This window comes from Hippopotamus amphibius, chromosome 12, assembly GCF_030028045.1.
Source record: "Hippopotamus amphibius kiboko isolate mHipAmp2 chromosome 12, mHipAmp2.hap2, whole genome shotgun sequence".
Taxonomy (NCBI): Eukaryota; Metazoa; Chordata; class Mammalia; order Artiodactyla; family Hippopotamidae; genus Hippopotamus; species Hippopotamus amphibius.
In genome coordinates, this window is record NC_080197.1 from 48,355,183 (window position 1) to 48,499,361 (window position 144,179).

A 144,179-nucleotide genomic window follows, 5' to 3' on the forward strand; every position below is an offset into this window, starting at 1 on the left:
ATTAAATGTGCAGGACAGGCAGAACTATAGAGTTAGGAAGTAGATTAGTGATTGCCAAGGCTGGGTAAGTGATAGAGAATTGGGGGGGAGGGGGGGAGCAGGGTGTGAAAGCTAAGAGGTATGGGATTTCTTTGGGGGTAATGAAAAGATTTTAAAATTAATTTTAGTGATAGATATGCAACTCTGAATATGCCAAAAACCATACTTTAAATGAGTGAATTGTATGGTATGTGTATTTTATCTCAATAAAGTTGTTTAAGAAGTTCAGTAAGTTTGACTTTATGTAGATTCTCTCTAGAGAAAGACATTCTGAATATTATAGGAAATGACTCAAGCACATTGTTTCCTGTACTATTTCTTTTACTTTCTCCTTCCCTGGGCAGAGAGCTTATGTAAATGTGGAAGTAAGCAGTGGGCATATCATTCAACAAATACTAGTCCCTGCAACCAAGGTGCTTTCAGTGCAGAAGGGCAGAAAGACATCTACAAATAAGCACTCGAATAAAAATGTGAATATAATATTGTGATGAATGATCATGACATATGTGAATTGTTGAGTATTTGGCAAACCGTGCATCTTTATACTGAATTTCCATTCAGTAATATGCCTTTGACCACCCTTGTCATATTTTGTCATTTAGATGTCAAGTGCTTTGAAGGTAGAAACTGTACCTTAACCATTCCTGGGTACATTGTTCAGGATAGTAGCATGTGCATAACAGATTCTTAATATAGATTGACTGAATAATCCAATAAAAAAAATCTATCATTACAAGAAATACACAGGTTTTGGCTGAAAATAGTGAAAAGATCCTGCCTTACTTAACTGTATTCCTCAACTAATTACCTGTATATGCCAAAACAAAGAATGTACACGTCTTCAATAGGTCACCTTAAATTTTTTTTGCTAGATGTTACTATTGTGGGTGTCTGACTTCTGGAATACTCTTTTTCCTCTCCATATAAGTAGACTTAAATCAGAGCTGCTGTATTTAGAGTCTGATTTTTTTTTCTTCCTCAAAAGGCAAACTCAAGCAATGCATCTCAAATATTAATGTGCATGTGAATCACCTGCGGAACTTTTTTATAAAGCAGGTTCTGATTTAGTGGGTCAGGGTGGAGCCTGGGAATCTCTGTCTCTAAGGAGCTCCAAGGTGATGCTGACATAGATGACCAGAGACCACCCTCTACACAGCAAGGCTGTGATGCACAGGGTCAGCAGAGGACCTCGGAAGCCCTTTTTTACGATACCAAAGTAGATACGAGCCTCTAAAGTAGCGGTTGGAAACGAGTGACCAGAGTGTGAAGCTGAACTCCAGGATGATTTTTTTTTCTCACACAACGATTTTAAAATACTGCAATTAGTTAGCCACATTAAATATGGGGAAATTACACATGAAAATCTAGATTCTTGGTTTCTCCTAAAAAGTCAGAAACCCTTCTTCCCTTCTCCTACACTCCTACAAGACGCTAGGAACATATGCACTCTTGTTCACAGTCCCCCTCCGGCCCGCTGGCCACTGCAGATATTGGTTTTTTAGCCTCCTCCCTAAATATGAAGGAAATAAGAGACTGGCTCAAAAGCCCCCACAGCCCTCTCTGTCTAACTAGGTTATACAGAGGAGACAAAACGACGGGGATCATTTATAGCCCAGGTGTTGGTCATGCTAATAATAAAACACCAGTGACTTTACAGAAAGTTGGCTCTGAAGTTTAAATCGGAGTTCTTGGAAATTCTATTTGATATTTTACACTCTCAGAAAGAAAATATTTTGAATTTCAAAAAGAAGGCTAAAAGGTAACCCAGACTCTTCCAAGAAACATTGAGCAACTTCTAGAAGGATCAAAACATATTCAAATTCCTCTGGTTCATACTCTCCTGGTTGAGAATCTAATTCCTCACACTGGGGGCTTTGCCCAGCCATGTTGACTTACCCGTGGTTTCACTTTGATAAAAATAAATTCCAGTGTGGTTGGAAACATGGTAAACAAATTCCTTCTGCTGTATCACTTCCTGTTTTCCTTTTGCTTAGGACCTTGCTCTTTGTTTATGGAAGGGTCTGAAATATTCTGTCTCTAATGATGCTTTCTATTTCCCTTTCTGGGTGGAAGTCACCCAGAGACCTTCTCCATCATCACTCCTAGTCGGCAGAGCTAAGGGCTACATCAAAAATATCTTCTAACAATTACTTGAATGCTAGAATTAACAAGCATGTTGTGAGTGCTTTCTATGATTATTATTTAAACATATGTTATTATATCTCTTCCCCATGAGGGATAGAATTTAAATAAAAAATATACTGATGGAATGTGTAATGTGTGTAGGATGGCAGGATAGAGGTGGACTATGACACTATAAATCAAAGCAGTAAATTCCTGGGTGTCTTCCAGACAGTACTATTTGAGTGTGAATCCTTGGGCATTTATTCATCCATTTATTGAGGACTGTCTGAAGTTGGATTTCCCAGAGCAAGTGGATCTGAGAAAAGGATTCAAGTGCAAGTAAATTAGATTAGTTGAGAGATAATATCAGGAAACACTGCTGGGGGTAGAGAAGTGAGGTAGGAAAAGAAAGAAAGAAACTAAAGATTACACCACCACCCCACCTGCCTGGTGCCCCCAATAGCTAAAGGAGCAGGGCACCCAGCTCTGCAAACACAGACCCAGGACTGACAGGGGATGGGTAAGCTTCCATCCTGACACCCAAGAGAAAGTCTCACTGAAACTCGATCTCCACAGTCTGCAGGGCACCCACATTTCACAGGCACAACATTCACCAATATCCCAAAACAAAGGCCTGAGGCCCCCTCCTCCCAAACTATGGAACTATGGCCAAGCAGACTGTCTCACAACTAGACCTGGCTCCTTTCCCGTTGAAAGAAATGGCCTTCTCAACACAACTTGAGTCCAAGAGAAAATCCAGCTCTCACTCTCAGAACTCAAGATTCAGTAGTCCCCTCTTATCTGTGGAATATACATTCCAAGACCCCCAACGAATGCCTGAAACCACGGATGGTACTGAACCCTATATACACTATGTTTTTTCCTATGTATACAGACCTATGCTAAATTTTAATTTATAAACTTTAATTTATAAATTAAGCAGAGTAAGAGATAAACAACAACTAAGAATAAAATAGAACAATTATAACAACATACTGTAATAAAAGTTATGCAAATGTTGTATCTCTTTCAAAATATCTCATTGCACAAATTTAATGCCTTTTCCACCTTAACTAAGCACTTATCATGCACTCTGGCCATAACTTTTACAGTTTAGCATGCAACAGCAAAACTAGCATGAATTTCTTTTTCCTTCTTCACAATTTCACAGACAGAAGATTTGTTCTTACCATAGATCTTAACAACCTCAGTATACAAACTTTTTCCTTTCCTTTTTAAGTTTAGAACTTTCACCTTTTCACTTTTTTCTCTGACATATCCAAAGAGACACATCCATCACTACTCTTGAGCTTTGGGGCCGTTATTAAGTAAAATAAGGGTTACTGGAATACCAGCACTGTGATTCCGTGACAGTCAGTCTGGTAACCAGGACGACTACTAGGTGACTCATGAGCGGAATATGGGGACGAAGGGATGATTCAGGTCCCGGGCAGAACAGAGCAGGATGGTGCAAGATTCCATCATGCTACTGAGAATGACAAGCAGTTTAAAGCTGATGAATTGTTTATTTGTGGAACCCTCCATTTAATATTTTCAGACCATGGTTGACTGTGGATACCTGAAACCTCAGAAAGCAAAACCACAGGTAAGGGGGTCTACTGTACACTAAGGAGTACACAGGCTACAGCTGGTCCTAAGACACTTGTCGACCCACCCTGAACACTGCCATCCAGAAAGCTAGGGCTAATCAGTTTAGTGCATGTCACGAAGTGAGATTTTAGAAAAGAAAGAACCCATGAAAACATATATACACACCCATGATCACAAAAAGACCCAGGCACTCACCCACATCCACCTGGTCAGGTCTTTCTCTCAGCAGCTTCCAAGTGTCTCCAGCTTGTCCCTGAGACTGTCGCTGCCTGCTCCTGGGGCCTTTCCCCCAAAGAACAGCCTCAGCACATTGCTCTCTCCTTTGATCCACCACAACTGCCAGCACCCGGCCATGGGAGAGCTGGCCACTTCACCCAAACCCCTCCATCGAGGAATGTTCTCTTTCAACATGGGACAGCCAGGTCCTAGGGCCAATCCTGATGTGTGTGTAGGTGAAGTGGGGCTTCCCAAGAAGGCAAATAGGAGCCCACAGGGTGCACTACTGTGGCTTTGGCTGTGTGTGGGGTGTAAGTGCAGGTCCTGATGGAGGTCAGGGAAAGGATGGGGTGGGATGCACTGTGCATCTGGGGTAAGGGGCTCAGACCCGAGGCGCTTCTGCCATGACAACTCTTCCCAGAAGAAACCAATATCACAGAATCTTAGGAGATCTATAGAAGCCTGCAGGGGAGTCCTGGGGTGAGAAACACCTTTTGTCCCAGGTGCCAGAGGCACCTTATCCCAAACTCCTCCTTAAAGAGTCTGATTCACACCATCTATCAACTGAATCTTGGTTTGTGAAGACACTTCACCCCCACTCTACTCAAAGTCACAGTGCATCAACACCTCAACCCAGGGCCCCAGCCAGGTGCAAGCAAAGGGCTTGGGCCAAAAAATCTGCAGAGGTGGGACTGTTGGAGGCCAGAACAGAGTGACCTGTTCATGTGCAGCTGCAAATCTAGCACCTCGCAGGAAGGTTAAGCCCAGGGACAACAATGCGAGCTTTCGGCACAGAACCTTAGGGCTCCAATCCAGCATCTACCAAGGTCCAAAGTGCAACCACCCAAATGTGCATTTTCATTCCAAAGTCAGAAAATAAGGTGTGTCAGGCCAGCTTCTGAATAGGAGCCCACCTGATAGTACCGGGTGCTGTCCACAGCTGTCCTTCTCTTTCTCCTCTTCCTGCAGACCTCAATGTGGAGGCCTCCAAACAGCACTCTCCCGTGTCCTCACCTGTCCACATGAAGAGGACATCCACTATGGCTTCAACAATTTATTCTAATCCATTGCTGGCTGATGCTTGAATGGCGTAATGTACGTTCCTCTGAAAGCAGAGCCTGAGATAAAGATCCCTTAAAGAGGAATGAGGAAGTAAGGAGGGTGAGTCAGAAGGAAGACACACCCATATATGGGGTATTATTAAGGTCACCGTTATTGGCAACGGAGGCTTGATTTTGTCTCTCCAAGTGGGTGCTTACTAAAGATGTTTAGTGAGTAAATGAGCCCACAGAACTGGCTATGGAGATAGAAATTCTGTAGGCTTCCTAATCCAGTCCCGGCCTAAGTTTGGATGTCACAGGACAACAGGTAAAGCCAACAGAAGAGAATGAGACCAACTGAACACATATTAGAGAGTTAATGTGGAAAGGGAAACCCAAGTGTGAGTGGCATCTGGTGGGCCAGGATCCTGCCATCAGAGACAGATGTTGGCAGGTCCCAGCTTCCAGGGATTAATGCCAATGAATGTCGAGGTGATGAAAGGAAACAGCTACCACAGCTGTTGTTTGCTGAGCCTCCTGCTGAAAGAATCATCTCCACTTGGATGTTTTTCAGACATCTGTATGTCTTCTTTGGAAAAATGTCTATTCAGCTCTTCTGCCCATTTTTTAATTAGTTTGTTTTTTTGACATTGAATTGTAGGAGCTGTTTATAAATTTTGGATTAGCCCTTTATCAGTCATATCATTGGCAAATATTTTGTCCTGTTCAGTAGATTGTCTTCCATTGCCCCACATGCTGGCTCACTCTCTTTATCTTTTGGTCATTTCAATCTGGCATGTGTATCTGTTTTATGATTAGTATGGCACAGATCACTGGTGATCACTCTCTCCTTCTTCTTGGGAGCAGACTTAGCTTATAGTTTCCCAGACTACCTTGCCATTAGGTCAAGGGACTAAGTTCTCTCCAGTGGAATATGAATGGAAGTGATTGTGCCTTTCTCAGTCTTGACCCATAGAACCTACTGTATGGACTCCACTGTACCCTTTTTCTATCTGGTGGCCTGTGGTGGCCACATCCAAAGTATTCTTGGAAAACCACTGTTGAAGAAAGAAGTATGACCTTCAGTTTATATCCATGAATAAGTATGTGAGGGAAAGCTCTCTTGCTAATCCAAACACTACACTTTATTGTTTCAAGAAAAGAAATGAACTTATTTTTCTGTAAGCAGCTAAAATTTGGCTATTTGTTACCACAAAACCCTACCAAATTAATATAATTAGTGTAATTTCATCTTGTTTTAAAAATTCTTCCTTAAACAGTAGTAATAAAAATATTCTCCACTTATCATCTAAAAATATTACTGCCTTGCCTTTCATATGCAGATCTTTACTCTACTCAACTTGAATTTATTTTTATGACTGGTGCAAAATTGGAATATTTTTCTCTCTTTTTCCCAGAATGGATACCAATTTTCTAGCACAATTTATTGACAAATCTATCATTTCACCACTGATCTGCAACACTACCTCTGCCACATTTCAAGTATCCATATACAAATGGCTCTGTGGGAGGACTCTATTCTTAGTGTATTCAGCACACCAGGTATATTTGTCTATTTGTGCACCAAACCACACTACCTTAATTCCCACAGCTTCATGAGCCTTGATGCTTTGTCATTATTCTCAAAAGTACATTATGTATTTGTATCTTTTTTGCCTTTCTGAATAAATTTTAGTCATCTTGTAAAATTCCATGGTTTTAAATTGGACTGCAGTGATTTTTTTGACTTTATTTCTAGAGCAATTTTAGGTCACAGAAAAATTAAGAGGAAGATTTCCCATATGCCTTCTGCCTGCACACACGCATAGCCTCCCCCATCATCAACATTGCCCACCAGAGTGGTGCATTTGTCATAGTAGATGAACCGGCAGTGACACATCACTATCACCCAAAGTCTATAGTTTACATTACAGTTCACTCTTGGTACTGTACATTCTACGGGTTTGGACAAATGTATGATGACATGTATTCATAATTACAGTAGCATACAGAGTATTTTCACTACCCTAAAAAGTCATCTGTTCTCTGCCTATTTGTCCCTCCCATTTCACCCAACCCCTGGCAACCACAGATCTTTTTTTACTATCTCCATAGTTTTGTCATTTCCAGAATATCATATAGTTGAAATAACACAATATGTAGCCTTTTCAGGTTGGCTTCTTTCACTTAGTAATAAGAATTTAAGTTTCCTCCATGTCTTTTCATGGTTTGATAGCTCATTTTTTTTTACTGCTGAATAATATTCCATTGTCTAAATGTACCATGGCTTATTGATCCCTTCACCTATTGAAAGATATCTTGGTTGCTTTCAAGTTTTGGATATTAAGAATAAAGATATGATAAAGATCTATGGGCAAGTTTTTGTGTGAACGTAAGTTTTCAACTTTTTTGGGTAAATACCAACATGCAGGATTGCTGGAATATACAATAAGAGTTTGTTTAGTATTGTAAAAAGAACTGCCAAACTGTCTTCCAAAGTGACTGTACCATTTTGCATTCACACAAACAATGAATGACAGTTCTTATTGCTCCACATCCTTGCCAGCATTTGGTGTTGTCGTTGTTCCAGATTTTGACCATTCTAATAGGCATGTAATGGTATATAATTGTTTTAATTTGCATTTCTCTGATGACATATGATGTGAAGCATATTTTCATATGCTTGTTTGCCATCGATAAATCTTCTTTGATGAGGTTTTTGTTAAGGACTTGACTCATTTTTTAATTGGGTTGTTGTTTTCTTATTAGTGTGTTTTAAGAGTTCTTTGTGTATTTTGAATAACAGCCCTTTATCAAATGTGTCTTTTGTAAATATTTTCTACCAGTCTGTGGCTTGTCTTCTCATTCTGTTGACATTGTCTTTCAGAGAGCAAGTTTTTTATGTTAATGAAGTCCAGCTTATCAATTATTCCTTTTTTGAATTTTGCTTTTGGTGTTATATCTACTATAATAAATTTTTAGATTAATTTGGAAAGAATTTATGCATTTATCTATTTAGCCACCCAATCCATGAATATGGTATACCTCTTTATTTAGTCTTTAGTGACTCATTTAATTTTGTTAGCTTTATAAATTTAAATCTTTCATGTCTCTTGTTAGATCTTGTCAGAGTTACTTTATATTCTAAATATATTGTCTAATTTATTTTTCTTTTTATTGTAATTGATATTTATATACTATTTTTGTGTCTGGCAAACTGGTTACACTCTTACTGGATCATAGTTGTATATTTGAAAACATGGCTTTTTCTTATTGTCAACTTCAACCTTTTAGGTTGTCTATTACCTCCCCTATGAAATTGCTAACTACCTGTTGAAAATTACACAAGAAGTTCTCCCACTGCCCAAAGCAGGAAGCTCTGTTCAAGTAAATAAAGAGCTGCCTACTCCAATTAATAACTAAATTAAAAATTAATTGCTAGCCTGCTAGCAGGAGACTGCTACCCTTCATTTAGACCAGAATTCTGAATATTTAGCAGGCATCAGAATCACCTCAGTAAGGGGCATGTTAAAACATTATTGCTGAATTCCACACCCAGAATTTTTGATTCAGTAGATCTGGGGTGTGAATTTTCATTTCTAGGAAGTCCCAGGTAAGACTGATATTCGTATTCTGGAGACCACACTTTGAGAACAAATGTTGTCAACTGTCAGCTGAACAAGGATTCCCATCAAATTGAATTAAAGGGAAACTTCACTACCAAGGTAGGCAAGAGTGGTATGTTTTGCCACTCAGGGCTTGGTTTTTATCTTTACCTGTCAGAATCGGTTCATGTCACAAGGATAAGTGTTCAGTGAGCAGGGAAAGGAGATATTTTACTCTCTTCTGTTATGTTTCCAGGAACTGGAGAAGGTTTGGCAGAATAATTTCATGACTAGCTTTACAAAAGAATGTAGAGAGACAAAAAATCCAGGACACATAGGTCAACAGGAAATCAATCACAAGAGAGATTCAGTTTATAACCTGAGGGCATTAAAGTGGATCCAGAGAAATATCAGAGATGAGTGATGCTGATCTTCCAACCCAATGATTGAAGTCCAACAAGGTACTAAGAGATGAGAAAAAAGGATTGACTTGCATAGGATTTTTCTCACCTGGGGCTGCTGTTCACACCTGGCAAGAGAAATCCCTTATCTGATCTAAGTGGACATATAAGAAAAGGCTCCATGGAGGAAGTTAGGCTCCAGATAGCTCTTGAAGAATCAGGAGGTTTTCCTGGGCAGAGAACTCTGGGTGGGGCAGAATGGGAATATATGGCAGTCAGACAATTCACATTCAAAAAGACCAAGGGACACTTTGGCAGGAAAGGACTATTTGATTGGGAAATTTGCAGATAATAAGACAAGAGAATAGGCTGAGCTGGTATTTTGGGTGGATTTAAATGTTATGAGACTAATGACCTTTTAAATTATCCTACCTTTTAGCAGCACTAAAAGTCTTTGAATAATGAGTACAACAATCAAAAGAGTAACACTTGAAGTCCATTCTGCCAGAATTGTATATGCTGTAGAAAGGGGAAAGCCTGTTAAAAGATTATTGAAATATCTTAGGGATAACAGATAATATGGACTCAAACACAATTTTACTTTTTTCATCAAGGATTTATTGAAGGAATAGAAGTTGGCAATAGATATGCGGCACCTGCTGGATAGAACTGCAGGTAGATAGACTCAGGAGGAAAAACAGGCAAGACACTATGTCCTAGACACTAAGCACCAAATGAAAGAAACATCTTGGGAACAAGAGCTTTATGGAATCTTTACATTTTTTTCTGACAGTATTAACATTAACCAAGATGGTTTGATTTATTTCAGGAGCTGCTCTCTCTTATGAACATTTTAGTAGATTTTTGCTTCTTGAGTATCTGCCTCCCCTAATGCTCTCTCAAATTCCTGATGGCCATGATGTAGAATGGATTCTTGTATTGAGTTAGCCAAAATGTTTGCTCGGTATTTTCTGTAAGATGGCTTCAGTAGCACTTAGTTGCCTTTAACTTCATTCGAAACAATTTTGTTAGACTGTATTGTGATAGCTGTCATATCAACGTGCATTTAAAAAATACTTATCAGACTTCCCTGGTGGCGCAGTGGTTAAGAATTCACCTGCCAATGCAGGGGACATGGGTTTGATCCCTGGGCCGGGAAGATCCTATATGCTGTGGAGCAACAAAGACCGTGCACTACAACTACTGAGCCTGCACTCTAAAGCCCCCAAGCCACAACTACTGAGCCCACATACCACAATTACTAAAGCCCACTTGCCTAGAGCCCGTGCTCTGCAGCAAGAGAAGCCACCACAATGAGAAGCCTGTGCACTGCAACAAAGAGTAGGACCCACTCTCCGCAACTAGAGAAAGCTGGTGCACAGCAAAGAAGCCCCAATGCAGCCAAAACAAATAAATAAATTTATAAAAAAATAAAAAGCGCTTATCAAAATTGGTGAATTTTTGTGTAGCCATTTTAATATTGAAGATGGAAGAAAAAAGGCAATACTTTTGGCATATTATGCCTTATTATTTCAAGAAAGGTAAAAACACAACTGAAATGCAAAAAAAAGATTGGTGCAGTATATGGAGAAGGTGCTGTGACTGATCAAATGTATCAAAAGTAGTTTGCAAAGTTTCCTGCTGGAGATTTCTTGCTGGACAATGCTCCACAGTCAGGTAGACCAGTTGATGCTGATAGCAATTGAGAACAATCAATGTTATACCACGTGGGAGATAGCCGACATACTCAAAATATCCAAATCAAGTGCTGAAAATCATTTGCACCAGCTTAGTTATGTGAATTTCTTTGATGGTGGGTTCCACATAAGTTAAACGAACAAAACTTTCTTGACTATATCTCCGCATGTGATTCTCTACTTAAATGTAATGAACACATTCCATTTTTAAAACAAATTGTGACAGGCAATGAAAAGCAGATACTGTACAATAATGTGGAACAGACGAGATTATGGGGCAAGCGAAATGAACCACCAACAACCACACCAAAGGCCAATCTTCACCCAAAAAAGGTGATGTTGTGTATAAGGTGGGACTGGAAGGCAGTCCTCCTCCCAATTAGATCAGCTGAAAGCAGCACTTAATGAAAAGCATCCAGAATTAGTCAATAGAAAATGCATAATCTTTCATCAGGATAACACAAGACTGCATGTTTCTTTGATGACCAGGCAAAAACTGTTACAGCTTGGCTGGGAAGTTCTGATTCACCCACCATATTCACCAGATACTGCATCTTCAGATTTCCATTTATTTCAGTCTTTACAAAATTCTCTTAATGGAAAAAAATTCAATTGCCTGGAAGACTGTAAAAGGCACCTAAAACAGTTCTTTGCTCAGAAAGGTAAAAAGTTTTGAGAAGATGGAATTATGAAGTTGCCTGGAGAATGGCAGAATGTAGTAGAACAAAATGGTGAATACGTTGTTCAATACAGTTCTCGGTGAAAATGAAAAGTGTGTCTTTTATTTTTTCTTAAAAACTGAAGGAAATTTTTGGCCAGCCCAATAATACTCAAGTCCTAATTCATGGAAATATCAGGGAAATATATATATTATATATATATGTATTTGTTGAGTTGATTAAAAAAGACCAACAAAGAACAGAGAACAGAAAAACTATAAGTCAATGTAAGGTCTTTTAAAATGACATATTGACACACAGAATTTTTGTTTGTGAGTGGCATAGAGGCTCCTGGGTTCATTAAGAGAATTAGAACCAGCAACTCTGTTTCAGTGAGTAAGTTAAAGTATATTGACATGACAAATGCAGACTGAGGAACTGCCAGATGGGAGGCTTCTGAGCTTCAGCTAACAATCTATGGGCCAAAAAGTGGGTGCTGAACAAGGTCCCCCATTGTATGCTGGCTCTATTACTACCGGGTTCAGGCCAATCAGATGCTAGATGTAGTACAGTCCCAAAGGCAAGCATATGGATGGCATAGCACTGAGTTAACAGACCTGAACTCCAGAACGTTTTAATAAACTGAGTTACCCAAAGGCTTGGGCAGGGAATGAACCACTTTACGGGAGATTAAGTGGGTTCTTCTTACCTCCTGGTTTCCTGAAAAAGCCAAACCTAATCAAATTCCAGTGGCACAAACAGGGCCACATGGATAATTTGGGGGTAAAGAATGCTTTTATATTAAAGGCAGTGTTTGTCTCTAGCATTCTATTACCTACCAACCAACATGGTTTCAATTTAAGCTTCTGTTAATCCTGACCATTTCTTTCAAGTGTTTCTTATTTAAAATAGAAATTCCATGTTGAACATTTTAATAACATTAACTGTCAAAGGCAGCTGTAATGTTTTCCTTTCAGTGCTCTGCCAGATGTTGATATTTGTGATCATTGATGCCCTTTGTTTTCTTCCCTTTCCCTTATTAAATATATCATTAGTAAAACACAAGTCCAAGAGAAATTACTTTTCACTGAGACTCTTCTATAAAGGAGTGAGAAAACAGTACCCAGAGAAGCTGAAGTGTCACTGCAGCCAGCCACCCTCCATGGAGATGGCTGCAAGAGGATCACATTACTGTGCTGGTAACTTAATGAAGAGTTACTACTTTATGGTTTCTTCCATTGTTAGGGCAGATGTTTTTGTCACACAAGCCACAAAAGACAGGACAAGAAAAATGAATGTTAGCTGCCTCAAAATAAACCATATGCTTAATTAAATGTATGTTTAAAGCATTTTGAAATATGTGAACTTAAAAGTGTTCCCAGAGAAAGGCCAATAACAGGTGGGCTGTGTTTGGAGGAATGGTGAAGAAACCATATTCAATGAGAAATGAGCATAGCTTCCAGAGGAAATCCTAAGATTGTCCTATCATAAAGAAAAAGCCAGATATTTCCCAAACAGTATGCAGGAAGTACAATGGCTTCCTCATCTTTGTGATGGGTACTTTAGTGTAACTGAAACTGATGAAGACATGTCTGGGGACAGCTGGCATGCAGGAACCTTCAGCCTCTTCACTTATAAGCATGGGCAGATTATTTTGGCAGGTAAAAATTTCTCCTTCTAAGAACTGTGGTTTTAATATTAGCATCACACACGGTAGGCTGATGCACCTGTCTGATTTCATCATCAACACTCTCCTATACACAAGCTTTGTTCCTGGAGGTTCATCTGTGTACTGTAGCCTAATGTGACCCTGCTGTTCCTGCTGTTCCATGGACTACATGAGCCCCTCAAATGCATGCTACCCTTCCCTCCATCTTACCCAACTCTAAGCAAACTTCCAGGTCTGCCCAGCTCAAATGCCACCACTTCTGTGAGGACTTCAATAACCACCCACTTCTGGGCTTGTTGGTCACATATTGTCTGAACTCTTCATGTGGCATGTAAAACACACCGTTGGGATATTATCCATTTTTTCCTGTATATATTTAAGAGATTTTTATGACTTTCAGATTGGTTTCAAATGGAGACATTGAAATCAAACATCATATGGGCACTACATGTGATAGTGGCACAGCTTCCAAATTAGGAAATGATTTATCAACTGATTGGTAGTGTAATGCCATTCTTCAATCATCTGTAACCAAGACTAGTTATCTAGTGATCTGTGGTATGATTTTTCATTGTTTCAAATAATACTAGTAGTAAAATAGCTTGCTTATAAGAAAAAAAAATGGCACCAACTAGCTAAAATTTTGGGTCAGATCTGAGATTAAATTTCTTATGAACAATATTGAGTCCAGTGATTAGTCCAAAAAAGCAATTGTAAATTATTCTTGTTAATATTAGCAAGGGGAAAAATACTTAAAGATCATAGATTACTGTAAACTCATTACAAGTCAGCCAAAGGAGTGGCTGCCAAAGTCTTTGAATCTTGAGTTGCATTAAAAGGAGTATTTCCAAAACAGAAGAGATTGTCACATCCTCTTGGGCTCTATCCCATTCCATACTGTTTGCATTCTGAATATGGAGTTTGGTTCTTAAAAAGAAACAGTAGCATGTCTATTGCACAGTCACCATAAGAATAATGAAGAGTAAGGGTGGGGGAGAGGGGAGTGGGAGCTTTGAAATGTTAGTGAAATGAAAAGAGGCCTTGGGATAAAATGATCTTCAAATACCTCAAGGGTTGTCATGGGAATGAAAGATTAGATTTGTTTCAACTGGTTTCATAAGAAAGAACTATAAATATTCATAGAATACATGATAAGACTGATCTAGGTTCAAAATAAAAACTTTTCTAACTATTAAATCATCCTCAAATGATCTAAGTTATATGAAGTTCCTCATTGCTGCAGGCAGTCAAGACAAAGGTATCTAGCCATAAGATGAGGATATTATAGAGCACATACAGATGCAAGATCTCATCCAACCTTGACGTTCTCCTTTATGAGTATTCATTGGGGAAACTATATTAAAAATTGCTATGATCTGAATGTGTCCTCCAAAATTCACATGTTGAAATCCTAATCCCCAAGGATGATGGCATCAGGAGGTGGGGCCTTTGGGAGGTGCTTAAGACATGAGAGTTGAGCTGTCATGAATGGGATTAGTGTCCTTATAAAGGAGGATCTAAAGAAATCCCTGGCCCCTTCCACCATGTTCAGACACAGCAAGAAGGCACCAGCTGAGAACCAGGATGAGAGCTCTTACAAAACACGACCACACTGGTGCTCTGCTCTTGGATTTCCCAGCCTCCAGAACTGTGAGAAATAAATTTCTGTTGTTTATAAGCTACCCTGTCTGTGGTATTTTGATATAGCAGCCCAAATGGACCATGACAAGAATGGGGTTCATTTCTTCTGACCCAGCTTCTCACAGAAGCCATGCTTCTGAGCTTCTATATCCATCAAATCACGCACTTTGTATTTAGAATGAGCCTCATCTAAGAACTGAGTAGTTGTTCAAGGAAAAAGAAATTTACCTGAAAATAGTATTTGTGGGAGTACTGTAAGCACCAATTTTCAATAATTCGCTCCCCAAACAGTGTGGTCTATTCCATTTGTTTTAACAAAATAGGCTAAAGCATTGCATTTTGGATCAAGTTCTCTCTTTCCTTTCTTCCAGCCTCCCCCTTCTGCATTGTTCTCTCTGTTGAAAAGTCTAGAGGCCCTATTCCCATCTGCTCTACCTAATTCAGCCACATAGACATCACAGCCCCACATAGACATCATTAGCCTCTTCAACAAATAACAATGGTGGATATCTACAAACACTTTTCTCCTGCAGAATACTAAGGATTATTGAACATAATTAAATTGTTTACCATAGATGTGAACAATAACAGTGAAAACTAATAGTCTTACTTCATGGATGGAGAAACTGTGTATCAAAAAGAGAGAAAAGAAACCTGTTATCAGAAGAAGGTGAAGCAATATTTCAGTGATCACCCAGGAGCTGCTTTAATTTTGTTTGTCGACTCCCCTTTCTTGTTTAATTCCAGAGATTTTCAACATCACTTTGAGAATAGTAGTCTGAACACACCTAGAATGAAATTTATAGTGGATTTTTTTTTAAGAACTCAATTTATTAGGAAAATAAGAGCTCAGTATGTAAGCATATAGCCATGGTCACTGCCTTTATGCAATTTTCTTTTTCACGATGAACCAAACCATGCAAACATATTTTAGCTAGTTAAAAGCTAAGTAAGCTGAAGTTTTACCTCCAATGGTTTTAATGGTCCCCATGGAAAAGGCATTTCCCTCAGCGCAAAGCCATGATTGTTGCAATGGAAATGGCACAGCAAACTTTGCTTTTTCCGAGGGAAAATAATTGGGAGTTTCTATTAGTGTTCATATCATCAATCAGTGCCATGCTGGCTATTTCAGCAGGGAGGATGAGACTGACTTTTGCTCTGCAGGTTAGAGAGGCAATGGGAGATGATTTGACTGCAACCTGGTCAAGTTTAAGCAAAGAATCCCAAATGGCCATCTACCCAAGGTAATGCGACGTGATTTTGAAGGGAGGAAGTCATAAATTATAAATCTGGCAGGAATTATAAAGCGGTTAATGTATTTGCCAAACTGTCATCAAACCAATAAAAAACACCAGAGTTCAGGGTTCTAATTTCAACAATGCAACTACAGTCAGGAAGAAAGTGAATTACAGTCAAATTTTGAAAGAGAAAAAGATTGAGAGTTAAGTTCCTGTATGTATGTATATACATACATACATATTTATACATATATATTGATATATGCATACATATATGTTGATGTTTTAAGTGTCAAGTTAAAGAGAGGCAGCTTGGTTGCATCTTTGTAAGAGGAGATATAGTTATGATTCTGATAATCTAAAATAGAATAATAACTAATAGCTATTGGTCACTTATTATGAGTTAGACATAGCACTAAATACTTCATATGAATTATTTCTTAATCCTCACAGTACTCCTACAAGGTAGAGACTGTCTCAGCATAGTGTAGTGCAGCAGGTTCTTAAACTTGAGGTTACAACAGAGTCATCTAAAGGGCTTTATGAAAACTGATCTGGGGAGTTTCTGTTTCAGTAGGTCTGGGGTTCTCTAACGAGTTCCTAGGCAATGCTGCAGCTACATGAAATGTGTATAACAAATGTGTATAAAATTTGTAGGGGTTTGAGGAGGCTCTTTTGAGCTAGACCATGAATTCACGGCATATAGAAATACTAAGCAAATATTTACCAAATTATTTTACAGGTGGGAAAAACTGAAGCACCTGGAGATTGTTACCCAAATTTTACAACTAATAACTGTAGAGTCTATCTTCAACATGTTTCTTAGTGTAGTAAACTATCTCTCAAATAATATGCTGAAAAAATCTTTCTAAATACCTTAAAAACACGTATCTGGTGTGCTGGAAGCTTTTAAGAACACTGAGGCCCAGACCACACTCCAGGTCCATTACATCAGCATCTCTGGGAGTAGGATCCTGGCATCAATAGTTTTAACTTCTTCCCCAGGTGATTCTAATTCTTTGGCTTTGACTCACAATGCGGTACTTTACTTACTGGGGCATGGTGAGGGTGGGGGAGGGGTGGGGGGGTTCTTTACTTACTGGGGCATGGTGAGTGTGGGAGAGGGGTGTGGGGGGGTTGATTGTAAAAGGTTCCCAGGTGATTCTAATGTAAAATACGGCTGTAAACTAATGATATTCTAGAGATATGCACTTGCTTCTCTCTTCCTGAAAGGAGGTTTCAAAATGGTGAAAATAGAAATCCTTGGCTTGAAACTATTTCAATCTGAGAGGAAAGCACAAGTGAATTTCAGTTCAATTTTGAATTATTTTGATGAGAAAAAAATGCTCCTATAAATATATATGCACATGAATATACCAAAATGAAATTAGCCCACTGTCCAAGGCATCCTGATATATGTATTTGTACCAAAATTAGTATTCCAAGTTTTTATTTCAAGGATATTACTGCTTATGAACTTCTCTCTGTACCTGTTTATGTTATGCTCCTAACGTAATCTGTCCAACATTTTTAAATGTTTGATATTTCTAGCAGCATTTTCTAGTATGGGACTTAATCTGCTTTTGCCATTAATTTTTGATTTTGTATTATTGCATTACCATAGGCAAAATTACAGCAACAAAGCCTAGATTGTCTCAGAGTCCATATATAATTTCTAAATATAGATTAATAAATTAATAAAAAATTCAGTTTATTTAAACTGAAAGAACAATTACCTTTTGTAATAACATAAAACCAACCCTCTTTCCATGGTCCTTCTATGCTAGGACTCTTGGAATTAAGAAGATCAACTAAAAATAAAGTTAATTTGTGGGCATATTGCTATATAGTCTGATCTACTTACTGTCAAAATATACAGTATATATTTATCAAAAAAGGTACTTACCCAAAGACAGAATAATTCATGTTACCATCCTTAAAGGTTTTGTCATCTCTAAAATTTTCTTTTAAAATAGATTTGAATTTTTGGCTTCAATACAGAAGACTAAAAATACATTGTCTCACATATCAAAAGGGAAAATTATGAACAGTGCATGAACACATGCACACACACACCACAGTCATGCTCAAAACAAGAAGTATGTAAAATAAATAAAAATTTTAAATATGTTTTAATTTGAGATGTTCAACTATTTGTAAACAGAAAAAAGATAAATCTACATATGTTGATTTGGAATAAAGTCCAAAAGATAAAAATATAAAAGGAAAATTGATGGAAAAATATAATATGAAAAAATATAATGCATTCTCATAAAAAAAACCTCTGCCTATATGTATTTGTAAAAACATAATGGAACTTACAAAATATTCTAAGGGACATTTACCAAACTATTAGTGCTGATTATCTAGGTTTGAGCAAAAATGGTGATGGGAAGGGTAGAATTCTAGGAGAGAAGAGGTTTTTTAAATTTATATACTCCTGCGTCATTTGAATTTGCCAAATACGCACATATTGAACAATATATAAAAATGAAATAAAATAATAAAAAAGACAATTTTTAAATTGAGGCTATAAAGAGTTACCCACATGAAAATTTGGGAAGCATACTATGATGAAAATAAGGACCAGTGAAACTGGAAGCAAAAGACTGTAGTCTGTGTTCACCCCTTAAGCTGCATTGGGTGGGTCCCATAACCTCTCCAAACCAGTCTTCGTATTTATGAACATTTATATGATTCATGCAGGATTGTTTTCAGGAGGAAATGATGATGTGGGTATACTCTTTGGAAGCTGCAAAGTACACAGTCAATGTTAGCTGCTATCATTGTTGCTGAGTTTGGGATACCATGTCCACTCCATAGAGACAAAGTACTTTTTTCTGTGCAGTAGGGGACATAGAACTCTCAGTTAACAACCAATGCAAGATGGAGTTATAAGTTTCTACATGAGATACAAAGAAAGTACCAGATGAGCTCCTGTGGAAATTTTCAAATTGGTCTGTTAGTAGAGATCGCTGCTTCTTTTTTTATTTTTCATCTTTATTGGAATATAATTGTTTTACAGTGTTGTGCTAGTTTCTGCTGTACAACAAAGTGAATCAGCTATATGTATGTATATATCCCCAGATCCCCTCCCTCTTGAGCCTCCCTCCCAACCTCCCTATCCCACCCCTTTATGTCTTCACAAAGCATCGACCTGATCTTCCTGTGCACTATAGCAGCTTCCCACTAGCCATCTATTTTACATTTAGTACTGTTTATACCTCAATGCTACTCTCTCCCTATGTCCCAGCTTCCCCTCCCCCTCCCTGGGTGTCCTCAAGTCTGTTCTCTACATCTGCATCTCTATTCCTGCCACTAGGTACATCAGTACCATTTTTCTAGATTCCATATATATGCATTAGCATACAGTATTTGTTTTTCTCTTTCTGATTTACTTCACTCTGTATGACAGACTTTAGGTCCACCCACAAGGTGACAATACCAACATAATTTGCAGTAGAAGGTGGGAATGTGCTGGGCTTCCTCAAATTGTGTTTCGTGAGTTTGAGCATGAGTTCCCACAGAAACCTTTAAGAGCATCAGCTGCACCCTAGCAGGCCTGCATCTATCTTAAGCATTTTTGAATCCCTACTGTACTCCACCAGGCCTAACCATGGTAGGCACTTAGTAAAAAATTGTTGAATGAGTGAATACTAGGCTCCAATATAAAACAGAGACTTAGAAAAGAGGCCATTGTAAGCAATATGATAAATGTCACAGTAAGATGCCTTAAAACATTTTGCAAATAGATTAAATTGTTGGTGTTTGATAAAATACATTCTTTTGAAATTCTACTTCAATTTTTTCCTGAATTCTTATCAATTTCTTCTCCTGTCTCTCTTATTTTCAACCTATGGATTTTCCATAGATTTCTTTTATATATATATAAATTTATTTATTTGTTTATTTATTTATTTATTTATTTATTTATTGGCTTCATTGGGTCTTCATTGCTGCACATGGGCTTTCTTTCTTTGTTGTGGTGCACTGGCTTCTCATTGTGGTGGCTTGTTGCAGAGCGCAGGCTCTAGGCACATGGGCTCAATAGTTATGGCACATGGGCTCAATAGTTGTGGCTCATGGGCTCTAGGGCACAGGCTCAGTAGTTGTGACACACAGGCTTAGTTGCTCCACAGCATGTGGGATCTTCCTGGACCAGGGATCAAACCCGTGTCCCCTGCATTGGCAGGTGGATTCTTAACCACTGTGCCACCAGGGAAGTCCCTCTGTGGATTTCAAAGTCATCCAGAAGCATGCGAGAAAGTAAAGCAGCACCAGTACTGATACCTATTTGCTACATCTCTTTTATCATATCCTGGAAAAATGGGAAATGGGGTTTAACATAATTCATACAGTCTCCCTTACCAACCTTATTTCCCAAATATTTACTTAATCTGTATTAATTTCTCAGAGGAAAAAAAGGAGCTCATATTAAAAGTACTGCATAAATGTCAGCGTAATTCATGAGGGAAAGACAAATAATGAAATATTCTAAGGGAGCGTGAAGTAAAGAAGGGAATAGATGAACTAGAGACTCATGGCTCCAGGTCTTAAATTAACAGTTGCAACTCAGAGGTACAAGGTTTCACATTCTTTATTCCTTTATATCTAAATTCTACTCACTCACGAGCCCTCATTGCTAGTTGTACTGAGTCCAAAATTCATGTTCACCTGAGACCTCATAATGTGACATTTGGAAATAGGTCTTTGCAGATATAGTCAATTTGAGTTTAAACCACATTAGGGTGGGACAATCTAAGGGCTGGGATCCTTAAAAGAAGAGAAAACAGAGACACAGACACACAGGAAATGCCATATGACTATGGTGGCAGAGACTGCAGTGAGGTGTCTAACAGCTAAGGGTACCAGGCACTGCTGGTAACCATCAGAAGCTGGGGAGATGCAAGGAAGGATCCTCCCCCAGAGCCTTCAGAGACAGCATGACCTGCTGACCCCTTGATTTCAGATTCGTAGCCTCCCAAACTATGAGAAAATAAAATTCTGTTGTTTGAATCCACTCAATGTGCGGTGCTTTGTTATGGCAGTCCTAGGAATCTAGCCAAGGTGGGAAATTCTTGATTTTGCCAATGTAAAGAAGCTTAGTGACTTCCAGATTAAAAAAATGGTCCCTTTGGAGTAAATATTGACTCCGGCTTGGGGTTTTCTCAGTCCCCTCTTTCTCCTCCACTTCTGCCTGAGTGTGATCTAAGTTGCCTGTGGAGTGTCTAGTGTTCACATGTCCCTGGCCTCTGCTGAGGTCTCTCCTTCCCTTGGCTTCTGAATTCAACCTCTGCCCTGCTGCTTCCACTGCTAATTCAATATTCTTAGCCTGTGGAATATGAAGGCTCTTTTCAGAGACTCAGGGATATTCCTCATCCACCCCACATTGATCATAACTCAAGATTAGATAGGGAAGATCAAACCAGCCATTGATGAAAAGAAAGCCTAAGGAAATTGTGGTCAATGCTCAGAGCACTGTAAATATTCTCAAGCCAAGTGAACAACCCTCTCAAATATAAGCTCCATACCCTCAGCATAAAACCCAGATCTTCAGCACCTCTTGATTCAGCAAAAGCTCTACTCCTGGTCAATGTCTGCACACAATCCATCCCTTGGTGAGTCAGGATGAGGACCAGGAAGATGAAGGGAGCCTGCCCTCTATCCTGAAATCAGCAATTACCACACATAGAAGGACTTCTAGTGTTTCTTCCTCTTTATCACAGCACACACACACACACACACACACACACACACACTCAACATCACAAGATTTTCTCAGAGGCCCAGCTACCTATTGCATCTGTAAAATTCATATTTGGTGTTAGTACACATAAAATAATGACAACCAGCATTGTCTGGACTTACACCCTTCAGTGTGTAGGAATTGACAAGCCATGTTGGGATAGTAAATCTTCAATCAAATTTGCTTTTATTGTTTGGGTAGTCAAGTCTCTTTGGGGTTGTAAAGGGTTGAAAATGCATTTATCATCTTGTGTGTCAAATGTGTATTTGATATTGTATACACAGCCAGCAAAAAGAACTTTTCAAAAACAAAACTAAGAAAGATTTGCTTCCCAGGCTTTGAAAGGAGGGAGGAAAGGAAGAATTACAGCTCACTATTCCATTCTATTTGTATGTTGTATGATACGTTTATTTGAGGCAGGCATATTTTTTACATGATTAAGCCTTCTTGCTAGATTTCCTATCCTGGGAACATTGATAGGGTAAGACAATTACTTAGTTACAATAAATTATTTCCTTCAACACACTTGTTCCTAGACACTAGCAACTGCAACATGAAACAGTTTTGGTGTACTTTCCAGCTGGTGCCATTGAAATACTGTATTGCATATGCAAATTTCTGATCTTTGCACTTACTTGTCAAAGCAAAAAAAAAAATGAAATAAAGTCTTTGAAATGACACTGGTAAGCCCATTTTTCAATCAGAGACTGTCCCCAAATGGAAACAAGCTGGCTATACCACTTATTTCATTCCTGATGTACCTCTAGCCTGCCTTAACATTTGGGATATTTTATAGCACAAGTTTAGAATAAGGGAAGAAGAAACCAAATGGTTCAATAAACAATAGTAAGTGTCTAATCTTCACAGAAATTAGCTTCTTTAAAAGTGACCAGTTTTTCTGTCAGATTTTATTATTCTAAAGTCTCCCGGGGAGACAATTCTAGCTAAATAAATTTCAAGGTCCTCCTTAATTATAGAAGTTCACCCGTGTGCCCAAGCAACAATGCTGTCATGGTGGAGAATCATGAAAACTTTGAAAGGAAATGCAACTCTCCATTAAAGATCTGGAATCAAATACCAGCTAATACTTTCAGGGTTAGGGACTAGAGACTGCCCTTGATCTGTCTCTTCCAAAGTGTGTGTGGGGGGGGAAGTGCCAATATCAACATTGTTGACATTTTTTGTTACATTCATGAATTATTATGAATTTAGTCTCAATAGGGTGAGCCATAGCTTCCTTGAGCTTCTCAATGAAATCAAGCCGAAGGGAGCAGCACTCTATTAGGACCCACAGGCCTAGTCGTCCCCTGGGCCAGGCATTAGGCTTATATTCCAACTAGACCCGGAGGTCACCTTACATGACATCTGTCCTTTGATGTTATATGTATAAGAGTGATGACACATGATTTAAAGAGAAAAAGAGCTCCTGATATTCAAAGCCCAAGTGTAGGATATGCTCACTGAGAAATGTTCATCTTCCTTACATGAATTTTAAGTGATATTTAAAAATACAGTGAAAAGAGTACAAACTTTGAGTTTAGATAGAAAAGAGTAAAATACCAATCCCAGCAGATTTTTCATTTGCCAAGTGGCTACTACAAAAACTTGGGTGAACAACAAGAAGGGTTAACATTTTATGCAATGCCTGACAAATAAGGTCTTTAACAATAAATTACAACTATTATTATTCTTACTATGATTATTAAAGTGCAGAATTTGAATATTTTCTCTGTATGTAACTTTCCCTTTAAGAAAAACATAAGCTCTTTCATAAAGTGAGGCCCAAATTAGCTTCCAGTTACATGGATTCAAGACTAAGTCTTAAGTTATATTCTATGTAAGAATGCACATGAATTGTTACTTTAAGAGAGTTCACAAGCACGACTTTTATGGTGCAGATTTCTTTGGATTCATTATGTCTGTTTTACCATATCCTGTCACTGTTCTTTATTACAACTTCTGTGAAAACTTTCCTGTCGGGTATCTTGACATGATGCTGTCTGCCCTTCTCTTGGCATCAATATATTATATACAAATTAAGTCATCTCCGCATTTTTTTTCTCTTGGTAATGGAACAATTACAATAGTACCCCTTTCCTTTATCCCAATTATTAACTCAAGCTGGCAATAGTTATTTAGAAGATGCTATGTGTTGAATTGTGTCTCCCCAAACCGTGAGTATGACCATATTTGGAAACAGAGTCTTTGCAGATGATCAATTTAAGATGAGGGCAGGAGAGTGAAATCTAATTCGATATGATTTTTTTAAGAATTTTTAATTTAAGTTGGTACAGCCACTATGGAAAACAATTTGGAGGTTCCTTAAAAAACTACAAATAGAACTACCATATGATCCAGTCATCCCACTCCTGGGCATATACCCAAAGAAAACCATAATCCCAAAAGAAACATATACCATAATGTTTATTGCAGCACTATTTACAATAGCCAGGACATGGAAGCAACTGAAATGCCCATCAACAAATGAATGGATAAAGAAGATGTGGCACATATACACAATGGAATATTACTCAGCTATAAAAAGGGATGAGATGGAGCTATATGTAATGAGGTGGATAGAACTACAATCTGTCATACAGAGTGAAGTAAGTCAGAAAGAGAAAGACAAATATTGTATGCTAACTCACATATACGGAATCTAAAAATGGTACTGATGAACTCAGTGACAAGAACAAGGACGCAGATACAGAGAATGGACTGGAGAACTCGAGGTATGGGAGGGGGCGGGGGGTGAAGGGGAAACTGAGACGAAGGGATAGAGTAGCACAGACATATATATACTACCAACTGCAAAATAGATAGTCAGTGGGAAGTTGTTGTATAACAAAGGGTGTCCAACTCAAGGATGGAAGATGCCTTAGAGGACTGGGGTGGGGAGGGTGGGGGGACTCGAGGGAGGGTGGGGGGGGAGTCAAGGGAGGGAGGGAATACGGGGATATGTGTATAAAAACAGTTGATTGAACTTGGTGTACCCCTAAAAAAATAATAAATAAATTAAATTAAATTAAAAAAAGAATTTTTAATGATTTTATTTATTTATTTTTTATTTATTTATTTATTTATTTATTTATTTTTGGCTGCATTGGGTCTTTGTTGTTGCACACAGGCTTTCTCTAGTTGTGGTGATCAGGGGCTACTCTTTCTTGCAGCGCACGGGCTTCTCACTACATCGGCTTCTCTGGTTGTGGAGCACGGGCTCTAGGTGTGCGGGCTTCAGTAGTTGTGGCATGTGGGCTCAGCAGTTGTGGCTCAAGGGCTCTAGAGCACAGGCTCAGTAGTTACAGCAGATGGGCTTAGTTGCTCCGCAGCATGTAGGATCTTCCCGGACCAGGAAGATCCCCTGCATTAGCAGGCAGATTTCTTAACCACCATGCACCAGGGAAGTCCCAATTTGATACGATTGATGTCCTTATAAAGAAGAGAAATTTGGACTCAGAGACAGACACAAACACAAGGACCATGCCATGTGAAGGTGAAGGCAGAGATCTCTGGCATCTGCAAGAAAAGAAGTGACAAAGATCGTCAGCAAACCTCCAGAAGCTAGGAAAGAGGCAAAACACAAGATTCTCTCACAGCCCTCAGAAGGCACCAACCCTGCCAGCACCTTGATCTTGAACTTCAAGCCTCCATAACTGGGAGACAATAAAGTTCTATTGCTTAAGTCACCCAGTGTAAGGGACTTTGTTACAGCAGTGCTAGCAACTAGTACGGAAGGTGACCATATATCAGGTTTTTGAATGTTTCTGTTAACTTATAACACACTTAAAATTTGAAAAATATATATATATAATAGAGACCTTGTATATCTCTGAAAATATGTCCATAGGCCAGAAAGACGTACAGTTTCTACTTTGAGAAACAATGTAAAACAGAACTTAATAATATTAATTCCACATGTTACATACGCACTTCTCAATCTTACTAACATAAACCAAAGGCAAAAGACTTGCTCTTTGGCCTTATGCCAGATCCGTGCACAAAATATTATAAAGGGCAGAGTTCAAAGGAAAAAAATTCTAATGATGTGCTTTTTCAAAGTGGTCACATCCATTACACTGCAGCCCTTCCCATGGTCCAACAGGACCACACACTGGTTGCCATTTACCAACATAGCAATGAGTGACTGTACCATTGGAAGCTAACTCTGGTTTTACAGTCTTAAAGAAAAAAAAAATGTTTTTAAAAACAACCAAAAGATTTGAGAAGAAAATCTGATATCCATCAGTTTGTTTCCTGCATTTAGCAGAAACTTGCTTATTTGTTTAGTTCTGGGAAGGAGATATTACTTCCCTGGATTTTTTTTTTTTTTTAATATTCTAAAGTCTGAAGTCTGAAGCCTTCAGGCTCTACAGCATTCTGTTTAGCCTATATTTAGAACAAAGCAAACACATGTGATTCTTTAGAGCTAAGCACTTCTGCCAGTGGGCCCTGGAAAATTGCTAACCCCAAAATAAAACAATACCGCTTTCTTTAAATACTTCTGCTTACACTTATAGTGAGGAGATATTGACAGCAAGTGTCAGTTTGAGTGACTGAAAATAAACAGAAGTGAAGAAAACAGGGACTTTTGGTATTAAAGCCAGATTTATTTAGAGGAAATATATGACAAGTATCATTATTTTCTCAAATAGCAATCTCAGGATATCTCACCCATGAAGAAAAGTTATTATGTCATTTTCTTGACTTCTGGGGGCTCATTAACAGTTCTCTGCAATCTAATCATACTGGCATTGATTCTAAATCTTTGCCAATATGGAAAGGCAAAGAAGATATGCTGGTTTACCCAGACAGACTATCTACAATAAGAGGAAAAGACACTGTAAGTTAAAGTGACCCTATCCCTGCAAAGGTCTGACTTTAGCCTACACAAGCAGCAAAGTCTATAAATACTGAAAGTGCCCACAATGAGACACCTTTGAGCAAGAACAGCAGGAAATTCCACTGAGTGGCCTTCACATTTTTCCTACAGCTGTGGTCCTACCACAAGTTCAAAGTTAAGAATGTGGACAGCGACTGAGGAGACATGCACTTTTCCTCTGATCCTATCTTGTGTGAAAACTCATGAGGTTTCTGGGCCTCAGTTTCCCCATATGTAAAATGATTGCATTGGGTTCATTCTAGTGTTACAACTTGAGAGAAAAATCCAGTTATCCAATTCATAATTTCCAATTAAATTTGCTGTGACCCTGTTGAAACAGCCATTTTTTATTCCTTTCAACACGTCCATTCTTTCAAAGTTCAGATTCAACCATCATTTTTATTTAATTAACATCTTGGTATATAAAATTATGTAATTCATAATGGCTTCCTTAAGACACACAAAAAGCGAAAGGTTTCAGTTAGCTTTGTGAAAATTACAAAAGTTTCTACACATTTAAAGTCTGGTTTAGAATAGAAAAAAGAAACTGGAAATATATATGCTAAATATTAATAATGGTTATCCTGGGTAGGGACAGTATAGGTAATTCACATGCCATTATATCCAGACAAAACTATGATTTGAAAGATACATGCACCCCAGTGTTCACAGCAGCACTGTTTACAGTATCCAGGAGATGGAAGCAACCTAAATGTCCATCAACAGCTGAATGGGTAAAGAAGATGTGGTATATATAATAGAATATTACTCAACCATAAAAAAGAAATAATGCAATTTGCAGCAGCAAGGATGGAACTAGAAATTATAATACTAAGTGAAGTGAGCCAGAGAAAGACAAATATCATATGATATCACTTTTAATTGGGGTCTAAAAAAATGATACAAATGGACTTATTTACAAAGCAGCAATAGTCTCACAGACATAGAAAACAAACTTATGGTTACCCAAGGGGACAACGTGGTGGGGGGGAGTTTGGGATTAACATATACACACCACCATATATAAAATAGGTAAATGACAAGGAGCTATTACTGTATAGCACAGGGAACTACACTCAATATCCTGTAGTAACCTATAATGGAAAAGAATCTAATATATTTATATGTCAGATTTTATACATATATAATTGAATTATATATTATAATTATATATATAATTGAACCACTTTCTATGCACTGGAAACTATCACAGCATTGTAAAATTAACTATACTTCAATTTTTTAAAAAATTGTATGTTTTTCATTGTACATATCTAAATTTTCTAAAATTTTCACAATGGACATGTATTACATTTATAGTCAAGAAAAATAAGTAACATGTTTTAAACAGTGCCACAAATCACAGCATCACTTAAATTCTCTCTTCTCAGGACAGTTGGTATTTTATATACTACTATTATTACTAAGGAACTATTGTGTGCAGTTATCTTTTTCACACTCAACATATTTTAACTGTATTGAGATATATTTTGTATATTATACATTCATCCATTTCAAGTATACAATTCAATAATTTTTAGTAATTTTCCAAGTGGTGCAACCTTCTCCATAGGTCAGTATTAGAACATTCCATCTCCCCAATAGGATCCCTCATGCCCATTTGCAGTTAATACCTGGTCGCACCTCAGGAAACCACTAATCCATTGCAGTCTCTAATTTTGTTATTGCCTTTTCTAGAAATTTCATATAAACAAAATCATACAATGTGATAATCGTGCCTGGCTTCTTTCATTGCACAATATTTTTTCCTTGGAGTATAGTTGATTTGCAACGTTGTGTCAGTTTCAGGTGTACAGCAAAGTGATTCAGTTATACACATACATATATTCATTGTTTTTTTATGATTGGATTTCCTTTATTTTTTTAATACATCTTTATTGGAGTATAATTGCTTTACAGTACTGTGCTAATTTCTGCTGTACACAAAGTGACTCAGCTGAATGCATGCATATATCCCCATATCTCCTCCCTCTTGGGCCTCCCTCCCAACCTCCCTATTCTACCCCTCTAGGTCATCACAGAGGACCGAGCTTATCTCCCTGTATGCGCAGCAGCTTCCCATTAGCTATCTATTTTACATTTGGTAGTGTATATATGTTAATGCTACTCTCTCACTACATCCCAGTTTCCCCTCCCCACCCCGTGTCCTCTAGTCCATTCTCTACATCTGCATCTTTATTCCCGCTTTGTCACTCTGTTCATCAGCACCATTTTTCTAGATGCCATATGTATGCATTAGCGTATGGTATTTGTTTTTGTCTTTCTGACTTACTTCTTTCTGTATAACAGTCTATAGGTCCATCCTCCTCACTACAAATAACTCAATTTCATTCCGTTTTATGGCTGAGTAATATTCCATTGTATATATGTACAACATCTTCTTTATCCATTCATGTGTCGATGGACATTTAGGTTTTCTCCATGCCCTGACTATTGTAAATAGTGCTGCAATGAACATTGTGGTACATTATCTTTTTGAATTATGGTTTTCTCAGGAGATACACCCAATAGAAGTATTGCTGGCTTATATGATAGTTCTATTTTTAGTTTTTTAAGGACTCTCCATACTGTTTTTCATAGTAGCTGTATCAATTTACATTCACACCAACAGTGCAGGGGGGTTCCCTTTTCTCCACACTCTCTCCAGCATTAATTGTTTGTAGATTTTTTGATGATGGCTATTCTGACCAGTGTGAAGTGATACCTCATTGTGGTTTTGATTTGCATTTCTCTAGTGATTAGTGATGTTGAGCATCTTTTCATATGTTTGTTGGCTGTATGTATGTCTTCTTTGCAGAAATGTCTATTTAGGTCTTCTGTCCATTTTTGGATTAGGTTGTTTGTTTTTATTTTATATTGAGCTGCATGAGCTGCTTGTATATTTTGAAGATTAATTCTTTGTCAGTTGCTTCATTTGCAAATATTTTCTCCCATTCTGAGGGTTGTTTTTTTGTCTTGTTTACATTTTCCTTTGCTATGCAAAAACTTGTTTCATTAGGTCCCATTTATTTATTTTTGTTTTTATTTCCATTACTCTAGGAGGTGGGTCAAAAAAGCTCTTGCTGTCATTTATGTCATAGTGTTCTGCTGATGTTTTCCTCTAAGAGTTTTATAGTGTCTGGCCTCACATTTAGGTCTTTCACCCCAAATAACCAAAGCAGTATTGAGAAAGAAAAATGGAGCTGGGGGAATCAGGCTCCCTGACTTCAGATTATACTACAAAGCTACAGTATTCAAGACAGTATGGTACTGACACAAAAACAGAAATATAGGATCAGTGGAACAGGATAGAAAGCCCAAAGATAAACCTACACACATGTGATCACCTTATCTTTGAAAAAGGAAGCAAGAATATACAACAGAGAAAAGACAGCCTCTTCAATAAGTGGTGCTGGGAAAACTGGACAGCTGCATGTAAAAGAATGAAATTAGAACACTCCCTAACATCATACACAAACATATGTTCATTCTTTTTGAGATTCCTTACTCATATATGTTATTACAGAATATTGAGTAGAGTTCCCTGTGCTCTACAGTAGGTCCTTATTGGTTATCTATTTTACATATATTAGTGTGTGTATGAATCCCAAGCTCCTAATTTATCCCTCCCCGCATGTTGCCCCTTTGGTAACCATAAGTTTTTTTTTTTTTAAATCTATGCATCTGTTTCTGTTTTGTAAATAAGTTCATTTGTGTCATATTTTTTTGAGACCACAGAATGTGCTTGAGGTTCACCCTTTAATGCAGCATCTGTCAAGACCCTTCTCCTTTTCACTGATATGTAGCATTCCATTTATGAGTATAAGGCACTTGTTTCTCACTCACCTCCCAGTTGTTGTTATTATAATCTATTTACTTGTTTTTTAATAATATTCATTTTTCAACATTTTTATTTCCCCTACACTGCTTTCCCTCTCCCTCTCTCAATGTGCATTATTTGTCAACTTTATCACTCCTAGAGTATAATCTCAAGTTCATTCTTTTCCAGAGCTTTTGAGGAGTAACTGAGGCCTGCCAATAAATAGCTAGAACCAACTTGCCAGCCACATGAATGAGCCATCTTAGAAGTAAATCTTCCAGCCCCTGTTAATTCCCAGTTCATACCTTGACTGCAGCTTCATGAGAGCCCCTGAGCCAAAGCCACCCAACTAAGCTGCTATCAAATTCCTGACCCACAGAAAACATGTGAGATAACAAATGTTTATCATTGTTTTAATCCACTAAAGTTTGGGGTAATTTGTAATACAGTAAAAGATAACAAAATAGATATGACATGATCTGTCTCTCAGAAATTAATCAAAACTTTAGTTTCCTTACATCTCCTTACATCCTTCCCCACCTACTCTCAGCAACTGTATGAACTTATTCCTTTAATTTTTCACCACCATTTTAATAGGTTTGGGGAAAGAGACAAGAGTATTTGCATGGTCTATAGTCTTGTACCAGCACTCAGACTATTTTGTTTGAAATGATGTATATTTTTCTAAATAAAGACTGTAAGTAAACTACTAGTAGGGCAGAGGACCACCATTCCCCTCACAGAATAATTGTTTATCAAAATATGTCCTTTGGTACTTGCTGAAAACTTCTTGACATGATAAGAAAGTTTGTTAAAATTCCTGAAGAAGTTGGAAAGGAACAACTATGTGGTCCTGAAAATCACCTGGGGAACTCATTTAAAATGCAGAATTTCAGACCTCTCACAAAAATTCTTGAGTCAGGCATTTTTTGTTCATTTTTTAGGGGAACACTATAAACAATGGAATAGAACAATAAAATGGAACAGAATAGAATGTCCAGAAATAGATCAAATAATCATAGAATTTTAATACATGCTGAGGATGACATCTTAAATCACTAAGGCAAAGATAAACTTTTGATAAATGATGCTGGGACAACTAGTTTGCCATTTGAAAAAAAAAAAAAAAAGACCAAATTAAATCCCTACCTCACACCATAGGTAAGAATAAACTACTCTTAAATGGAAAATCAAATGTAAAAAAAAAAAAATGAAATCATACATGTGCTGGAAATAAACATGGGTGGATTTGTCTATAACTTGGCTGCCAGGAAAGGCTTTCTAATTATGACTAAAATTCAGATGCAATAAAAACACCCCAGAAAATTCTGTTGCAGGTATCTCCAAGATGTGATGCAGAAAGATATTGTAGATAGAAGTGGCTGAGAAAATATTTGTGCATCATGTGTATTAGGCTTATATGAAAAGTTGCATAGAATTTTTGTGATATGCATTGTGTACTTTATTTGTACAAATCTTTTCTAATTCCCAAAAAGACAATTCCTGTCCATTCCTCAACTCTTATCTAGATCTCTTATTAAAATTCCCTAATCTTAGCCAGGTGGAACCCAGAAAGACAGGGCTTATCCAACATTTACCAAAATCAGGAATGTGGCCCTTCCTCCCTTTGAGTGTTTCCACCATCTCTGTGAAATTATCTTCTCCACACACCAAAAATATCTTGCTTTATAATAAAGAAGAGCTTGTGAGTGCTGCTGCATAGCTTACACAAGTTAACATTTTTTATCTTCATTGAGACAGCCCCCAACAAAACATAAAATCTGTCACTTGAATTCATCAACCAGGTCAGAAAAAAGTCCCTCCTCAAACTCCAGTCAATAGTTATTGGTAAAAGAATGTAGAATGGCTTTGTGGCTAAGTATTGTTTTCAAAGCAGTGAATTGTATAGTTTTACGTTAAGAATTTAATTACACTTTACATCTGTACTTGTAAGAATTGCCAGACTTCACTTGGCAAACCAGCAGCCACATTAGCACTTAACCTTTTCTTAAAGGAAAGGAAATGTACTTAGAAGTGACTAGGATTCCAAAATGTTGGTTAGAATCACCAGGGAGAATTACTTTTGGTTGTCTTGGGAAGGTGGAGGAGAGGAAGGGTACTGCTTTGCTAAATGTGGATAACTTTAAATGTTTTGCCTTATCTTTTCAATCTACCCACCATTGTTGAGGCCAGTAAGGAAATGTAAAAGTTCAACATGAAATTTTAAACAGCGATTCCAATGGAGTAAAAAAGACTTTGTTGCATAGTCACGACTTAGCTTGCCATTTCCTTGGAGGGAGGACTACAGGATGTTCGATTTTTGAAGAAGAGAAAGTGGAACATACACAGCAGAGTCCAAGAAGAAATTCCATCCTGAAGAGTGAGGTAAGTAAGGGAGAAGAAAGATGGTGGCAAAGTAGAAGGACATGGAATGCATCCCTCTCCACAGATGCATTAGGAATACACCAAAAGATGCAATAATTCCCACAGCAAACCAGCTGAACACCAGCAAATTACCTTGGCCACCAGAAAGGGCTGCAAAGATCCTGAAATAACCAGGTAGGACAGAGGGAAAAAAAGAAAAAAGGAGAAAGAGGGGGAGAAGGAAAGGGATGGATCCCACACCCTAGGATGGGGGGATCTGAAACAGAAAGGAGATTGCCAAATTCGGGGAAACATCCCTTATCTGATGGGGAAACCACTTCTCCAAAGGGGAATTTCCTTGGTTCAGTAGGGAGGCATTTACGACTCTTCAAAGAGGGTGAAGCAGCTGAGCTGTGGCAGACTGGAAAGAATGAGAAATGCACAGAGGGTCTGCACCAGGGCTCAGTGTGCCTGGACTGAGACGTTGATTCACAGCTGAACAGGCAGTCTCGGAGCAGGAGCATGGGAACCGGAGAACTGATTCAGGGTGAGAAACATGGTTGGCAGTGGGGAGATGGACCAAGAGGACAGGAGGGAAGAAATCTGCAGTGAAGAGTGCCTACCACAGAAAGCTGCAAGATCATAGTGGCGGCTGGATACTGCTGACTCACAAGCAGGAGGGAGGAGCTGTGGGTGTAGCCTCTCTCTCGGATCCTGTGTTGGACAGAGAAAGGACCACTGTGGGCCAAGCTAATGCACTCAGGGATGAACAAGGCCCCCGGGCAGGGCTGGCTTAGAGTGCCTGCAGTCGAGAGCAAAAAACCCGCAGAGTGGCCCAACTCTAAGACATTCTGTTTACACCTGCACCACCACCATCCTTCTGCAACAGGCCCCACCACACCCAACTGAACTGCCCAGACACAGACAGGGTGCCACTGCTCACTCACTCCCAGGGGAAGGAGCCACTATTGTACCCTCTCTCTCTCCACACACCAGTGCTTACAGATGAACAATAAAGGAAACTCTGCTGGTTGCAGAATAATACAAAAAAGTCCAAGGCAGGTAGAAGGACACTTACAACTGAGACCCCAAGGAAACAGAATTAGTATTAATTCTATTGAACTGGTCTATTCTGGGGTCAGTTCTAGTTTTGTTTTTTGTTTTTTTGTTTGTTTGTTTTTATTAATTATGAATTTCATCCTAAGGGATCTACAAGTTTGATAACATATTTTTATTCAATTTTTTATTCTATTTTATTTTTAACCTTTTTATATATTTCTATTTCTAGCTAAGTTTTTTGTAGTGATGACAGTGTCTCTGCTACCTTCTCTTCATCTCTATCTTTTATTACATTTCTATTTATTTCTTTTTCTTTTCATATTTCCAGTCACACTACACTCTTCTGTTGCCCTGTCTTCTATCCTTTTTAAGTTTATTTTATCTTAATATACTTATAAGCAATATTATCCATCTGCTCTGTCTCTTGCTTTATTCTCTAGATGACACACTGCTTTTGGTATTTATTATTAAGTTTTTGTCTTTATCTTAGTTCTTACAATAACTGTCTGATTTCATTCTGAGAATCTTCAGTCTGTCTGGTGTTACTCTAGCTCTTTATTATATTTGATCTTAGCTTTCAATATCTCCCTGGATTTGTTTGTGGGTGTGTGGTGCTATTTGTTTGTTTGTTTGTTTTTGCTTTTGTTTCTGTTTTGGCTGTGAATTTCTGTTGGTTTTCTCTTTGACTATCTGATAGCCTACTGGGGTTCTTCTGTCAGATCTTTCTAGTGCTTTATGTTCTATTGGATTCAGCACTTGTGTGTCTTATACATGTATGTGTTTCCTTGACTTATTATTTGTTTGACTCAACACTCTGCCATTAGTCTGGGGCTTGGATAGTCTTCTTTGAACCCCTTTATTGCCAGGACAAGCAACCTCTGAAGTTTGGACTACCATGAGAAAACAAACAAATACCATGCAGGCAAAGTAGCAGGAAAAAAACCCACAAGACCAAATAAATGAAGAGGAAATAGGAAAATTGCCTGAAAAAGAATTCAAAGTAATGATAGTAAAAATGATACAAAATCTCAATAACAAAATACAGAAAATACAAGAAACAGTTAATGAGCACTCAGAAGAACTAAAGAAGAAGCAAAAAGTAACAGACAACAAAATAATTGAAATTAAAAATACTCTAGATGATATATACAGCAGAATAACTGAGGCAGAAGAGCGAATAAGTGAGTTGGAAGATAGAAAGAGGGAAATAACTGCCACAGAGCAGGAAAAAGAAAAAGAATAAAAAGAATGGAAGACAGTCTCAGAGACCTTGGTGATAACATTAAGCACACCAACATTAGAATCATAGGCATCCCATAAGAAGAAGAAAAAAAGAAAGGGTCTGAGAAAATATTTGAAGAGGTTGTAGTGGAAAACTTCCCCAACATGGGAAAGGAAATAATTAACTAAGTCCAAGAAACACAGAGAGTCCCATACAGAAAAAACCCAAGGAGAAATACACCGAGGCACATATTAATCAAATGAACAAAAATTAAACACAAAGAAAAAATATTAAAAGCAGCAAGAGAAAAGCAACAAGTAACCTATGAGGGAAACTCATAAGGATAACAGCTGACCTTTCTGCAGAAACTCTGAAGGCCAGAAGGGAATGGCAGGATATATTGACAGTCCTGAAAGAGAAAAACCTACTGCCAAGAATACTCTACCCAGCAAGAATCTCATTCAGATTCAAAGGAGAAATCAAAAGCTTTACAGACAAGCAAAAATTAAGAGAATTCAGCACCACCAAACTAGCCTTACAACAATAGCTAAAGGAACTTTTCTAAGTAGGAAACACAAGAGAAGGGAAACACCTACAAAAACAAACCCAAAACAATTAAGAAAATGGTAATAGGAACACATATGTCAATAATCACCTTAAATGTAAATGGATTAAGTGCTTCAACCAAAAGACACAGATTGGCTGAATGGATACAAAAACAAGACTCTTCTATAGGCTGCCTACAAGAAACCCACTTCAGAGCAAGGGATACATATAGACAGAAAGTAAAGGGATGGAAAAAGATATTCCATGCAAACAGAAGTCAAGAGAAAGCTGGAGTAGCAATACACATATCAGACAAATTAGACTTTAAAGTAAAGACTATTACAAGAGACAAGGAAGGACACTACATAATGATCAAGGGATCAATCAAAAAGAACATATAGCAATTGTAAATATCTATGCACCCAGCATAGGAGCACCTCAATACATAAGGCAAATGCTAACAGCCATAAAAAGGGACATCAACAGTAACACAATAATAGTAGGAGACTTGAACACTCCACTTACATCAACGGACAGATTATCCAAACAGAAAATGAATAAGGATACACAAGCTTTAAATGACACATTAGACCATCTCGACTTAATTGATATTTGTAGGACATTCTATCCAAAAACTGCAGAATACACTTTCTTAGCAAGTACATATGGAACATTTTCCAGGATAGATCATATCTTGGGTCACAAATCAAGCCTCAGTAAATTCAAGAAAATTGAAATCATATCAAGCATCTTCTCTGACCACAACACCATGAGACTAGATATCAATTACAGGAAAAAAACTGCAAAAAACACAAACACATGGAGGTTAAAGAATACACTATTAAACAACCAAGAAATCACTAAAGAAATCAAAGAGGAAATAAAAAAAAAATCTAGAAACAAATGAAAATGAAAATACAACAACCCAAAACCTATGGGACACAGCAAAAGCAGTTCTAAGAGGGAATCTTATAGCAACACAGTCCTACCTTAAGAAACAAGAAAAAGATCGAATAAACAACCTAACCTTACACCTAAAACAATTAGAGAAAGAAGAACAAAGAAACCCCAAAGTGAGCAGAAGGAAAGAAATCATAAAGATCAGATTAGACATAAATGAAAAAGAAAGGAAGGAAACAATTGTAAAAATTAATAAAACTAAAAGCTGGTTCTTTGAGAAGATAAACAAAATTGGTAAACCATTAGGAAGACTCATCAGGAAAAGAAGGGAGAAGACACAAATCAACAGAATTAGAAATAAAAAAGAAGTAACAATTGACACCACAGAAATATAAAAGATCATGAGAGACTACTACAAGCAACTATATGACAATAAATTGGATAACCTAGAAGAAATGGATAGATTCCTAGAAAAATACAACCTTCCAAAACTGGACCAGGAAGAAATAGAAAATATGAACAGACCAATCACAAGCACGTAAATTGAGGCAGTGATTAAAAATCTCCCAACAAACAAAAGCCCAGGGCCAGATGGATTCACAGGCAAATTCTATCAAACATTTAGAGAAGAGCTGACACCTATCCTTCTCAAACTCTTCCAAAATATAGCAGAAAGAGGAACACTCCCAAACTCATTCTACAAGGCCACCATCATCCTGATACCAAAACCAGGCAAAAATGTCACAGAAGAAGAAAATTACAAACCAGTATCACTGACGAATATAGATGCAAAAATCCTCAACAAAATACTAGCTAACAGAATCCAACAGCACATTAGAAAAATCATACACCATGATCAAGTGGGGTTTATCCCTGGATGCAAGGACTCTTCAATATATGCAAATTAATCAATGTGATACACGATATCAACAAATTGAAGGATAAAAACCATATGATAATCTCAATAGATGCAGAGAAAGCTTTTGACAAAGTTCAACATCCATTTATGATAAAAACTCTCCAAAAATGGGCATAGAAGGAAATTACCTCAACATAATAAAAGTCATATATGAGAAACCATAAGCCAACATCATTTTAAATGGGGAAAAGCTGAAAGAGTTCCCTCTAAGAACAGGAACAAGACATGGGTGTCCACTCTCACCATTATTATTCAACATAGTTTTGGAAGTGTTAGCCATAGCAATCAGAGAAGAAAATGAAAGAAAAAGAATCCAAATTGGAAAAGAAAAAGTAAAACTGTCACTCTTTGCTGATGACATGATATTATACATAGAAAACCCTAAAGACTCTACCAGAAAACTGCTAGCACTAATCGATGAATTTAGTAAAGTAGCAGGATACAAAATTAATGTGCAGAAATCTCTTGCATTCCTATACACTAACAATGAAAGAGCAGAAAAAGAAATTAAGGAAACTCTCCCATTTACCATTACAACAAAAAGAATAAAATACCTAGGAATAAACCTACCTAAGGAGGCAAAAGTTCTGTATGCAGAAAACGATAAGACACTGATGAAAGAAATCAAAGATGACACAAATAGATAGAGGGACATACCATGTTCTTGGATTGGAAGAATCAACATTGTGAAAATGACTATACTACCCACCTACTAGGCTAATGGAAATAAAATCAAGAGTAAACAAATGGGACCTCATGAAACTTAAAAGCTTTCACACAGTGGAAGACAAGAAGGCAACCCTCAGAATGGGAGAAAATATTTGCCAATGAAGCAACAGACAAAGGATTAATCTCCAAAATACACAAGCAGTTCATGCAGCTTAATACCAAAAAAAGCAAATAACCCAATCCACAAATGGGTGGAAGACCTAAATAGACATTTCTCCAAAGAAGACATACAGATGGCCAACAAACACTTGAAAAGATGCCCAACATCACTAATCATCAGAGAAATGCAAGTCAAAGCCACATTGAGGTATCACCTCACACCAGTCAGAATGGACATTATCAAAAAATCTAGAAACAACAAATGTTGGAGAGGGTGTGGAGAAAAGGGAACTCTCCTGTATCGTTGGCGGGAATGTAACTTGGTACAGTGACTATAGAAAACAGTTTGGAGGTTCCTTCAAAAACTAAAAATAGAACAACCATATAATCCAGTAATCCCACTACTGGGCACATACCCAGAGAAAACCATAATCGCAAAAGAAACATGTACCATAATGTTTATTGCAGCACTATTTACAATAGCCAGGACATGGAAGCAACCTAAATGCCCATCAACAAATGAATGGATAAAGAAGATGTGGCACAGCCCAGGAATCAAGATGGAGGAATAGGAGGACATGTGCTCACTCCCTCTTGCAAGAGCACCAGAATTACAACTAACTGCTAAACAACCGTCGACAGAAAGACACTGGAACTCACCAAAAAAAGACTCCCCACATCCAGAGACAAAGGAGAAGCTGCAATGAGACAGCAGGAGGGGCAAAATCGCATTAAAATCAAATCCCATAAATGCTGGGTGGGTGACTCACAAGATGGAGAACAGTTATACTGCAGAAGTCCTGAGGTTTCTGAGCCCCACATCATGCTTCCTAACCTGCAGGTCCAGCAATGGGAGGAGGAATTCCCAGAAAATCAGACTTTGAAAGCCAGCAGAATTTGATTGCAGGACCTCCACAGGACTGGGGGGAAGGAAAACTCCACTCTTGGAGTGCACACAAAGAAGTGTGCACACCAGGACCCAGGGGGAAGAAGCAGTGACCCCATAGGAGACTGAACCAGACCTACCTGCTGGTGTTGGAGGGTTGCCTGCAAAGGCGGGAGGCAGCTGTGGCTCACCAAGGAGACAGGGGCACTGGCAGCAGAGGTTCTGAGAAGTGCTCATTGATGTGAGCCCTTCCCAAGTCCACCATTAGCTCCACCAAAGAGCCTTGTAAGCTCCAGTGCTGGGTCACCTCAGGCCAAACAACCACTAGGGTGGGAACACAGACCCACCCATTGGCAGACAAGCAGATTAAAGTGTCACTGAGCTCCACCCACCAAATCAGATTAAAGTTTTACTGAGCTCCACCCACCCAGCCCAACCTACCATCAGTCCCTCCCATCAGGAAGCACCCACGAGCCTCTTAGACAGCTTCCTCCACAAGAGGGCAGACAGCAGAATCAAGCAGTATCAGCAGTATTTCATCTTGTGGAACTGAAAATCACAGCCACAGAAAGAGAGAGAAAATGAAAAGGCAAAAGACTTTGTACCAGATGAAGGGACAAGATAAAACACCAGAAAAACAATTAAATGAAGAGGAGATAGGCACCCTTCCAGGAAAAGAATTTGGAATAATGATGGTGAAGATGATCCAGGACTTTGAAAAAAGACTGGATGCAAAGATTGAAAAGTTGCAAGGAAAGTTTACCAAAGATCTAGAAGAATTAAAGAACAAACAAACAGAGATATGCAACACAGTAACTGACATGAAAAATACACTAGAAGGAACCAACAGCAGATTAGCTGAGGCAGAAGGATGAATAAGTGACCTGTAAGACAGAATGGTGATAATCACTGATGTGGAAAAGAATAAAGAAAAAAGAATGAAAAGAACTGAAGACAGCCTAAGAGACCTCTGGGACAACGTTAAACACACCAACATTCACATTATAGGGGTCCCAGAAGGAGAAGAGAGAGAGAAAGGACCTGAGAAAATACTGGAAGAGATTATAGTTGAAAACTTCCCTAACATGGGAAAGGAAATGGCCACCCAAGTCCAGGAAGTGCAGAGTCCCAGGCAGGATAAACCCAAGGAGAGACACACCAAGATATATAGTAATCAAATTGACAAAAATTAAAGACAGAGAAAAGTTATTAAAAGCAACAAAGGAAAAACGACAAATAACATACAAGGGAACTCCCATCAGGTTAACAGCTGATTTCTCAGCAGAAACTCTGTAGGCCAGAAGGGAGTGACATGATATATTTACAGTGATGAAAGGGAAGAACCTACAACCAAGAATACTCTACCCAGCAAGGATCTCATTCAGATTTGAGGGAGAAATCAAAAGCTTTCCAGACAAGCAACAGCTAAGAGAATTCAGCACCACCAAACCAGCCCTCCAACAAATGCTAGAGGAACTTCTCTAAGCGGGAAACATAAGAGAAGAAAAGCACCTACAGAAACAAAAACAAAACAATTAAGAAAATGGTAATAGGAACATACATATCGATAATTACCTTCAATGTAAATGGACTAAATGCACCAACCAAAAGACAGAGACTGGCTGAATGGATGCAAAAACAAGACCCATATATATGCTGTCTACAAGAGACCCACTTCAGACCTAGGGACACATACAGACAGAAAGTGAGGGGATGGAAAAACATATTCCATGCAAATGGAAATCAAAAGAAAGCTGTAGTAGCAATAGTCATATCAGATAAAATAGACTTTAAAATAACAAATGTTACAAGAGACAAGAAAGGACACTACATAAAGATCAAGGGATCAATCCAAGAAGAAGAGATAACAATTATAAATATATATGCACCCAATATAGGAGCACCTCAATACATATGGCAAATGCTAAAAACTATGAAAGAGGAAATCAACAGTAACACAATCATAGTGGGGGATTTTAACACCCCACTTACGCCAATGGACAGATCACCTAGACAGAAAATTAAGAAGGAAACACAAGCTTAAGTGACACAGTAAATCAGCTGGATTTAATAGATATCTACAGGACATTACATGCAAAACCAGCAGATTACATGTTCTTCTCAAGTGCACATGGAACATCTTCCAGGATAGATCACCTTTTGGGTCATAAATCAAACCTTGGTAAATTCAAGAAAATTTAAATTGTATTAAGCATCGTTTCTGACCACAATGCTATGAGATTAGAAATCATTTACAGGAAAAAAACTTTAAAAAACACAACCACATGGAGACTAAACAATACGCTACTAAATAACCAACAGATCACTGAAGAAATCAAAGAGGAAATCAAAAAATACCTAGAGACAAATGACAATGAAAACACAATGATCCAAAACCTATGGGATGCAGCAAAGGCAGTTCTAAGAGGGAAGTTTATAGCGATACAATCCTGCTTCAAGAAACAAGAAAAATCCCAAATAAACAATCTAACCTTACACCTAAAGAAACTAGAGAAAGAAGAGCAAACAAAATCCCAAGTTAGTAGACACAGAGAAATCATAAAGATCAGAGCAGAAATAAATGAAATAGAGACAGAAAACCATAGCAAAAATCAATAAAACTAAAAAAGCTGGTTCTTTAAGAAGGTAAATAAAATTGATAAACCTCTTGCAAGACTCATCAAGAAAAAGAGGGAGAGGACTCAAATCAATAAAATTAGAAAGGATTCAGAAGAAGTTACAATGGAAACTGCAGACATAAAAAGCATCATAATAGATTACTACATGCAAATATATGCCAATAAAATGGACAACCTGGATGAAATGGACAGATTCTTAGAAAGGTATAACCTTCCAAGACTGAATCAGGAAGACATAGAAAATATGAAGAGACCAATCACAAGTAATGAAATTGAAACCGTGATTAAAAATCTCCCAACAAACAAAAGTCCAGGTCCAGATGGATTCACAGGTGAATTTTATCAAACATTTAGAAAAGAGCTAACACCCATCCTTCTCAAGCTCTTCCAAAACATTGCAGAGGAAGGAACACTCCCAAACTCATTTTATGAGGACACCATCACCCTGATACCAAAACCAGAAAAAGATACTACAAAAAAAAGAAAGCTACAGACCAATATCACTGATGAATTTAGATGCAAAAATCTTCAACAAAATACTAGGCAAGAGAATCCAACACATTAAAAGGATCATCCACCATGATCAAGTGGGGTTTATCCCTGGAATGCAAGAATTCTTCAATATATGCAAATCGATCAATGTGATACACCATATTAGCACACTGAAGGATAAAAACCACATGATCATCTCAATAGATGCAGAAAAACCTTTTGACAAAATTCAACACCCATTTATGATAAAAACTCTCCAGAAGGTGGGCATAGAGGGAACCTACCTCAACATAATAAAGGCCATATATGACAAACCCATAGCAAACATCATTCTCAATGGTGAAAAACTGGAAGCATTCCCTCTAAGATCAGGAAAAAGACAAGGATGTCCACTCTTCCCACTACTATTCAACATAGTTTTGGAAGTCCTTGCCACAGCAATCTGAGAAGAAAAAGAAATAAAAGGAATCCAAATCGGAAAAGAAGAAGTAAAACTGTCCTTGTTTGCAGATGACATGATACTATACATAGAAAATGTTAAAGATGCCACCAGAAAACTACTCGAGCTAATCAATGAATTTGGTAAAGTTGCAAGATACAAAATTAACACACAGAAATCTCTTGCGTTTCTATACACCAACAATGAAAGATCAGAAAGAGAAATTAAGGAAACAGTCCCATTCACCATTGCAACAAAAAGAATAAAATACCTAGGAATAAACCTAACCAAGGAGGTAAAAGACCTGCACTCAGAAAACTATAAGACATGAATGAAAGAAATCAAAGACGACACAAACAGATGGAGGGACATACCATGTTCTTGGATTAGAAGAATCAACATCATAAAAATGACTGTATTACCAAAAGCAATTTACAGATTCAATGCAATCCCCATCAAATTACCAATGGCATTTTTCACAGAACTAGAACAAGAAATTTTACGATTTGTATGGAAACACAGAAGACCCCAAATAGCCAAAACAATCTTGAGAAGAAAAGATGGAGTTGGTGGAATCAGGCTTCCCAACTTCAGGCTATACTACAAGGCTACAGTGATCAAGACAGTATGATACTGGCACAAAAACAGAATTATAGATCAATGGAACAGGATAGAAACCCCAGAGATAAACTACGGTCAACTAATCTATGACAAAGGAAGCAAGGATATACAATGGAGAAAAGGCAGCCTCTTCAATAAGTGGTGCTAGGAAAACTGGACAGCTACATGTAAAAGAATGAAATTAGAACACTTCCTAACACCATACACAAAAATAAACTCCAAATGGATAAAAGACCTAAATGTGAGGCCAGACACTATAAAACTTCTGGAGGAAACATAGGAAGAACACTCTTCGACGTCAATAACAGCAAGATCTTTTTTGATCCACCCCCTAGAATAATGGAAATAAAAACAAAAATAAATAAGTGGGACCTAATGAAACTTCAAAGCTTCTGCATAGCAAAGGAAACAATAAGCAAGATGAAAAGACAACCCATAGAATGGGAAAAAGTATTTGCAAATGAATCAACAGACAAAGGATTAATCTCCAAAATATATGAACAGTTTATCCTGCTCAATATCAAAAAACAACAACAACAACCCAATCAAAAAATAGGCAGAAGACCTAAATAGGCATTTCTCCAAAGAAGACATATGGATGGCCAAGAGGCACATGAAAAGCTGCTCAACATCACTAATTATTAGAGAAATGCAAATCAAAATAACCATGAGGTATCACCTCACACCGGTTAGAATGGGCATCATCAGCAAATCTACAAACAGTAAATGCTGGAGAGGGTGTGGAGAAAAAGGAATGCTCTTGCATTGCTGGTGGGAATGTAAATTGATACAGCCACTATGGAAAACAGTATGGAGGTTCCTTGCAAAACTAAAACTAGCACTACCATATGACCCAGCAATCCCACTACTGGGCATATACCCAGAGATTACCATAATTCAGAAAGACACATGCACTCCAGTGTTCATTGCAGCACTATTCACAATAGCCAGGACATGAAAGCAACCTAAATGTCCATCAACAGATGAATGGATAAAGAAGATATGGTACATACATACAATGGAATATTACTCAGCTGTAAAAAGCAATGAAACTGGGACATTTGTAGAGATATGGATGGACCTAGAAACTGTCTTACAGAGTGAAGTGAGTCAGAAAGAGAAAACAAATATTGTATATTAACACATATATGTGGACTATAGAAAAATGGTACAAATCAACCAGTTTGCAAGGCAGAAATAGAGACACAGATGTAGAGAACAAACATATGGACACCAAGCGGGGAAAGCGGGGAGGGTTGGAGGGGGAATGAATTGGGAGTTTTGAAACCAAATTGTACACTCTAAATATATGCAGTTTATTGTAAAAAATAAAAAAATAAAAACAAAAAAAAATGTGGCATATATACACAATGAAATATTACTCAGCTATAAAAAAAGGAATGAAATGGAGCTATATGTAATGAGGTGGATAGACCTAGGGTCTGTCATACAGAGTGAAGTAAGCCAGAAAGAGAAAAACAAATACCATATGCTAACTCATATATATGGATTCTAAAAAAAAAAAAAAATACTGATGAACCCAGTGACAAGACAAGAATAAGGATGCAGATGCAGAAAATGGACTGGAGGACACTAGGTTGGGGGGGCGGGGGTGAAGGGGAAGCTGGGGTGAAGTGAGAGAGTAGCATAGACATATATATACTAACAACTGTAAAATAGCCAGTGGGAAGTTGCTGTATAACAAAGGAAGATCAACTTGATGATGGGTGATGCCTTAGAAGGCAGGGACAGGGAGGGTGGGGGGGAATTGCAGGAGGGAGCGCACATGGGGATATGTGTATAAATACAGCTGACTGACTTTGGTGTACCTCAAAAACTGGTACAAGAGTGTAAAGCAATTATATTCCAATAAAGAGCTTAAAAAATATAACAAAAAATAAAAAAATAAAAGCAAAGTATCTTTCTCCCCCCCCCAAAAAAATAATAATAACCAGGGAATTGAATCCAGCATTTATTTGTATATGCTCTTTATGTGAAAACCTACTGCTGAATTGCTGAAGAGCTGAATCAGCTTGCTACCCATTGGTAGCTTTTAGAAGTTTCTCTATTTAGGACTTTTCCACCACAAATCACTAGAGAAAGCCCCTGTCCTGTTGCCCCAGTGGTCATTGTGACAGGAGAAAACCCCTCAGAAACATTAGGAGGCATAAAACAAGCAAGTTGTTGATGGTGTGAGGTAAGGATACAGTTTTGTTTTCCTTACGGAAAATAACTGCCTCACCAGCATTCAGTGAATAATTGATTCTTTCCCCACTGATCTTCTCCACTGTCATCCTTGTTATGTAAGGGACTTTATATGAATGGTTCTCCATTCTCTTCACTTTTTTCTCCTTCTTTATCCTTGTTGCCATACCACTCTGTCTAAATTATGTAGTTCTATAATAAATCTTGATATATTGAAGGACCAATTACCACCCCACCCACACTCACCTTATTTATATTCGTCAAGATTCTCTTGGCTATTTTTGGGCCTTTTCTCTCCCATATAAAATTTAGAAACAGCTTGTAAAGTTCCACAAAATACTTTTTTGTGTTTTTCATTGGAAGTGTATGGAATCTGCACATAATTTTGGAGAGATTTGACATCTTAAAAACATTAAATATGCCCTTCCAAGAACATGGTATTTCTTTACTTATATCATTCTTTTTTAATGTCTTTCACTAATATTTTATAATTTTCTTCAAAATTTTCCACATTAAATTTAGATTTAATTCTAGATGTTGTAGATAAGTGAAAGACTTAGGTAGATAGAGAAATAGATAGATTGATAGATACATACATACATAGATATAAAGAATACTATGTCACCTTTTTGAGTTTCATTTTCTTTTTTCTGCAAACATGTGGAAATGCAAATTACTTTTATGTATCAATTTGATAACCAACATTTTTAAGTGCCTATTAATTCTAATCATTTGTTATTGCTTATTTTGGATTTTCTTGTAGACAATCATATCATCTGTGGGTAGTGATAAATTTGGTTCTTCTTTCCAATTTTTATGCCATTTGTTTAATTTTCTTCTGCTGTAATACATGCCCAGCTGATTTTGCTTAGTATTTGCCTAGTAGATCTTTCTCTATCTAAATGCCTTTATATTTTAATTATGTCATATACAAACAATATATTGCTGGATTCTGTTATTTTATACAGTCTATTATTTTTGAGATGGTTCCTGGTCTATTTGGATTCATTACAACTAGGTTACTTTGTGATTTATGTTTTCCCTTTCCTCTCTGTTTTCTTCCCTTTTTTACTGTTAATGTTCCCCATTCTACTTTTTTCCTCTCTTGCCTTTTCTCTTTAGTGGTTGCCCCAAAGAGCTTCAATAAGGGGATTTAACTCAACACAATGTAAAGTTAAATCAGTATAAAAGCAAAGACTTAGGGCTTCCCTGGTGGCACAGTGGTTAAGAATCCACCTGCCAACACAGGGGACATGGGTTCAATCCCTGGGCAGGGAAGATCCCACATGCCGTGGAGCAACTAAGCCTGTGCACCACAACTACTGAGCCCACATGCTGCAACTACTGAAGCCTGTGCACCTAGAGCCAGTGCTCTGCAACGAGAAGCCACTACAATGAGAAACCCATACACGGGAACGAAGAGTAGCCCCTGCTCACTGCAACTAGAGAAAGCCCATGTGCAGCAACAAAGACCCAATGCAGCCAAAAATAAATAAATAAATAAATAAATAAATAAATAAATAAATATAAATAATAAATCTTTTTTTAAAAAGCCTTAGAACAGATCATTTCTCTCTTGATTATAACTTAGATAATATTTTTCCTTTATATAGTAAATGTCTATTTAGATTAACATGCATACCATATTTTTGGCTTAAAATTTCTTGCATCTCAGGAGCTTCCATTTGAGATGAAGTCTTCTTTTTCTTTTTTTAAATACATATCTTAGAAAATCCTTAAGAAATTCTCAATCTATAAGTTCTATTTTCCATTGTCCTTGAGAGGTAGGCTTAGAGGATAATGAATTTTAAGTTGACAGTAGTTCTCTCACAGAAAGTTGAAGCTATTGTTTAATTAACTTCTGTTTTATATTGCTATTGTAAAGAGGTCAGCTTTTAACCTTATTTTTGCCATTTGTAAGCAATTTTTCTTTCTTCTCTGGCTACTTTTAAAATAATGTTTTTGTCTTTAGTCCTACAGTTTTACAGCAACTTGGCTAAGTATATCTTGCTTTTTATTTATCCTGTTTGAGATTCATTAGACTTCCTAAAACTGAGGGTTCATGCCATACATCAATTCCAGAAAATACTTAGCCATTATCTCTTTAAATATTGTCTTTCCTCCACTCTTTGTATTCTTTTTCTCCAGAAGTCTATTTATAAGTGTGTCAGGTATTTTCTTTCTTTACTCCTTTTTTCCTAATCATATATATACATATATACATATTTTTTTCTATATATTATATGTGATGTGTATATATATGGATATAGATATTGTGCATGTAATTTATTCATTTTTAGCTTCTAGCTTATTAATTTTTTCATTAATAATGCATGACATTTAACAATTCATTGTTTCCATTTTATTGTATTTTTCAATTGAGTGTAGTTGAAAACTTTGCCTGATCATTTTGGTAGTCTCTTGTTCTTGTTCTTATTTTTAAATTATATTTATAACACCCTCTCTTATTTATTTAACATTGTCTTGGTTTATTCAGGCTGCTATAACAAAACTACCATAAACTGGGTGGCTTAAAGTAAGACACATTTATTTTTCAGTTTTGGAGGCTGGGAAGTTTAAGATCCTGGAACCAGCTGATTTTGCATCTGGTAAAAGTCTGCTTCTTAGACAACTGTCTTTTTACTGTAACCTCACATCACCACTACTCTAGGATGAGCTTCTCTCTGAGGGCACTAATCCCATTCATGAGGGCTCCTCCCTCATGACTTAATCATCTTTCAATTGCTCCACTTCCAAATACCATGACTTTGGGTTTCAACTTCTGAGTTTTGGGGGGCCATAAATATTCATACCACACAGAACATCTTAAGTACTTATGTTATGGTCTATGTCTGCCTATTGCCATGTTTCTATCTAAACTTCTGATACTGTCATTGCTCCTCTGACCTCCCTCATGGTGGCTTTTTCCCTCATGGGTTTGGTAATTTTTATGTGAAATTCATGCTCCTAGGAACTTTATATTAGGAAGTATTTATTTGGTGGACCTGATAAAGTGGCTTTCTTCCAGAAAATATTTGTGTTTGCTTCTACCAGATACTTGGGAGCAATACTAATCTGAACCCACTCTAAATATCTTAAGTTAAAAAAAAATTGAGTAAATAATACTTGAGAATTTTCCAAAACAACAGATCTAAGAAGTTCAAAGAACAGCAAGCAAGATAAATAATAGTGTGTACACACACACAAACACATGGTTAGGAAAATCATATTCAAATTTCTAAAAACTAAATAAAACTAGAAAATCATTAAGACAGCCAGAGGAAAAAGATGGGAGAATTACTATCTACAGAGGAATAAGGATAAATTTTTTATTAGAAATCAAGCAGGCAAGAAGACAATGGAATGGCATCTTTAAAGTGTTGAAAGAAAAACAGCCTGTAGAGCTAGAATTCTATACCCAGCAAAAATACATTTCAAAAACTAAAGGAGAAAAAAAATTTCTCAAACAAAACTTAAGGAAATTCATTGCTATCAAAACCTACTCTACAAAGAAATATTACAGGAAGTTCTTCAGGCAGAAGGAATATGATATCAGTCAAAAACCTGGTCTAAATAAAGAAAGGAAAAGCACTGGAAATGGATAAAGGTAAAATCATCTTTTTCTTATTTGTAATTACTATAAAAGAAAACTTCCTAAAGCAAAAATAGTAAGAATGTGGTATGCATTTTTCACATGTGTAAAGTAAACTATATGACAGTAATGGCATGAGGAATTGGAGGAGGAATTGGGAATATACTCTTGTTAGGTCATCATTACAAATGGAGTGACAATACTATTTGAAAATCAACCTAGATTAATTTCAACGTATGTTGCAAACACTAGGGCAACCACCAAAATATGTAAAAGGAGTTATAAATAATAAGTCAATACAGACAAAATGCAATCATAAAAAATGCTCAAAACAATAGAAAAAAATTTAAAAACAGTAAGATAGTAGATATTTAATAAAGTCATATTGACAATCACTGTGAAAGAGGTAAACTCTGTTAAAAGACAGAGATTATCAGAATGGGTACAAAAGCAAGATCCAATTATATACTACCTATGAGAAAGAATGGGCCCTTCTAGCCTCTCCAGGCCATTCCTTTATAAGATATACCCCTATCATGATTAAAGAAGACACAGAAATCAGATGGTTTCAAGTACAAAGTTGATCAAAGCCTTTGATATTTCTTCCTAACTTTTGCAGTTCTCCATGCTCCACCCAATTCTGAAGATAGGACAACAGAGATACCCTAACGGGATCTTGTTAAAAACTAAAAATAGTTAAGAAATTACTTTGCTTTACAAATTTCCTTTCTTCCATCATCAGCTTACAATTCAGTAGGATATTACTATGTATTTGTTTCATTTCATTTCAACTGAATTTATGTCAAGATTTATAAAGCATTTAGAAAATACCTTTTTTTAAACCTTTTTGCTCAAATGCCTAAACCCTAACGAATAATCTATAAATAGCTAACAAAAGAGAAAGAAATTAACAAAGACTTCCTGCAAAAGAGGGAGAGGCAAACTCTTGACCAATTACGTCACAGAGAATTAAAGAATAGCATTACAGCCTTTTGCAGAAGCCTTACCTGCTTTATTGTGCCGTCTCAATTTGCAGTTGTGTGACTGTTTTAGTTACATCCCTCAGTGCAATATAATCATAGTAATGCCTTTTTAAATGAAGAAGATGGATTCCATATTTCTTTGTCAGAAACAATAACTAGAGATAGAAAACCTAAAACCTCACTGTGGGACTTGAGTTAAAGGGAATTAAGGTACAAAAATTATTAAGCTCGAACTAAACATCAAGTGTTTCAGCCCACTTAAAGATATGTGTGTTTGTGCAAAAGTAGAGAAATGGGGGCTGAGACTGTGAAGCTTCTGAGAGCTGAAAGAAGGGGCCAAATTATGTTCAGGAAGAATATAATTAGAAAAAATAACAGCAAATATTCATGATGTAACTCAGTTACATGGATGTATTTCAGAGAAAAAAATGTCAGGAAGAAATGACTGCTGAGTGATGCTCAGAGCCCCCATCACTCTTTATTTTAATGGCTTGTTTTAATTGCCCATCTCCCCTCCTAGGCTGTGAGAGCTATTTGGGAAGAGATTTATCTGCCATATGCCCCCAGTGTATTTCCTGGCTTTGTTAAATAAATGAGAAATCTTGTGGAACAGGAAAGACATGCCACCTATGTTCATCCCCTTCATTATTATACTCAAATCATTCTAAAATAAATCAGAATAACTATTAATATCATTTCTTCAACCAACCTTCACAAATGCACTCAGTCCCAAGTTCTGTTCATCTTGGTTGAAATTCCTTTAGCAAAGAAAAAGAAATAAAACTAAAAATTCAAGAACTGGTTGAGAATATTTTAGTATATAGTTAAGCAATCAACCAGAGAAAATAAAGAGCATCCCTCTGTATTAGTCAGATTTGTATTGCAATTATGCTACATAACAGCAACCCAAAAACCCAGTGGCTTATAAAAAACATTTATTTTGTTTCACTCTAATGTCTGTAGGATGGCTGGTGCTGATTTGATTTCATCTTTGGTTGGCAGTATTTAGCCTAGGCTTCCAGTTGGGTTTAAGTCTCACTTTATGGTTAATCAGCAGCTACATGGGACAGGATCTCATCAAGAAAGATGTTAGAATGATGAGATAGAGCCAAATAATGAAAGCACATTTATATTGTCTGCTCACACCACATGGACTCCCATTCCTTTAGTACCAACAAGTACTGTAACAATGGAGAAATAAATACTCTACCTACTCTAGAGAAAAATACTACAATGTCCATGGCAAAAGGCTTGGGCATATAAGTCTACAGCAGATAGGCAGTGAAGAACTAGGAACAACTATTCAAGATATTACTTTTAACTTTCATGTTTAATAACAAGAAGCGAAAAAATAGAACAAGAGGAAGCTGTATGTTTAAAAGTGGTTACCCCCAAACAGTGCAAAGCTTCACATTTTGAAGAAACAGCACATACATTTTAGCCTATGCTGGACTCTACTTCCATTCTCTCGATAGAAACATGAGTTGTATATGTCCTAAAGCTCTTCTTCCAGTTCCTTAGCACAGCAAGCTTTTGGACATACCAAGCAAGGCTGCTGTCTGCTAGAAGACTCCTACCTTTACTCTTTCCTTTGCCATTCCCTACTCATAGTGAAGGTTTCAGCTGAAATGTTGCCTTTTCAGGAAAACTTTTTCCACCACCTCCCCACCATCCCCAACCTAAGTCAGAATAGCATTACAGCCTTTTGCAGAAGCTTTACCTGCTTTGTTGTGCCATCTCAATTTGCAGTTGTGTGACTGTTTTAGTTACATCCCTCATTGCCAGTCACCTGAGGGTAGGACCATGGCTGTTTCCACCATTGTGGCTAACACTAATCCTAGAAGAGAATAGGTGATCAATAAGTATTTATTGACTTAATGAATGGACAGTTTTTTTACAAATGACAATTTGTGTTAACAGGCAGTGCAGATTTCCATCACATATGCTAAAGCAAACATTCTCCCTGAGCTAATTAGCCACATATTGCCACGTACGCTGCCCTAAAGAACCTTTGTGTTGCACTATCCAACATGCAGCCACTAGTCATGTGAGACTATTTAAAGTTTAAATTAATTTATATTAATTAAAATTTAAAACTAAGTTCCTCAGTTGCACTAGCCACAAGGGGGAAAACCCAGAAGTGGGATTGCTGCTCATATGGTGGTTCTATTTTTACATTTTTGAGGAAGCTCCATATTGTTTTCCATACTGGGTGCACCATTCCCACCAATGGTATACAAGCATTCCAATTTTTCCACAAACTCACCAATATTAGTTGACTTTTGGTTTTTGGATAATAGCCATCTGAACAGTTACATGTTGATATTTCATTGTGGTTTGGATTAACATTTTCCTGATGATTAATGATTTTGAGTGTCTTTTCCTATACATCTTGACCATTTCTACGTCTTCTTTGGAGAAATGTCTACTCAAGACCTTCACCTTTTTTTTATAAATTTACTTATTTATTTATTTATTGGTTGCATTGGGTCTTCATTGCTGCACAGAGGCATTCTCTAGTTGAGGTGAGCGGGAGCTACTCTTCCTTGCTGTGCACAGGCTTCTCACTGCGGTGGCTTTTCTTGTTGTGAAGCACAGGCTCTAGGTGCTCGGGCTTCAGTAGTTGCAGCATGTGGGCTCAGTAGTTGTGGCTCAAGGGCTCTAGAGTACAGGGTCAGTAGTTGTGGCACACAGGCTTAGTTGCTCCACAGCATGTGGGATCTTCCTTGCCCAGGGACTGACACCATGTCTCCTGCATTGGCAGGCAGTTTCTTAACCACTGTGCCACCAGGGAAGTCCCAACCTTCACCTATTTTTTAATTGAGTTATTAGTTTTCTGCTATTGAGGTGTATTTTGAAAATAAACCCCTTATCTGATATATGGCTTACAAATATTTGCTCCCATCCCACAGGTTGCCTCACCACTCTGTAAGTTTTCTTTGCTGTGCACAGGCTTTTTAGTTTGATGTTTATTCCACTTGTAATTTTTGCTTTTGTTTTCTGTGTTTTTCACATCATATCCATGAAGTCATTGCCAATATTACCACTTCCATGTTTATTGCAGCATTATTCACAATAGCCAAAATATGAAATAACCTAAAATGTCCATCAGCAGATGAATAAATATATATATATATCCAATGGAATAGTATTGTCTTAAAAAAGAAGGAAATTCTACAATATGTGACAAGGTGGTTGAACTTTGAAGACATTATGCTAAGTGAAATAAGCCAGTTGCAGAAGGATAAATATTGCATGATTCCACTTGTATGAGGCATCTAAAATAGCGAGACTCAGAACTGGTGAGTGGAATGGTGGTTGCCAGGGGCCAAGAAACGGGCATTGCTGATCAACAGCTTAAAGTCATAGTTATGCAAGTTCTAGAGACCCGCTGCACCAGCCTGTACGCATACACACAGTACTGTACTGCACACTTAAAATTTTGTTAAGTGGGTAAGTCTCATGTTAAGTGTTTTTACCACAATAAAATAAAATAAAATAAAACACATTTTAAAGCCTCATGGGATTAGCAGAGACCATATTGAACAACAGATAAAGAACATTCTTGTCATTTCAAGATCTATTGAACAGGGGTGCTTTGGAGCAAACATTCAAATACATAATCAAATTCTTCTCTAAGATACTCTAAAGCAGAGTTGTACTTCCCAGATGCCCCATTTCTAAGGACCAGTTTACAAACCCTGAGATTCTGACTCAACCTACCCAAAGCACACTTGCTTGGCATACAGCTCCTTAAGAGGTACAATTGAACTGGGTAAACTTCTTGTTTCAAAAAAAGTATTTCCCACTAATGTTTGCAAAAAGACATTGTAGTTTACAGAGTTAAACTCTGTCCTTGCTAAAATCAGCTTGCCCAGGTTTGTAAACTCCACATAGTTACCTGTGGTTCTCTCTACTTTTTTTTTTTCCTTTGGCCCATCTTGTAATGGGCAATAATAATGTCCCAGATCTGTCAGCTGTTCTGTCCTTAACTCTTTCTGTGTGTCTCTTTTCTTCCACACTTGCTGTGCTAAGAGCTTATAAGATCTCGTTTGGATGATTTGCAGTTGATCTTGCTTCTAGACATTTCCCTGTTATTCCATTCTATAATCAGTTGCCAATTAAACTTAAACATTACTGTGTCACTTTCCTGCTTAAGCTAACTTACAAAGATACTTGTTAGCCAACGTTTAAGACTCGTCATAGTCTACGCTCAACTTACCTTTCTTATAATATTACCCATCACTCCCAACTGCTGAAGCCAGGTTCATCCACTCACCTCCCAACCACACTACAGCCATTCTGGCTTCAGCACATTTACTCTCACCAGTTCTCTCACTGATCATTCCTTTTCGTTCTTCATAACTTCCTCAAATATCTCTAACTCCTATTGTTTCCTCTTTTCAATAACTTTCTAAAGTGTTCTTATTTACTTTGCTATTTTGGCTCTGAGTCATGTACTGCCTGTGTCATAACTTGCATTACATCATCATCATAAATTATTACTGTTTTGCTTAAATAGCAGTATGTTGATAGATCTTTTTCTCTCCTACTATAGTAGAGAAAATAAGCCTTTGAGATCATAGATTTTTGAATTACCTCTTTCATCTCCCACAGAAGATAGGACAAGATAGTATTATCAGGAGAGAGAGAGAAAGAGAAAGAGAGAGATCTGTGTGTGTATCTGTGTGTGTGTATATATATATATACACACATATATATGTATGTATACACATTTATTTCATAAGTGTGTATGTATATACTATATATGTTTAGATGGATGTGTATATATGTGTGTTTAATGAATGTGTATGCATATACCATATATGTATGATGTGTGTATGTATACTTTTTATTTAATGAATGTGTATATATACACTCTATATATATAGATGTGTGTATATATTTATATATGTATATAAACCCATGATGAATGAATGAATAAATGAAAAAGCTCTACTGCATTCTTACAGGTTTGCCTTGACTTCGTAACATGTGTCTTTAATGTTTCTGGTAAATATTCAGGATATCACACAGGAAAATCATGTATCATGCCAGAAACCACTTAACAACATGGATTCAAAACTGCCAGGCAAATGCAATTATTCCTTTAAAATGTTGTCTTATTTGGTCTCTTTCTTTTTCCTTAGTAGTTTTTCACAGACCTACTGCTCTCTCCTCATTTAAAAAAAATGTTAAAACTCAAGCTCTGTGGTCTGATACCAGTTTTGTAAGAAACATATTCTTTTTGGCAATTAGAGATTAAGAAACAGTGCAAAAAAAGAACACAAGACTATATCACCATTTAACTGTATATGCATGGCAAAAAAAAAGAAAAAAGAAAAATTTAAGCTCTATATTCACTTAACTCAAATAGAAGCTTTTGAGCAGCTTAAAGATGGAAATGACATCAAAATACATGAAGTCATATTTGGGCCATCCTTGAGCGTAAATGAACTCCTGCACAGTGTTGACATCTCTCTCTAACTTTCCATCCTTGAGTTCTTTGGAAAAAAGGATTCACATTGGAAAAAGCAAAACAAAAGTCTGGAGAATTCCAAATAATAAATAGGCTAAATTATTTAAGTTTGATACTAAAATATGTTCTAACATTTTAATATTTGTAAACAAAACATTCTAGGAATTTCTTATCAAGTAGAACCCTTATACCTCATTGTAAAGACCTCAGTGAGTTTAAAGGTTGTCCAGAATCTTTCATACTTGCCACCTTCCCATCCTTTTCTCTGATTCTCCTCTCCCCATCATTCCTCCCACAACCCATCCAGACTGGGAATCAGCTAATGGTCTGTCTTCTTTCAAGTCTCTTTTGCTTAAGAGAAAGAGGAAATGGTCAAGCCTTTAAGTCTTACGGGACTTTTCTGAATAAAAGTAAAAGCTAGTTGAAATGTCAAGAGTATTTTTTTGAGTTTATTAAGTTCAATCACCTGAGTAGCTCTCCTCTGTAATTCCCTCTCCCCTCTTCCTTGTCATTTTTATCCAGAACTTTAGTTTCACTTTAACAAAATTAATGACTATGTTTCTTATGGTCAATAATATTTACCAGTATAGTTTATAAATTTCCTTATCACAGTTGCTTTAAAAAAATTCTTCTAAGTATTTTCAGTGAAAGACTGTGGGTGATAAACTCTCTTAGTTTTTGCACATCTGGAAATATGCTTATTTAATACTTTCAAATGATAATTTAGCTTGACATGGAATTCTATCTTCTTTCCCTTTGCATTTTGATAAAACTGCTCCATTGCTTTTAAGCGTCTATTTCTGACACTAAGATGTCTGCCATCACTCTGTCATTCCATAGAAGGTAATCTGTCTTTTTTTCTCTCTGGTGGCTTCAAAATTTTCATTTTACTCTTGACGTTCTACAACTTCAATTAATCTTTATGAATTTATTGTGTTTAATCAGATCAGCACTTGGTGTGCACTTTCCCTCTGAAGACTCATGTCTTTCTGGCAGTAATGAAAGTGTCAGCCCTAATCCATTTTAATATTTCCTCCCAACCATCCCTCTCTTTCTTCTTACAAAAATTTTACGTGTTAAGTGTCTCTCAATCTATCTTCCATTGCCCTAATTTTTCCTCTAGATTTTACTGTCTGTATCAATCTGTGCAGCTTTGTGAGTGAATTCCTCAGTAACATTGTGCAATTCACAAATTCCACTTTTACTGTAAATAAGCAGCTAGAGGATTTTAAAATTTCAATCACTATACATTTCTTTCAAATCCAGGCTTTCTAACAGATTTCTCTGTATATCCACTTGCCTTCATACATAGCTGACTGTTTTTGTTTCACAGTTTTTGTTAACTGTCCTTAAAGTTATTTATTATAAAGTCATTTTGCATTTTATCAGAAGTCCATTTGTGTTCTTAGTGTTTATTTTGTTGGCTATCTTTTTTGGTACTGGTTATTCTCAAGTGCTTTTTAGCTTTCAGTGCATTTTAGTTTTCAGGTTTATTTTAAGGGTGGGGTTACTGGTCATTCTGATTCCCCAGGAGTGGTGGTGAATTTCAGTACTAAAGCTGGGAAAGCCCCAGGGAAACCAAGAGTTGGTGCTGTTGCTTTGCTTCTCTCCCTCCTTCTTTGACTTTGCCTCCCTCCAGTCCCCCAGGACTGGTACCTGCAGAACTAAGTCATCCACAGGCAGCTGAGGATGTTCATCCTACAAAATGGCACATTTTCTGAACAGTAAAAGCCTTAGCCCAACAGCTTTGTGAAAACCTGAAATAGAAGCACTGATCCTGGATCTTTTAAGCCTTTTTTTTAATGACAGAGGAACACCGATGCCACTTCTACTTTCATATAAGGAGATTAACTCAGTCCCCAAACACAAGTTGGTGCTACAACAATTCACTCTCAGGGGTCAAATTCCCAGCCACCCTGGCCTCTTCCCAGACCAGATCCACAGCATGGCTGTCACTTCAATCTCATCTTGCAAGTTTCCCTGCTCTCTCCCCGTCTCACAGTATGCCTACATTTTTTTTTTTTTTTTTTTTTTTTTTTAGTATTTTAGTATTATTGTTTATCACATCTTTTTTCTGGAACAGAGGATCACAAAACCATTTTGTCCAAAGCTCTACCATAAATGTAAAACATTTAAACATTATGCCTGTAGAAAATCTTGTAGTGTCTTTCAAAAGCTGTAAGGCCACCAACTTCTCTCAGCATTTCCTCTGCTCATCCTATGATGCAACAACTATTAATATGTGAAAGGAATTTGGCACCTCTTGGGAGTTTGGATATACACCAACTTCCAGTGGTGAAAACATAGCTGAGAATCAGAAATTTCAGAAAGAATGCTTGACAATAATGGAAACAGGTGTCTCGAAGTTTACAGAAGAAATTACAGGCCTCTTAGCCACGGGAAAGTTTATAATTCACCAGCATGTGGGATCCTTGGAAGTGGAGGTTTTCATCTTTATATTCTGAGAACTTAGCACAGTACCTGTCACGTATTAGGCACTCGACACATTGTGAGTGAAGTTGTTTGAACTTTAAAGAGAGTCCCTTGCACTTTTACTTAGAGCCTAATTACTTTTACTTTATAAGCTTTTGTCACACGTTTGACAGCATATCAAAAGACAAATAAAAGCAAGAGAGAAAACAGAATAAAACTTTAAAGGCAGACATGGGATTCAAACAAGCTGTGCAAACGGACAGTTATATGTTAATAGATCCCAAGAGCATCACTATATTATGACATGATATAAAAACTAAAATGTATAATGAATTCTCTTGATTCAAGAAGAAAAGATTAAATTACATAAGTATGTTGCTTAAGAATACAGAGTAACAAAAATGTATATTTTAGAATGACTTCCACATACAATGGGTAAATTTTTTAAAGAGGTGTTTATGCTTGAGGGTATTAAACCCTAAACTCTTAGGAACACTCAGCTGCTGTGAACAATGCTCTCCTTGAAAGTTGAAAACAGTTGAAATCTTTCTGCATAATAAAAGCTCAGTTATATATCATTATCATGGAAAGACCAGTTCCAGAAAAGCATTTTCTTCCCATTAAAAAGAGTTTAACTCCTTTACGCAAACCACAATGCTACCCGTGGTGGTATTTGAGCTATAAGTAACTTTTTGGTACCTCACACCTCTTTCAAAACTACAACTGTGCCTTAAGGAATACAGAGGTAGAGGGACCTTTTGCCTCTGCAAACGTGTTTGGCTTCACTTTTCATCATGGAATTTCTCCAGAGTGGCTTGTTCATCTCAGCACACCTTTTGATTTTCAAGTCTCCCACCAGGCTCTTGCCTCCATGACTGCCACCACTTAAATCTTGTCCAATCTTGTCTCCATTCTTTACTGATTGTAGGAGCATTAATTAAATGAGACCCCCTATGTGGCACAGCTAATATGGTGGCTGGCTTATAACAGACCCTGAACTTGAGCTAGAGGGTAATTGTGATAATTCTCATACTATAATTTTATGGATGGAGAAACAGAATCTGGGAGGTCACTAACAAGTCCATTTAGATGGTGACAGAGTGAGAGCTTATTCCAGGTCTGAATGACTGCCAGAACTCTAGGCATATTTGCCTCAGTGTAACATTGCTCCTTTCCAACACCCAGCCCTGGAAGTAACCGGGAGAATGTTTATTATGGGCTGCTGAGAGGAAAAGCAAGTGTAAACAGAGTGAGAGAAGAGACAGCAAGAAGAATGGACAGCTATAAGTGTTGGTATGTGAGCTTTGATTTTCAGATACCTGGAAGATATAAAAGGAATTGAATCGCAAACATCCATACGTTTGTAAACTGCCTAATTGATAAGATGATTTGTTTTCCATGTAATAGTTCTCTGCCACTTTCTATACATCTCTAGAGGCCAGATTTTGTGGTCCATGAGCCCAAAGAGAACCTCAAACTGAAGAAAAAAAAATATTAACAGAGATGTTTTCTGAATTATCAGTTCTATTTCCAAAGAAGACATTCTAGGGAGGTAAAATGGTCACATGGTGACATCAGTTGGCCTTTTACAATACCACTTGGGACTCTTTCTAAGACTTTAATAGCTGTGCAGGTTCTTCTCTTCATTCTTTTTTTTTAAACATACTTTTCTCAGTTTATATTTCATACCTATGAAATATGATCCTTCAGTCACCTTAGAAACAGGCTTTTGATGAAATTTGCATCATGTTCATATTAATACATGTCTCTAAACAGGGACTGAAGATCACTTGGGTTAATTAATAAAATTAAAGTATACATTATTCATAAAATTACAATAAATTGGTCCAAAGATGGTTTCAGATCAATGAGGAAAAGAAAAACAGCCAAGCACAAAAGATGTGAAGGCATTTCACGGAAGAAGAAATCCAAGCAATCAACCTGAAGGTGAAGCTGACCTCAGGCAGCCTCAGCCTGCAGCAACGTGAAGCAGGGTTTCGGCTCCTAAGCATAGATTGAGGTTGGGCCGCAGCAGTGAGAGCACTGAATCCTAGCCACTAGACAAGGCCCTGGCCCTTTGGCTTTGCAGAAAAGAATTCCCACAAAGAAAGAAAGTAATGAAACAAGTAAAATATTTAGTAGGAGGAAAAAGAGCACGTGTGGATAGACACACGGACAGACTCAGAGAGTCGCTCCCTTGTGGTAGTTTGAATCACTTATATGGGGCATTTCTTCCAGGTTTCCTTTGGCTAATCATTTTGCTTTGCCTGGTTCTGAGTTCCGTGTTTGGTATAGCTCAGGGTCCTCTTCTGTGTGTGCACGCATCTCTTAGCCATGATGGATTCCAGCAAAGAGGCCTATGGGTAGGTTGACATCACTCCCCTTTTTGACCTCCAAGGAGCTTTATAGTCTGGAATGTCTCCTTGACTTCGAGAATGAGAAATATGTGGTCTCTTATCTCTTACCTGGGCAAGGCTCAGCCTCTCCTATCTTCATCTTAAAGTATTGGTCCACAGGGAACGAAATCCCACTGTTCAGCCTGGGGCCCATCTATCTCTTGTCTCAAAGATTATTCAGCCTCACCAGAAATCAGTGAAATAGTGAAGTACAATTACAAAAATGATAAGATGCAACTTTATACTCATCAAATTAACCAAGTTTAAAAGTCCAAAACTAACAATCCTTAGTGAAAACAAGATGAAATGAGACTGAGGTGTAAATTGGTTCAATTACTTGGGAGAGTAATCTGGCAATATCTAATACATTTGAAGGTATTCCTACCATACAATCTATCAGTCTCTATATCTACCCTACAAGTATTTCTTAGGCATATTCATAAAGAAATATGTAAAGTATGTTTGTTACAAATTTGTCATCATAGTAAAAATTATGGAAGCAACTATTAGCCATGAAAAGGAATGAAATTGAGCTATTCGTAGTGAGGTGGATGGACCTAGAGTCTGTCATACAGAGTGAAGTAAATCAGAAAGAGAAAAACAAATACCATATGCTAACACATATATATGGAATCTAGAAAAATGGTACTGATGAACCTAGTGGCAGGGTAGGAATAGAGATGCAGACGTAGAGAACAGACTTGAGGACACCAGGGGGATGGGAAGTTGGGACGTAGTGGGAGAGTAGCATTGACATATACACACTACCAAATGTAAAATAGATGGCTAGTGGGAAGCTACTACAAAGCACAGGGAGATCAACTTGGTGCTTTGTGAAGACCTAAAGGGGTGGGATAGGGAGGTTGGGAGGGAGACTCATGAGGGAGGGGATATGGGGATATATGTATACATATAGCTGATTCACTTTGTTGTGCAGCAGAAACTGACACAATACTGTAAAGCAATTATACTCCAATAAACATAAATAAATATGTACATATATATATATATATATATATTACAGTTAAGTAGGTTAAGAACAGTGGGGTATTTGTAAATGGAATGCCGTGTAACAGTACAGTGGATGAATTTGATGTATATTTACCAACATGGATACATTTCAAAACTGTATAATGAATGAAAAATGCAAGTTGCAGATGACAACATTTATGTATTTTTTTAAACCATAAAACAATACTATAAACTGTTTGTGGAATTATATGTTTGTAAGAAAAAGTAGGAAAGCATGGTTGGGAGTAAAAAACAATTCTAGGAGGAAAAGAAAGGAGGGAATAGGATGAGTTTGGTGCTATATCCCTACTAGTTTATTATTTAAAAGAAAAAGGACTTGAAACAAATATGTCAAACCTATCTCTGAAACCTGGGTGGTAAATACATGATGTGTGTTATACCTTTCTATACTTTTTTGAAGGTCTGAAATATTTCATAACTTATTAAAATCTAAGCAACATATGCATATTGTATATAGTGCATAATTAAAATGATAAAAAGGAACACACACAAAAAAACATATAAAAATATTAACCATATCCTAGGTAACAGTGAGGGAAAAAAATTGGTGAACTTTTCTCCTCTTTTTTCTCATATCCAAATTTTGTTCATTGTGCATATGTTACTTTTAAGTTTTAAAAATGTATTGATTTCACTATAAAATTTAGTAGATTTTTCTTATCTTTTAAAGGAGACATTTTGTTTTTTAAAGAGATAAAATAAATGACTCCTACTCCTTTTGAGGCTACACATTAGTAATGAATGCTTTTAAATTTAGCATTGTAAATATTGAATTCAGTAGTTACAATAACTTAAATGAGTCAATGTTTATTTACATAGTCAAGCCAATGCTTCTAAAATAGTTTCAGCTGCCTGTTTAAAAAAGAAATGTTACTGCAAGTTTGGGTTATCACGGATTTTTTTTTCCAAGTAATTGCATCCTCCTCAGTTTCTCAGTTTGTAAGTGATACCCAACATAAAGCTGTATCAGACTGAAAAATCCTTCACACTGCCAAGTGGATAACTAAAAACATGCTTTTTAGAAATAAAGTTATATTAAATGGCTCTGCTTTTTTTTAAAGTACCTGATACCTGGGACTTCCCTGGTGGCACAGTGGTTAAGAATCTGCCTGCCAATGCAGGCAACATGGGTTTGATCCCTGGCCCAGGAAGATACCACATGCCTCAGAGCAACTAAGCCCGCGTGCCACAACTATGGAGCCCATGCACTGCAACTACTGAAGCCTGCACGCCTAGAGCCCGTGCTCCACAACAAGAGAAGCCACGGCAATGAGGAACCTGAGAACCACAATGAAGAGCAGCCCTGGCTCTCCGCAACTAAAGAAACCCCATGCAGAGCAATGAAGACCAAACATAGCCATAAATACATACATACATACATAAATAAATAAATAAATAAATAAATAAATAAATAAATAAATCTTTAAAAAAAAAAAGTACCTGATACTGATTTATAGTGTCAGCCCTAGACTAGATGGGAACTTAGGAATCAGCTCATTTAATCTGACACTCTTACAAAGGTAGAACTGACACGTGGGAGTTTAAGAGCCAGGTGTTTGATCTTCTCAAGCTACCAAACTGCTTGGAGTAAACTTTGACATCCCCTCAGGGTTTCAGACAATAATGTCCTCAAAAAGCACTCACTGTATCACACCCAAAAGCTCAGAGAATATACAATGGAGATCCTGGAGAAAAAAAAAGGTTAATACATTTTCAGACCAAGATTCTGTCTTCCAAAATCTCAAATCTGAGTTAGTGCTTTGAAGTTATTGATAGAGAGCAGAAAATAACTTTTCTAGCCCAAGAGGGACACAGTCCCAGTGTTCAGAAGCTTCCTTCTACATTCCCTGCTTTCACTCGTGCACTTGTGAGACCAATCCACCCTTTCCCCTCTCTCCCTTCCTTCCTTCCTACAACAATGAAGATTGCCTTCTATTACTCAGGCACCCTGTGATGACTGGTGTGGTCCCTATCCTCACAAAGCAGATAGTCTAGGTCTCTGGGGTTCAACATGGTAGCAACTAGCCACATGTGGCTATTTAATTAAAATTAAGTAAAATTTAAATTTCAGCCTCTCAGTCACACTAGACATATTTCTACTACTCAATAAGTTCAGTGCAGATACAGAGCATTGTCATCATTACAGAAAGAATTATTAGAAGCGCCCGTCTAGGAGGAAATTTAGCAACCACAGTGCATGTTGTTATGTTAGTACTATGATAAGGAAAGTTCAGGAAGCAAAAGGAGCACAGAAAAAGAGAGACAGTGATGGGAAAGGATGAAGGAATAAACAAAAATGTTTATTCCATTGACTCCATCTACAGTAGAATTTCTGGCTGTCTCTCTGTCCTTCTCTCTGCGCCCTGCCTCTTTTCATCCTTCCTCCTCATTGTTATCCTGGATGAAGGGAGCTTGAGGTTCAATCCCAATAGACAAAATAAAATGCCACCCCTTCAATCCCGTCCAATCCATTCCCAAGTCTTCGCTCAGTGACTAAATCCTCCAGCTTAATACTTGCCCTTTCAAAACAAAATACTTCCAACAAAGGTTCTAGAGGAAGCTTTTTGTCCTGTGCATGACCCCGTGGCCTCTAATGCCAAGTGACCAGGTCAGACCTGAAAAGGTGGAAGTTTATTAGGTTCTCAAAAGGGGTGCTTCCTTTGAGCTCCTGTAACAATACAACAAGCTCTTCTGTCTGGCTACACAGGCAATCAACTAATTATGAGATCTGTTTACTCACTGCTTTTTAAATATTCTAATCACTCCTAAATGTCCTCAGAGCCAAGAGTTAACTCAAACACAGGTGCAGAAAAGCCAACACAAAGGAAAAGAAATAATATACACGATCAAGTGAGAAATAAGAGCTTCCATGGTTTGCTTATGTAATGGCTGTTTTCATGTCCATAATGGACATACCAGAGACAAGCACGTGACCACCAAAAATCCCTGCTGGTCACACTGGGTTTGGGGAAGCCAATTGGATAGTAAAAAGTGCATTCAAAGAATATTTTTTAAAGCAAGGTGAACTACATTCATCTCTGGGTGAGCAAAGAAGGATTGATAGCCCTTTGGGGGCATGTTTGCTTTTTTTAAAAAATGGATAATAGTTATTTAAATTACCAAATCTATTATTTGCATGTAAAAGCCTTCAAAGTGCTTTCATATCAGGAAGGTTGTGACAACATCCCACTCCAAAGCAATTTTATTCATGCTTTCAATTACATAGCAAATTTTTCTCTTTTTTCAAAATATGTGAATTCTGATTTGTTTCTGAAGGATCACAATTTCAAAATTATCTTTATTGTTAGAGGAATTGTTGTTAATACAGGTTAGTGGTTCTTGAGGTAATTATCACCTGAATATTCTCCTCTTGTCCCTCCAGACCCTTTTCCACTCTGCTCTGAGCCCCTGAAACTGACCTCTATGAACTGCAACACTGGGCTCCTTTGCTAGCTGGTTTCCAATTAGCTTTGGCCAAAGCGAAGCACTAAATAAGCGGGAGATGCCTGGGGAGAGGAAGGAGCAAGGGAGGAAAGGAGAGAGAGGACAGAATGGAATCAGGGTGGTTTCTGCCAGTTTTCCTCTCTCATAGGTCCCTCATTCAGTTGGTTAGCCTGTCTCCCACAGGACAGCCACAGATACAGCTACAGCTACAGCCCTTCCTATTCTGGTAACTTCTCCCTCCCTTTGCCCCACTTATCTAAGGGGTAACAAAAACTGTTTGATGTTAATAACCCCACGTGGGCCTCCCTGCTGGTGCAGTAGTTAAGAATCCACCTGCCAATGCAGGGGACACAGGTTCGAGCCCTGGTCTGGGAAGATGCCACATGCCGTGGAGCAACTAAGCCCATGTGCCACAACTACTGAGCCTGCGCTCTAGAGCCTGCGGGCCACAACTATTGAGCCCATGTGCCACAACGACTGAAGCCCATGTGTCTAGAGCCCGTGCTCCACAACAAGGGAAGCCACTGCAGTGAGAGGCCTGTGCACTGCAATGAAGAGTAGTAGCCTCTGCTCACTACAACTAGAGAAAGACCCAACGCAGCCAAGGAAGGAAGGAAGGAGGAAAGAAGGAAGGAAGGAAGGAAGGAAGGAAGGAGGAAAGAAAGAAGGAAAGAAAAGGAAAAAAAAGTTTAAAAAAAAAAATAGCCCCACATGCTTCATCATCCCCTGTCAGTTTTCTTCAACCTCCTAGAAATTTGTAAATAGTCTTTTCATTAAATGTTCCTCTACTCCCCATTTGATGGTGCTTTTTCCTGCTGAGATGCTGATGGAAACAAGCCTCACTGAAGATGTCTTTCTCTAAGATCTATCTGCCCCTTTGGAAATGTAGCTAAAGTGAGCAACCAGTTTTGGATGGGAAGAGAACCAACCTCAGTTGTCATCTTAGATTCTACAAAAGAAACCCACAAACTCAATAGAAATGGACAGTAACTATTCCAGGTGCTGAACGAAGACGTCCAAGGATGCAAAGATTCTCCTTTCCATGTTTCCAATGCTCTTCAACCTAATTAAGCAGTTAAAATGATTACTAAAAATATTAATCACATAGTAACCTGTTCTTAAAATGTTTACAATAACCATGCCGTTGCTCTCCTCCATGAGAGTAGGTCATCAATGGCAAATTATTTGATACAACCATTCAGAAATAAGTAGAACTATACATGCATCATCCTCAGCCCTGCTGTGTGACCCCATCCTTGGGTTCTGGGAACACCACTCCTGTCTTTGTTGCTCCAGACTTAGGGTGGCAGAAGCTTTCTGATGTTGCTTATCTATGAGCTGTTTCAACTTCCTTTGCATTTTCAGTTCTCCCAACACTTTTGTAGTGAGTTTCCATACTAAATTTTTCCACTGAACAACCAGGTGGAGAAGAAGTTTTCATCAATGAAAACTGACTGAAATATAAACACTAAGCTTTTTCTTAGATTAGTGATTTTGTGGCTTTAACATTGATGGTATAATACAACAGACTGAATTGGGAGTCAAAAACTATAAATTCAAGACTTAGTTCTGCCACTATAGGTTGTGTTGCAGGTAGACTTGGAGCCCATCTCCATACCCTGTGGCTCCTTCCATTGCATTCTGCCAGCCCTACTTGTGACAGCCAGAACTTGCACCTCTCTCTAGCTGAGCATGCTACAGGTCGGAAGTACTGAAGAAATAATTATCCCTCTTTTAGTTTCCTATTGCATACATAATAAATTACCACACAGCTAGTGACTCAAAACATGCATATTGAAGTCTGAAATGGGTCTTACTGGGCTAAAATCAAGGTGCTGGCCAAGCTGCATTCCTTTCTGGAGGCTCTAGGGAAGAATCCGTTTTCTTGTCTTTTCACCTTTCAGAGGCTTCCCACATTCATTGGCTCATGGCTTCCTTCTATCTTCAAACCAGCATAGCATCATCTGACTTTCTCACATGGTATCCTCTGACTTCTACTCCACTGTCACATCTCCTTCTCTGACTCTGACTCCCCTGCGTCCTTCTTTCACTTATAAGGACCCTTGTGATTATACTGGGCCCTCTCAGATAATCCAGGATAATATCTCTATCTCAATGGTCTTAACTCATCTGCAGAGTCCCTTTTTCCATGTAAGGTAACATATTCCATGTAATGTAACAGATGCCAGGAATTAGGATATGAACATCTTTGAGGGACCATTTTTCTGCCTACACTCTGGCCTAGAAAGATTCACATCTTTTCACAAGCTGAATAAAGTCACTTTATCATAATATCCCCAAGGTCTCAATCAACTTAAAACTTAAAGCCATAACTTAAAGTCCATATTGCTGCTGGTATGAAATTCCCAAGAATCTTGTGGATCTCCCATGCATGTCACTAGGATTCATTCCATTAGAACAGTAGCTCCACTACATATCTTTCTGGGATAATCCCACCTCTATTCCCAACTTCTGCTGAGACATCTGCAGTAATCCCTCAGTCACATGTCTAATCTCTTCAGAGAGTCTTCCATGTGAGTGAAGGCTCTGAACCTTTCCTCCTTTCAGGGCACTAACATAAGGCTGTTTAGCCACATGCTTGGCTTTCTCTCCAGAGCACACTTTCTTGGCAGTGACTCTTTTAATGGCAGCATTTTTTGCAATCTAGATAGGCTGAGAATTTCCCGAATCTTCAAGTCCTAGTCCTTTTTTGCTTAACATCTCTTCTTTCCACCTATCTTCTTCCTGTTGCACTTTACCATAAGCAGCAGGAAGAAACCAAGTTGCACCTTCAACATTTTATCTTGGGAATCTCTTCAGCTAATTCTCCAAATTCATCATTTACAAATTTGCTTTCTGCATAGCTTCAGAACACAACTCAGCTAAGTTTTCCGTCACTATAACAACAGGATTTTCTTTTGCCCAGTTTCCAAACACATGTTCCTCAATCTGAACCCTTTCCAGCAAAACCTTTAACATCTGTATTTCTGTAAGTAGTCTGTTTTTGGCAATTTAGTTATTCTCTGAGATTATATGTATTTTCTCAATCATACTTACTACTTCCTTCAAGTGCTCACTAACAGACAAATTAACATCCATATTTCTAACCAAAACTGTTCAAAGCAATCTAGGCTTTTTCTACTTTTCTACTCAAAATTCCTCCAGCTTCTGCCCACTGCTCAATTTCAAAGCCACGTTTATGTATTTGTTACAGCAGCATCCCACTTCTGGTTCCAAAACCTGTATTAGTTTTCTATTGTTTCTATAATAAGTTACCACAAATGTAGTGGTGTAAGCAAATGCATGCTTAATACATAATTCTGGAGACCAGAAGTCTGAAATGGGTCTTAGCAGGCTTAAATCAAGGTGTTAGTAGGGTTCCATTCCTTTCTGGAGGTTTTAAGGAAGAATTCATTTTCTTGCTTTCTCCACATTCTTCCCACATTCCTTGGCTCATGGCCCCCTTTTATCTTCAAAGCCAGCAATAAACAGATGAGTCTTTCTCACATTGCAGCACTCCAACTCTGACACCACTGTTACATCTCCTCTGACTCTAATTTTCCAGCTGCCTCCTTTCACTTATAAAGACCCTTGTCACTACAGTGAGCCAACCTGGATAACTCAAGATAATGTCCACATGTCAAGATCCACAACTTAATTGTCCATGGAAGGTCCTTTTTTCCATGTAAGGTAACATCTTCACATGTTCCAGGGATTAAGAAGCGGACGTCATTGGGAAGGTCATTATTCTGTCTACCACATTCTCATCCCAAGCTCAGCCCCTCATTAATTACTGGTATGAATTTGTATGTAAATACTTCAGTTCTTTGCCCCTCAGATGAGATAACTTTGAGGTGCATATTTTACACTGGTCTTCAGAATTTCCCAGCAGGATAAAACTTCCATTCAACCCAACAATGATGTTGTTTAATTTATTGGTTGCTTATCTTTCTTTATTTACTTCCTCAACTGAGGTTTCCTGGGACCATCTCTCAAATTAACTGTTTGCATGAAGATCCTTGTCTCAGGGTCTTTTTCTGGGAGAAACAAAAGTAAGACATTGTGTGATTCAGACAACTCACTTTTCTTCTGTATCTCAGTTTCCTTGGGAAAAGAGGTATAATATCATCTACCTGATTTTCTCTCAAGGAATGTGCATGAATTAAAAAAGGAATAACACTTATGAAAGACTTTGGAAAAATCTTAAATGAAGGAGCAAAGATATATGGTATCTTAATTTAAATCTATCCAAATTTTTTTTCTTGATATAGAGAATTGGTAAACTTTTGTCAATGCCTCTAAAGCAGTGGTTCTCCACTGGAGGCAATTTTGCCTACTGAGGACATTTGGCAATATTTGAAGACATTTATGATTGTCACAACTCTGGTTGGGGAGGGGAAATAGGAAAAGTTTTGCTACTGGCCTCTAGTGGGTAGAAGTCAAGGATGCTGCACATCTTACAATGCAGAGGAAACCCCCCGCCCCAAGAGAATTATCTCATCTAAATATCAATAGTGCCACTATTGGGAAACCTTGCTCTTAATTCAGATGATTAAACTGATTTATGTCATTTTTAGGTTTGTAAAAACCAGAATTATTTTTCTATCTACTCAAAGTTTATGATTGCTCACTTCATTCTTTGAGAATTAATTTTACTCCAATCACTGGCCAGAGAGGCCATTATGTAAACAACCTAATATCACTCTTCATAAACACCTTATTTTGCAGGTAGCATTTGTTAATATTTTTGTCACAGAACCATAGCAAACCACATTGAAGATGAATCCCAAAGCTATTCTAACTACATCATAAAAGTCACTGTTGTAAGGTAATGGAATAATGCAGAGTTGAACTTGCTTAAAATATTTCTTTTCCCTTTTCCTCAAACCATTTACTTCCAATACATACAAAAAATTAAAACTGAGACATTAGCTCCTGGAAAACCAGAGCATCTTCACCAGTCTTTTCTTGTTCTTTATTGTTATTTCCAAACCCCATTTTCATCTTCCTTCTCCTCCCTTTCTCTTTTCTACATTCATTTTACTCCCTGATCTTCTGCCCTATCATTTCAATTTCACCATCTTTTCATCTTATTTTCACTCTTCTCCTTTCTCTTCTTCTTTTCCTTCCTGTCCCACCCCTTTTCAACTTTGTTCTTGTCCTCAGAACTAAAATTCTTCTAGTTAACTGAGTGGCACTCACAGGATTAACTGCCTTTCCCAGATACTCTGTAAACATGTAAACTTGAGCCATCTGGGCCTTTTAATGTTTCCTGTAAAGTCTGTCACTGCAGCGATTGCCTGTTTTGACTGGCTACACAAGAAGTCATTGTAAGCTAACATTTCCCTAGGGCACTTCAGTCACTTTATTAATTGTTTTCTTCCTCACGAATGTCTTTTTCTCAGTAATAGACTATTTTTTTTTTTCTTAAACACAAGCTCATTTCCCTCCTAATTGTTTACTTGCTTTCTTAACTTAATTATAAGTTCATTCCCTCATGGCATAGAATTACAGAAATCTCAGCAAGGGAAAAATCTTTTATTTAAAGAAAATTATTTAAAAATCAGAGGATGAAACAATCTCTAGATGACCCTCATCATGTCAAAGAATTCAGAAAATATTTTTTTTAGAAAACACACAAGGTAAAGATATAAAAGGACCTTGGTTTTGATTGTCCATGATACTGTTCTTATTATTATACTGTAAGTATTGTTTTTGTTTTATTTTTATTTAGGTGTTTACCCTGGAGTTTTTTAAATGTAGGTAAGAAGTCTAAGCAATCTCTTTTTAAATGTCAACATTTAAATGATCCTGACCTTGCAAGAATAATTTGAAAATAGTTTAGTGCCAAAATATCCCATAGTTGCAGTCACATGTCAGATCAAATTATGTGTTCTAATATATGACTACATATGGAAACATAATTACAATAACAGTAACAGCAACATCAATTTATTATCTCCTCCATGACAGCTATAGTGCTTTTCCTATAGTATCCCTAATTGTCACAACCTTTTTTCTACTTCACATCTTCCATCTTCCAATTTTTATCTTTCTTCTAATCTTTTCCTTCTACCTCTTGTCTAGATATCCTTTATTTTTTATTTTCTCCATTGTCTTTTTCACCCTCATCTTTTTCATGTTGCTATTATGACCAACAGTTTTCTGATATGGAAACAAAAGCTTTGACACTCAAAGAAATGAAACAACTTGTCTAGGATCACGCACATTGTACGTTGAAGGGTGAGTTCCAACCCAGGTCTCTCTGATTCCAGAATCTATACTTATAAGAATGCTTTTAAAGGATCATGCACTTCACATTATTCTCTGCATTTTTTTAAAAAAAAACTTTGCTTAGCTTCCTACATACCCATAACCCTTCCTCTTTAATTGGTTAGCTTGAGATATTCCCAAGTCTGTTTACAGTACTTTAACTGCTCAAGTTGGACTAGGTGAAGAGATCTTCTCCAGGAACAGAAAAAAAAATCCATGCAGCCTAGAAAAAAATGGAGTTAGTCCCAAATATATATTTGGCAACTTCTATTTACAAAAGTCATACATAAGGTAGTGGGCCTGAGATTAACCATGATCAAACAAGAGTATTAAGGACTAATAAAAGCACTTTTTAACTTATTTGAAAATTTTCACCAATATTATGTTTATGTATATATGTGTACATATAGATATATATTTTTTCTCTAATATCTCATGACCATAAAACTAAAAAATATATCTTACCTTTTGTTGAAAAGCTTTCTTAATTTGGGGTGTAGATTTTATACATTTCTAGATGAGTAATTTATATTCTAATTTTGTGTTCTGTTCAAAGTAAGTAATTTTTTGAACCCCTATGAAAGCTACTTAGAAACGAAATCCCTCTCTGATATACAAGCATGTGCCCTCCAGCCTGCCTCTAGGCAACAACTGTGAGCTCTGAGAAGCTACAAAAAATATTAGAAAGTATTTAAGACATTGATATGACTTAAATCCCTGTAAATGGATTGGGTTGGCTCAAGCATCAGATTCACATTCTTTAAAGCAGCTGCTGGCAAGGATTTCAGCTGACAACAAAAACAAACAGAAGAAAGAGAAAAAAAAATAAAGGAAAAAAAAGAACTTTACAATAATAATGTTCAAATGCATTAAGAAATTTGGATTGAGGAAGCAGCGCCAAGAGTGTACATGCTTGGCTGTCTATTTTACAGTTGGTAGTATATATATGCCTGTGCTGCTCTCTCGCTTCGTCTCATCTTCCCCTTCACCCCCTGCCCCCTCCCAAACCTTGAGTTCTCCAGTCAATTCTCTGCATCTGCATCCTTATTCTTGTCACTGAGTTCATCAGTAGCCAGTAGGAAGTTGTTGTATAACAAAGGGAGCTCAACTCAAGGATGGAAGAAGCCTTAGAGGACTGGGATGGGGAGGATGGGGGGGACTCAAGGGAGAGTGGAGGGGGAGTCGAGGAAGGGAAGGAATACGGGGATATGTGTATAAAAACAGATGATTGAACTTGGTGTACCCCCAAAAAAATAATAAATAAATAAATAAAATTAAATATTTCTATTGATTCAAATCAAAAAAAAAAAGAGTAGACATGCTTGGCAAAGATTTCATTTATTCTTTCCCAAATGGGGTTTCTGGACTGACATTGAGTTCTGAACCCCATCTAATACAAAATACTACTAAAGAAAGACTGGTAGCTCATGAGTGTGCCAATAGAAAGAACTGACACAGGAGTGGAGATGAGTGTATAATGCTGGCTGAAACCAGTTAAACAAAATTCACATAGAATATCCTATTATTTCACCTTTCATTGCCACTCTACTAAACATACCCAAATGACAAGACAAGGAAATAGGAGACTTTTCAGGTCTAAAAATTTAATTTCACCTCCTGAATGATCAAAATTTTAGGGAGGTATATACGACAATAAACAGGACTTCCCTGGTGGCTCAGTGATTAACAATCTGCCTGCCAATGCAGGGGACACAGGTTCAATCCCTGGTCCGGGAAGATTCCACATGCAGTGAAGCAACTAAGCCCATGTGCCACAACTACTGAAACCTGTGCACCTAGAGCCTGTGCTCCGCAACAAGAAAAGCCACTGCACTGAGAAGCCCATGTACCACAATGAAGAGTAGCCCCTGCTCACCACCACTAGAGAAAGCCCACGTGCAGCAATGAAGACCCAATGCAGCCAAAAAGTAAATAAACAAATAAAATTTTTTTTAAAAAGAAGTCATTACCTGAAAAAAGAAAAAGACAATAAGCATCAGAGTAAGTGCCCCCCAACTTTGCATATAGGACACTTTGATTCATCACCATAAACAACATGCTCTATTAAGCAAAGCAAACCTGGGTTTGATTAATTTTCTCTCTCCCTGTTTCCATAGCACCTTTTCATTTTGTTTCCTAATAAAAATAACTTATAACAAGAAACACTGGTTCATTGAGCCTAGTCTACATAATTAATGCCAGAACTCCAAAATACGAATGAACCGGACAGAGGTTGTCAGCAGCTGCATCATTCAGTCAAAGGGTTTCCATCCTCTCTCTCATAGTGTTTGTGTGTTCATGAAGGCAGCCTAACCACATTTAACCCGTGTCTGTTAAGTTCCCCGTCTGGACCCCAGAATACATAATAATGAAAGATTAATTTCTGTGACACGGTGGCAGGAATAGAGGCTTGGTCATTACTATATTCTTTAAGAGGGAAAGCTTTAGCATCTGAAAAATAAGATTTCATTGTCAGATTCTACTCTCAACTGTCCAGCTCTTCTCCCTGGGTGGCCTCAGACAAACCCTATACTCCACATCTTCCTCATTTAGAAAACCAGCTACTCCCTGTCTCCCAGGCATTTTGTGAAACGAAGTAGGATTAAAGTGCTTATGAAGCCAGGCAGATATTTATGGGTGAATGAACCCACCAAACATTCTCTTATAAATTTGAAACACATATTGAGTATATTCCTCCTTTTTATATGAAGAAATATGAGGATTATTTAAGGTATGAAAAAAACTTTTTTTTTCAAGAAGTTCAGAAGTCTGGGGTCATGAAAGTCATGTAAACAATGAGATTTATGACTGACTTCTTAACAGAAACAATGGAAGCCAGAAGACAGTGGAATTTGTTATTTGAAGTGCAAAAAGAAAACTGCAGGCCTGGATTTATGTATGCAGAAAATATCCCATAAAAGTGAAGGCAAAATAAATACATTTCCCAAAATAGAGATTCTATCACCAGAAGCCCTGTACTAAGAGAAGTTGTTTAAGTAGAAAGAAAATAATCCCTGGCAGAAATGCAGAAAAAAGTGAGAAGGAAAGAGGAGCAATGGAAATTGTAGATATGTACATAAGTAAAATTTTATTAATATTACTATACAAAACAATAATATCTTGTGGTATCAGTTCATTAAAATGGTTAAAAACCAGCTGGCTGTACCATTTTGCATTTCCATCAACAATGGGTGAGAGTTCCATTTCCCACACAGCTCTCATAAGAAATTGTTTCTGTTGCTTTCATTTTTTAATTTTAGCCATTAAAATACTGTAAAACAGTATTGTGATTTTAATTCAAATTTTTTCTAATTCATTTTTCTAATGACTAATAGTATTGTCTTATGTATTTTCTTTGAAATGTATCTTCAAAACAATTTCCCATTTTTAAATTGAATTGCTTGTTTTCTTATTATTGACTGATAAGAGAGCTTTATTTATTCTGTGCACAAGATCTTTATCAGGTATGTATTATGCAAGAGAAATGAAAACATATTTCTATACAAAGACCTCTGCAGAATGTTTATAGCAGCTTTATTCATAATCATCCAAAATAAATAAATTTATTAAAAAAAATTCCAAGGGGTACTGAATTAATTACTAACCAAATTTCTTAAAAAAAGAAAGAAAAAAACAGTAATGGTTTTTATCTTGATAATGGGTACTGTTTTCAGGGAACTGCCTACTTTGTGGAAATTTATGAAGATGTACATTTAGGATGTGTACTCTTTTCTATTGTATCTTATATTTTTATAATAATAAGTTTAATATAAAAAAACTATGAGTTTCTGGAAGATAAACTAAACTACTGTGAAGAATAACCACTGGCCAAACTAATTTCCTAAAGGGACACAATTAGAGTTCTACGTATGATTCATCAAAGCAACATTTTTGTAAGGTACATTCTTTTCCCTACATAAGTACTTGTGTGTGGCAACCTCACTGTTAGGGGACTTTAGTTAGTATTACTTCACACAGTAATATTTCACAAAGGGATTAAAATTTTTAAAGAGGTGTTTATTTTATCAGGGAAATCTTCACCTGTAGAATAAAGATTTACAGTAGATCCTGAAGCCTACCCCACAGATTTTTATATGTATTGCTTTTTCCTTCCACACAATCCTCCCTGTCTAGTTTACTAGAATCCCTACACAGGAGGGAAGTGCAAGTTACAGAAACAGTCACCCCTTCTACAGTTCAGGGCCCTCACAGTTAATCCTGCTTCTTTTCTGCTCTCAACCTGTTTCTTGGAGGTGACACACATCCAGGGAATTGAACAGTTTGTATACAGAAATTAAACCACCTGCAATTTTCCTTTGCTGTGTCTAGACCACCTACCATCACATAATACTATTGAAAATGCTAAAGGATTTTCATTTTGACATAGCAGAAGCTTCACATTATTGACCACTTTTCTCTATCTACTGGATTCAGTCATCTTGCAAGTAAGCAATTCATCTCAAAATATTTCACCAGCAGGGAAATCCACCAGTCAAAATCTTACTTAAAATATAGTTCATTCCAAAGCCAAAGGGAGATCCAAGCTTCATTAATTTCCAAAGTTTATCATTCCTTGAAATTGTACAGAACTTCTACCTCGTTTTTACTTTGTAAAAGAAAAACCACAGGATTCTTCTGTCTATTGAGTATTTGCCAAAATTTACAATCATAAACATAGTGTCTCTCTCTCTTTCTCGCTCTCTCTCTCACACACACACACACACACACAACTTGTGGTAAGTGGGCTAATACACACCATTGCCTGACACTTCTTGAAGTGTTTCAACCAGGAAAAATAAAAATATATAGATGTTATTGGGCATATCATTAGGAGTAATAGAGAGCTAAGAAAAACAAGAAAAGATCTGAATACTTTATGTATTGAATGAATCAACTCCATTACAAGAACAGGAAACAGTTCAGGCTCACCTACAAACCATCTCTGATGTGAGGGACTCTGCTCTAACAAATGTTTATTAAGTACCTACCACCTATCCTGAGTGGACTGGGAAACAAACATGGCATAAGAGTTCTTTATAAATATGGCATAAATAATGGAATCCACTTGAATGGAGAATGCAAACTTGTATATGTCAACAATTTCCAAAACCCAAGTATAAACTTGCAACAGCTAAAACATAAGCCCTGCAGGTATGTCTTCAGGGTCTCGGATAGCTAATTTGTGGATTGTCATATATTATAACTTCTTCCCAGAGATTCCATGACTACAGGAGAGCCCACTTTATCAGCTGTAGTAGCTGCAGACAGCCGCCAGATTTAAAAGCTCCGTAGATAAAATTCAGGCACATTGTCTCAGCACCAGGACTCCCCTTTTACCTCTGGTCTGCGTACATTAATCTGGAGCTCCTGCAGGGATCCTTTGGAAACGAGATGTTCTCACTGCCACTGAGCTAGTAGTGCTCCTCTTCATGACCTCTTAACCCAGGACTCCTTGTTACAGTCATTACAGGCTTCAGATGCATGAGCCCCAACATCCAACTTCTGAGCATTTCTTGACACCAAGTCACCCAACATATACATCACACATGTGTACCCTGGTGGGTGTACAAACTAGAAGAAAAACTGACTGCAATACTGGTAAGGGGACAAAAGAAACAAAACAGCAACAACAAATAGAATAAGAGGCTAAGATATAGGACAGCTACTATTTTTGTTTGTTCATTTTATTTTAATTTGGTTAGTTGGTTTCTATATTTGTTGGCCATTCTCTTTGACTTTCTGGTATTTGGCCATTACTAACATTGTCTTTGCGTCTCACAGATCAGGAAGGGTCATCTAATACCAAACAAGTAGGCAGCGTCTCAAAGCCAGCTCCCTAGGCTGAGCTCTGGATGCTCTAGTCAAGTGACTCATCCATCCGGACCCAGGACAGAACAAAAAGTGAAGGTCAAGCTATGAGTCACCCCACAGTGGTTCACACCTGTTTCCGTGGTTTACAAAGTCAGCTCTTAAAGGGACTGTTGCAATCTTCAAAGAATCCAAATGTATGCTTTATGAGCAGAACTCACTAAAAAACCACACTTAGAAAAAAAATTGACCAAGGAAGGACCTGTAGAGATCATCTGAGTCAGAGGTTCCTAACCCCTTTGGGATCACAGAGCCTTTGAAAAGCCACAGAAAGATATGGACTCTTTTGCCTCCAAACTGCATTTAAGATCTTGCATAGAACTTTAAGGAATTTTTTTTTAATGTATATATATTATGAATCTCACCCATGAATTCACTCAAAGTCCACGGGCTCTGCATTTAAAAATCCCTGATTTAATCCAAGCAAGAATAGGAGGTCTGGGTTAGATAGCTTAACTAAAGTGAATAAGGAGACAGGACAGGGGCTAGAACATGAGGATCCTGGCTCACAGTCTACCACCCACGCCACTGGTCAGGAATAAAGAAAGATCTGAATTTCTAAAAATATGCTTATTCTGGGGCAGGTTGTACTTTCTCTAAACGTATATTGATTAGGAAGTTTCCGTAGGGAGAAATGGTCTCGAATACAAATAAAAGGCAGTCAGGTTTTCTTTTCGGGTTCTAAACTAATTGTCTTTTTCTTTTTTGGACCAGCTTTTAAACTAGGTGATCAGCTGATTAGAAACTTAAATTCTGAGGAACAGGCATTATGTTGGTGTTTTCCTTCCAGTGTATCCAGGGTGATACACAGGGGAAGAGTGTCCCAGATTCTGAGGCCACCATTAGTTATTCCAAAATCTGTAATATAAACAGGTGGTAAGAGCCTATTTTATTTGATCATTTCAAGCAGTTAGACCACTGTGTGTTCCTTATACCTTTAAGCATCAAGGCCTTTCTAATTCTAACAAGATTTTGGAGATGCTCACTCCTAGAATTGTTGGAAATGTCTGTCATTGAAATCCTGCAATGAAGTATCGACCCGTTAGCTCTCATGGAAATGCCCTTATATGGGGTCTACAAGACACCTGTCCTGGGTGCTCCTTCCCCTCCCCGTTATTGGTCATGTTAGCAAGAGCAGCCCGGCAATGAGATCACAATGCCTGTGTTTAACATGGTTCTGATTCTTCCTAACTGTGTGATTCTAAGGAAGTCATTTCACCTCTCTAAACTTTGTTGTCCTGATGGGTAAAGCAGGAATAATAAACTGTTTACAGCATTGCCGATGTCAAACGGTGATCAGGTATATAAAACTATTAGCCAGTGCCTAGAACACAGTAAGTCTGGGTCCACATTAGCTAATGTTGTCGTTATTAACTTCGCAGGTTAAGGTACAGAGCCAGGGAGAGGAAGGGACAGAATGGGAGAGGTAACCAATGCCTGAAATTGAAGAAGACATTGTAGAGAGCTTGGCTTGACCTTGATTAAAAACATGGAGACAACTGAAGCTCCTCTAACCCTAAACTTCTATCTAATTATTTTCAAACAGAATGCATGAAAAGGTTGCTACCAAAGGGTTTTAATTCAGTACAATATCAAAAGGACCTCATTAAAAAGATTCCATGAGACAGTGCAGCCCTCGGGGTAGTAGTGAGGCAAGATCCTAGTGTCACTGAATGCCTGGGGCAATGATTTTCTTGTCTGCCATGGAGATGATTCCTCCTGTGATCAGCCTGTGGACACAGAGTTCAGCTGCTCATCAGCTTCCAGCCTCTGAGAAGAAAGAGGCTGAAACTTCTGACTGAAGAGCCCATGTATTATAAGCAGAGAGGGCGGGAGCTTTCTCTAGAGAGATTTTGGTTTTCTTGAGTGGTAGTTGCTTTTGGTTTTCATATACTGTATTTCTCATTTGTTTATAAGACATCAGTCTAATTAGAGCTTAGTCTGTTTTTGTTTTCATTTTATTTTTACTGTAATGGAGGCTTGATAAGCACTTATTCTCCTTCTACTTAAAAAAATAAAAATAGAGCCAGAACAGTAATTCTTCCACGTGGCCTTTTGCTGCTTACCTTGGTGCTAAAAGAAGTCTACGGTGGCTGAGCTTCAATGTCTAAAACCTGGTTGACTCCCTAGAGACATCTGGAGGCAAACTCCACTTCTGGCTGCTCCGTGCCCCAGTGGTCTTCCGCATGATGAAGCAACTCTCTGCAGATTGGGCCACAAAATTCCACTCCAAAAATAAAAGCGTCTTGCTGCCTACCTTGAGGTTGAGGCTCAAGTTGCTTCAAACAGCCTGTTTACATAACAACCCAGAGTGTGGCCTGAGCTGCGATCCCTGCCCCGATAACAGCCTCAGCATGTTCTGTGTCCAAGCTATTTGGGTTCAAGTACAGGGTAAGGCCCCAAATGGAAAGCCCACTGCATCCTGCAACCACAGCAAAGAAGCGGGGCCTGTTTTTCCAGGAGCTGCCACCCTGCAGTCCCCATCTAACAGCCTCCAACTGCCCAGCACTGCTGGAGGAAAGCACCCACCAGACCAACACACAGAAGACAATTTTCATGTTTCCAACCTCAGTAAACAACTCTCATCAGCTGTTGTCAACCTTCCTTCCACCTACCTCTTAGCTTACAAATACATTTTAAGATGCTCCTATCTTTAAACAGTTGTTAAATTTTAGAACTTTAAACCTTTACTTAAGTTCTGCAAACCCTGTGAGCTACTCCTACATGTTTCCCCCTTCTTCACCTCTTAAAAGAGTAGTCATCTATCTGCAAAGAAATATACTTTGAACCTTAAGAAAGTGTCAATATTCAACTATTTTTGACCTCCAAAATCTTTCATATGATTCAGCTTAATACCCCCATCTGTTAACAGGGTTTATTATGGTAGGAATAATGGAGGAATGGAGGGATCTTGAGTAGATATTATTTGCTACTTTATACTCTTCTATATTTTCCAAACGTCTTCAACCACCCTACATTAGTTTTCAAATCACAGCTTAAAAAAATCAAAATCTCCATCGCTAACTTCCTCAAGGCACATTGATTCCACAGCCCCTTGACAACACACTTTGTCCCTCTTGTTTCTCTCACTGAAGACAACAAAGTCACCCAGTGACCTAATTCAGCCAATGCCCCAGATGAACCTAAAGTGACATTTGACATTCTCTCATTCCTACACTCCCTCCTCCATATACCAATGGATTTCCTGGTTCTTCAGCCTCTGTCAAATTCATCTCAGTCTCCTCCAGTTCAATCACTGAACAGATATTCACTGAGTATTACTATGGGCCACTCCCAAAAGGCTAGCAAAATTACAGGGAACCCTTCACAGGTTTTGCCTCTGCCCATCCCTAAAATGTTGGTGTTCTCCAAGGTTCTGTCCACCTTTCCTGTTTTTCATTCTTTCCTTGAACCGTCTCTTCACTTGCTTGATTTCGTTCTCTTCCTCCACCTTTATGCTGATGACTCACAAAGCCCTCACTTCTCACCAGCTCTTCAGCTGAATATTCCAATGCACCTCCAATGCGATGCATTCTGAGCCAAATTCAGCTGCCAGTTCTTCCTCCAGCATTTCCTAGGTAGGTCCTGGCCTCCCTACTCGTCCAGGCATGCATGCTAGAGTTATCCTTCAATCCTCCCTGTTTTCAACCAGCTCCTTCCAAAAGCAGAAGCTGGGGCCAGTATTTGAGCACAAAGCATTTACTTATGAGGTGACCCTAAGGAGGCAGGAGCGAGAGAGTAGAGTGTGAGTCAGGAAAGGAGAAAGAACAAATAAAAAGGAGTGTTAGTGGGTTCTTACTGTGGGCAATTGGGGTGCAATTCCACACAATTGCACTCCACAATTCCATGGTCCTGAGGAACCGCATGGAATGAGCTTCCAGATTTTCCCACTGAAGTTTGAGAGGCTGCAACATTTTTACAAATTCTCATTTCCCAGTGGTTAAGGGCTGCTGGGAGTGGGACCCAGGTTGGGTGCTCCCTGTACTTCCAGTGTGCATAGGAACCATCTACCACAGCTGCAGCTGAAATCAGAAGTAAGGCGAGGAGATATTGTGAGGCGTCTGCCACCCTCCCTTGGTCCCCAAATCCGGTTTCCTACTCCTAATAATTCAGCCACTAAAATGTTGTTGTAATCCGTCTCTGTCTCGCCATCACCACATAGTTTAGAATCCCACGTCTTATCAACACAATTAGAGGCATCTGACAGCTATCTTTACCATCTCTCTCTCTCCTTGAGACTGCTACCAAATGTATCTAAGAACATTTCTGATCATATAGATTCCTTGTGTAGAAATTCAAGGTGACCCTCATTGCCTACATGTCAAATTCCTATACAAAATGAACCCAAATTTCTTTTGATGTCATAGTAAGCCCTTCACATTCTGACTCCAGAACTCTTGTTTTCTGTTCACCTTTTAAAACTCAGCCACCCTATCCACCCAGCTGTATTTTTTCACTCCTTCTCAAATTTGTCAGGCTTCAAATTTACTTAGCATACTACTTCATAATGCTTAGAAGTCACCGTGCTTTATGAAATGTTACAACTTCAAATGACATAAGTTTAAAATGTTTAAATAATATTTTAATACTTAATGGGCTAGAGTTCAACTATTTTTAAATGTCATTGAGCAGAACCCATTATTACCCTTTTATAGCAGATAAATAAGCCTTTCCCTACTTGGACGTACACAAGGTTATAAAGTTTACGGAGTTTGACTAAGCAAATGAGGAATAGAAAAACAGGAACAGATCAAAGATGATAAGTGGACTTCACAGAACTGAGAAAATCACAATCTAATTGCCTGCAAGAACGGGACAGTAAAGAGAAGTGAGGCCATTTGCCCTTGCTGAACCCTAACAGGCTTGGTGACATGGAAGCCTGGATTCAGATGTAGGTCCAAACACAGGAGGTATGGGTTATTTGTTCATACAAAGTTGGAAATTTCTCAAATACCTGATCCCTTTCTTCATTCAAGGAAGCTACATCCTCCTACATGGCCTAGAGGAACAACGTGTGATGTTCTGAATAAACAGAATCCTGAGAGGAAAACAGGAAGAGGAGCTGGGCTTGAAAACAAGGGCATGAAAGCAAAAGTCTCCATGCTGAGCTGTGTGCCCCTTTGCCCACTTCCTCTACTTTGCTTACAGAACACCAGCAGGCAAAGGTTTACATCACCAGTACTACTCCCAGTTTCAGGACAGAAAACTGAAATTCTTATTTGGAAAAGCTGAACAGCCCCCAGGAAGAATACTTCACATAGAGCTATCTGGGGATCCCCTGATGGAAAAGCTAGCTCAATGATTACCTTAAAGGAAATTTCATAAGTCAACAATGCTGCCTCCACCCCTTATCTACAAAGCTGCTAATAAGCTTGTTAGAGCTCCACTTAAACATGAGTAGACATTCAAGGATTACCAGAAAGTTGAGAAAATCTCCTAATGTGAAAGAGAGATTCTAAACAATAAACTGAAGAAAAAAAAAAAAAAAAAGCAGAAATGTTTCAGGATATTAAAAAAAAAGTTACCCCCTAAAAAGCCATCCTTAATATCTTCCAAGGAATGGGGAAATATCGTATCTATGAAAGAAGAATAGGATATTATAAGAAAGGAGTGATGGGACTTGCCTGGTGGTCCAGCAGTTGAGACTCCATGCTCCCAATGCACAGAGCCCAGGTTCGATCCCTGGTCAGGGAACTGAATCCCACATGCCACAACTAAAATATCCCGCATGCCACAACTGAGACCCCATGCAGCTAAATAAATAAATAAATATTAATAAAAAAGAAAGGAATGATCACAAATAAGAAAAATACCTTGATTTATTAATGATAATTGAAAAATGCAATAAAAACAGATTGTAACAAAGAAATATCTCAGAAAGCATTTTTTAAATCAAAGATATAAGAAGAAAAAAGAGAATATATAAGAAAATAGGATCATTCAAGAACCTTGCTACTCTAGGTGTGGTCCACAGACCAGAAGTATTGACATCTCTTGGGACCTTGTCAGATATAAAGATTGTCAGGCCCCATTCCAGATCTATAAAGTTGGAATCTGCATTTTAATAAGATCCCCAGGCGATTTGTGTGCACATTAAATTTGGAGAAACTGATCTAGGCGATTCAATATATTAGGTTTGGGTTTCAAGTATGAGAAAACCATCTCAAAGCAGCTTTAAATGTAAGGACAGTTTTTATCTACAAGGTAGGCTAGAAACAGGATGGGCTCCAATTTTTACTGACTGAGCTTTTCTTTTTTCTTCCCCTATCCTTAAGGTCCCAATTTTTCTCAGCCTCTTAATTCTGCAGTCCACAGCTCCATCATGATCCTGGGTCTGCTTCCTCTGATGCCATAAGTTGACTACAAGCAGGAACTAAAACAAAATATTTATTTGTTCATAGAAAACCATAGGGAGAGCCTTTTTATCTCTCCCAGAACACTTTAGAAGCCTGTCTTCATTTATTATTATCCCAAACTAGCCTACACTGCTCATCCTTGAAATACTGACTTGTAAGGAGGGTAAATTGACTATGATTGGTTCAGATTGATTTTGTGGGATGAAATAAATATTTGAATAAATTTCAGTATTCACTACATTCAATTTCAGATCAATAGCAGTTCTAGAAAAAAGAAAAGGGAGGGAAAAAAGAAAGAGAAGAGATTTTATCAAATAAATAATATGAGAAAATTTCCTAGAACTTGAAAGCATGTGCCTATAGGCAAAAAGGAACGAATGAGTAGTCAGCAAAATAAATGATAAAAAGACCCATCTGAAGAACTTTCATGAAGTTTCAGAATACTCTAAATAATGGGAATATCCTAAAAAGCTTTAGGAGAAAAATATAGATCTCATTCCAAAAAAATAGGAGTCAGAACAGCATTGGGTTCTCAACAGTTTAATATATATTAGAAGACAATGGAGTAAACCTTTCAAAATTCTAAGAAAAATTCATAGGTAAACAACATAATGATTTATTTAAATGATATGATTAACACACACATTTAATCACGAGTAGCTGCTATTCTATCATTCTATATCCAGCCAAACTCTCAAACAAGAATGCAAAGATATTTTGAAACATTCAAGATTTCATATTTTTCCCTATACACCTTTTTAAGAAAGTTACCAGGAAGTATTCTTCACAAAAACGTAGTGACAAATTAAGAAAAGAGAAAATTATTTCTGGGCAATACCTGTTCTTGGAGCATTTGAGAAGAATAGCTATAGGTGCCTTACATAACTAAGCAAATGAAGAAGGAGTAAGAGAGATCACTATTAAGTCCATGAAGAAAAGTTTTACATGAAAGAAAAATCTAATGTACAGCATGGTGCCTATAGTTAGCAATACTGTATTGTCTACTTGAAAGTTGCTAAGAGAGCAGATCTTAAAAGTTCACAACACACACACACACACACACACACACAGTAACTACATGAGGCAACAGATGTGTTAATTGATTTAATTGTGAAAATCATTTCACAACAGATACAAATATCAAATCATCGCATTATATATCTTGAACTTATACAATGTTACATGTCATTTATATCTCAATAAAGCCAGGGGGAATAAAGAAAATATATATACTTAACCCTTTTATGAACATTATTGTCCATAAAAAAATACAGGAAATGTAAACACCATAAATTTATTACCTCAGCAGTAAAAAATAACATAATAAATATTGATTTAACAAATTTAAAGCAACCATTATATAACTATACCAGAAGGATCCTGCAGTGAAATGGAGATGATGATATTGGAGAGAAAAATCCTCAACCCCCAAAACAGGTTATCAAGAGCCTAAAATTAGAAGATCCAGAACCAGCAGTATAAGCATGTAATTTTAAAATCTGGCATGAGAAACCATCAACAAAATGAAAGGCAAACTACGAATGGGAGAAAATATTCGCAAATCATATGTCTCATAATATCCAAATATATAAAGAGCTCATATAACTCAATAACAAAAAAAAAAGTTTCAATTTAAAAATGGGAAGAAGAACTGAATAGACATTTTTCCAAAGAAGGCATACAAATGACCAACAGGTACATGAAAAGGTGCTCAACATCACTAACCATGAGGGAGATGCAAATCAAAACCACAATGAGATATCACCTCACACCTGTTGGAATAGCTGTCATCAAAAAGACAAGAGATAGCAGTGTGGGCAGGGATGTGGAGAAAAGGAAACTTTAATGCACCGTCAGCAGAAATGTAAATTGTTGGAGCCACTATGAAAAACAGTTTGGAGGTTCCTCAAAAAACTAGAACTAGAACTACCATGCGATCCAGCAACTCCGCTTCTGGGTATGTAGCCAAAGGAAGCCAATTCACTAACTCGATGGGAAATCTGCACCCCCATGTTCACTGCAGTAGTATTTACAATAGCCAAGACACGGAAACAACCTAAGTGTCCATCAACAGATGAAAGGTAAAGAAGTTATGAGTTATAAATACTCAACAGAGTATTATTCAGCCGTAAAAATAAAAGAATGAGATCCTGCCATTTTCAACAACATGGGTGGATTTTGAGGTCATTATACTAAGTGAGGTGAGTCAAACAAAGAAAGACAATTACTATATGATCTCAGTTATATGTGAAACCTAAATAAACCAAAATTAGAGAAACAGAGAACAGGTTGGTAATTACCAGAGGTGAAGATGGGGGTTGGGGAAAATGGGTGAATGTGGTCCAAGTGCAAACTTTTAGTAATAAGAGAGTTCTAGGACATAATGTACAGCATGTGACTATAGCTAATGATACTGCATTATATAATATATGTGAAAGTTGCTCAGAGTAGATGTTAAAAACTTTCAACACAAGAAAAAAAATATGACTTTGTGAGGTGATGGACTCTAACTAAATTTACTGTGATGATCATTTCCCAATATTAAATATATATATTTGATAAAATATATGTCAAATCATTATGTTGTACCACTGAAACTAATACAATGTTATATGTCAATTATATTTCAATAAAACTGGAAAAATATAAATAAATATATAGCAAAACATAGCATTAACTAGCAGAAAAAATAGTAGAAAAGGGTAGGAAAAGCCTTTCTCTGTGGATTAGGTCTGAAAGTAAGGGTAGATCGGATGTTTTCAAAATTAGACTTTCTGAATTCAAGTATTATTTTACTATTAACATAACTTCTACTTAGACCAAAGTATTTAGAACCAGGTGACACAGATGATTTTATAATTGCTGAAAGAAAAAATTTGACAGTTCTAAAGTCAGCAAGCTTCCTACTTAGTCACTAAAAAGTTCTCTGGCTGCCAGAACTCACTTTATTGTCTTTTAGCAAACAACTCAATAAACTACTACCTTGGACAGTGCAGGTAGGCAGAAAGGTGCTCTATTTTGTGTTATTGACATAGATGTGGGTCAAGAAGAAACAATAAAAGAGAAATGCTACGTTGATTCATTCAACAAATATTTATTTTGAACTCTGAGGATAAGCCATGAAACATAATGCAAGATCCCTGCTTTCAAGACACTCATATTCAGTTTCAAATTTACTTATATACTGAATAGTAGACTAAGAAAATATATAACACCATAGACGAATCTCAGAGATACTATGTTGAACGGAAAATGCCAGACACAAAAGCACTAAACAATTCTATTCATGTTCAGTTCAAAACTAGGCAAAGTCAATCTATTATAAAGGAAGTCAGAATTTAAGTTACCCTTGGAGAGAGGGGTATTCGTGGGCACAGTGCATATTTCTTTTCCTCTTCTAACTTCATTAAGAACTAGATGCAGAGACTTCCCCCATGGCACAGTGGTTAAGAATCTGCCTGCCAATGCAGTGGACATGGGTTCAATCCCTGGTCTGGGAAGATCCCACGTGCTGCAGAGCAACTAAATCTGTGTGCCACAACTACTGAACCTGCGTGCTGCAACTACTGAAGCCTGCATGCCTAGAGCCCATGTTCCACAAGAGAAGCCACCGCCTGCACATGGCAAAGAACAGTAGCCCTGGCTCACTGTGACAAGAGAAAAGCCCTTGAGCAGCAATGAAGACTCAGAAAAGCCTGCACATAGCAATGAAGATAATGCAGCCAAAAACAAAAAAAAAAGAACTAGATGCAAAACATCTGGAGTGAGCAATAAAACAGTAATCAACAGGACCAAATGTGCAGTGTTAGCAGGTTAACTTGTAGATCACAGGGATTCTCAAACCCTTTTCCATCTCAATAGGCATTTGAATGAGAACCCTCTCGTGACATAAGAGATGGTGGGCTAGGGCCACACCCAGATAAGATCATCTTGAGTTATTTGTACTTCCTTGAGTGGAAGGTATAACTTAACTTCCTTCTCAAAAGTAATTGTAACACATCAGCAAGTCAGATGCTTGGTCAAGGGTGTTCAGAGAAACACTGTACAACCTACCCTCATCTTTCCAATTGTATAATGAAAAGATGACTTTTTAGAAAGTGATTTAATACATGACTTTGCCTTTGATAGCAGCAACAAAGGGAACTCTATCAAGTCTTTTGTGTCATCAGGTCACTGAAACTGAGCCACTGCTTCTGTTGCTTAAACAATATTGTAGGGCCAAAAGGCATGCAGGCCCAAAACCTGCCTCTGGTCCTCTCTCCCCAAATTCAAATTAGAACCAACCCAAATCCACTCTCACCATACTGTCCAGATATCTTCTCGCATCTAACCAATCCCCTCCTGCTCTAGTTATTCCGAAATGGCTTTTCTTTTTAATTGATAGAGAAGAAATTTTTTTCTTAAGTTCAAAACACTGTTCTCATTTTGGCCTCAAATTTCTGAACAATCCAGCAGGTGAAGTAATTCACCAAACAGGCTTTTTAGCCAATAATCTAGAAGGTGACCCGGCCCCACCTCCGTTATCCCAGATGAGGTTTAAATAACACCGTATACGGATCCCCATGACTTGGGCTTCCTCATCCTATGGTGGCCTTGGGGAGCAGGGCTTCAAGACAGTGTTCCCAACAGTCAAAATGGAGGTTTTGTGGCCTTTTGTGATCTGACATCAGGAGTAACACATCATGACCTCTGTAGCACCCCTTTGCAAAGTCAAAGGAGTTACAGGCCCACCCAGATTCAAGGAGAGGGGAAAACTGATTCTATGTTTTAACGAGAGAAATATTAAAGAGTTTGCAAATTTAACACTGCTGCATGGAGGAAAGGCAAAGTGCCTCGTGGACCATATTTGGGATATATAGCTCATTCACAAAGCTATCCTCTCTCTTTGCCTCCAAGTCTGAGATGATCACAAACTCAGGGTCAGTGATCATCCTACTTCTACCAATGAGACTCTTTGCCTGTGCAGCTGAAAAATTAAAGAAAGACAGAGAGATCTTTAAGTGATGCTGTTATTTATCTGCTGGGAGGGATATTTTAGTAGTAGAAAAAAGGACCTGAAACTCCAAAATAACATTTCACCAAACATTCAAGTGAAACCTGAAGTACTCATCTTAAAACTTAAACTCTTAAACTCCCTCCACCCCCTTACCTCCCTGCCAGAGAAGTAGTGGTCTCTCTTTCTTAATTTAGTATGAATTAATAATTAACTGAGCCATGCAAAAAGGCATAATAAAAGACTAAGGCAATAGGGTCCCCTGCCTAAAGTGGGATCCAGAAGCAGAGAGAACCAGAAACCCCATACTTTCTTCTCAGTTTTGTCCATGGTAGTTCTGAGAAAAGAAATAAGGCGATGAGACAGGATAATATAACATAGGTTTCCGTGGTTTTGCTGCATACCATTTCCAACGATTTGAGGTGGCTTGTCATAAGCTAAATTTAAAAATAAGGCTTCTGCAAAGAATTAAATTTCCTCTTAGAATAGAAGTCTCTGGGGACTTTTTTTGTATTGGGCTTTTCTGAATTATGAAAGGTGGGTTAAAGACATATAATTCTAAACCATGATTCAAAAAATGCTTTTTTCCCCAAACATGGAATTCAAGGGGAAAATTGGCTTTAAAATAAAATTTGCTTTTCCTGGTTGCTTCTTTAGAAGCACCCAGGAGCACGAAACTAAGCAGAGACGGAAGGTCTAAGGGGAGGTCAGAAACATTGCTGTCTTAAAGATAGTGCCCAAGTATAAGATGGAATTCCATAAACATTGAGTTGAATTCTTTTCTCCAAGGCTGTCAAGTTTCCTAACACTGAAATAATACCATCTGATGGTCACATGCCTGTCATTTGGGACTGTGTATTGATGGATAATGTGAAGAGGGAGAGGAAGAAAGGTATTAGGGAAAGTTTCCTCCTTTTCTCTCCCTGTCTATATTCCTTTACATCAATAAAGCAAAAAAGGGAAGAGGAAGGGCACAAGAAGAAAAACACAAAACAACTGCAGACAGCACCTGTCTTTTGGAAGTTTCCAGACCCAAGACATTGAAGAAGTTGTATTCCTCCATTGCTTAAACGTTCCTGAATCTAAAGGCCAGTTTTCAGAGTGGCTCAGCAGGACTTCCAAAGTTGGTTTGCATTAAGTGCCCCTTAGTGGAATCAGCTGCTAAGGTCTGGCAGCTTATTCAGTTCCAAATGCCTGAGCGTCCTAAAGCAGTTGTCACCAACGGCCATTGGGTGCTTGACAATTTCAAAATCCATTGGCCAAATTCCCTGTAGATTGATTCCAACAAGCAGTCCCCCACCTAGGAATCATGAACTGTTTATCAGCCAGGATTTGATCAAAGAAATAGAACCACTGGTGACAGCTACTATGGGATTTATTACAGGGATGTGATATTACACAATGGTGGGAGTTAGGTAAACAGCCTACAGGAGGCTGTGCCTTCTATGTTTGGTATGGGCCTAAAGTCAGCAGTCAGAAGGGAAACATGGATATCAAGTGGGGAAAACAAGGACAGCTGGAACCTTCAAGGATGACCTGGAATCCTCAAGGACAGGTTAGTATTCATGTTGTTCTCTCACCCCTTCAAGTCTACCACCATCGATGATGGAGTGTCCTGCAGGAGGAGGTGGAACTAGACTCTCAGCTGCCCCAAGAGGCAGGGTAGCTGAGGGAGGATCCAGCAGGAGCAAGAGGAGCTGCGGGACTAGCTATCAGGATGAGCCTGCAGAAAATGCTGGCATGCGGCGTGAGTAGCAGCACGGCCTTGTGCCATATGTGGACTTTCCAAGGATAAAAAGAATATGGCTGTTGCTTCACTCCTACCTTCTAAACCTTTCACAAAATGTATTGCGGTCTATTTTAACCCAGAACTATGCAAGGGAAGGAATTCTGGTAATGTAGTTCCAGCCAAGCTAAGATGACACAATACAAAGCCACCCCAACTTGACTGGTTTCCTGGCACCCACCTGTCACCCACCCAGCTGGCTTCACCTGACTGTCTTCTCTGCCATATGACAGGCAGAGGAGAGAGGAAAAGAACAGAGGAAAGAAAGAAAAAAAGAGGATGCAAGGTGCACTAATCATGGTGAACAAAAGAAGAAGAATCTTTTGACGTCTTGTGACACAAAGAAGTGAAGGGTGATGGAATGCCCATCCTGGACAGCTAGCGAATTGCCTGGAACAAACATCAGTACACTGGAACATCTTAACTAAAAGGCTGCTGTGATGCCGACCGATCTCCACCTTCCAATCCGCTATTGCAATACCTATTAAACTGAGCTCATCCGGTGGGAAATAGAGGGTCTGGAGGTCCTAGTTACCTACCTTAGCATATCTACTGAGACTGAAGTCTTCAGAATGTCATTCCAAGCCACATACCAAGGTGAGTATATGAAAAATATTCTACCCTGGTTTTAGGAGGACTTTCAAAACCATTAAACTGAAAAATAAAACCTTCTGCAATATTTTAATTATTTGATCTCATTTTGGTCAAGTATAGCTACCAGCTGTATCTATGTCAGCCCCCCATGTTCACCACTCCCATAATGGATCCCACAGTTCAAGGCTTTCTGGATTCCCTGGGGATCTGAGCCATTTCCCCAGGAAGCCCAAAAGATAATACGCAAAAAACAAAAAGCATCAACGCTTGCACTTAGGCTGTATACACCAGCCCCGTCGTCCTCATTAGCCCAAGTCCAATTACTCCGAGGACATGGGTCGCAGCTTACTTTCATATGTGCATGACACTGTGACTCATGCTCTTGTTGAACTTTTAGGTGGGAAATCTCTATTGGTGGTAAATTACAACCAAGTGTCTTTCACTTTATTACCTCATGATGAAAATAGGCAGAAGAAGAGCACTGTTTTTCACATTTATTGGGTATGATGGGAAAGTGGGATCAAAGAAAATGTGAAGGAAAACAAGATTGGAATTATCTCCTCCAAAAGCAATATGGATTCCCACAAAAACTAGTAAAATCTGCACATAACATGTGATTTAGCCCTCAAAGTCTGTGCAATTCTGTGAAAGGAGTGTCAGAGAACAAGAGATGGTCTAACGTGTGACAAAAGGGCTTGAGAACACCCCAAATTCCTTGGAAGATAGATAAACTGGGGGTAATTTTAAGGATACAGGTCTAATATATCTTTGTAACATAGTCAAGAGAAACTAATCAATTACATTGACTCATATGGCGGTTTGGAGAAAGGCCATAGAATTACAGGTAAGTAAGTCTTAGAACACATGGAAAAAAAAATAGTCCAAAGCTGTCAAGGTCCGTGAGGAAGGCCCAGAGGAAGCGGGATGACACTGCCTTTGTACACATTAGCACTGTTATTTTCTACAATGATTGAAAACAGTAGTCCTATTTTTATTTATTTATTTTTATTATCTATTTTACACATATTAGCTTATATACGTCAACCCCAATCTCCCAACCGGAAACAGTGGTTCTAAAAGTGCAACTCCAGACAAGTAGCATCAGCATCATCTGGGGACTTGACTTGTTAGAGATGCAAATTCCCACACACACACACACACAAGAATGAAAAGAATGAATCACTGGTTTAGAGCGTGTGGATTTACCTTGGCAGAAACACTGCTGGATGAAATGATTTTTGCTTCTATTTCCATGCTCTCCAAAACTCAGGTAGCTTCCCAGGTAGCTAGCATGCTTTTGAGGAGTGAGTACCCTAAGAAGGCTGACTGAGGCTTTCCAGTTCACTTGGTGCTCTATTTCCTAAGCTAATAATAAATTAGTATTCTGATTTTTATAGGTCAGTCACCTATAGGGCATTTTTTGACCTGAGCCAGAACTCCAGTCTAAAATTCTCATGCTAACAAGCCCTGCCCTCTGGCCATAGGTACTATCAAAATGGAGAATGTGATGATCTGTTAAAGCAGAATCTCTACATATCAGACAGAAAAAAAGAAGGACTGCTCTAGTGGTAGCTGGAGTGAAGAGCAAGCCCTCCCTGTGTGTCTCCTCTTCACAGCTTCTGGAATAAACTCCCCATAGGAGGATGAACTCTCAAATTTCAAGGTCATTATTGGAAAACCAAGTGTCAGAGAAAGGAGCATCTCTGGGTGAGGCTTCCCAGAGCAAATAGGATTTGGGCTGGACCTTGAAGGGTGGGGAGGATACAGATCAGCAGAGACGAACATTGGGAGCTTGAATGAAGGAAGCCAAAGGGAGGAGGGTCTGCAGAAGAAGTAGGGATTACATCTGTTCCAAATGGAGGGAAACCACTGTGCAGTGACCAGAAATAGAACTGAAGGATCTTCAACTCAAGATGTAAGAGATCAGATTTGACTTAATAGTCAAGGGGAACCAGTATAAAGGTCTGAGCAGACAGGTGAGTTGGCAGGCAGGTCTTGTCACTTAATCCACAAAGAGTCGTGAGGATGCCATGATGTTTGTTAGCTGAGAAATCTCACCAAGCAGTTGCAGATGGTTCTTCTTGGGAAATCTTGAACTCTGAGCATTTCCACTAAAAATGCATTCAGTATTTCACTACTAACTCCATCATTGCTTCAAGATAACACAAACTAACAAAAAGAGCATTGGTTTTCTGCGTAAAAATCTAAAAAGGGAAGTTGGTAAACCTTGAGTGAGCTATGACTAGGCTCTGGTAGTTACCTTCTTCACAGGTCACATGGAAGAGCAGGACAACATGGAGAAGACCTGGTTTTCAGTCCCTCCTGCATCTCAAGCTGTTTGTCTTTGGGCAAGTCACATCTTCTTTTGGTCTATTTATTCATCAGTAAAATAGAGACAATACCTATCACAAAGTTGTTGAAAAGATTAAATGCGAATGCAAACATAAAACACCTGGCGCAGAGCTTGATGCATAGTGAGGGTTCAACAAATGTCATTTGAATCTAAATATGAAAATTCTGGAGGCAAAGTACTGCATATATCATGCCTGAAAGTTTCAAACTTCTGAAGAAAAGAGAAATAAAAGGTCAGCATCCCTGGCCTAAACCCACATTACAACATGATACACCCTTAACCACAGATATTGAAAAACATTTGGGGCGGCTGGTCAACAGACCAGGTATTATCATCTTAAGGGCATTTTCAGCCAAACCCCAAAGAACAACAACGTCAACCACAGAGCAGTGGTGACTGCACCCACCTGAGTTGGGTGCGTCCACGATGAGTGAACATGGTCCGATGCCAAGTCAAAACAGAGCTGAATCACACAGGAGCACGTGGGCTGCCTCAGGTTCCCGTGGCAATTATCTGTGACTGGTTCTCTGGATGGCTCACTTTGCACTGTCAGGATGAGCTCATGGAAGAGGCAGGTCATTTGAATGAACATATCACCCTAGGTAATTAAAAGCCAAAGCAGTGGAGAGAGACACGAGGCAGCACATTGTGACTTCAGCAAGGAGTTCCTACTTTTTTTTTTAAGATTTATTTATTTATTTGTTTTTGGCTGCGTTGGGTCTTTGTTGCTACGTGTGGGCTTTCTCTAATTGCAGCAACTGGGGGCTACTCTTCATTGTGGTGGCTTCCCATTGCAGTGGCTTCTCTTGTTGTGGAGCAAGGGCTCTAGGCACATGGGCTTCAGTAGTTGCAGCACGTGGGCTCAGTAGTTGTGGCTCACGGGCTTAGTTCCTCCATGGCATATGGGATCTTCCTGCACCAGGGATCGAACCCATGTCCTCTGCATTAGCAGGTGGATTCTTATCCACTGGGCCACCAGGGAAGTCCAAGGAGTTCCTCCTTTTTTTCTGCAAATATGTACTGGAGTGCCAGTGAAACTGAGCCGTCCTCCCTGAGCATCCCAAGACAATTGGCCTAGGTGATGAACAGAAGAGATGCAAATACATGACAATCCAATAGGTGTGAGGTGGAAGGCTTGTTGAAAAATCTAGCAGAATAAAGAGGGGGTTAGAGCAGAATAAAATCTACAGAAAATTATAAGTTCTTTTAGCTCTCTCTGTGAAAACACCAAGAATTCTGGGTGATACTGTGTGAGAACAGACTTTGTCATTACCCTCTTTTCAGAGAACAATCACATAATACCTTATTTAATTATCTTTATGTGGGTAGGTTAGAAGAAACCACTTTCTCCCCATCTCTGCATTTTGACATTGGTTAATAAAGTAGGAACTTCAGGTTTGGGGGAGATAATGAGAAACTGGCTACCTCCCTCTACCCCCTCTCACTCCTCTCCCAAGGGAAACGGAGTGACCCATCTTGTTGGTGAGATTAATACTTTTGACCCTTTCTGGACCAGTCAGCTTGCAGTGCACATGCTTCTGGTGGGGTGCAAGCTCACTGAGATAGAGCTTCTGGGCCTGCAGGGCATAACAAGAGTCAGCATTGAATACGGTATCATGCTGGAGACCGCGGGCTCTGGAGCCAGACTATTTGAGTCCGAAGCCAGCTCTTCCTCTCACTGGTTCTGTGTCACTGAGCAAGCCACCAACCTCTGTGTACTTTATTTACACGTTTATAAAATGGGCTTGGTGAGAAATAAGTGTAGCAGAACAGAGTCAGAGCAGAACAAAATGTGTAAGTGCTATTCATTATTAGGAGGAAAGAAGGCAACACATGAGTTACTTTGGGGGAAAGCAGGTCAGGGCAGCATCCAAGACAGTGAAAGCCAGGAGAGGACACAGATCGCTCCTGTGGAACTCACCAGGAGGAAAGGAAATGTAACCAAAGAGACCTCTGCCATCTCTGTGTCACTTGCAAACTCCTGAAGAACACTGTCAGTAATAAGGGAAAGCTAGGCTCTCACTGTGAGTCCAACGGCTCTCAACTTAATTTCAGCTTGTTTGTTATAGATTGAATTTCTATAAATCATACTCCTTACCAAACAGATTCTATTCTTAAGTACTCATCATGATCCCTTTTATACTACAGTTCCATTAACTATAAAATGTGAGCACCTAACATGTGCAAGACTGTTTTCTAGTTCACTTTTAAGAGGTACAGACGTATCCTGTATTGATAATAAGCAAATCATAAGTGAGGTCAGGGAAAGAGTAAAGGAAATGTATTCAGAAATAAAAAGAGAACATGGTAATGATAACAAAGAGTAAGAGAAATGAAAAAGTGAAAAAATAAAATAAGCTTGCCAGTGTTGACCAAAAATAAAGAGTGTATATTTTCTGGAGACATGATATGCTTTCTTGCAAAGAATATGTCCAGCTCTCAAAGGGCATAATTAATGAAATATAGTACCAAGGCTGAAATCCCAGTGCCAAGCACAGTATCTCAAATCCAAAAGGTGATCAATGAACTTTGCTCAAAATTGGCATAAATATGTGCTTGTATGTTAAATATATAACACTTAGCTTATAATTAGCTTATAATTTAGCTTATAACATAATGTCATAAGATCTTGGACTGCCAAGGCAGAGATGGATCTGGCCTTAGGAGTGGGATCTATTCTGTGCTTCCAACAAAATAGAATAAAAATGATACTCCAAAGACAAAACTTGATAGTTGGATTTATTTGGCAGAAGCGTAAAGGATTTGCAGACATTTTTACTCATAGCACCTTAGTTTGGCTTCACCTGAAAGAAGACCCTGAGACAAAGACTTGGGTTCAGCTAGTTTATCTGGGAGGGTGCCCAGGAAGGGAGAGTGAGGAGGTGGGGGAAACAGGAAGGAGGCATTATGGAAATTGCCACGGACACAAGTGGAAGTGATTCCACTGGGCCCTCCTGAGAAACATGTAGAATGCTTCCTGGGATTGTCCACCTGCAAGATAAAAAGCTGGAGCGTCAATCCTGCTGCTCTTTCCCTTGGCTGAGCTTTAACCCTAAGAGCAGTAATCCCATATGCTGGGGCCTCACTTGGAGCTTCCGGGGATAGGAGAATGCCCTGGGATAAAAATCGGCAACACACCAGGAGGTGCTTGAAGGGGGGTGCTGATTCTGGAGGAACTATCCACCCACCACAGGGGCAGCTAAACTCAAAGTAGCCTAAAGGGGTGTGCCGCTGCACCAAAGGTGGTCTCCTACAGTAGCTTCACTGTAAAACTTGACTACCGTGTGGGTTACTCCATTGATAATAATCAAAGGTCACTGGATCCTTGATGTCAAACATAACAGCAAAACGATTCCTGTCTCTGCAAACGGCCCTCTTCTTCCTTACTACCACAGTCTCTTCCTCCCTCCAATGTGCTGTTCGTGATTGACGTTTCTAAGGAGAATCCTCAAACTAAGTTCACCCAGAACAGCCCCTAGACTCCAGAACAGCTCTGCACCTATCGTCTATGCATTGCAGTTTGTTTAAATAACTTGGGTTGTTATCACCTGATTTGAATTTCGGGGGTCAAACACTTGATATTTGTTTTAATAACCTGTAATAAAAACTTGTTCCAGCAATGTCAGCAAACATAGTAGATTTTAGTACAATTTCCTTATGTGAGTACATGGTTAGGATAGCATTAGCTGCTATAACAAATGTCGACATGTGTAATGTCTGAGACAGGGCAGAAGTTTATTCCTTGCCCATGTTAAGGGCATATGGGTGTCCCTGACGGCCAGGTAGTATAATTCCAGGACATGCTGAGTTCTAGCCAGTCAGGGACCCCGGCTCCTTCTATTGTGTTGCTCTGTCATCTTCAACATGTGACTTGCAAGGTCATGGGCTCCCCTGTATCGAACAGGTAGAAGGCAAACAAATCCACAAAGGTCACATGGAGGAGACATTCATGCATCTAGAATTCAGTCACACCAACTGCAGAGAAGGCTGAGAAATGCAGAGCAAATGGGTTTGGTCAATGGCGGGTTGTGCCTAGTCTCAGCCACAGTCAGTATTAGAAAGCAGTTTTCTGAGTTTTTGTCAAAATTCAATGTATATTTTCTTTGCGTGCTTGGTTTTGCTTGATTTGAATACAACTCTTTGAAACTGGAATTAAACCTCTCCAGATCTCTCCAGAGTTAAAAATTAGATGGACCTTGTTTAAAAGCCCTGCTATGTCATGGTCTGTATGTCTGTACATGGTCTGTCCCACTGGTCTCTTACATCTTTACCAACTTGTACTATATCATCTTCATTTTTGAAATTTTAACCATGCTTAGCATGAAGGAATACTTATTAAACATTTATGAATAAATGAATGAAAGAAGTTTATCTGTCACTCTCCAGAGTTATTTGTGCAGGCTACTGCCCATATGTTTTAAATGTTACTTCTTTGGAATAAGACATTGTACATAGGTATTATTATTTAGAAGTAAGAGGATAACTGAATGTAAGACCACATCCTGAGTTCCTCCCCTTGGCCTCCAAATATTGGTGTGTCCTAGGATTCCAGTTTAGGCCTTCTTTTTGTCTCTGCATACTGTCTCCCTATGTAGTCTCCTCTCCTCTTTTATCAGTTATTATTGCCACAATACTGTACAACAACTACCAAGAAACCTCAATGGCATACAACAATGCCAATGTTCACTTTTGCTCACAAATCTATAGGCTGTCTGGGCAATTCCACCAATACAGGACAGGCTTAGCTATTATCTGCTGAACTCTCTCCTGTGCTGGTCAGCTGCACATTCACTGGGGGTTGGCTGGTCCCGGGTGGTCTCAGATGGGATGAGTCACTTGGTCTCTCATCCTCCAACAGGCTAACTTAGGTTTAGATTTGTTCTCATGACACAAGTTTGAGGGAGAAAGAAAGCATGAAAGCCTATTTAAAACTATATGAGCTAATTCTCATGATCACATGGAAAAAAAAGTTTTAAAGCAAAAAGAGCCAGGAAAATTATTCTAAAAAAGAAAAGTGATGAGGAGAAACTAGCCCTTTTAAAAAAATAAAGCATATTGTAAAGCTAGAATCATTAAAATAGTGAGGATCAAGTGAATAAAATAAAACATTCAGGAATAGAGCCCCCAAAGTGGAATTTAGTTCACTATAAAGATGGTGTTTCTAATAAGTTTTCCTAAGAATAATTATTCAGTAAATGGATTTCAGGCAACTAGGCTTCTGGAAAAAAGCAATAAGGGTGCGTCACTGTATCATACCTTATAAAAAATTATAAATGGATCAAATGTATGAACATTAAAAGGTAAAGAATAAAAAAACAGTAGGTAAGATTTTTATAAATATGATAGAAAATCTAAAATCACTGAAGAAAAGATTGATATATCCAATTATATAAATGCAAACATTTCTGCATGCCAAAAATTGACAACATATCAAAATCTAAAGAAAAGCAACATAGGGAAATATATTTGCTACTCATGTCCCTGAAGAAGAGCTGATTTCCTCAAGAGAAAAACAGGAAAAAATACAAATACAAGGTTTGCAGAAAGGAAGATAGGAAAAAACTTCCAACCTCACTCATCAAGTGAAAAATATAAATCTCTAATGGAACACCTTTTTTCTTACATCACATTGGCAGGGATCAGAAAGTTTGATCTGTTTCTGCGTTACAGGGCATGCAGAAGGGATTGGCAAACTTTTTCTGTAAAAAAACAGATAGTGAATATTTTTACCTTTGTGAACCGCCTGTTGCATCTACTCAACTCTGCTGTTTGAGAGCAGCATAGACAATGGGCATGGCTGTGTTCCAACAAAGTTTTATTTACAAAACAGGCAGCCAGGACTTCCTCAGTGGTGCAGCGGTTAAGAATCCACCTGCCTATGCAGGGGACATGGGTTTGATTCCTGTTCTGGAAAGATCCCACATGCCGCGGAGCAACTAAGCCCGTGAGCCGCAATTACTGAGCCTACGTGCCACAACTACTGAAGCCCATGCACCTAGAGCCCATGCTCCACAACAAGAGAAGCTACTGCAATGAGAAGCCTGTGCATCACAACAAAGAGTAGGCCCCACTGGCTGGCATTAGAGAAAGCCCGTATGCAGCAATGAAGACCCAATGCAGCCAATAAATTAATTAATTAATTAATTAATTAATTATTTTTAAAAGTAGGTAGCCATACTGTGTCTACCCTTTGTGTGGATAAAGAAGCATGCGCTCACAGCGCCGATGGGGCTGTAAGTTGGTACCACTTTCACAGAGGGTAGTCTAGCATCATATGTCACCACTTGAAGTACACATATGTTTTGATCCAGCAATCCTAATTCTAGGCCTGTAGTTCTTTGGTATACTCACATATATGTGAAACGATAAGACAACAAGGATATTAATTGCCGCCCCAAATTGAGAACAATTTAAAAATATCCATGCTGTACAACAATACTAAACTGTAAAAACAATAGGGAGGCCTCATTTACTAAAATAGAATGAACTCCAAGGTGTGATGTTCAGCGCAAAAGGCAAGATGCAGGACCGGACGTAAAAGATGCTAGCATGTGGGTGGGAACGAGCGTGGGCGTGCGCACACGCACACACACACCCCCTTACAAATGCATGAAATATCTTATCACTAGAAGGATAATTATGAAACTATAAGAAAGCTTCCATCTAAGAAGAGGAACTGATGACTGGGTACAGGGTAAGAATGAGACTAACTGTTCACTGTGTTAATATTTTGAACTCAGAATTTTGAGCTATAGCCTCATATTACTTATTTAAAAATTAAAGTTAAATTTATGAGTTTGCACTTAATCAGACCCATTTAACAGTGGATAGGCAAGACAACAGATAAAAAGGAATCTCTAAAAAGAAAACATGCCCAAGAAATATATCTTCCAGATTGTTCTTGCCCAGACTTTTTTCCTCAGATTTCTTTATTCTTTTATCTTCCATCTTTAGGAACTTTTACTGCCTTTGTCACATCCCAAATGGTCCATCTCTCTTTTAACCTGTGCGCTTGGTGTTTCTGAGTCACCCAGAGGGTTCACCTGAGGTAAGGAGGTCACCAAGCGTTTCTTTGTCAGGTTGAATGGGTCTTGCTGGTGAGTGCCAAAGCCAAGAGAATAGGGCAGACAAGGACACTTCTAGGGAGCAAAGCCTGGCCAGACCACTCCCATCACTCACCTAATTGGGAAAAGGTGTCTTTCACAAGTCTTCTCGCACACCTGGCCCTCGTTTGGAAAGTTCAAAATGGAATCAATGAGAAGTTGTCTGTGGGAACAAGGTCGATATGCCCATAATGACCAAAGAGACAGACAAGCTTGTTGGCTGATGACACTTATAAAAGCAGCAGATGAAAAGGAATCAGTGCACACCTTAACCCCACCACCTCAAAGACTGAGGGTGCCACGCCCTGGCACCTGGGCTCACTCAGCTGGGCTCTGTCTTGCACCATGTCTTCCTTCCCCTTAATCTCCTATAGAAAATGGGTTGGCCCTGCCCTTTCCAATTTCTTCAAGAAAGAGGACTGTGTGGCCTGAGGTCTACAGTCAGATTTGCCAAGAGCAGAGCCATGACAGGGATTTAGCGAGAGTGTGCTCTCAGAAGGGAACCCTCTGAAAAAGCCAGCAGCACACACAGTGGCTGGGAAATAGTTCTAGCCTAGTAAAGAAGATTGGGCAGGGCATGAACAGAACCACTTTGGCATGCTGGGGAGCCTCCAAACAGCAGAGAACAGCTGCTCTGACCAGAATGAATGTCCAAAAAGAATCACAGTCTTGTCCATCAAGTGACAAACATTCCCGTGTTTGGGTAACGCCATACCATGCATTACCCAAACGTCAGCAGCCTTTGGGTAATGTGGTAATTTCCTAGGGCTGCCATAACCAAATACCACAAACTGAGTGGCTTAAACAGCAGAAACGTGTTGTCCCACACTCTGGAGAAGTCCCAGATCAAGCGTTGGCAGGGCCATGCTCCGTCTGAAACCTGTAGGGGAAGGATCTTTCCTCGCATCTTCCAGCTGTTGGGAGCCCTAGGCATTTCTTGGCTTGTGGTAGCAAAATCCTACTCTTCATGCAGCATGCTCCCTAGGCATGCATCTGTCACCAAATTTCCTTTTTTTTATAAGAATATCTGTCATATTGGATTAGGGGACCACCCTACTCTAGTATGACTTCATCTTAACTAATTACATCTTCAACAAGTCTATTTCCAAATAAGGTCATATTCTGAGGTTTTGGAGGTTAGGACTCCAACATGTGAATTTGGGGGTTGTGGAGACACAATTCAATCCATAGCAAGCAACTGTGTCATCACATTAGCATTTTTACCCTATGAGTCTGTCTTCTAGTGTGGGGCTATTCCAGCCGTTCCATACTTCCACCTCAAGTCTGGTCACTACAGCCTAGCCTTGTGTGAAATTTTATGTGCCAGTAACCCCACATTTCACCTCAGTCATCCTTAGCTCAGCCATGGAAATTGTGAGGACCCAAACCAGCCCCTCTTCTGTGTGATGCAGGCCTCCCCCGAGCATGGACGCAAAGCAATGATTCCTCTCATTGGCAACTTCCATCGTGGTTTGGCCGCTGTCTGGCCAACAGAAAGCAGAGGAAGCATCTCCATGCACATAAAGAACTTTTCCTTCTTGGAGGTGGGCAGCAGAGGAAATGAGCTATCTGAAACACTTGGTGGGCAAAATGTCTGTTTTAACATCCGCTCTGAGGTACATGCAATTGTTATTAAGAAAAATTCTGAATATTGAGAGACAACACAGAGGAGTAGGTTCTTATTTCAATATACTGGTTATCAAGAGAACAGGAGTATAGATGTGAATAAATATGGTTCCTGGCTACTCATCAAAAGGTCAGATGAAGTCACGGTAGGCACACCTGTGCAGAGGTGCACCATGAAAACTTCCATGCTGGAGATAGATGCTAGGGAGAGGCAACAGCCTCAGTGAAGCCGCGGAATGTGGGCGGCAGATTAGGCACGAGCTCCGGTGGATAAACAAGGAGGAAGAAGGTAACATACGCACTTGGTAGTCATTAAGGAAGTGAGTTGAGGGTTACATCTATGAGTGAAAAGATGAAGGAACCCCGACTAAAAGCTGTTGTCTGGATCTCCTCTCAGCAGCCTTCACATAATCCCTCCTCTCAGCCAAGCATTTTCTTAACCCCACGCTTAGGTGCTAAATGTCCCATGCTGCTGTCTGGCTCTGAGACATGCTTCATTATCAAGGTGATGCCACAAGCTCCTGGCTGTCAGGTCACCTGTTGGATTCTCCTGCCTATCTTGAACTTCCTGAGCCGTCACTTGGCCCTGACCTCTGGAAACAGGGCACACCTTGCTCCTGCTTGCCTGCCCAACCTGCTGCTGCCTGAGCTAACCCATGATCTTCCACACTCTGTTGCTGCAACTTCAAATATTTGTGGTAGCCCGTAGGCGCTACCTATTGTCAAGTTTCTTAAGCCTTTTGAATTAAGTAGTTTTCTTTAAATCGATAGTTTTTGTACCCTAGCTGGCCATGCTGCATAGGACTGAGTAATACTGGGCTAGTACATTTCTTTTAAATTTTGTTTACAATACTAGTCTTACGGCAGAAGAGCCATGCATGTAGAAATGTGTCACATACTACTTCTTTACGACTTCATCTAATAGTCTTGGGAAAGAACTTCTTCTGTGTGTGTCCACACCCACAAATGGTCAGGAGTGTGTTTTGCAAATTATGTTTTACAAGCGGGGTAGAGTTGTTGCGTGAATGGTCCCAGTTCCTCACCCTTCCCTGTGCCCACGGCCTTTGCACCCTCTCAGGGCCCTCCCACTCTGATGCTGGGCTGGCCACGCATCTCAATGTGGCCAAATGGATGTGGGCAGACACGTTGCAAAGACTTGAAAAAGCACTTCCATGTGTCCACAGCGGCTCTTACTCCTCTGCCATTGCCATTAGAACATTCTGGGGCTAAGATGCAGGGCAAGACACATGGTGAGGGTCTGAGTTGTCATCACTGCTGAGGCCATCCTAGATTAAACACAACCTGCAAATCTCCCAACCCTTGGGCAAGTCCAGCCAATACCAGAAGAACCACCCAGCCAGTCTGCAGACAGTGCGTCTCATTTGGGGATACATGTTTTAGATTGTTTGTTACTGACACAGTAGCTTGCAAAGTATCTTATCATGCACCATCCCATTCCACAGCAATAAATCCACTTGGGCATAAATTCCACGAGAGCACAGATCTTGTCTGGGTCGCTGATATTTCCTAAGTAGTTAGGATAGTGCCTGATACGTAGTAGGTTTTCAATAAACATCTTTTAAATTGATGAATGAATAAGTGAATGAAAATAATCATGGTAATAGTAATAACAATATTAGGTACAATTTACTTAAACTCTATTATGTTCTAAGCACTCTACTTGGTGCTTAATCAACTGCTTTATTTAATTCTTTTGTCAACCTTATGAAATAACTATTATTTATCCCATTTCAAAGATAAGAGAATTGACATTCAAAGCAATTGAGCAAGTTGTTCAAGATCATATACGTTTCAAAAGTGGCACGTGCATGACTCAGTTCAGGACTGTTTAAATTCAAAACCCATGTTATTTATAGAAAATATAGGTCCTAAATTATTAGAAACTATGTAATAGGTATATCTTAGAGAACTTCAGAGCTTAATTCAGTTTTAAAACAAGTAAATTACAGTTGACCCTGGAACCTCCTCTATACCCAGATGTTTTCCAATAATCACAAAATTTGGAGTCAAGTGAGCACAATTCTAAGGTCCCACATAAGAATATGGAGTAATCCTCTGAGAATTTGACTGCAAAATCAGAAGCAAAATTAATGAAATAATAAATATACAAAGTAGCATAAATAACATTACTTACACTCCTGAGCAAGAAATGTATATGAAACCTAGTTGATATTGTTAATAAAAGTAACAAAAGATTCATGAAGGATTGGATCCATGTAGAAGTGAGAATACACATCTACCTTCCCTTTTACATTAACAAAAAGAAGATTTTACAGAGTGTACATCAGTAACAGCATTAGGAGTTAAAAAAAAAAAAAGCTGAGGAGTGTATTACGCAAGATTCTCCAGGGAAACTGAACCAATAGGGTGTGGGGTGTGGGATGGGGGAGTTGAGGAATTGGCACATGCAATATGCAATTCTGGAAGCTGGTGAGTCCAAAATCTGCAGTGTGGGCCAGCAGACAGACAGAACCTCAAGGAGAAAATGAAAAATCCACCTTCATTGTAAACTATTTTAATCATTGTAAATTATTGTAAAACATTGTAACATACCTGCCTCCTAAATTATAGAGCTATAAAAAACAATTATTGCTGCTCAAGTGTTTCACAATTAATAACAATTAATGTTTCATCCATCCACTATGGCTACAAATATGTTCTCAAAAATAGAATGCACAATTTTCCAAGCACACAAGGAACACACATGAAATCTGACCATGTGCTAGACCTTCCTTTAAAGGGCCAGAGAGTAAATACTTCAGACTTCACAGGCCATGGCTTCTCTGTCACTACTGTCAATTCTGCCATCGCAGTGAAAGAAGAAGTAGACATGATGTAAAGAATCAGCATGGCTGTGTTCCAATGAAACTTTATCCACAGAAGCAGGGGATGCAGATTCCTGTTCTAAAGAACAGAAAAGGAGGGCACATTTATTAATTTATTTTATGTGATTATCCCATAGTTAACATCAAGTAGAAAATCAGACAAGAATAATACAAGAAATAAGCCAATTTCATGTAAGATCCTAATGGTAAGAAAGTTGACTATCCATTAGGAAAAAGAAAAAATTGCATCCCAACCTAACCCTGTACAAAAAAATAAATTTATAGACCTAATGTAAAATGCAAAATGAAAACATTCGGAAGAGAATGTAAGAGAATATCTGTATGACCTCACGATAGAGTATTACTTTTTAAATAAGATGCAAAAATATGCAACCCATGAGAGAAAACATTGATATATTCAACGACTTTTATATTGAGAGCTTTGTTTGTTTTACAAAAGACACCATAGAGGGAAAAGATAGGGCACAAACTGGGAAAAGACATTTGCAGCACATACGATTGGTTTTCACGCTATATGAAGACTTTCTACAAATGAATACAAGATAAGGTAACAATAGAAAAATAACTCAAAAAATCTTTATATAGGAGAGGAAATATGAACCCCGTAAATATGCAGAAAGTTGATCAAACTTACTAGTAATTAGAAAAATAAAAACTGAAAGGGAACTGAGACAACATTTAAAATTCGTAAGATAGGCAAAATTTTAAAACTTGGAAAGTGCCAAGTACCAAAAAGGACCTGGAGCAAAAGAAAATCTAATGAACTGCTGGCTGAGTGTAAACTCATAGACTCTCTTTGAAGAGCAGTTTGTCATTACTTAGCAAAATTCAACATTTTATTCTCTACAACCCAGTATATTGTCAGGGTGAGTTTAACTTTATAATAACTTTGTAATAAACTTAATATGGTAAAAGCTAATGTTTTGTTCCCAAGACAATCACCCAGGCAGCAAGGGGGGAGGGGGAGGGGTGGTAAATTATCCACACAGTCACATGCGGAAAGAAAGCAAGGGTTGCTGCCAGGAGACCTTCATGGGGCAGGCCTTGAAGTGGCAAAATCGCTCATGTACATCCATGAGCCAGAACCAAGACCTTTGCCTTATCTAAGTTCAAGAGAATCTGAAATAATACAAACTGCATTCACCAGAAGAACCAAAGAGCACAGGTACAGGTCTCCCCTGCTCTTCCAGTAGAGTGTTCCTATGAAGCCTTTGTAAGCTGAAGTGATGTAAGGCTTCTTCAGTTATCTTAGGACTCATCTCGTTTAACAAATGCTCACAATAAATCAAGATAAAGCACAGGTGCTCACGGACACAGTGCAAGACTATGGTGACTTGGTACTGAGATGCCGGGCACAGTCCCCGGGAAGGAGCTTGGCAGTGCCCCTCTAGCTGCTCGGGATGTGCGCTGCCTCTATAACGTCTCTGCGAAGAATAGATGCTGAGCGCACTATTTTCCATTTTTGTGTTTTTTGATAAAATCAAAAATCCTCTTCAGATTTATTTTTGATTAATGAGAACAGGAACCAATATAGGTCTTTCATAAAAGTGAAGTGGAATAAAGTGAACTTTTGAAAAACAAGGGATCCCTGTATTGTTGAGCACCTGCAAATTCTGCTACCCCCAGCAGTTCCATTCCTAGCTATTTAGCCTTCCTGACACACTTTTGCATGTGTGCTATTTTATATTACATATAACATAATGGAAGTTCATAGTATCATTGTTCTTGATGACAAAAAAAATTGGAAACAATCCAAGTGATTTACAATAATAGAATTGGACAAACATACTGAAGGAGAGAATGAGAATAAAATTAGAAGCAAGTAGTTTGAGGAGGCGAGAGGATGAAAGAGAGGTGTGGTCTAAGATGGGAGCAGGAATTTCTTACACATCAGAGCATATAAGTAGAGAAGCAAATAGATTTGCAATTTTCATACTTAAATGTCATTCTGATTAGAATGCATCTAATTTCTGTACAATCTGAGGCAATTTCACAAGCTAAGATGCAGTGAGCAAGGGATATTGAAAAGAAGGTGTGAAACACTAATTTCTGAGAGTTGAAAAGTAAATGTACCAGGGGTGTATAGTAGAATTGCCTGGAAGAATTGAGTGCCATTTGAGATTTGTGGTCATGGCCTGAAGTGAGTCCAGATGACAATGGCATTTGATTTTCTCCAGCCATGTTCAGCTGCTTGAGTGTTAGGAGGAAAAGAATAGCTAATTGTGCTTAACTGGGGTGGAGTTTTGCAGAGGAGTATGATGGAGGAGAGAGATCAGTGAGTGCATCAGGGATGTTTTCCTGAGAATGATTATAATACTATACCACAAGATCTAAGTTAGATAAAAAGAGAAGTAAGAACCTGAAGCAAGTGATTAATGATGAAAAATGGCAAATGAAAAGGGCCCTGAGGAAAGGTGAGATGGGAGGGTAAAACCCTCCCAGAGTAGGGGGGAATTGAAACTGAGATTTCAGAAGGGCTTGCTGTGGATGATGAGGTCTAGGTAATGACCATGATGGGTGGCCGAGGAAGGATGAAGGAAAAAACCACTGCTTAAGAGAAGTCAAGGAATCGAGGAGCAGAGTGATGGAAGGAATGCCCTATGTCAATCTTGGAGCTGCCTAGATTAATCATGAGAGTAATAGTGGAGAGGGAGACAGGATCCAGGTGCTGAATGTGGAAATGAATAAGGCCTTAGGGGTGAAATATGGTTACATATATTGAAGACAAGGGATTAATATCAAGAACATATGAACAACCGCTATACACCAATTTGTAAAAGAAAAACAAGCCGATATAAAAATGAGCGAAGACTGTGAATAAGCAGCTCACAAAAGGAGATATAACCTCACTCAATAAACATAAAAAGATGTGTTCAGTTACAGTAGGAAAACACAAATTAAAATGATTATTTTTTTGACTCCCTAGTTAGCCAAAAAAAAGAGAGAGAGAGAGAGAAAGAGATAGACAGACAGAGATTAGCAATATACAAAATTGAATTGGGGGTGAACAAATGGGCCCTCAAACACTTTTAAAGTAAATATAAAAGGGTGCAGTCTTTTTAGAAAACAGTTTTGTGGCTTCTCTCAAAATTTTAAATGTGCAGACACTTAGCCAACAAAGGCCACTTCCAGAAATGTATCCGACTGCAATACGCACACAGGTGAATGCATATGGAGGTTTAGAATTAATTGTAGTTGTGAAAACTTGGAAACAACCTAAATGTTCAACAATAGTGCTTCCTGGGATCACCTTTCAAATAAGCTGCTTGCCCTCACTTCCTTGCTTAGGGCTCTGCGTCTGGAAGCACACAAACAAAGGGTCCCTGCAAGGTGGCTTATCTCGCGTTTTACTCAGGAAGATTGACAGCTATGCTACCCAGTTACTGCCTTTCTTTTTTCACTAGGGGTGCTGAGAGAGAGGCTTCCTTCTGTTTCCACAGATATTTTACAAATAATTAACAAATCCAAGACATGGGAACAGCTCATGATTTAATCCCCTCCCTTAGTGCTAACTTACATAAATTATTCTTCAGGATAGAATAAGTTCAGCCTTGCCAGACCACACTTTCCTAATGACTGTTATCAAATCTGTATGCTTACAGATGAAGGAAGTATTTTCACATAACAGTCAGACCTTGGCCTGCTGAGGTTAAACACCTATGATGGCTTTAAGCTATAGTGGGCAACACCAAGCAATGAGTAGAAAGCTAACTTTGTTTCCTAAAAAAGAAGAGTTGAAATTCTGGAGGAAGTCTGTCTTAGTCAGCTCAGGCTGTAATAACAAAATACCTTACACTGAGTGACATAAACAACAGACATTTATTTCTCACATTTCTGAAGGTGGCAAATCCAAGACAAAGATGTCAGTAGATTTGGTTCCTGATGAGGGCTCTCTTCCTGAGTTCTTTCTGTATCCTCATATGGCTGGGAGAGAGGGCAGTGTGGTCTCTTCCTATTCTTATTAGGGCAGTGATTCCATCATGGGGGCCCAGCCTCACAAGCTCATCTAAATGTATTACTTCCCAAAGGCCCCACCACAAAATACCAGCACATTGGGGGTTGGGGCTTCAACACAGGAATTTGGGGCAGTGGGGAGAGGAAAAGTATTCAGTTCATAACAAAGTACAAGGTGGGTGGTGAAATCCCATAAAAACAGAGGAACAGGGATATATGAGGCAAGTTTTTCATTTGGGGAGTGAGAGGGGACTCAGAGGTATCATTGAAAGAGGCACTTATAAGTCTTCAGCATACAGAGGGTATTTAAAGTCACATGACTATACAATCCACAAGGATGTGAATGCAAATAGAGGAGACAAATAAGGACTAAGCCCAGGATACTACAACCCTAAGAGTTCAGAGATATAAGGAAGAACCAGCAAAGCAGACTGAGAAGGAGAACAACAAAGTAAGAGATAAAGCATCAGGGCACAGTATCCTGACAATCAAGTGAAGAATGGTGTCAACTTATGCTGATATAATAGGTCTAGTAAGATGAAGACTAAATACTTAACCACTGGTTTTTAGCAATTGTTATCATTGGTGACTTTGCTTATCATTTCTGACCTTGGCAACAACAGTTTTTGTGGAATGGTAAAGGTGACAACCTGATTGGAGTGTATTTAAGAAAGAGTGGGAGGAGGAGAATTGCAGTCTTCAAATGTAGACAGCTCTTAAAAGAATTTTCTGCAAAGAGAAACAAAGAAACTATTCAGTGGAAGGAGCGAAAACAAGAGAATGGTTTTTCTTAGGATGGAAAAAATAATGTAATTATATGCTGATGAAAATGATTCAGTAAATGGTGTGTTGGGAAAGAGTTTGAAACTTTCAAAAGCAACGTAGTGGGATTTGGTGTTTTAAGTGAAGAATTTGACTTCAGATAGGAGCATGGATAATAAGTACAGGAATGCACAGAAAGAAATTAATGCAAAAGCTGGTAGGTAGGGAAATACACATGGTGGTGGGCCATGGAAGTTCTAATGTCTCTTGGGAATTGAGGCTCAAGCCAATTTTATTCAAATCTCAGAGGACAAGATGAACTTGACTGACCTCTTCATTACTTCATTACTTTATCTGATTACCATATAAATGTAAAAATGATGGCATGTGAAGATTTTCAAATATCTAGAAAACAAAAGATGACAAACTAAGATGTTCTACCTCAAAAAATTACTGACAAATGAAAGTTTGTTCTCCAGGGAGTAAATAATAAATGCCCATCTTAGCAATTCAATGGGGGAAAATAATTGCCTTCCAACAGATGCTGCTCAATAACTTGGTAAATAGGTGGAAATATTATGAACCTCAATCCCTACCTAATACTATACACAAAAATCAATTCAAGATGTGTCATAAGTCTACATATAAAAGTTACAATTATAATATCTTCTCTATAGAAAATGTTAGAGAACATCTTCAATTTAATACACACAAAGAAATCTTAGGACACACAAATCTTTAATCATAAAAACTTCATCACTGGATTTCAAAGTTAATAACATACTCATCTAAATACACCATTAAGAAAATGAAAAAGCAAGCCATAGACTTGGAGAAAATAATTATAATACATATATCTGGCAAAGAATTTGTATACAGAATATACAACAAAGTCCTATAAATTAATAATAAAAGGGCAAACTAATTTTTTAAATGAGCACAAAAAGCTTGAATAGACACTTCACAAAAGATGATATATGAATGGCCAATAAGCACATGAAAAAGTGCTCAGAATCACTAGAAAGTTCAAATTAAAGTCACAGTCAGATGTACCACCATACACATGTTAGAAAGGCTAAGATTTTTAAAAATAACAATACTATGGTTTGGTGAGGATGTGGAGCAACTGGAACTGTCATGCACTGACCATACGAGTGCAAAACAATATAAGAACTCTGAAAAAATTTACTTTAAACATAGATCTATCCTGCAACCCCAAAATTTCACTCCTATATATTTATCCAAGATAAAGGAAAACATATATCCACAAAAAGACTTACACAAAAATATCCATAGCAGCTTTATTCATAATCAGAACAAATTGGAAGCAGCTCAAATGTCCATTGACTCAAAGGTGGACAAACAAAAGCTATATAAAAATGCAACAACATGGAAGAATCTTAAAAACACTATGTCGAGTGTAAGAAGCCAGAGACAAAAGATCACATTCTGTATGATTTCACTAACATGAAACTTAAGAACAAGCAAAACTAATCTATGATGATAGAAAACAGAACACTGGCTCTCTATGGAGACTGGGAATTGTCTAGAAAGGGAAGCCAGTGAACTTTCTGTGTTTATGGAAATGTTCTATATTGTGATTGGGATGTTGGTTACACCAATATATATATTTGCTACAATTTGTCAAATTATACACTTACTTTTGCACAGCAAAGCAAATCATAAACAAAACAAAAAGACAACCTACAGAATGAGAAAAAATATTTGCAAACAATGCTACCAACAAGGGATTAATTTCCAAATATACAAAAAGCTCATACAGCTCAATATCAAAAGAAACAAACAACCCAATCAAAAATGGGCAGGAGACCTAACTAGACATTTCTCCAAAGAAGACATATGGATGGCCAACAGGCACATGAAAAGATGCTCAACATTACTACTTATCAGAGAAATGCAAATCAAAACTATGAGATATCATCTCACGCAGGTCTGAATGGTTATCATCAAAAAGTCTACAAGTAATAAATGCTGTGGAGGGTGTGGAGAAAACGGAACCCTCTTACACTGGGAATATAAGTTGGAGCAGCCAGTATGAAAAAGAGTATAGATATTCCTTAAAAAACTAAAAATAGAGCTATCATATGATCCAGGAATCCCACTCGTGGGCATATATCTGGAAAAGATGAGAACTCTAATTTGAAAAGATAGATGCACCCCAATGTTCACAGCAGCACTATTTACAATAGCCAAGACATGGAAGCAACTTAAATGTCCATTGACAGATGAATGGATAAAGAAGATGTGGTATAGAGAGATGATAGATGATAGATAGATAGATAGATAGATAGATAGATAGATAGATAGATAGATAGATAGATAGATGATAGATAGATGATAGATGATAGATATAGACAGACAGATAATTACTCGGCCACAAAAAAAGAATGAAATAATGCCATTTGCAGCAACATGGATAGACCTAGAGATTATCGTTCTAAATGAAGCAAGTCAAACAGAGAAAAACAAATATCATATGATATCACTTATATGTGGAATCTAAAAAAAACATGATGCAAATGAACTTATTTACAAAACAGAAATAGACTCACAGACATAGAAAACAAACTTATGGTTACCAAAGGGGAAAGGAGGGAGGGATGAATTTGGGGTTAACAGATACAAATTACTACATGTAGAATAGGTAACCAAAATAGCACAGAGAGCTATATTGAAAATCTTGTAATAACCTATAATGGAAAAGAATCTGAAAAAGATATATACACACACATGTATGTGCATATAGAACAAGCATTTTGCTGTACACCTGAAACATTGTAAATCAACTGTACATTGATAAAAAAATAAAAAGCAAAAAATAATTATACACTTAAATCTTTTCACTACAGTGTATGTAAAATTTTACCTCAATAAAAGAAATAAAAAGTAAAAAATTATTATAGACAAATCTTTTCATTATAGCGTATGTAAATTTTTACCTCAATAAAAGAATTTTGGATGTCCACTTTGGCATCTCTTCTGTTCTTTTTATCATATGTATTCTGACTATTTTGTGACCAGGAAAATCTGAACTAAGGAGAAAAATGGTACTCACTCTCAAAAATGCCTCCCTGTCACTGGTTGGTGCCTCAGATAGTGGTTATTTATGTTTCAGCCTGAATGAATAGGCTGGAATTAGGTTTGAGGTTCTTTCTATAATTTGTCATTGTTCATCTAAAATTTGATTGATCTCAAATTTGGTATGAGAAAAGAAACTCAAAATGGTCCTTCAGGTGGTGTGAAAGATAGAAAAACCTTTTCTTCCTCTCCTTTAAATGTATATAAACAACAGGGGCAGAGGAACATAAACCCCAAAGGGCGACAGCATAAATTTTGTTGGGAGAAGGAGATTTGGGGAGGTAAAGAAAGGGCAAGGTAGAGCAGACATCAGCAAAAGTTCCCATCCAGATTTTTCCAACTTGTATTGATGCTGAGAAACATGAATTTCTATAAATGACATAGGGAGATTTAAGCACTCTCACACTAATTTTATCAGGGGCCCAGAGACAAATTTTCACAAGAATGGACAATTTTGAAACATCTTTGTCAGCCAAAATGTTACCAAGTCCAATGAATTTTTCTTATTATACTGATGAAAGATGGGAATAAAACATATAAAATGAGAAAAAAATTGTTGCCAAGTCCAAGCTCACTCTGCTCACCACACAACAGGTCAGTGAATCAGAGACAGGTGTTGAGGCAAGGAATACGACTTTATTCAGAAAGTCAGCAGACCAAGAAGATGGAAGACTAGTGTCTTCAAAAAACCATCTTATCGGGGTCTGGATGCCAGTTTATTTTATAGAATCAGAGAGGGAGAAGTGGGGAAGTAAAGTAAAAAGTGTTATCAGTCTTGCAAAATGTCTCCTGGAATGACTAACCTCAGGGAGGAGATGTGTTAATTTCACTGGTGGGTAGGGTTTCCTGAGGCAGGCCATTGTGTATGATTAAAGCAAGAAAAAGCAAAGGTTAAAGTCAAAGAAACAGCTGCAACATGGAGTCCAATTTAGCTCTTCCCTGTTACAATTCCCTATTGTGAATGTCCACTCCATGATCTTGTGGGAAAAGGGGTGGCAACATTCTAACTGCTCCATCAGATGGATTTTTCCAGGAGTGTCCACCATCACTGTCAGTGTTCCAAATGTTGAGATTTGTCTTTTGTTCCTATCTGGAAGTGTCTACTGTCCACTTGTAGAATTAAAAATATTCACAACCTAAAAGTTGAGAGTTATCAGGAATTCTGAGGGCTTCAAGTCAGGAGGCCGCATCTCAAGTTAGCATTTTTCTATGTATGGGAAGATGCAAGGGTCTGGGCTCACTGAAATCACTTTTTTATATGTACCACAGTTACCTGGGGCCTGTATCCTCTATTTTTATATCTTAAGTTTTCTCAGGGTTCACTGGCTCTCATTGGAGGGCTGCAGCCACCGATGACCAATTCTCTCCTCTTGGTCAGGAATTTGACAAGTATTTGAGAGACATTTCATGATCAAATTTTGCTCCATGGTGCTGGGAGTCTCATCCCAGATCAGGCAAAAATTCTCCAGGTGCTAACTTTTGGAGGGGCCCTACTGATAATTGAAGATTCTCTGGATCCTCTGTCTAATTGTGATCCAAGAGATATTTTCCCTTGTCGTTTCTTTCCATACCTAGAATTACATTATTACAATTATTTTATGTTATAAATGTGATCTATTTCCTTAAGACGTTTAGCCATAGAAGTTTTGTTGGAGGCCTGGTTACACACTGGGTACTGCAAGAGACAACAATCATAAAATAGACAGGATATAAGTAATATAGGTAGTAACATTGACAAAGTCATAGTGTAACAGGGAGACACAAAGCACAAACAATTTGGAAACAAAGAACAAATTAAAACAATGATTCGTATAACTAGTTGTAACCCAGCTGCAATAAAATACCAAGTCCACAGGAGCAACAGCTGGAGACACCAAATTCTGGCAGGATCAGATAGAGAGGAAAAAGATAAATGCTTTGTCTTTGTTTACAAAGCCATACTCTATCAACTTGTTGTAGGTCATAGCATAAGAGATAAGGTTTTTTCCAAAAAACAAAGATTAGAACCAGTATATTTCCCAAGGCCATAAAGTTATAAATCATATTTACCAGTTCACTCAGTCTCATGTAATTAATTCCCATTGATCTGAATGAAATAATCAGGTTTCCCATTAGTTTTTGTCATTTGTCACCCAGTCCAGTGGTACTATCTAAAGGCTATCAGAAACCTATATTTGTTAAACAGTTCCTTTTCATCAGTCTTCTTGAAAGCCTTTCTTTTGTAAAAACATAAAGACAAAACTTAAAATAGCATGGTTAAAGATTTGAGTACAATGCAATTAGCAGGAAACTTAGATATAATATTTTAGAATAACTAGTATTATGACTGATAATGTATCAGGACATATCAGATGTTAAGGATTCGATACAAATTTTGGAGTATCTATATAAATGACGTTTATCCATACACTATAATCTAAGTTTTATCTCCAGTCACTTGATGATGGTTTTGAATTTAACATACCAAGTAAACTTAATTTGACATCTGTCTCTGAGATGTTTCATAGATGTTCTTTCAGAGTATCCCAGAATCAGCTGGAGGCTTAAAAGCTTTAGTCCTATTTTGATATTTGGGAAGTTTGTGAAGAATATCAAAAAGGTTTTAAAACACAACAGGATCGTACGTCACTGTAAAACAGTACTTATTCATTTAACCAAAGTCACAAAATGATTGAAAGAAAACAAATACAGCACTTCCCTGGTGGCGCAGTGGTTAAGACTCTGCCTGCCAATGCAGGGGGCATGGATTCGATCCCTGGTCTAGGAAGATCCCACATGTTGCGGAGCAACTAATCCCATGCACCACAACTACTGAGCCTGAGCTCTAGAACCCAAGAGCCACAACTACTGTGCCCCTGTGCCACAATTACTGAAGCCCGTGCACTTAGAGGCCATGCTCCACAATAAGAGAAGCCACTGCAGTGAGAATCCTGTGCACCGCAACTAAGAGTAGCCCCTGCTCACCACAACCAGAGAAAACCCATGCACAGCAATGAAGAGCCAATACAGCCAATAAATAAATAAATATTTTTTTAAAAGAAAGAAAGAAAAAGAAAACAAATACAGATCACCTAATGGCACAGAAACTCATACAACCTGTTCATTTTTAACAGATCATATTCCAGTTTTGTATTAGCTTACTTAACAAAATCCATTTATTTAGTTAACTTCAATCTAAATTTAGTTAATCCTGATTGACTATGTACAAAACTTTTTCAGTAAAATGTAATTCCATTTCCCATATTTTGTTAACTGAAAACATACATTTCACCATACTGAAGTGTTTCATTATTTTCAGTAGCTTTAATTATGTATTTAAATTAGAAACCCCAGCTCTTAAAATCTTAATTTCTAGTGAAAACCAAGAGGAAAGTAATAGCTACCAAAATCTGAAGAAACTATTTTAGATGATTTTTGAGGGGAAAATAATTGTTCTTTTAGTTTACCTAAAAGCTCACGTCTTGTTTACATTTACTTTAAAGTTTCATCATATCAAGTTATTTTTCTTGCTGACACATTTGCAACAGATATAACAAGATTTCATTTAACTTCTATTAAATCTATGTGCAGTGAAAGTACTATACTTAATGTTGATGGCTCTAAAGACATGTCTATATCAATTAGATCAACAAACTTAAACATTAATACTAAATATTTCCCAGTTCACATGAACCTGAAACACGTTTAGCTTAATTTCTCTTATATTTAGAATTGTTTGGTTTGTAAGCGCTCACTTTTCTGTAAGCCAATTAAATAGAGCTCATTTACAGATTAACCTCAGCAATGTTATTCAAAGACACAGACAAACACACAAACAGAGAGACATCATAGTTCTATTTCAAAATTTCAGCCTTGAGTCAGTTACAGCAATGTAAAAACCCATCAGTTTACAAAAGGTTGGATTAAGATTAGGTTTTGGCAAATGGAACAAATCAAGTTCACTTCTCTAGATGGATAAATGCTTTTTAATAATATTTATGGAAAACCAGTGAAGTTCTAAGTTACTGTACCCTCTTTTTAAAAATTTGTATTTTAGAAAGATGGCAGAGATGAGGGTTTCTGAGAAGACCAGATAGGACATTTTCATCTCAAAGATACAGGCAAGTTTCTCCTAGGATGACTTTGTTTCCCCTTTGTTGGTCTCTGAGCAGGCAAAACCACTGCAGTCATTTGTGCCTTTTGCATATTTCTCTGAGAGTGTTTAGCCTTTTTTGGCCATATCCCTATTATTGAAAACTGAATAAGCCAATTGGACATTGGAGTCTGAGGACCAGCAGTTGCTTTCTAAATTTTGAGCCTGGTGTCTTGGGGAAGACGGGGCCCTGAAATTCCTAGCCAAAAGGGCCTGCACCTTGGGGGAGGAGGTATCCATGTTCCTTCAGGATCCATGGCCCTGTAGGGTTGAATCCCATAGTTGGCCCCCTAGCTGGTGTAAGAAAGAATGGTTTTGTACTTCTCTGGAAACTCCCATGACCAGGGTAGACTGAGATGTCTTCTGTGCCACCTTGGTGTTTACCACAGGATATGTGGCACCTGTATCTATAGAGTTACTCAACTTGTTCCCCACTATTAATATTACCCGGGGCACCTGTGGGGAAATCAGGATCAGATGCCTCAAGTCCAAGGGAGTCTCCTGACCTCTTACAAGATATTGGGGCAAGGGAAATTGCCCTGCTGCAGAAGTGACTTTGGTCCAAATTGGGTGCCCTGTCAGGTCTTAGATGGTGAAACTAAACCAGGTTCCTATGCTCTGGGGTTTAACATAGACATTTCTACTTGATCCCCATGGGTAAGTGAAACAGGAGGTGGTGAACATGATGGTGGCATGGAGGGGGGCAGTTGGAACAACTGCTGGAGCAGCCTGCTTGGCCAGTGGGGGAGCTGGATAGGCAAGAAGGGGGTTTAAGTTCTGGAGCAATATTTTTCCCACTCTCATTTTTTCCCTCTTCCCCTTATAGAATATATTCCCCCTTAGGTTTTTCAGATCACTGCACCATTAGGTAGCAGTCCTCTGACTCCTTTTCCTCATAATACAGTAGCATAAATGCTTCTACATATGGAATCATCCTTTTTGCCTGCTCTTTTGCAAAACACTTCTAACTGTAAGGTGGTATAATAATTGAATGAGCCATTCAGGGGCCATCATTCTTCTGATCCTAACATATATTAGGTCCACACCCTATTACAATTATATATCATGCCTTTCTTAGTCATAGGCTCACAGGCATGTTTTGCCTGTTTATCTAATATATGCCCCAAAGGGCTCTCCTCAGGATAGATGGAGTATTTTTCACTTTTTATAAGTTTGATAACACCCAAAACACAAAAGATGCAAATAAATTCCAACACAAAAGGCACAAATTCTAGCTCAATGCACACAAAATCAAGACAAAACCAGGATGGAAACCAATGAACTAGTTCCCAGATCAGGTAGACTTACCCTACAAAAACAATGAACTAGTTCCCAGCAAACTGGCTCCCAGAATCAGGTAAAGTCCAACAACAATTCTCTTCTCCGACAGGGTACCCCAACCAGATTGGCTTGTCCCATAAAGGAAAAGCCCAGATTGAGGGGGAATGTGTTCCCAGTGTGCACACTGGAGCAACTTATCCTCCAGAATCGAATCAAGTCCATCAACTCATTGCCTCAGATGGAACCAAAGTCCCCAGATGGAACCAAAGTTCCAGAATCAAATTAAGTCTGTTGACTTATAGCCCCAAATAGAAGTTTGTCAGTTCCTTGCTTCAATTGCCAAGTGCTGGGGCAGCTGGTGCCACTTCAGAGAACTTTATAGGGAAGATCCTCAGAACAAATGGTCCTGGCAGCTGCTAGGGCCTTGCCTCAATATTCCCTGATGAGGGCCAGCTAACCACAAGCAGCAAGGCTCCTGGCTGGCTTGCCAAATTTGTTGCTAAGTCCAAACTCACTCTGCTCACCACACAACAGGTCAATGAATCAGAGACAAGGTGTTGAGGCAAGGAATATGACTTTATTCAGAAAGCCAGCAGACCAAGAAGATGGAAGACTGGTGTCTCCTAAAAACCATCTTATCGGGGTCTGGATGCCAGTTTATTTTGTAGAATCAGAGAGGGAGAGGTGTGGAAGTAAAGTAAAAAGTGTTATCAGTCTTGCAAAACATCTGGAATGACTAACCTCAGGGAAGAGATGTGTTAATTTCACTGGTGGGTAGGGTTTCCTGAGGCAGACCATTGTGTATAATTAAATCAAGAAAAAGCAAAGAAAGTCAAAGAAACAGTTGCAAGATGGAGTCCAATTTACCTCTTCCCTGTTACAAAAAAAGGTTTGCTAATGCTTTTCATCATCACATCCTGCTTGGTCCTTTAAAACGTGCAAACTTCAAACTTATTTGGAATAATCAGGGAAAGGCATTGTGAGGACATAGGAGTTTAAGAGGTCATAACCTCCATCCTACTGCCTCAGGCAAGATAATACCCAAACCACACCAGAAGAAGCCTGCTATGAAAGTAAACATTTGAAAGGAGACAAACCTGCATTATAAGCTGCACTTCAGCATAGGTCACAGGGTATTATCTGATATTTATGGAGGACTATGCCACAATATTAAAAGATGCATTAAAACTAGGAGATCTGCAGAAGTTTTAAGATAAAAAATGTACACACCTCCTTAATCCTCAGCACTAACCCAAGGAGGAAAGGATGGTATTCTATACAATTCTTTATGAAGGATGCTTATTGCTACAACTGGACTGCTCAGCAGTCAATGTCAGCTGGGCCTCCTTCCAGCAATTCCCACCCCTACCATTGGGCTCTATGACCTATGAATACAGAGAATGTGTCTGTTTTGCTCATTATGTTATCTTCATCACCTGCCACATGCCTGGCACAGACATGGCATGGAATCAGCATTTGTTAGATGAATGAGTCTTGCTAGCATCACAGTCCCTTAGTTAGTTGTGTCCAAAATAACTTATCCATTCATCCTATAAATTGCAATCACACTGCACTAAGCAGTGTATTGCTTAATGGGAAAACTGCAATCATTAGAATATAAACTCTGTCCTCAAGGAGTTTTCAGTCCAGAGTTAGTGAAAAGCAGTGAGGACAAGATGTGATGAAGGATGAGCCTGAGAGAACTGGACACCACAAAACACCTAAGAGGAGCACCTAACCCAGCTTGGGTTAGAAAGAGGGAACACCTAACAGAGACAAAAGCAGAATAAGAATTAACCAGAAGAAGAGAAGGTGAGGCAGAGGAAATGGTATAGCACCAGGGCCAGGGGCCAAACCAATTCTCACTCAGTGGTGAGAATGTGCAGCAGGCTTTTACTAAACATGCTTCATCTCAGGATGTTGTAGATACAACAGCAAACAAGGCAGGCAGTCCTTCCTTTTACGAAGCTTATCCTGTCATAAAGGAAAGAGGTGAGTACAAATTATAGTGTGTGCTCCACTGGGGAAAATACAGATATTCTTGGTGTCCTGAGCTCCTAGACCAGACTCAGGGGGATGTGGCAGACTTCCTGTGTGCAGCTGAGACACAGAGGATGAGCACAATTATCCAAGAAAATGGAGGAGAGGAAAGACTGTGGAAGAAGAAGGCTCAGAGGAAGAGAGATCACAGGGTTCTATAAACTACATGGCAGCCACTGTGTCTGGAGCAAAGTGTTGAAGGAAGGCAGAAACATGGAAAGGCTGGGCAGGTTTGAGATCAGTCCATTGAAAGGCCCTGGAGAGCCTGCTGGGGGTTCACACTGAATCTCTTTACACCATGATTCTGAACTGGAGTATAACCTGGGGGACAGAGGAGTATAGTGCTATTGTGAGAAGAGGATGTCAAATCCTTGCTCCCCACCCCAATTCCTAGCTGTTGGACTAGTTTATTAATCTCTCCATTCTCAGTTTTCTCACTTGCAAATTGAAGATAATGATAGCAATTATTTCATAAAATAATTTTGAGTATTAAATGAAATGATTCAGTAAAACATCATAATGCCTGCTATACAGAGTGTTCAGTAAATGTAAGCCTCCCTCTCCCTTCATGCTGTTTGCTCCATGACCCTCTGCTTCCCAACTTTTCTCAATGGGTAATTTACCAGCTCAGCATTTTCCTTCCCAACACCCTGGAGAACCTGGTGCCTTCCCAGCCCTGGCTCCACACAGCAGCCACAGGGACATGTGCCAGTAATATCGCTAAACCCAAGTTGAGTTCTTGCCTATCAAACTGTCTGCAAGAACTGGGAGAAAATAACAAATGCAAGGCCGTCCGATATGGTTCATGGAGACACTTTCACAGAGATTCATTTCTCTGCTGTAGCTGAGAAAGATGGAGACAGAGATCTGTAATGGTACTGCATTTAGGTAAAGTGGTCCCTCCTTCCTCTCAGCATCCAGGGTGTTTTTATTGGTCACAAAGCACCAATGTCATCACCATGAAAATGGAGGCAGAGACAGGTACAGAGCTTCACCTCCATTAAAGCAGCCCACAGATGTGGTCAGCAAACCCCACTGAATGAGTGGGAGGGGACAGTCCATACCTCTGTGTCTGGCAGGATTTGTAAGTAGGCATGTGAGAGACATGGTGCCAGGCAGTCACCTGTATCATTTCCAAGCTGCTTAACCTTGAGCAAGGTGCTAAAACTCTCCAATACAGGGCCCTCAGCATAAAATTTGATGGCTAACAGAAACACTTTGCCAGGTCATGGTGAGAATTCCCTGAAATAATGTAAGTATAAGACTACATAAGTTGGGGACTTCCCTGGTGGTCCAGTGGTTAAGACTCCATGCTCCCAATGCAGGGGTCCTGGGTTTGACCCCTGGTCGTGGAACTAGAGTCTGCATGCCACAGCTAAGAACCCACATGTGGCAAGGAAGATCCTGCATGTGGCAATTAAGACCCAGTGCAGTCAAATAAATAAATATTTTCTTAAAAAGACTACACATGCTGTAAAACTCCATACAAATCATAGTAGTTGCTGCTATTCATATTGTGAAGAGGTTAGATTGGAAATTGAGGAGGGAAGGCAAAGAAGGTACATGTTATAAAATGCCACATACAATACAAAACATAATCAAATGTTCTTGGTAATAAAAACCATGTATCAGAAGAAACAACTGCAATTCCATTCACTGTCACTCCATCTTTGCTTCCCTAGGAGGGAAGAAGGACTTCAAAAGGCAAAGGTGCCCACAACCAGATGTGTGTGACAAAAGCCTTCCCCCAAAGGAATTATTTTAACTGATTCAAAGAGTAGAACTTTTTAAAAGTATGTAGACTCCAGCGAATAAGATGATATTCAGGTTTCATTCAGAGCAAATCATAGAAACAGTGTTTCTGTTTTTGTGACAGTTTTTAATGTGATCCTAACACAAACCAATCATGAGGGAGGGTGCGACCCCTCGTTTGTTAATGAAATGTTTCTAGTTAGTCCCTAAGCATGAGTTACCTGTTGGATGCATTCAGCCCAGGATTCTCACTCCAAGAATGTCTGGGGCAAGGACCAGAGCTCTGTCCACCTACAAGTTCTAAAGAAATGGCTTCCTTGACCAGGTAGGGGAAACCACATTTCCTTCTCAACTGTGTAGAAGACACCTCATGGATTGAGATGAACCCAGGCAAATTTTTCAGCACAGAAGGGGTGTAGAAGTTTCATTCCTTTTGGAATGCTGGCACAGTTGATGTCAGACTTGGAACACACAGCCTCAAGAGGCTCTTCACCATTATCTAGAAGACAATTATGGATTCTCTGTGAACACACCTTCCGATAGACAACACACAGCTGTGACATGTGTCAGAATGCGATCTCAAGCCTACTCGTAATAAGATTTCAAAATCAGTTCTCTCCCCACTCCTGCATTCTTTGGGCTGGTCCTGTTGGAAACAGATTTGGCAAAACACTGATGATTCTTTCTATTTTCAGGGTAAGGGTAGTAATAAAAAATTAGAAGAGAACTTACTTTAAAAGGAAAAAACGTTCCTATTTGCACACTCACTCCTGTATGCTCAATGTCTTTCCATTTTCTCTTAATGTCTTTTGACTTTTTCTAACCAACAGGATTCCATCCTCTTCTTTCCAACTCAAGCACCACCCCCAGCCACACACCCACACTCCCAAGACACAGAACTAACTCTCAAGTCCTTGGCCTCACACCCCTGGAAATTTGGAAAAGCTCATTTGAAACACCAAATCCCCTCTCTGAGACTCGATCTCCAGATCACCCTTCCTTTCTGCTATTCATGATGTCAGAAAGTAGCCAAATTCATGAAAGGAGAGAGCTGTCAAAAAGGCAGGAGGTCGATGACAATCTCTGATTCCCATTGTTTAGCAAATTTAGAATCTAGTAAGTGGCCACACCTTTGGTGCACACTCATACACTGGTCTGGGACACAGCCTAACTGCCCTTTCACTTATCGCACTTCAGCTTCAACCCCTCCCCTTACCACTCATTTTTCAGCCTCACCTATAACTTGCCTGGTTACCTGCTACTTACCTGTGTCAAGCAGAATCCCAGCATAACAAAATTCTACTCAGATACTTCAACTCAATAGTATCCTGGAGATGATTTATACTGACTCACAGGGGGAAATTATTAATTCTTAGGAATTTAGCAGCTGGTTGCTACACACAATCACTATTTTCAATTAACTTCAATTATATGAATTATATTAAAACCAAGACAATAAGTGTTCAAAACCCATGCCTTCTTCATTATTTTACTACATTTTACTATTGCATACAATCTTGAGATTATTTACGTCTAATGTATCTGTACACTTTTACCCCCTCATGCATGGGGGATACATTCCAAGACCTCTAGTGGATGCCTGAAGCGGCCAATTGTATTGAACCCTACATATACTACTTTTTTTCCTATACGTACATACCTATGATAAAGTTTAATTTATAGGCTGGGCACAGTAATAGATTTAAAACAATAACTAATTATTAAATAGAACAATTGTAACAATATACTGTAATAAAAGTTATATGAATGTGCTATCTCTCTCAAAATATCCTGTTGTACAAATTTAATGCCTTTTCCATCTGAAGTAAGCACTCATCAGACACTGTGGCCATAACTTTTGCACTTGAGTTGGAGCAGCAAAACTAGCACGAATTTTGTTTCCTTCTCCACAGTTTCACATGTAGAAGACTTGTACTTACCATAGATGTCAACAAGCTCAGCACATGATGTTCTTCTTCCCTTGTTAAGTCAAGAACTTTCACCTGTTCACTTAGAAAGCTGTACTTCACAGCTCCGCTGTGGCAAATCTGAATTGCCAGCATCACTTCACTTGTGCTTTGGGACCATTATTAAATAAAATCAGGGTCCCTTGAACACAAGCACTGAGATACTGTGACAGGCAATCTGATAACCCAGAAGACTGTTATATGACTAATGGGCAGGAGGCGCTGGACACAGGGATGATTCTTGCCTTAGAGACAGAGCAGGAGGGCATGGGGTTTCATCACACGACTCAGAAGAGAACCCAGTTTAAAACTTGAGAGTTGTTTATTTCTGGAATTTTCCATTTAATCTTTTTGGACCACAGTTGGCTGAGGGTAACGTAACTGAAGATAGTACTAAATCTCAAATAAGGAGGGACTACTGTATAGTGGAACTATTTAGCATCTCTTTCCAATTCTGTATTTAATAGCATCATGTTGGGCCATGGTGGGCATATTTACCCCACAGAAATTGTCAAAAGCTACAAATCAGACCTTTTTGTTTTTTCCAGAGATCCGTTTGTTAAACATTTACCAGCATACTGCTGTTTCAACTGAAGGTTGAACCCAAGGATCTCTTTGGGTTAAGAAATAGGATTAAAGAAACCAACTAGGGATGTTGAGGCCTCTGGAGACTAGCAGCAGAGGGAAACATTACCGCTCTTAGGCCTGAAAGAGGAAAGGGAGGGTATGGTGTGCACCATCACCAGGGAGGAGAGCCTGCCTGGGCAGGAGCCCAGGGGCCAGCTACTGCCAGAGAACAGCATGGAAGCAGGGAGAAGGCATGGAGTAAACTCCCTCTCCTCCCATCTCTGATCACATGCCACTGGCTGAACCCAATAAGAACCCAGCCAGCTCAGAAACCTGGGCACTGCAGTGCACAGATGTCATGGGCCATGTTCTCCAGAGATAGAGAGTATGAAGAAGGACATTTATAGGGAGTATTCCTAGTATGATCATCTGTGTAAAGGAGGGGAAGGAAACAGGACTGGGCAAAGGAGAAGGTGGGCTGTGATGCAGGAAAGCCCAGGAGAGCTCTGAAGCCAGGATGATCCTCCAAGTTTCTCTCAAGATGGAGCAAGATGGGGCTGGTGTTTGTATCCTGGTCATGCTCATTCATTGGACACAGGAGGCAGTTATCTCCAGGAGATGCAGTCCCTGAAAATGGCTGACATCTGAAGCTTATCTTCCAGCAGCTGAGGGAATACGTCCTTCATTCCTGAATCAGGAATCTGGGTGGCATATTATAGTATCCACCACAGCAGGGGTCAGCTTCCTGGGCAAAGAAGGGAGGAGAATGGGTCTGGGGAGTGATGGAGCAAGAGATGCATAATAATCACACACTTCAAAGCCCAGTTGTGATTCAGCCCCCTCAGCAGCAGTGCCTGACTCTCCTGCTCCATGTACACCCACAGTCCTTCTGCAAAGTTTGATCACCTTTCTCAGCAGATAGTTTTAAACCAGTCTCTTTACTAGTCTGTCCTCTTGGAGCCCTGAGACCACAGGGACTGTACCTTCTTTATCCTATGTCCATTCTGACTCAACCTGGAACTTCAGAGATGCTCAATACAATTACTTGTCAACTGATAAGAAAATAACAAAGCTTAAGGGGTCCAGTCTTCATAATTATAGATATCTCAGATGGAAAAGAAAAGTTATCCAAAGGAGAAGCCAAGCTGCTACATGGAAAAAAACAAAAAACACTATCCTTATGACAACACTCTATGGCATATTACTTTCCAAATCACCATGGCTGATATGTCCCTGGAAGGTTTCCAATCAGTTAGCAAAGCCTGATTTGTATCTACAGCCATCAACTGATTGACTCATCAAAGTATGTGGGGGGAGGGAGGGAATAAATTCAGTGGAAATAATTATATTTTTGGATGAAATAGAGAGGGAGGGTAGGAGGATCAAGGGCGGGCTATACTGTGATACGGCACCAACATGACAAAGATTAGTTTGAGCCTGGGCATCAGATCGTCAAAGGCTTCCTCTGAGCTTCCCCTCCAAGGAGACTGATAAGAAACAAGACATTCAAGTAGCTGCCGGGTTGGCCCGGAGTGTCTCTCTTGTCCGGTCAGCTTGTCAGTTCTTCTGGCATCGTCAGAAGACGTGTGCCACGGCCGTCAGCTTTGTGTCACCACGCTCCTCTGTCTTTCATCACCTTCTGGAGCATGAATGGTGCTTTTCTTTTTTCTTTTTTTTTTTTTTTTAAATTTTCTTGGCCTAATGTGAGCTAGAACATCATTGTCCCCGGTAGTCACATTCTGCTGGCTTTTGGCACTGCTCGAGGCTCTAGAGAATTAAGCTGAATATTATAGGCAACAGTGCAATCTATTAAGTTACTTAGAATGTATATTTGCAAGGAAAAAAGTTGAATTGATTGGTGAAGTGAATAGAAAATAGCAGAAATAGAAAAATCCATGTTGAGGAGTGTTTCCTACATATGTGTGATTAATCTGTGAAAAGATCAGGTTTTACTAAGTACTTTATATGCACCAACTTTACACATCATTTAAATCTCATGACAACCCTCAGAAGTAAAATCATTCCTATCAGGATTTTACAGGTTAATAAACAGAAGCTCTGAAAAGCTAAGTGATTTGTCCAAGGTAAGGAGTAGAGCTGAGATTCGAATCTGTTTGATCCAACTCAGAGTCACTCAGGGGAGCAAATAGGAGGACAATTTGGATAACTGGTGATACATGGTGCCACTTTTCCATGACTAGCATGGAAACCAAGGGGGAGTGGGTTAGGGGGTATCGCCTAAACCAAGGAGCCTGTCATAGTCCAGAGTAAATATCTCCTCCCCCCACGCCAATCTGGTTAAGAGGAAGCTCTAACAAAGACAAAATAGCTTGCAGTGCTTGGCTTGATGGGTCTTGCTTTTAACGGTATTTAAGAGAAACACAGAGAGGAGGCACAGAGAAAGTAAGCACCACACTGTGATTCTCCCTCTTTGTGTTTCCATAAAGAGAAGACTCTGCCCCTTTTCCCATTAGGAGGATGACCCCAGTCCTGCCCAGGAGGTGCTTCCCTTTCCAGTGCATTCCCTGATCAGAGATTGAAAGTTTCTTGGGCCACCATGGGGTTACTCTGCCTGCCCCCTCCTTCTTTCACCATCTGCTCTCAGATTGAGCATTTTAGGAAGATACTTTAGAACAGGATGAGGATTTTAAAAGGCAACTTATCATACAAAAAGATCAAAAGGAACTTCTGAACAATACAGCTCATGTCAGTGTGAGATGGTGTCAGTGAATTGGCCACTTATTTTGAATATATAACGGCTAATAATATTATACCTTATGTGCATCAGGTACTATGCTAAGCATATTACAGACATGGTCTCACGGAGTCCCCTGTTTATGGATAAAGAAGTTTAATATCAGAGAGGCTGAGTAATGTGCCCAAGCTTACATAGCTATTACTCTGAGGAACCGGGAAGCAGTCATAATTTTGAAGCCTGTATTCATAATCAGAAAACTGTACGGCCTCCTAGAAGCTAACAAAAGATCTAGAAACAGAAAAGTGGAAGAAAATAATGATCCCACAAAGCAGGACAGACGTGGTAGTAAAAAGAGTGTCCAACACATATAGGAAAAGACATGTGTGCCCCTAAAATGTGAAAGTCATTTGTTTTCTTTTCATACAGCTGCATGCCATACTGGCCAATTGTTGGTACTTCCAATATTTAGAACTTAAACTAGAGGCAAATAATAGGTCCAGCTCCTTCCAGGGTAATGACTGCAACCAACTCTGTGTCATGAACTCCTAAAATTATTCCATCAAGGTGCCCCGATCAAATTTGTTATAGATGTGAACACAATTTATTACAGATGTGGTTTATCACTACCCAAATGGTAATTCAACTAGACAAGAGCCCAAATAAATATTGTCACTCAAAACATCACTTTGGCAGTAGTGTGCTGAAGCCAACTCACACTAGCTCACAAGAGCCAGTTGTTAAACTTTCAGGAATTTTGTAAGCTGATTATGTATATGTATATAATACAACCACCTTTGAAATTTAAATTATGTAAGCTTGCAACAAAATAAACTATATTAAAAGTAAAAGTAATAAATATGCAAACCTCATCTCCCCTAATTATTTTACTACATTTTACTATTATCTATGCTCTTAAGGTTATTGACATCTATTGTACCTGTGTTGCAGAAATTTTATATCATTATATGCTCCTATGCTTCTCTTCCCAATTCTGTGTTCAGTGATGTCATATTGGTAGCTTGAACTTGGTCATGGTGGGAATATTTACACCATAGAAACTGGCAAATACTAAAAATCAGGGCATTGTTTTGGGGAGAGCCAATTGTTAAGCATGGACCAGCACAGCACTCTCTGTTTATGTGGGGTCACCACTGAACTGGGAGAGACACATCAATGTGCTCTGCACCCCCAGGAAGGCATGAATTTCTGGTGAGAAGCATTACTTTCCTATTGCTGTGCGACAGATTTCCTCAAAAGTTAGTGGCGGACTTCCTAGGTGGTGCAGTGGGAAAGATTCCACCTGCCAATGCAGGGGACATGGGTTCAAACCCTGCCCAGGAAGATACCACATGCTGTGGAGCAACTAAGCCGTGTACCACGACTACTGAGCCTGCACTCTAGAGCCCATGAACCACAGCTATTGAGCCCATGTGCCGCAACTACTGAAGCCCACGTGCCTAGAGCCCTTGCTCTGCAACAAGAGAGGCCACTGCAATGAGAAGCCTGCACACCACAACAAAGAGTAGCCCCCGCTCGCCACAACTAGAGAAAGCCCATGTGCAGCAACGAAGACCCAACACAGCCAATAAAATTAATTAATTAATTAATTAATTTTAAAAAAAAGTTAGTGGCTTAGGGGAGTTGGGTGGGATAAATTGGGAGATTGGGATTGCCATATATACATTACTAATAAGAAAAAAATATCAAATTGTACACTTTAAATATATGCTATTTATAAAAAAAAAAGTTAGTGGCTTAAAACAATAAACATTTATTATCTCTCACAATGTCTATGTCAGAAATTTGGAGGCAGCTTGACAGCACGGCTCTGGCTTGGAGTCTCCAGTGAGGGTGCCGTCCAAATGTCTGCCAGCGCTCCTGTCATCTGGAGTCTTGAAGTCTTGCCAGGTCCCTATCTTGCAGTATCTGCTTCCAAGACGGCCCACTCACAGGGCCGGCAAATCAGTGTCCCTGTTCGTGTGAGGCCTCAGTTCTTTCCCACACGGGCCCCTCCACAGACAGGACTGCTGGAGTTTCCTGACAACCTGGTCACTTGTACCCCCCAGAGCAAGCAAACTAAGAGACCAGAACAGAAACCTCAAGGATTTTTTATGACTTAACCATGAACATCACACACCACCGTCTCTGCCTTGTGCTGTTGCTCTCGGGGAGCAGCTTTGACACGCCAGGAAGGAGGTTATGCAAGCACAGGTATCGGGAGGAGGAGATCCATCCTTGTGAGCCCCTGTGGTTTTGTCTGTGCTCTGGCGTGCTACAGAGTCACCTGGATTTGACGTGCTCCGTCAGGATCCCAGAGTAGCTTTGTCTGATGTCTGTGTTCTGTAAAATTATTAATGATTGAGAAAACCAAAGCCTAGTCGTGAGTCCCAGACTAGCTCCTGGCCATCAGGGGCTGATTTTCTCTTCCTCAATACACATATCAAAAAGCTTAAAGGAAGGAAGGAAGGGAGAGAGGGAGAGGGGCAGAGAAGAAAATTGATCAGGTCCTACTATATCCCATGCACTTTCTTATTTCATTTTTATTCTATAACTGAGGAAATATAGGTTACAGGAAGTTAGCAGATTTTCTTAGGGTTACACAGAAACTAGTAATAGAGCTATAATAATTATGCAAGAAACTAGGAGTTTCCCACTAATATTTTTTATTTGTAAGCAAAGAAGGGAAATGAGTTTGGTAGATGGGTCATATAAGCTTCTAAAGCTTCCAAAGCTTCCAAAGCTTCGGAAGCTTTTTTGCTTCAGGACCATATACAAACAAACTGTATATGAGCTTACCTCTACTGACAAGTATTTCTCAATATTTGTGTGCAAAATCCTCCAATCTGTTGGTCCAAAACCCATATACCATTGTCAATAGCCCCATATTTGGAATATTTTCCTCCAAAGTAGTCTACCCTCACCACAAAAAGCAGCAATTGCATAAATAAACCAACACATCAGAGAGTCTTTAAAACAAAAATCCATTCTAACTTTGGAACATGGATTTGTCACAGGAAATTCCAAAGCATCTTGGTCTTCAGTTAATTCCAAGAAAGGTTCAAACCCACGGGAACACTCCAACACTCAGAAAGGAAAGTAGCCTGGAGGCTTACAACAGGAAGTCAGATAGAATTAAATCTTTGCCTTAGATAACCTACAAAGTGAATGAATCATACTAAAGTGAAGCTAAAAATAGAAAATCCCGCACTCTTGGGTTTGTAAAGCTTATAATAACTTAGTATTTTGACATTATGTCCACACCACCCAAAATACTAGAAACCATCTCATATTTACAATATCAAGGTAAAAAAAAAAAAACACAGTGCACCTATTTGGATTAAACATATTGTTTTAAGTGTTCAATGCTTAGTAATAAATAATGAAAATGATTTAGCATTGCTAATATTCTGAGACTGATGAATAAGTTAATAAATCTACATCCTATAATAGTTCTGTGGGAAAACTCCGTTTCTACAGCAAAATTCATGGCAGAGTATAAATGCTAAATATAATTTACTATATAATCTCAGTATATTCATTGCTATGGGAGAAAACACTTGTTATTAATGGTATTCTTTTTAGTAAAGAAAAAACAAACACTTCACTCAGAAACAAATCAATAAAATGCTAGTATTTAATGACTTTAATTCAGAAGCTAACTTTGGTACTTTTTATTTTTAAAAAATCAAACCAGCATTAGGAGTTTAATGAACCTAAAGCCAGACTCCTCCTATAAAATCAAACAGTTTACCAAAGCCAAACTAAACTCTTCATTTAAAAGAACATAGTAAATTTGCTAAGGCTTTCTCTTTAAACCAACTTTAACATACCCTCTGAGTTTGAGCAAGAATTTCAGCATGTAAGCTATAAAACAGAATCATTGCAAGAGTCACTTCTTTTGTACGGATGGTAATAATATCCTATTCTTGCAGAATCTCACCACGCACAATTTCAAAGGCAGGAAGAAAAAGGGAATACCTGAAAGGCTAATTACAGAGCTGGGTAGATACATGATAAAGCATTAAAATAAATGAGATAGATGAATTATCAGAGGGCAGAGCTGAAGACTGATGAACCATATTTAGTACACTAATCCCAAGTGTTTATTTTGCATGCTTCTGGTCTTTAAAGATGACAGGTTGTGATCAATTGCTTCCCTTGAAAGCTGGCTGTTTTCCTGCCCTAGCATTTAATTTTTGTTTGATGTTCTTCACCCTGTGTCAATGTATGAACTACTGTTGGGATATATAGCAGCGATTAAAATAATTCACCCATCTGCTTGTAATTAAAGACCAAGTTAAATGTAATGACGACTTTATCTAGCAAGCTAGCTAGAATTTAAAAAGGAGGTTGGCCCCTCAACAATTTCTCCAGCAGATGAATTATTCTTGCTGGTAGTAATTCAAAATTTTCCTTCAGAGAATGGAGATTTTAATCAGTGGTGTCACTGGAGTGAAATGGGAGAAAATATGGAAATATCTTTAATTTCTTCTCTGTATTAACAACAAAAAAAAATATCTTGGTGGCTAGCTCAAAGGCTGGGGGAGAAAAGTGCCTTTTGAATTAGTATTTTTAAATTAATCAGTCACAAAGAGAGAAGCTACTGGAAAAAAGGCAAGTACCCCAAATTAATTTTTTTAAATGAGACCAGCTGAATACACTGCTGTTTTAGAATAAAGAACAAATCAGAGTATTTTTTAACTTGTTGCCATCCTAGCATAAACAGAACACTCCAGTTATATTTTTAAATAAATTTTTAGACATGAAACTCAGAGTGGGAAGGTAGTTACTAAAATAGTCATTCATATTCCCCACCACCTGGAAATGAACAAAATTACTGATTTGTATTTTATTTAATAGCTTTCTGCCTTTTTCCAACTAGATATATACACATACACAGAGATATATTAAAAATTGTAGTCATATTATTACATGTTGTGAAAACTGCTTTTTTCACGTAACAATACATTATGAATATTTTCAAATTATTTAAAGGATTTTAAAATCCAAACCAGCAATTTTACATTCAATGGAATATGGAAACCAAAATCTAGTCTCAAACATCCTTTGATCACTCTCCAGTAAGCACAATTTGACTAACCACCAAAAGAGCTAAAGACCAAAATGAAAATGCTATAAAAATAAAATATTTTGACTTTTTTTCATGATTATAATTGGCCACCATAAATTTAATAGAATTGCACATCAGTAAATGGCTCATAAATTACCTCACTCAAATGACTTTCCCAAGTCACGTGAGCGAGTTGTTCTAGATTTTAAATTTACTTTTCAAAATATTTAAGATGATGCTTGAAAGCATATCTTCTAGTGACCAAGAAATCCAAGCTTGGGAAACCTGCCAGGAAATATTCTAGTTTAATTCATCAAAGGAATTAATACCAAGGGTTTTTAGAAGACTAACAGCTAAAAATAGTTACTATAAAATAATTATGCTAAAAACCATGTCTAATGTACTGCATCAAACATAGTAGGTAATTAAGAAATGTTTATTGAAAATTGAAAATCTGCCTTATATTTTGCTTCCAAGTGTTTTCTGTTATGTGGGTGCTAAAGTAAGGTGTCTCCAAGAACTTAGAAATAACTGACCTCTTTGGAAGTAAACATAAGAGCTGCATGCCAGGAGACAGTGCTCAGTTACATTAAGTTACCTGACTGGTTTTCAGGCCAACAGACTTGACGATAACCAGATGGGCACATTTACACGTTCAAAGAATGAATGAATGTGTCAGTCAAAGAAGGACAAATTAGCAGCAAAGTTTATTGTTAGTGCCCAGCAAAGCACAAGCCATCGTAGTTAGTGTGTTTCTAATCCCAAAGGTAAAGTTACTCCTCAGGGAGAAATGGATGCAGCATGAAGCCAATAGATTTGGCTCTGACGACTTGTATACTCATGCCCTAGCCTAATGCTATTAATCTTTTGTTTTTTTTTTTTAACTCCCCTTGTTCTGACAAGCTTCAAATACCCAAGTCATTCATTTACAGAAAAAGAGAGGGAACTCACCCTGTGAATGTGAGCATTTCCAATCTGTACAGCAGTGATTTCCTATGGAAAATGAACAGAACAAGGAACCACATAAATCTCCATCGTCCTGTCCATGGGACAGCTCTCCCATTGCAGATAAATGTCATTCTTAGCTTCATGAGTTTCTAGTAATGAAGAGTCACTGTCTTGAAGCCTGATGCTCTGAGTAGACAAGATATCAGGTTATTCAGAGGCTTGGGCAGCTTCTCCGTGGATGCCTCTGCCCTTACTTCTGTTTCTCTCATCTACCATCAGCACATGTAAATGCACCTGGGGACCAGCTGGCAGCGAAGAGACGAGCTTCCTTTTGAGATGACAAAACAGGACTGGAATTAGGGCATTTTAAGAAACCTCCAGCATTAAAATTGGAGCACGTTTTTCACATATGAGGTATTCTCCCTTCCAGTTGCATGGTGGAGGGAGAGAATGAACTTCACAAAAAAACTTATGTTTTAAATTTTGTAAACTACTCACATGAAGTGGCACTGAGAGAATCAGCAGGGTCTCCCACGCTCTCAAAGTTTGTACCTGACTCATTCAGGGGAACTACTCAGGGCTCCAGCCAAGAAGCTGAAGTTTCCCCCAAGAAGCTAGATGTCTGTTGGCTGCAGAGACATTGAGAGAAACCTGCTACAGTTACATGGAGGAAATGGGAGCAAATTGGACCACCCTAAGTGCCCAGGCAATACTGGGGACCTTGTAGGTCAAGGACACTCCAGGAGGCTACGGAGACCTGAACCCAAGAAAAAACACAGCAATCATCCTACAAGTTACTACAGCTAAGAAGCAACAAAGCTGCTCCAGTCCCCAGAGGATGCTCTGTTTCTTTTGAGGAAAAAGATGGGAGAATGTGTTGAGATGGTGGAAATGACACTTTGCTGTCCTCAGTCCCTTCTTTGTCCACACCCAAAAATACTAAGTCCCAACATGAACTTCGGTAAGATTCAAAAGATCCCCTGCGGACAATGGGACTCACTCCTTCTGTCTACCAAAGCTTCCCACTCCCTGGCTTCGTTCTTCAGCTTCAGTCTGCAAATCCTATTAAAATGTAAATATTCCAAGGCTGGATTTGACCTTAAACTGGTATCTTCAATATGGAACTCCAGGAGAATGAGGGTCAGAAGCTTACTAGAGTAGAATTTAATAAGTGATAAAGAAAAGACTTCCTGTGGGTTTCAGACCCAAGGAACAGAGAATTTCTCTCCCAAAGAGGAGTAGAGAAATCTGCCAGATCACCAGAGGCCAGTCTCTCCTTCACAATATTATGAAAAGTTTCATACTTAATACGCTGATTTCATTTTCCAAACAACTTCTAACAGAAGCTACAGAAGTTCGTCATTTTTCTTCTGATCAAGGCTAAGATGCAATGATTTTCAATAAAAAAACTAATCTTCCTTGACTGCACAATGAAGTATGTTATGCCTATTCTTCATGGAGCGGAATAAAATGCTAACATATTTTGGAGTGGTTTCAGTCTTTATAATTACTGCTCACCCTAAAAGATTGGAGAGGTGCGAGTGACGAGAGCAAACTTGTTTCCACTGAAACTGAGCCAGATTTAAACCCAAGTCCCCAGACATGAAAGGCTCAATGTCTTGCTCGGTTTCAAAGACCAATATATGTTTAATCATCTCTAATGTAAGAGCAATATTTACAAGAAAATAATTTTAAATTGTGAGCCATGAGAGAAATGAGAAATGCACATAAAGATAGAGACACTTTTTTGTCCAAAACAATAATTTCTAAAGGAGAAGTGCAAAAAATGCTAAAGAGAAAAGCAGATCTTCCCCATTAGAGTTTTTAAGCTAATAGATTTTGCCTCCTTCCTTACCACATAAAAAGTTAACTTCCACTCCATTTTCCCAAATTCTCACAAATAATAGTAACTATATCAAAAGTTTCTAAAAAAGAAAAGTTTCTTAAAAGATAATAAATAAAGCTTAAACCTATATAAGCCCTGTTGTAAGTGGGTTTTTCAAGACAGTGTGCTCTGTATTTTTGATGATGCTACGCTGAAATTTGGCTTATGTCCAGAGCTGGAAGAAAGAATGGGCACATGCATGAGGTATTTCTGTTTATATTCCCCTCCCAAGGCTATGATTAAGCAGTGGGTTCTGCCTTAATCACAGACGCTCAGTAGACGAAAGTCACTTATATATCTCAAGTAAGTTTGAATCTCTCTGATTTGGCAGAAAGTCAAGCATACCAAATATTTCTACATACAACCATCTCAAATCAACAAAAGGCATAATTAGACACTCAAAGATCTACAAGTGTATGTAAAGAACATCTGGGTCATTTGTTAACTTGTTGATATTTAGTCCTCCAGTTATAATGTAGATATTATGTGGTTACATTTTATAAACAATGCATGTAGTATTGCACTACAACATGTAATATTGAGAGTTTTGAAGATTAAATAATATAGATTGCATACCCTTACAGTGTTTCATTACTAAAAAAAAAAAAAAACTATAATGTTAAGAAAATACATAACAAACTGTTCTCATCACTGTTTTCTATCTAGAAAGAAGCAATGTTATAAAACTTCTCTTCCAAAATGAGGCCAAACTGTACTACGTAGTTTTAGGTAAGTTTTCAGGCAAGCATCTAGATCTGAATCTCTGAACTTAACAATTTCAACCACTGTTATGAGCTTGTTGGTACATTCAGATACCCAAATAAGATATGGCCTCTTGACCTCTAAACACAAGATATATTAATGCAGAAAATGAGAAAGAAAAAAAAAAAGGTCACCAAGAAGTGACATAGAGAATACAGAAACTGATTCAGAAGGTATAATTGGGAAGTTGAAGATGGTTTATGTTTTCAAAGACTGGATGATTAGAAATAAAGGGTGAGCTTTATTTATGCACGTTCATCAGCATTTCCTGAATAATGGAAACTTCACATTCCAAGTTAGAAAGGCAGCTATATAAGGGGACTTCTGATTCTCAAGAGATATTTTAAAAATCTGTTTGGCCCTAGCCATAGAATCAAGGCAACAATGTACTAGATTATTCCCTCCTGCTATTGAGCCTGGCCTGTAAAACACAGACTAGGATCAGTCAATTCAGATGCAAATGCAGTGCAAGGGTGGCTTTCCGCAAGAAAGCCAAGATGGTAAATGGAGTGTGTCTGAAGGCTCCCTGAGGGCCGGCTTTAAGGACCCAGGCCCACCTGCAGAAGGGCCCTCAGTTAGTTTAATGTTCTGCGTAGTTTAATGCTCTGCTATCACTCTAATGAAATTCATAATTTTCTTTCTTTGAACTTGTGTTTGTGAATGAAATCTGATGGGACACAGGAGTGTGCATGTGAGCAGAGGAAATAACCCAGACAGCTGCGCACACACACACAGAATGCAGCCGGTGCTGAAAACTGCAGCAATCTTTTAAAACAAATATCCACAGGCTTATAGATAGAAATTAAATGTAAAGATTTCCACATTTAATGGGAAAAAAGCACAATTTTCATAAGAAGCTTCAGACAGCAAATTTTTAACCAGGAAGACAATTTTTAGAATAATTTTTTTCTTAAAATTGAACTAATCATTAGAGAAATGCAAGTCAAAGCCACAATGAGGTATTACCTCACACCGGTCAGAATGGCCATCATCACAAAATCTAGAAACAATAAATGTTGGAGAGGGTGTGGAGAAAAGGGAACTCTCCTGCACTGTTGGTGGGAATGTAATCTGGTACAGCCACTATGGAAAACAGTTTGGAGGTTCCTTAAAGAACTAAAAATGGAACTACCATATGACCCCGTAATCCCACTGGTGGACATATACCCAGAGAAAACCATAATCCAAAAAGAAACATGTACCATAATGTTTGTTGCAGCACTATTTACAATAGCCAGGACATGGAAAGAACCTAAATGCCCACCAACAGATGAATGGATAAAGAAGATGTGGCACATATATACAATGGAATATTAGCCATAAAAAGGAATGAAATTGAACTATATGTAATGAGGTGGATAGACCTAGAGTCTGTCATATAAAGTGAAGTAAGCCAGAAAGAGAAAAACAAATACTGTATGCTAACACATATATATGAAATCTGAAGAAATGGTACTGATGAACCCAGTGACAGGCAAGAGTGGAGATACAGAAGTAGAGAATGGACTTGAGGACACGGGGCTGGGGTAGAGGGCGAAGGGGAAGCTGGGACGAAGTGAGAGAGTAGCATAGACATATTTACACTAACAACTGTAAAATAGATAGCTAGTGGGAAGTTGCTGTATAACAAAAGGAGATCAGCTTGATGATGGGAGATGCCTTAGAGGGCCAGGACGGGGGTGGGGGGTGGGGGGGGAGGAGGGAGTCACGGGAGGGAGGGGATATGGGGATATATGTATAAATACAGCTGATTCACTTTGGTGTACCTCAAAAACTGGTACAAGAGTATAAAGCAAATATATTCCAAGAAAGAGCTAAAAAAAAATTGAAGATACAATGCTAGAATACTTAAAAAGTCATCTTGAATTATGTACAAACCACGAAATCACTTTTGGTTTCTTGTTCAGCTTCTACAAGTCCAGGAAATAACAGAGGAAACATTAAAATACCATTGTATAAATTTACATTTAAAGCTAAATTCAGAGTTATACAAACCTGATCTATACAAAGAGTTAAACCTATTTAGAAAAAAATGTTCCTTCAGAATCATCAATTGTAGGTGCACAAAAATTTATATTTTGAGATAATTTATCAGAAATTAACCCAATGTTTCAGAAATTATCCCAATGTTTTCACAGCAGGTTTAACAGGTTCAGTGACCATTGCATCAATAAAATAGCCTCCTCAAAATGAAAAATTATCAAAACTTATTTACAGTCTTGCATTTGCCAAGAGCAATTGATGTTACTTTCAATTATATCAATTGAAAATGAAAATTTTAGAAGTATGTATTTTGATGGGTTAATGAATTTGCAGAGAACTGAGTGAGAAAATTTTTATATTCAATAAAGACATCACATTAATAAAATATTATTACATAGAAGTGTAAAACTTATAGCAGTTTCCCAGGGCTGCCATGAAAATTACCCTGGGAATCATCTGTGGCATTTTATATTTAAGCTTTTTTACCAAATTGAAGAAGCCTCACCAATCTCCTAGATTCACACAGGGAGTTTTGCTCCTGTCTCCACTTCTATCTTAGGACATTTTTAGTCCATCAGCCAAAGGCAGCAAGTAGAACTGGGCCACTGAAATGTTACAGCCTCCAGAAGTCCACATGAGCTTTGGTTAAGGATAATAATGGCTTAGAGACATCTTCCCAGAGGACAGGACTAGACACCATGGAAGCCAAGGGACAGCAGAGCCTTTTCAGAGAGAATTAAGGCCTGCCTTATTGGCTGACCAAGGAAGTCACTCCAGTGCCAGGGAAGACGTATGCAGTGCCACTTCATTGTTTCCCATCCTTTTTTCTCAGTGGCAGTTTTTACCGTAATTGCACTGCTCTCTCTTCATCTCTACTGTATACTGGTTGCATTGGGATGCGTGTCTCATCGTGAATTTTTGGTCTCCAAACCACGAAAAGCTGCATATGGGCTTGATATTGAACTCTGCTTATCAATTAGAGACCTTGGTTTGCAGTATAATGTAGTTATTGGAACAGAGTTTGTGTTGTTTATTTCAGGAATGGGTTGAGTTCATTTTATGTAGTCTTAAGAACTTTGAAAATATCAATATATATGAGAAGAAGAGCGCAAATAGATATTGGGTAACCAAAGGGATAGACCACAGTGAGAACCTCTTGGTTGCCTACCCAAAATCCTTAACTCTCCCTTTCCTTTGGGGTTTCATGTGATTCAGGGTAAGTTCATTCTCCTCACAGTGCCAGATGTGGAAAGCATGCCCTCACCTAAACCATTCAGAATACTCCATCTCCCCAGTCACAGTACTTAGCTGACAGGTTGGCATGTGGCCTAACCCAGTCTGGGTGGAGTGAACCTCAGGGTGTTCTCAGGGAAGTCTAGGACACAGACACCCTCCCTTCCTCTAAATGGCATGAAATCGCTGAAACTATCTTGCTAGCACAAGAGAGTTCAGCCTGAGAATATAGCCAACACACAGGAGAGAGCATTGCTAAGAGATTTTTAAATTAAAGGAGCTGAATTTCTCATCAAACTGTGCCTGCATCCTGTCCTGCTTCAGCACTTTTTAATTATGCAAGTTAAAATTTTCCTTCTACAAACTTATGGTTACCAAAGGGGAATGGGGGGAGGAATAAATTAGGAATTTGGGATTAACAGATGCACACTACCATATATAAAATAGATAAACAACAAGGACCTACTGGAGAGCATAGGGAACAATATTCAATATTTTGTAATAATAATATATAATTATATAATGTATTATTTACATACAAATATATAAACATATAAAAATATATATAAATAATATACATAGACATATATAGCTAAATCACTTTGCTGTACATCTGAAACATTGTAAATCAACTATAGTTCAATTTTTTTAAAAGTCAAAAAAGTTTTTCCTTTTATTGTTTAAGCTGGTAATCATCCAATGATAGGGTTGCCGGATTTGCAAATAGAAATGCAGGATGCCCAATTAATTTTGAATTTCATATAAACATAATAAATAAATATTTGAGACATACTTATACTAAAAGAGTTCATTGTTTATTTTAAATTCAAATTTAATTGAGTGTCCTGTATTTTAATCTGGAAAACTTATCAATTAGTTATCTATTACAAGCATCTTGACTGATACAGTCTTAAATGTTTATCAATAGGGGAATGGATAAATAAATTATAGTATATTTATTCTATCAAATATTATGTAGTAGCTAAAAAGTGTGAGGTGGATCTCTATGCATTAATCCTAACAGGGTAACATCCACAAGATATATATATATATATATATATATATATATATAAAACAAGTTGCTGAACAATATTGATAACGAAAACTTTTATGTTAAAACACACACACACACACACACACACACACACACACACAAGCAAAACCATGTATTTCTGTAGTTACAGGTACTGGCATGTAACATAGGAACGTGTTCTGAAGAGTACGCTAGTCACTTCTACAAGCCTGCTCCCTCACTGCATTCGGCAAGGGTCAATGCCATCTTCCCACAAAGATCCCTGACTCCCCATCTCAAACTTCTTGTCTCCTTTCCTTGATTTAATTTTCTTCACAGCATCACTTTCTTAAATTATACTATGTTTATCTTTTATTATTTATTATTAATATCCAAGATGACCTCTACCCATATGCATATTTTTACTATGTGTGCATAAGTAATGATGAAAATGAGAGTAATGATTAACATTTGGGTCTCTGATGCAGGGCTGCCTGCAGTGCTGCCTGTGGCCTGTGGTCATGATTGTCATCTACTTGGTGTAACTTAAAAGGCAGAACAGACAGTGACACTGCCATACACTAACTAAAACTAGCTAAGTGTTTACTAGACACTTGCCAAACACATCATCTTCATCATCCTGAAGTTTTCATCTCTGGGCTTCCTTTGACTAAAAATGTTGACCCCTGATGAAATAGAAGTACTTCTCAGAGAGATAGATGTTTAAATGTCCTAATTAACATCCAACTTTTAACAAAAGCCCCTGGCAAGGATGGAAAGAGGAAAAGTTTGAGAGTGGTGTATGGACAAGGAAACCTTCATGAAAGAAGAAAAAGGAAAGTAGAAAATAAAGATAGGCTGCCAGGATCACAGTTTGTTCAAGATCTTTCATGTGCTAGCGACAGATTTCTTTTGAAACAGCATAATACAGTGTTCATTATACCAATGGCGCTGTAGTTCCTGCAAGGAAATAAGCACGTCCGTCACACGTGCTGTGATGCTCAACGCTCATCATCTAACCAACTTCAGGAAGAAATTCGTTCTCAGCTGATACCTTCCTCAAGATCTGCTGTCTGACTTACACTGAAAACTGTAAACTCTTGGACAAAATTTTGTCCTCTACAAAACGTGAATTATATTCGATGTATCCCTGCCCCAGAATAAGATAGTAGCTTTTAATATCCCCAGCGGCTTCTAGAAGGCTTTTGCTACACCAAAGAATAATGAAACTGATTTTCAACTTTTATTAATGAATTCCTTCAAATCCAGGAGGCCCACCTGTTTGTAAGGCCCCTGCAGTTGTGGTTATTTAACATGTTTCTCAAAATGCAACTCTGGGATGAACACATAGACTACATGTGTCCACAAGGAGATGGTACTCATATTCACAGACATCACAGACACATAATAAATATAGCAACGATAAGAGATGACAGGACAAATTTGTTCCACTAGTTGCTAATCAAAGACACAAATAAATGCCAAAGCAAGAATTTTAGATCTTAAATCACAGAGGCAAAAACCCATGCGATCCTTGAACAGGAACCAAAGGGTAGCTTTAAAATGATTAGATCTTTTTAAAGTCTGCACAGTAAAAAGTCATTTTGAAGCTAAGTTTCAGGTCTTCTGATAGATAATGATATACCTTTAAGGACCAACTAAGTTACTTCCTGATTAAAAAAACGATAGAGACCATTTTTCAAATATTTAAGATAGCTATTTTTTCCGAAAGTTCACTAAGCGAAAAGAAAAAGTCATGGGTAAGAAAAACACAAGAAAGATAGATTTCTGTACATAAATTGACACTAAACTTTGTTGGTGCTTTGAATGGTGATCCGCAAATAGAGGCTCTGTGTACTCACATAGAAGTTTTTGAATTTAATGAATTTTGGGAATCTGCTTTAAGAAAGAATAACACTTTAACCAAACCACTAATTGATTAAAAATTACCATGCAATGTTAAGCATAACTAGAAATGTCACTATTGACCCTCCTGTGGTGGCCTCGTGTTTCCATATCCGGCAAAGTCTAGAAATAGGCAAAAAATGAAGTACATTTAATTCCTCTTAAACTCCAAAACGGAAAGCTCAGACCCTTTTTCACCTGAGTTGTTTCTCATTTCTTTAAAACAGATTCATTCATCTTTGATACAAAAGCTTACAGAATGTAGAAATGATAGATCTTTAGTCTAGCTAAGTGAAACCCAGAACAAATCACCGGCAAAAGAAAACCCTCAGAAGAGCACCTATTGGCGCCGTGATCGACTTCTAACAGCATTTCCCTCAAACTTTCAAATCTTGAGTTCCACCACTGTGAAGAGAAAAACAAGTAAGAGACTACTATGATAGGGTTTTTTAACAGGACTCATGTTTAACACTTGAGCTGTTTGGTGATTCTCTTAAAGCCAATTCAGCTAAGAAGAGGTTCACAGTGGGCATTTCAGTCATAAACCTCCAAAAATAATTGCTCTCACAAAATCCCAAGTTTTGATCTAGAATAATATTAGAGTAATCTATCATTTCAACACAAAGTGTTCTGATATAAAAAGTAATTCCAGTAAGTTGTTCTGGTAAATGCCTACCTGCCAAACATTTGTCCTCCAACTACTCCCTATAATCTCTTTAAGCAAAAATGAAAAAGTCATATAAGGAAAAAATAGTGCCAACAAAGGAGATGACACCCAAGAAAGATAAAGCTTAAGTAAGTCCACAAAACAAGCTGTACAAAAGTGTTCAGAGCAGCTTATTGTAAAATAGCCCCAGGCTGAAAACAGCTCAAATAGCCATCAGCTGGCAAATAGGCAAACAAACTGTGATATAGCCACACAATGGAATACTACTTAGCAATGAAAAATAAACAGACTATTGATATACCCAGAAACATGGATAAATCTAAGGGAAAAAAAAAGCAAGCAAAAAAACACAATGCTAAGCAAGAGAAGCAAGACACAAAAGTGGACACACTGCATATATGATTTTACTTTTATGAAGTTTAAAAACAGCCAGAATTCATCCACAGGGATAGTTCAGAATAGTGGTTGCCTGTTTTGTGTATGTGTGTCGGGGGTGGGGGGAGGGTGGTGTTGTTGCAGGGGAAGGGACAGGGCAGAAATTAACTGAGAATGAGCACCAGGGAACTTTCTGGGTTATGGAAATGTTCTAAATCTTGATTGTAACGGTGGCTCCACTTGTCAAGAGTCATCAAGCCATACCTTAAGATTTGTGCATTTTACTAGCCATAAATTGTACCTCAATAAAATACTGTTAGCATCAAATATTCATGGCATAAAAGAGGCTAGATGAAACAAGCACCAGGGAAAGTTGATAGCTGTTGGAGTTGGACTTGAATATACAGGATATGTTATTTTCTATTTATAATGAATTTTTCAGTTCAGTAATTTTGTGTTATTTTAATAATGTTAAATAATAAAGTAGAATAAAATAACTAGAAGCCAAACAAAAATGATGAAAATGAAACGATCTTTTCATTACATAAAATAATGAATTCTGACAAATTAAACCTACCATTTAGTGAATGCCAGCAATTTCACAATTTGAGATATATCGCTAGTAAAGGAAGCATTTAATTAAATTTGCACTATATCATTAAGGATACACAAAACATGTACTGTTGCTGTTAAGAAGCACAATAATAGAGTCAATCTTAAATAAAAATAATTGGGCATGAGTTTCCTTCCTATATATATTAAACCATCACAGAAATAACAAATGAGGGAGGGAGACGAATCTCAAGAAATCATTTCATTAGGCCCCTTATCTTCAGGCAAGTAAACAATGCAGGACTGTGCCCCAGTGCAACCCCAGCATGTAAGATCTTCCTTACATCCATCTAAAGTCCAGCCAGCGTTAATTTAAGCCCTTGCCCCATTGTTCTACCTTCTTTTAGGAAGGATCTCAAAAAGTCTAAGATTTTGCTTAGATAAAAAAGTTATGGTAAATTCAAATAATTAATACTGTTCAACACTGTTTAATGTGCTCTTGCAGGAGAATATTTAATAACATGGAAAGATAATCATCATATATTGTTAGTGGAAGAGCACGTTAAAACTCAGCAGACCCCTAAAATTCTGTTTTCCTAATTATAAGATACATGTGGTTACGTGATGCAATATGTCTGACATCTGGCTTCTAGAGGACACGAACACGGAAGACATAAAATAGATGTTAGCAGTGATGATGCAAGCGAAAAGATAATAGGTGGTTTTCATTTTCTCCTTTCAGCTTGTTTGCATTTTCTAAAATTTCTGCAATAAACTTATGCTACTTTTGAAGTTAAAAATGTATATTTAAAGCATAGAATAAGTCACCAAGTACTAAAAGATCTATTAGT